This window comes from Talpa occidentalis, unplaced genomic scaffold (assembly GCF_014898055.3).
Source record: "Talpa occidentalis isolate TD23 unplaced genomic scaffold, MPIMG_talOcc4v2.1 talOcc4.14, whole genome shotgun sequence".
NCBI lineage: Eukaryota > Metazoa > Chordata > Mammalia > Eulipotyphla > Talpidae > Talpa > Talpa occidentalis.
The window spans coordinates 40,276,708-40,386,447 of NW_023601433.1; the positions used below are offsets into that span (position 1 = coordinate 40,276,708).

The 109,740-nt window shown below is 40.2% G+C and overlaps 2 protein-coding genes across 2 annotated transcripts; one reads left to right on the forward strand and one right to left on the reverse strand.

Moving 5' to 3' along the window:
* Positions 1 to 1,429: 1,429 nt before the first annotated feature.
* LIN9 (lin-9 DREAM MuvB core complex component) lies at positions 1,430 to 71,871 on the forward strand. The gene is made up of 15 exons (XM_037510346.2): positions 1,430 to 1,850; positions 11,315 to 11,347; positions 12,761 to 12,855; positions 14,329 to 14,433; positions 31,826 to 31,959; positions 33,487 to 33,612; positions 40,079 to 40,236; positions 51,320 to 51,453; positions 53,184 to 53,303; positions 53,592 to 53,693; positions 57,118 to 57,198; positions 63,918 to 64,043; positions 69,561 to 69,740; positions 69,894 to 69,991; positions 70,415 to 71,871. Exons 1-15 carry the CDS (start codon positions 1,772 to 1,774, stop codon positions 70,518 to 70,520), a joined length of 1,677 nt encoding a protein of 558 aa, XP_037366243.1. The 5' UTR covers positions 1,430 to 1,771; the 3' UTR covers positions 70,521 to 71,871.
* A 3,630-nt stretch (positions 71,872 to 75,501) lies between these two features.
* MIXL1 (Mix paired-like homeobox) lies at positions 75,502 to 78,012 on the reverse strand. The gene is given in 3 exon segments (XM_037511470.2): positions 75,502 to 75,876; positions 77,606 to 77,851; positions 77,854 to 78,012. Coding segments are annotated over 3 exon segments (711 nt in total). The 3' UTR covers positions 75,502 to 75,570.
* Positions 78,013 to 109,740: the final 31,728 nt, after the last annotated feature.

The window sequence follows — 109,740 nt, forward strand, 5'->3', positions numbered from 1 at the left end:
ATTAGGAAGACTTACTTTGTAAAAATTGAACTTTTCACCCTCCCTTCTCACCCTTCCTACCTCAGCAAAGTGGCAGAACCCAGTTACCCAAGGCATAACGTTGGCATTACTAGATACTCTCTAATCCAAAGTGGCAGCAGCTAGTTGCTAAAATTTGAGGCAACATTGATAGAAACTATTATAAGGTCTTTACATCTAGCATTTAATCCTCAAACCAACCCTATTATTATCTGCCTTTTTATACAGGAGAAACTGAGGCACAGAGAATTAACGTAGGACACAAACTTGCCTAAGACTGGATGACTTGCAGCCAGAATCCCAACCAGGCCTTGGGGTCCCATTCCCTGAATCTCTAGAGAGGCCAGTGCAAACATCTCTCTCCTTTGCCTGCCTGGTTTCCAGCATTCTCATTTTGTCACACTGCAATCCATTTCCCAATTTTTTGCTCTAAAACACAAAAGGAAACATGCCTCCCTATCATTTAAAACCCGACGCGCAATGCTCCAGAGCTCACCTCCTTCACCAGGGCCAGCCTCTGTGTACTGCTCTGTCCTCATCCATGATCTGGGTCTACCATTTTTTAACTTTCTAATTGCTGCAATTCACCCAGGTTGTATTCTTGCTGCTTAACTATCCCATCTCCTTACCTCCATTAGTTGCTGGAAAGGACTGATGCTCAATAACATTTGTTTTTGTTTTTGTTTTTTTCCAACATTTGTTAAATGAATTGTTGAAAAGCAACCGTGGTTTATTACTGGACAGCGTAGACAGGAATTGTGAAATCTTCCCCTGGGCGTCTTTCAAAACTGAATGAATTCTCATGCAGTGTTCTCCTAACATTTCGTCAGGTTACTCCATCATCTTGTAGTGCCACTGTCGGTTTTTGTCTGTAGCCTCACGAAGCCTAGGGACTGGCTTGGTCATTCTCTCCCCACTCACTGCATGGTCTAATGTCTGCAAAGGATGAAAGAGCTGAGCTGAGCAGGACAGTTTTCAGCTGCCCACCCAAACGACTAACTTCGTAACCTCGCAAGGTCTCTCTCGCAGGCTCCACGCAGCCCCGGTTCCGGCATCTGGTATTCGAGAAGTGGGGTGTCCCCCCTCGCGAAGGGCCGCCCGGACCCCGAGTCCTGGGCAGGCACGCTGTGGAGCCGCTGCGGCCTGAGCCCTCCTCTCCACTCCCTCCCCCAGTTTTCCGGTGGAAGGAGGAGATGGAGACGCCAGAGAAAACGTAGGGCTTGGAACAGGGGAAAATGTACTCCGAGTTGAGGCCCTCGGGTAACGCGACCCAGAGCCAAGGGCTTCAGGCCCCCGCGCCCGGCCCACAGGTGCCTCCTCTCCGTCCCCCGCCCAGGCCGCCGGGGTCCCCCTGCACCCTCCCTCCCTCCCTCCCGCTCCCCACTCGGAACAAACAGCCTGCAGTTCCCGCAGCTGCAGCGCGAGACGCGAAACGCGCGCTGGGAGCGAGCCCCGGAGGGGGCGGGCGGCGCGGCCCGGCGGGACTCGGGAGCTCGCGCGCTCCCCCCGCGCTCCGGCTCCAGGCCCGGGCAGGGGCGGCGCGAGACGGGCCTCTCGGCTCGGCCTCCCGCCCGCCCGCCCGCCCCGACGGGGGCGGGGGACGAGGCGCGGCCCCCGCCGCCGCACCCCCTCCCCGGCCGGGCGCGGGCGGAGCTGGGCCCGCCTTCAGCCGGCCGCGGCGGGAGGAGCGCCGCACCGCGGGCAGCGAGCTCCGCATTCGAACCTCCCTCGCAAAGACAGTCTCCGCCCCACAATGCACCGCGGCGGGCAGCCTTTGAAAAAGCGGCGCGGCTCGTTCAAGATGGCGGAGCTCGACCAGTTGCCTGACGAGAGTGAGTAGCACCTCAGAGCACCCCCCTCTTCCCGCCGGCCGCCTGACCGCCGGCTGCACCGACCGGGACCGGCGGCCGTGCCCTCCGTCCGGCAGATGGGCCGACTGCCAGCCCCACCGTGGTCCCCTAGTCCTCTCACCCCGGTGTTGCCGCCGCGTCGCCGCCTTTGTTATGGTGTCTGTGTGTTGGTTTCTGGGGTTGTGTGAGCGCCAGGGCCGGAAGCCGAAAGCCCGGGGGCCCAGCTGGTGCCGGGCGGAGGCGGTGGCTGCTCCCCTGGCCCGACTTGCGCCCCCGGCCGAGGAGGGGGAAGAGCGGCCCCCGGCCGCTGGGGCTGCCCTCACCGCCGGCACCGCTCGCCGGGCGCTGAGGGACGCCTGGCGGGGTTATGTAACTCGCAGGGCCGGGGGCCGGGGAGGGCCGGGCCGGGGGAGGGAGTGGTCACAGCCCCTTCGTCTGGCCCCAGCCTCTGATCTTGTCCTGGCACAGTTCCCGTCTCCACAAACACTTGTGATCTTCGCCGTCCTCCTTCCCTCTCCGCTGTGTCCACCCCTGAAGTGTTTCCGTGTCACAGGGCTGGCCCCTTCCCCTGGGACCACAGGTGGCTGTGGACCGCTCCAGGGATAATCCCACTGGGTACACAAGTGTTCGAGCAGCCCCTACCCCCACCCCACCCCCGACTTTCTTGTGTGCGTTTGTATCTGAGAGTGGTGGGGTGCCTTTATACGTGGATGTGACCATCATAGCCTGCACTGGCTGCACTCTTCAGACACCCACCCGCGTGCATCGCCCCCCAGCCGTGTTCCCTCCCCCTGCCTCTCAGACAGGTATGCTCATTTGTGTTTAGTAAGGAAATTACTATTTCTGTGCTTTAAGCACAGTGAAACTTAATTTTATGATTTGAAGTACTGTGTAAAGCATATAAAAATGCGAAATGTTTTCCTTACAAACAGGGTCCTGGCCCACACTCACTGTTCAGTTCGTGTGTATGTATAATTCTGAGCATTTTACTATAACAAAAACAAAAGGCTAAAATCACTTAAATCTCTGTGCAAGAGGCCAGTAACATATGGCTTTTAAGATAAGAGCTGAACACAACCAATTCTATCTACTTTGTAGAATCATATAATGTCAACCTGTTATTAAGTTAAAATAGAAGTTCCAGTTGCCAAACAGGTGAAAAATTGTATTGAGAGTTAGCAATAGACGTTCTCTATATTTGTGTTCGATTTGGCAGTATTCAGTAGGGTAGCCACTGGCTCATGCCACAGTGGGATGCTTCAGCTGTGGTTTAGAGTGACTGAATAATTAAATTTTAAATTTTATATAATTTTCACTAATTTTAAATAGTGATCTGAGGCTTGTGGCTGCTGTGTTGGCAGAACTGTAGCACAACAGTAGACCATCCCCAAATTTTATTGTCTCTTCTTTGGAGAATACAGTTGATTGTGATTTAGGATGCCCCCAAATAAGGGTGGCCTGCTAAGCTCCTTGTGCTTGTCATCTGAAAATCCTTGCTATCTTCATCTTCAACATGTTTTACTGCCTCTTGGAAGTCATAAGTACTAGAGTTCATATTTTGGTTACTGTAGTCATTCTGTTAAAATGAGACGTTTTAAGCACTTTCTTTTAATAACTTTGGAATATTTGCACATCATAATTAAACATTTGTTGAGGACTTCCTTGTAGAGACGGCACTCACACTAGGGTTCAAATTCCAACTACACTTTCAAACTATAGAACATAATTTTATTACTTGGTGACATCTCTGGTACATTGTGTCATATGTGGGCGTGCAGGTGTGTTTGTGTGGAGTATGTCTTGCTTAGCTAGACAACAGCTTGTTTAAAGCAGGGATCGTCTTACCTGGTTTGTCACTCAGTGCCACAAATAGATATACAAAACTTGATTTATATGGAATTGAATGTAGGGTAAGCTTCATTACTAATGAAACTGGAGCAGAGTCTTGAAAAGAGAAAGTCATTTCAGTTTGATATTGGAAATATTTTTTTGCCAATTTTGGTCAAGGGGGCTAGTTGATTAGCCAATACATAGTATTACGTTATCAATAATTAAAAGCTACCATTTAAAAGTACTTACTACCAACCAGGTGCTGTGCCCAGTATATTATATACATTTACCCATTTAATCCTCACTACTATTGAGGTTATTACTCTTATTTGATTTTTTAATGTGAGGAAACTTAGGGTATCTTCAGCCAAAATTTTTCCTCTGAACTCCTGTACTTGGTATCTCTTGCCTAGATCACATGACCTCTTAGATGCCTCAGAGACACATCAAACTTCATGGGGTCAAGATCTACCTCATAATCCCAACCCAGAACAGAGATACTTCCAGTGGTTCCTGATTTAATGAATGACTCCACTGTGCACTCATCTGAAATTTACAGGTTATCTTTGACACTTTCTTCTTTTTCACTTCCTTTATTCAAACCTTTCTTAGTTTTATCACTTTTATCTTCTAATAGTTTCTCTGGCCAACCTACTTCTCATGGTCACCCTAGTGCAAGTTGTCACCAACTCTTCTCTGCACTAAGCACTTGAGCTTCCCATTAATCCACTGTCTTATTCCTACCCCCTTAACCTATGTGGAGTATAGCCAAAGTGATCCTTTCAAAATGTATATGTCCAATTAATGATGAGGATATGTTTTGAGAAATGCTTTGTTAGGCCATTTTGTCATTGTGGGGACATCAAGTGTAATTACACAAATCTAGATGGTATAACCTGTCACATACCTAGGCTCTGTGGTAAAGCCTATTGGGATCACTGTTGTATATGCAGTCTGTCATGATAAAAATCATTAAGTAGCACATGACTGTGCTTAGTTGTGCTTAAAACACTGTGATCTGGCTCGTTCCCACCTCTCCAGCTTCATTTTTTTTTTTTTAAAGATTTATTTATTTATGCATACAAGAGCTGGGGTACAGGCCAGAGATGCGAGGGGTGAGAGGACTCACCAGAGACAGAGTGGGGAGTAGAACAGGCAGACTGACTGAAATACACTGCTGAGGGGAGCAGCGGGCAAGACAGGAGAGGTCTGCCGCGCCATATGGGTTTCTCCCTGGCTGGCCAGGGATCTGAACTCAAACTCGTGCTACAGAGGCTGTGGATTGCCTCATAGTGCGGTGCTTAACCCCTTGCACCACCAGGGAGGCCCTCCAGCTTCATTTTGTACCCTCTTTCTCTTATTCTATCCCTTGGAGCTAATTTGTACCTTTCTCATTCGTTATACTGCTAGGCTTTTTTTCCTGCATTACCTTTGCACATGCTGCTCACTCTACCTGCAATGCTCTTCCTTCACCTCACTTCTAATTAACTTTTACTTATCCTTTAGATTTCATTTTTAACCTCTTCAGAAGTTACTTTCTGTCTGCCCTGACAAAGACTACATCTTATTAAATCTTTTCATACCACTATGTAACTTTTTAGTTGCAGCTGCCACAGTTGAGGCTTTACATTGTTAATATGATTGCTTGGGTAGTTTTGATTAGAAGCCCTACCAGAGAAAGTGCCATTTCTGTTTTTCTTCAAGCTTCATTCTAGTTCCATGCATAGCACTTAGCTTCTCTGACCTTTTTCATGCCCCCCCTTCCCTTGCTAGTTACTCCCCAAGCACAGTGACCGTTTTTCCCATTCCTTGAATATAATAAACGTTCTCTGTCACAACTTTTTATCTACTATTTCTTCTGTCCAGACACATTGCTTTGACCTCATACTTTCTTGTGCCAAATCCTTTTCAGACTTGACCTCCTTAGAGAAGCTTTCTCTGACTATCCCATGTAACTTCCCTACATTGAGATCACCTTGTTTATTTTCTTTATAGCAATTAAATAGTGTACTTAGTATTTTATGTATTCAATTATCATGTATCTTCTCCCACTAGAGTGTTACTTCTCTAGAGATATTTTTTCTATCTTTTTCCCTTGAATAGTGCCACATGTGTTATCATTCAGCGAACACTTGTTGAATGACTGAATGAACATCCCAGTTAAAGCAATATTCGCAATCACATTCACTTGTCTGTACAATCCGTGTTCTCAACTTAATAGTCTTCTTGACTGACCAAAGTAAACTAACAGTTAGCATGATATGAAAATTAGCCATATGCTATATGCATTGCTTTCTAAACACCTTTACATATATTACTACCTCATTTAATACCCATTTTACAAATGAAGAATTAGCAACACAGAGAGTAACGCCATAAGAAAATGGCAGGGCCAAGATTCAGACATAGCTAGTCTAGAGATGTGCTCTTTTTTTTTTTTTTAATTTAAATATTTTATTTTATATAATTCTTACATCTTTTTTCATCTTTGCACAATGTATGCATTTTCATTTTGGTTATATTCACCATACAATTGCACCCACCCCCCCCATTTTGACTCTAGTCCTTCCTTTCCCCTCACCCCTCACCACCCTCCAGCCCCCCGCCACCACCCCGGTAGTGTGTCTCTGGTTTATAGTTGCTTGTTGATTTTGATTTTTACTTTGTACTGATTAGTCTTTTTCCTGGTCCCTTATTTAGGTTTTCTAAATTCCTGCTATGAGTGAGATCATCCAGTATTTTTCTTTTTCTTTCTGACTTATTTCGCTGAGCATGATCCCTTCTAGCTCCATCCATGTTGCTGCAAACTGCATGTGTTTATCTGTTTTGATTGCTGAGTAATATTCCATTGTTTATATATACCACATCTTCTTGATCCAGTCATCTATTTTTGGGCATTTGGGTTGCTTCCATAACTTAGCTATGTAAATAGTGCTGCTATAAACATAGGGGTCCAGGTGCCCTTTGGAATTACTGTTTCTGTGTCATTTGGGTAAATACATAGGAGTGGAATTGCTGGATCATATGGAAGCTCTATGTTTAGTAGTTCAAGAAATTGGAGATGTGCTCTTAACTATTATGTTATAATGCTTCTCAAATCAGGAAAAAGATTAAAAGTAGTAGGTCAGAATCCCCTGCATGGAAAAGGAATGGATGTTTCTTTGAGGCTCACACCTCTCCTTCAGTCTCCACTCACATATTGCCTCTCAGAGAAGCTAATCAAAAACAACTTTATGTAAAACTACTCTTTTCTTCTCCCACTCCACATTCCCTAATCTTATCATTTTGCTTTATTATCCTTCCCCGCCCCCATGCTTATCATCACTTGATTTGTATATTTATTTGTTACTCTTCCCTATACTCAATTCCTTGAGAGAAGGTACTTTGGCTGTCTTGCATGCTGTTATATCTAGTTCCTAGAGCACTCTATACACACTCAGTGAATCAGTGAGTGGTTACTACTTTTTCTCAAATAAACTGTATTTTTATTGGTAACACCATGGTATGTGCCCTATCTACTATTGTTGCTGTGCAGCTGTGTTGTATTGGTTGAGGCTTTTTAGCAAGACATTATGGCATCTCTCCCCCTTTTCCCCAACAACTTTACTGTCTTTGGTTATGATTGCCCATAGAAGCTATTAGGATGTCCCATTAACAACCATTCCCATATCCAGGCAAGAGAGTAGAATGAAAGCAAGAGAGGCTTTGATATGACTATCATAGTAACTTAGATGAGAAAAAGATGGTTCTAAAGTAAAACAAATTTTGGGCCTCCCTGGCGGCGCAAGGGGTTAAACACCTCACTATGAAGTAATCCGCAGCCTCTGCAATACGAGTTCAATCCCCAGCCAGCCAGAGAGCATTCCACATGGCGCAGCAGACCTCTCCTGTCTCTCCCGCTGCTCCCCTCAGCAGTGTATTTCAGTCAGTCTGCCTGTTCTGCTCCCCACTCTGTCTCTGGTGAGTCCTCTCACCCCCCACAGCATTTCTGGCCTGTACCCCAGTTCTTGTATGAATAAATAAATAAATCTTTTAAAAAAATAAATAAAGTAAAACAAATTTTTAAATGAGGAGTGATAAATAATAATTTTGTTACAGGGCAGGGTGAAGGAGTACCCCGGGGCCCCCCAAACCTGCCCATTCTACACAGGTTCTGCCATCCACTGCATTAGGACAAAAAATGCTCTAGTGTATCAGACCTTCAATAGAAAATAACTTTAATACAATTAGTGTGCAATAAAAAGAAGGTAAAGAATAGATAAAATAATTTTCACATGACACACAAAAATTATCTATCCCCTTGTGGATAAATTCCCAGCCAAACAGGGTTGGCCCCAAGCAGAACTGTTGAGGCTTGAAAATTTGCCCCAACTCTAAGGTACTTTCTACCCATAGGAAAGGGGCAGGAGGGACCAGACTGGTTGTAAGGAAAAGAGCAAAACCAAAACCCAAGTCAAGATAAAGGCTGCCAAGACTAAGGTACAAGTCTAAGGTAGAGAAGCAAGTGCAGCTTCTTTTCATGTCTCTCTGCTCCATGTGCCTCCTCCAGGCTCTCTTCTTGATCTCCTTCCTTCCTTCTCTCTGTCTTCTCTGGTTTCTCTGCCTTGCTCAGCTCCACTCCTCCTTGGGTGGGGCAAGGACTCTGGAGCCTCCTGTTTCCCTGGGGATTACTTTGTTATAATTTGACTATAATCAAAAGGGTGTTTTAAACAATTTTTAAGTTGGAAGAGGGAGATTTTGCTCATCTAGAGTTTTATGAACAGTGTTTATTTTTGGAGTGTAGAAAGTGTTTTTTCCTAACTTCTGTTGTGTAATGAAGATATAACTGACATATAACATTGTGTTTGCTTTATATGTTTATATGTGTTTGTATATATTGTGAAATGATTACCATGACAAGTTTAAAAAAAAAAAGTTTTTCACTAAGTCAAAAGAACAGCTGAACCCCTATGCTTATGGCAGCACTATTTATAATAGGTGAGACCTGGAAACAACCCAAATGCCCCAAAACAGATGACTGGATCAAGAAGATGTGGTATATACACAATGGAATACTATTCAGCAATCAAAAAAGATAAACTAATGCCATTCGCAACAAAAGGAGAAAGAAAAACATCAGATGGTTTCACTTACAGGAGGAATACAGGGAATCAGATAAGGCACTAGGGGAAAAATAATAACAAGAAAAAGCATAACAAAACAAAAATAAACAGACAACTATAAATCAGAGCCATTCTGCAGGGGAGTGGGATGGAGAGGGATAAAACAAGGAAGGGAAGAGCTCAAGGGACTACAGTGATAGTGCACAAGTGAACTGGTGGTGGAATTCTATGGGGACTACACCTGAGAAAAGAAAGCAAACATTGTGAAAACTGTACACTACACATAGTTGTATAGTGTATTTTGTATAGTGTATTTAAGAACACATTCACTATACATAGTTGTATTTTTTTTCTTGTGATGAGAACTTTTAAGATCTGCTCTTTGTAATATTATAGTATTGTTAACTTTTAAGATCTGCTTTTTTTAATATTATAGTATTGTTAACCGTAGCCACCATGCTGTACATTACATCCCCGTGAGTTATCTTGTAACTGAAAGTTTGTGCCTTCACCTGTTTCACCCACCTCCTACCTGCCTGCCTCTGGCAATCACCAGTTGCGTCACTGTATCTGTGAGTTTGATTGTATTTTTTTTTTTAGATTCCATTTATAAGTGAGAGAGATCATCCTTTATTATACAGTGTACGTGTCTGATTATTAGGTTTTCAATATGTGCTCTCCCTCTCATAAAAACTTGTTTTTTAAGTTAATTAATTAATATTTTAAATCTTTTTTCAGTTTTCACAATGTTTGCTTTCTTTTCTCAGGTGTAGTCCCCATAAAATTCTACCACCAGTTTACTTGTGCACTATCACCTTAGTCCCTTGAGCTCTTCCCTTCCTTGTTTTATCCCTCTCCCTCCCACTCCCCTGCAGAATGGCTCTGATTTATAGTTGTCTGTTTATTTTTGTCTTGTTATGTTTTTTCTTGTTATTATTTTTTTCCCTAATGCCTTATCTGATTCCCCTGTATTCCTCCTGTAAGTGAAACCATCTGATGTTTTTCTTTCTCCTTTTGTTGCGAATGGCATTAGTTTATCTTTTTTGATTGCTGAATAGTATTCCATTGTGTATATACCACATCTTCTTGATCCAGTCATCTGTTTTGGGGCATTTGGGTTGTTTCCAGGTCTCACCTATTATAAATAGTGCTGCCATAAGCATAGGGGTTCAGCTGTTCTTTTGACTTAGTGAAAAACTTTTTTTAAAAAAAGATTTTGTTTATTTTTGCACAGAAGAACTGGGGTATAGGCAGGTGTGGGGGGAGGAAGGGTGGTCGGCAGAGTGGGGTAAGAGGATTCACCAGAGACAGAGCAGGGAGCAGAACAGACAAATTTACTGCTAAGGGGAACGGCAGGTCAGACAAGAGAGGTCTGTTGTACCAACTGTGGGTTAGCGCCCACAGGAATTGAACTCAGGCCATTGCAGTAATAGCACTGAGATTTAACCCCTATGCCACCAGGGAGGCCCTCATAAAACTTCTTTACCTATCCTACTTCCCCTCACCCATAGATCTTACACTTTGATAGTCACTCAGAATCTGTAGCCCCATGTTTCACAAAGTGGCTTGAGGGTTATCTACAATAGAATCCCCTTAGGCACTTTATTAATAGTACAGATTTTGTGTGTATGAAGTGCTTCCTGGTCATTCTAATGTACACTAGAGCTTTTTATAGCTGGTGAACCCCTCCAGCTCTATGATAGCCCCTCTTGACTGTTTTGAACTCCCTTTTCCAGCTTGGTTCTTTAAGAGTCACACATAACTACATTTAACTACATTCTAGATTTCCAGGGGACTTACTGCCTACTATGACAGTACCTGGATTCTTCCATTTTCTGTTTTATTCACTCTGTTACCACTTCTTATCTTTCCCTCAATACATGTAAGTACCCTTTCTCTTTTCCCTCACCAACACCAGCACACTTCAGGATGAGGATCTAAAATTGCTTCTGTGCCTACTCTTCCTCTTTTTTTTTTTTTTAAAGATTTATTTATTTATACAAGCACTGGGTACAGTTAGAAGCGTGGGAGGATGAGAGAATTCACCAGAGCCAGAGCAGGGAGCAGAACAGGCAGACTAACAAAGTACACTGCTGAGGGGAGCAGGGGGCGTGGCAGGAGAGGTCTGCGGGCCCTGTGGGACCCTCGCTGGCAGCCAGGGATCGAACCGGTGCAGCAGAGGCTGCGGGCAGCTTTGCAACCCAGCGCTCAACCGCTGTGCTACTGGGGAGGCCCCCTACTCTTCCTCTTTCCTTCCTTCATTTATCTCCCTTGGAAAGGCCTCCAGTTCGCACAATTTCAATTAAAGCCTCCAAAATGTCTCTTTCCAGTGCTTCCTTGCCTTAGCTGAGTTCTGGTCTATAGCTTGAATATAATTACTAGTTATTTAAGAACACAGTCCACTATCATTTCAAACTCAATATTGCTAAAACTAAATGGATCACTTTTATCCCCAAACCAAATTCTTTTTCTCTCACTTTATTCTGAAATAATATTGATTTGTTTAAATTGCAGGCTCTTCAGCAAAAGCCCTTGTCAGTTTAAAAGGTAAGAATCAGCATGATTCTTTAGCTATGGCATAAGCTAGAAATTTAATTCAATAAGTTAATTTATATAGTGTTTCTCTTTTCTAAGTCATGATTCATTATAGCTTTAGAGTAATTGATTTTGACTAATGATAACTTTAAATCCATATGCTATAATAGGACAATTGATTGTTGGTTGTAAGAAATTATTAAGAAATTTTTTCCTAGAAATACTGGTTGAAGAATTTTCTAACTAAACACATCAGACAATGTAACTAGATTTAAAGCATTTATTAAAGAACTCTACTAAACTGTATTTTTGCATTCTGGTTTATTTTTTTAAGTATCTTGATTCTAAGTAGTAATATGAAGTCTCTTGAAATAAAACAATGATAATACTTTCGTTTTTCTGAGAAAAAAGATAGACATATTCCTTGGTCTTACTGTTTTTTTTAATGTAAGTACACTAGACTAACCATCTTAATAGCTTATTTTGAAATTTTATCTCTTGAAAAATTCTACTGGGTTAATAAATTTGGAACCAAGCTAGATGTTTTGAAAGGTTTGTTAGTACTTTTATTTTTTAAAGCTATTATGTTGTACTTTCGATAGGTGAGTTACCAAATTAAGTCCTGGCTTGAAAACACTAATTTTCCAGAACTACCCTAAGTAATGTATTTGCCTAATAGGATCAACTCTGTCTCACCCTTTTCTTTGTACTCCTTAAAATATTTGTCTGGAAAAGTGTATCTTTATTCTTTTTCTCCCAATATTAAAATTCTTTCTTATAAAAAATACTAATATACCTGTGATATAAATTTGATATAGAAAATGCTGATGAGTTACTAGAGGGAAACAAAAATAAATTTTGTGTATATTCATCTCAGTTTTTTATTTCTACATATAAACATATCCTTTATTTTCATAATATGTCTAAGTTACTTGATTGGGTTTTTTCTGATTGCAGACAATGCTGAAGACATTTCTTTGAATTAAGGAAAGCAGAAACACCACATACATTTCAGTTTTGGATTTCAAGGGTTTTACATATTGAAGCAGAGAACATTTAAAAATGTGCTCCAAATTCAAGGATAGAAGTTTTTCCATTGCCCTGCTTTCAGTCAGATTGTATCTTAAGACACTGGCAAATTAGAATGAAGGAATTATTAAAAAAGAAAGAAATAAAGAACCCATACATATTTTAATATGAAAATTTAATACTTTCAATATGCATTGCCTTGTCAAATTAGAGAGTTTCATAGAAAAAGACAGGTGAGCTTTGATTATCTTTGATAATTTAATAAACTAAAATTATCTGTATTTTTCTATATTGGTAAATATTTCAATATATTGCTATTATTAAAAAGGCAATGTTCATAATATGAAATCCATTGAGCTAAACTTAAATCTTATTAGTAATAATTATTTATTACAGAGGGAAGCTTATCTAACACATGGAATGAAAAGTACAATTCTTTACAAAAAACACCTGTTTGGAAAGGCAGGAATACAGGCTCTGCTGTGGAAATGGTAAGGAATTAGTTTTTCTTACACATTAGAATATGATAGCTGAATTGTCTGTATTATTGTCATATGCAGATTTTTACAACACAGTAAAAATTTTCCAAGGTTTTCCCCCACTCCAAACTTTTGAGTCTTTAAGTGTCATTGAGCAGTATTTGATCATATTTAGGTAAATAATCTGTAGCCTATGTTAATCTGATTATCATTATGTATTTGTTAAGTAATTATAGTTTTTTAAATAGGCAAAACCAAAAAACTCCCAAGAATCCTAAATCATACTTGTATTGGAATGTTAAAAAAAAAAAAAAGACTCTGGTCCGAAAAAAATACATAAGCAGGTAATAAGATATTATAATCTTCTGTAGGTCAAGGTACATGCATTTAGAAGTGGCAAATAGAGATGGACATATAGTTAACATGACCAATGATTTTGGGGGCCTTCACTCACCCTTGCTATCTAGGCAACTAGGATTTTAAGGAGTCAGTCATGAAACAAGTGTGGCACTGGAATAGACAGCAGTGGAGTAGCGTGGGCAGCTTGCCCAGGCTTCTCTAGTCAGGTGCGGGACTTCCTCTAGTCTGTCTGTGCTAACACCATCATCTTTTCTTCCTCTCTGCCCATGGTCAGGGGAGAGGAACAAGGTAGAAGGGACTCCCTTTTAAACCTATGGAATGATGAGACTTTCAGTGGGCTTAATTTCAAGGGTCTGAACCTCCAGCTGAAACCCAGTTGGTTGCACCCATAAGCTGCCCTCTGCACCTGCCTCCACTCCAAGTAGGCATGAAACTCCAGCTTAAATGGTGGGAGAAGCATTTGGAAAAGGATATGGGTGGCATTCTGATGTAATTTCTATTCTCTATTAATGAAGTCTCTGAATCTCGGGTGAATTGTAAAAATTTTTTTGTATTACAAACCCGTAAGTGTTTCATGTATTTTGGATACTTAAATTTTTTTTTTGTAGTTTTACTGTCACTTATCAAGTATCTATTATAAAATATCTTGTAGGGAAATTCAATTAAATTTTTGACAGCAGGTCTAGCACAGTGTTGTATACATTTAGTCTCTAGAGTGATTTAGTAACTTTGTCACAGCCCAGCCCTATACAGCAGACATAATCATGTGGTATATCCAACTGGTATTAATCCAAGCACCAGCATAATGAGAACTGGAATTTCCAGAACTTGTTTTCCTATCTTCACCATTCAAGAATTCCAGTGTACTAAGGAAATGTAGGTTCTAGTTTTAATCATCAGCTAGGTGTTTCATTTGCAAACAAATTACATAAACATGTGTCTTGCTATTTACTAAATCTAAAATTTTTTGTATTTGACTTTGTGTGTTTTGTATTATCTATATTTCATCCTTCTACACTGCCAATAATCCAGTGTTAGCTGTATTTTCAAATTATAGAATTATGTTTTGGAACAAAAAAGGAAATTTTCAGTCTTTTCATTAAATAAAAAAAATTTCTGTCATAGCCTTTCAGAAATTCAAAACGAAGTCGACTCTTTTCTGATGAAGATGACAGACAGATAAATACAAGGTCACCTAAAAGAAATCAGAGGGTTGCAATGGTTCCCCAGGTATGTGTGTGCTAAAATTTTGTTTCCTGTGAAAGTAAGTAAACAATTGCTCTGCATAATCAAGTTTGTATTTCTTATTCTGTTACATTCTAATAACAAGTTCTTTTCTTTAAATCAGTACTCCAATTCAACTTCTGTTTCAGTTACCTAGAAAAGGCCATTATTTTATTGAAAACCCAACTAAAAAGCCAGTCCTTGGTTTTATAAGTGCACCCGTTTCTTTTAAGCATGGAGATTGTGGACATTAAGCAAGTAGATTTATATGGGATCCATTTAGAGTTTTGCATAGAAACAAGAGTTGGGGAGAAATGTTTTACTTTATCACCAAGATAAGTATGCTGAATATTTGCTTCTATACAAAAGAGGAAATATATAGCATGAAATCATACCTCCTTTATCATTTTTGTCATCTTTTGTTACTAGGATAATTAATCATAGCATGGGCCTCTCTGTGGCTCAAGGGGTTAAGCACCGCACTGTGAAATAATCTGCAGCCTCTGCAGCGCGTGTTCTATCCCCGGCTGGCCAGGGAGCTACCCACATGGTGCAGCAGACCTCTCCTGTCTTGCCCACCTGGTGCTTCCCTCAGCAGTGTATTTCAGTAGATCTGCATGTTCTGTTCCCCACTCTGTCTTGGTGAATCCTCTCACCCCCACACTTCTGGCCTGTACCCCAGATTTTAAATAAATCTTTAAAAAGAAATTTAAAAAATCATAGCAGACATGTAAGAATCAGAGGAGTGAATGAAAATTGGATAAGGAAGGGCCTCCCCAGTGGCGCAGTGGTTGAGCACTGGGTTGCAAAGCTGCCCGCAGCCTCTGCAGCACCAGTTCAATCCCCGGCTGCTCCCCGGCCACCCGAGGAGGGTCCCACATGGCGTGCAGACTTCTCCTGCCGCCTGCTGCTCCCCTCAGCAGTGCACTTCGGTCCTTCTGCCTGCGCTGCTCCCCGCTCTGGCTCTCGTGAATTCTCTCACCCTCCCATGCTTCTGACTATACCCAGTGCCTGTATAAATAAATAAATAAATCTTAAAAAATATATATATATATAATTTATTAAAAAAAATTGGATAAGGAAATACCAACTTCAAAAATAATGAATTTTTTATGTATTGAATGTCTAATTTTTGATTTAGTTATTCCCTACTTTGCTTTAACTTTTTTCCAGAAATTTAAGATTTTCTCAGTTTGTTGGGTAATAGTAGAGGTGATTTGGCACCAAAACAGCAATATGCCCTACAACAACAACAAAAAAAATAAAAAAATTCACATTCCTTTATGATAATTTCAAATAGTAAAGTGTGTTCCTGTTCTGTAAAATCAACAAAAATGTATTTTGAATTTTTTTTTAACATCAAGGATAAGTATGTATACATAGGCTTCTAAGTTCGACCCAGTCTAAACTCATACACAGTGTACATTTTTTGACTTGGTATTTGTATAAAGTTAAATGGCTGCTATTGTATTGACTTTAGAAGTGCTTTATTATTAGGATAATTAGATGACTTGACTCTAATTTTTCAGTTTGCAAATTGTAGATTTTAAATCTTTTTTTTTTCCCTCTACTTTTTTATTTAGAAATGTGCCTGGTTATTTCGGTCTTCATTTATCTAATTTGTGCCATATTTCTTTACCCTCCTTGAGGACATTGTCTAATTTTACTCTTGCATTCTGTGTTTCCTTAAAGAATTGTCCAGAACTGAAAAATGATAAATAGGATCTTTTATTGAGAATTTAGTATGTGACAGATAGTCTAAATACTTCATATGTATTCCTTTGATCTAATCTTGAAGAGCCCAAATGAGATAGGCTACTGTTATATATTATTTCCCATTTTTCAGGTAAGAAAACAGGTAAAGGGAAATATCTTGTTCAAGATCTCAAAGTTAGAAAGTGCAGGCTGATTCTAAAATGACAAGCAGCTAGTCCTAGAGCCCTTCTTTTTTGTTCTTGTTTTAACACTTTTATTGAGATATAATTCACATATCATATAATTTACCTGTTTAAAACATAGAATTCAGTGGTTTTAATAAATGCACAGAGTCGTGCTGCTATTACCTAACCAATTTTGAACTTTTTCATCACCACAAATGAAACCCTGTAGCAGTCATTCTCCATCTTCAATTTGTTGAATAAATCCTCCGAAGTGTAATTGCTACAAGGGTATTTACATTTAAACTTAGCAAAATACTGCCAAATAATCCACTCCTAAAAGTTGTAATAGTTTATATTTCCACTAACATTTTGAACAAATTTCCCCCACACTCAACCAAATGATCTTTACTACAGTTTTATATCCAGTGAGCTACCAATACTCTTTATAAAAACTTGGGTCAATAATTCAGTAGGAGGGCCTCCTTGGTGGCGCAAGGGTTAAGACACAACCTATGAAGCAATCTGCAGCCACTGCAGCATGAGTTCGATTCCCGGCCAACCAGGGAGCAACCCACATGGCGCAGCAGACCTCTCCTGACTTGCCCGCTGCTTCCCTCAGCAGTGTATTTCAGTCAATCTGCCTGTTCTGTTCCCCACTCTGTCTTTGGTGAATCCTCTCACCCCGCCACACCTCTGGCCTGTACCCCAGCTCTTGTATGCATAAATAAATAAATCTTTAAAAAAACAATTCAGTAGGAAAAAAATAGCATGTTTTCTTTTTTCTTTAAATATTCAAGGTAAGGTTTATTATAAAAAGGGAGAGAAGAATAAAGGACACTTGCATGGACATAAACTGGCAGAAAGAGCTGCCCCTGAAAGGTACAGATTTGTTGAAAGAGAGGCTTGTGTAGTCACAGGCAGGCAGGAGAGCTGCTGCCAAAATAGCACTTTTTGTGGTGATAATGTTTTAATCGTAATTTGGTTATTATTTATGCTAAATAACTCCCACCATTAAAAAAAAAACCCTTTTACATTAAAAATTTTTATTTTCTAATTACCATGTAACAACCTGAATTGGTTCTGGGACAGAACCAATATTAGTAGAAAAACTGGAGAAATTCGAATAAAGACTGTAGATAATAGTATTGTACTAATAATGTTAATTTCTTAGTTTTGACAAGCAATGTAAAATATTTTAAAAGGGGGGGAACTGTAGACAGTGGGCATATGGGAGCTCTGCAAATTTTCTGTAATTTTTCCAGAATAGGGCCTCCCCGGTGGCACAGCAGTTGAGCGCTGGGTTGCGAACCTGCCCGAGGCCTCCGCGGCGCTGGTTCGATCCCCGGCTGCTCCCCAGCCACCGGAGGAGGGTCCCACATGGCGCGCAGACCTCTCCTGCCGCCCGCTGCTCCCCTCAGCAGTGTACTTCGGTCCTTCTGCCTGCTCTGCTCCCTGCTCTGGCTCTGGTGAATTCTCTCACCCTCCCGCGCTTCTGACTGTACCCAGTGCTTGTATAAACAAACAAAAAAACAAGCAAACAAATAAATAAATAAACATGCCTCTATAAAATTAAAAAAAAAAATTTTTTTTCCAGAATAAAAAGTTTATAATGAAAAATAAAAAGTAAATTTTTTCCTTTACTTATTCCAGATCTAAATCCCTCATGCATTGCTAACCACTGTAATTAATTTGTAGTTATCCTTTTAGACCATTTTAGCACATCTAAAATTACAGATATGCATTTGTAGAAAATATATTATTTAATGTACATAGTTTTAAAATTATATTTACAGTATTGATGATATTGTAACATGCATCATTCTTTTTTTTTTTAAGATTTATTTATGTATGCATACAAGAACTGGGGAATAGACCAGGGGTGTGGGGGGTGAGAGGATTCACCAGAGACAGAGCAGGGAACAGAACAGGCAGACTGACTGAAATACACTGCTGAGGGGAGCAGTGGGCGAGTCAGGAGAGGTCTGCTGCGCCATGTGGGTAGCTCCCTGGCCGGGGATCAAACTTGTGCTGCAGTGGCTGCGGATAGCTTCATGGTTGCGTCTTAACCCCTTGAGCCACCCGGAGGCCCTGTAACATGCATCATTCTATAGTTTATTTTCTTCACTCAAAAGTCTGTTCACCATCCTCATTGCAATAAAAGGAAGGATGGAAAGAGGGAGGGAGGAAGGGAGGGAAAGAAAGAGGAAAGGAAGGAAGGCTGGCTGGCTTCACAATTTATGTATAATTTATATGTATGGGCATTTGAATGGTTTCTAAGTTTTTACTATTATAAACAATGCTGTGATGAATATCCCAAGCATGTTTGTATAAATTTTCAAATGTTTTTCTAGGACAGATGCCTAAAATGTTGGACTTGTCAGATCATGGGATATGCACATTTAAAAATTTTATAGTGCCATATCATTCTCCAAAAAAATTGTACTGGTTTATACTTTCTCCTGACAACATGTTGTAGAGCCGACTTTCTCAAATGCTTCCTAATTCAGTATATAGCCAAACATCTAGATTTTTGCTAATCTGATAATGCCATCTCACTTGTTTTTAGTTGGCATTTCATCTACAAATGACAAGATATTTTTTGTTTAACAACTGTTAACTTCCTTTCCTGTAAACTTTGTTTTTTTCCCCATTTTCTGTTAGACTGTTGGTAGTTTTTTATTAGTTGGTAAAAATTATGTTTATACTAAGAATTTTAGCCCTTTGCTCATGTTGGCTATCAATTTTTTTGTAGTTTATAGTTTGTCATTTGAGTCTGTTTCTGTAGTTTTCACCAGGCAGAATTGAAAAAAATTTTAAGGAGCAAATAAAGCTTACCTTTACATATCTCCTTGAGTTTATGCACAGAAGGACCTTCTCTAATCTAAAATTTATAGTTTTAGAATTCTCTCATATTTCTTTTTTTTTTTTTAAATGTTTAAATTGTCAGTCCATCTGGAATTTATTTTAGAATAAGGAGTGCAGTAAGACTGTAACCTAATTTTTTTCCAGAGGACTACTTAGTTGTCCTGGTAACATTTACTGAGTAATCTATCTTTACATGAGTTAAAATGCCTCCTGCATCACAAGCTAAAATCTTATATATATTTGGTATAATTTCTACACTTTGTGTCTCTTTGTGTCTAGTATATCTCTGTATATACTAGTATCAGATTGTTTTTCCTTGCATATAAATGCATGTAATTGTCTTGTAAAACTGTTATTTTTTTACATTTTCTTAAGTATTCTTGCATATTTATTTTTCCATATCAACTTTATTTTTTTTAAAGATTTATTTATTTATTTATTTATTTATGCATATAGGAGCTGGGGTGCAGGCCAGAGAAGCAGGGGGTGAGAGGATTCACCAGAGACAGTGTGGGGAGCATAACAGGCAGTTCTAATGAAATACCCTGCTGAGGGGGCCAGTGGGCGAGAGAGGAGAGGTCTCTTACACCATATGGGTCACCTCCCTGGCCTGGGATTGAACTCATGCTGCAGTGGCTGCGGATGGCTTCATAGTGCTACATCTTAACCCCTTGCACCACCAGGGAGACCCCCCCCATATGAACTTTATAATCAGCTTGACTAGGAAAAAAGTCCTGTTGGGATTTTTATTGGTACTGTACTAATATAGGGTAATTTATGGGACATGACTTATGTCATATTGAGTCTGCTTATCCAAAGTGGTCCCAGTAATTTAAGCCTTAATGTCCCTCAGTAGACTTAAAATTTTTTTCCATGTCAATTTTGCACATTTTTTTAATTCTAGTTTTTCAGTTCTATTGTTTTTTATTAATCAAAACCAAAAACCCATTAGAGCCCCTTCTCTCTTGCTCCTACCTCCAAACCCTTTCCCCTTTGGCACCCTCAGTTGTGTTGTCACTAATTTTATTTTTTTGTTTTTTTACATTCATTTGCTCTACTTCTTTATATTTTACCTCTGTGTAAGATCACCCAATACTTGTCTTTCTCCTTTTGACTCATTTCACTTAGCATATCCTCTTGAATTCCTTTTATTTTGGTGCAAATGGCAAAATTTCATTTGTTTTTTGACTGAATAGTAATTCATGTGTGTGCATGTGCGCTCACACGCATCAGCCATGTAATCCTGTTATCTATCCATGGACGCTTAGATTGTTTCCATATCTTGGAAATTATAAAATAGTGCTGTAATAAGCAGAGGGTCAAGGATTTCATAGTCTTTGGATAGCTACCCAAAAGTGGTATTGTTGGATTACTCTATTTTTAGTTTTTTGAGAAATCTCCGTACTGTTTTTAAAGTGGTTGTGCCAATTTGCCTTTCCATTAACAGTGTATGTGGGTGCCTTTTTCTCCATACCTTTGCCAATACTACTTGGTACTAGCCTTTTTGATGTGAGCCATTCTGACAGGTATAACATGATATCCCATTGTGGTTTGATTTGAGTTTCCCTAGTAATCAGTGATGACGCATTTTCATCTTGCCTGTTGGCCTGTTTAGAACTTCTGCCTATTTTTTGATTGGGTTGTTTGTTTTTTCTATTATTGAATTGTATGAGTTCTATATATACCTTGGATTTTAACATATTGTATGTATGATATGCAAGTATCTTCTCCTACTTAGGCACTCTGTTCTGCTGATATTCATTTGTAGAAACTTTTTAAAAAATATATTTATTTTATTTATTTATACATACAAGACCCGGGGTGTATGCCAGAGGTGTGGGAGGTGAGAAAATTCACCAGAGACAGAGTGGGGAGCAGAACAGGCAGATCTATAGAAACACACTGCTGAGGGGAGCAGCGGTGAGACAGGAGTTAGCTGTTAGCACCACTGGGTTAGCTTCCTGGCCAGGGATAGAACTCTTGCCAAAGTGTCTGGGGATAGCTTGATAGAGCTGACAGTTTAACCCCTGCACCACCAGGGATCCCCTCACTGGAATTTTGATATGCATTATATTGTATCTGTATATTACTTTGTGTAGGACAGTCATTTTAGCAATGTTCATTCTCTCCACTTATGAGCATGGAATATCTTTCCTGCATTTTGTGTTCTATTTCTCTATACAATGTCTTGTAGTTTCTATTCTACAGGTCTTTTACCTCCTTTGTTAAATTTATTCCTAGGTATTAATTCTTGATTGTAAATGGAGTTTTTTTCTTTTAGCCATTGTTTCTATAAAGGATTGCAAGACTTTGTGTATTGATTTTGTTGCCTTCCACATTACTGTACTAATTTATTGTTTCTAATAATTTTTTAGTGGTGTCTTTTAGGTTTTCTATCAATGTATATATTATGTCATCTGCAAAGAGTGATAGTTTCACTACTTCTTTTTCAACCTGGATTCCTTTTATTGGAATAATTGTTCTGGCTAAGTTCTTCAATACTAAATTAAATAGAAGTTGTGAGAGTGGGTAACCTTGTCTTGTTCCCAATCTTAAACGGAAAAGCTTTCACTTTTTCACCATTTAGTATATTAACTGTGGGTTTGTAATATATGGCCTTTCTTATGTTAAGGTAAGTTTTTTCTGCCCTCCTTCTATTGAAAGTTTTTTTAATCATAAATAGGTGCTAAGTCTTGTCCAGTGTTTTGTCTGAATCTATTGATATGATCATATAATTTTTGTTCTTTTATTGATGTGATGTCTTACATTAATTGATTTCTGTATGTTGAACCCTCCTTGCATGCCTGGCATAAACCCCACGTGATTAATGTATTGTTGAATTCAGTTTGCAAATTTTTTTTTTTTGAGAATTTTTGTATCCATATTCTATGTGTCAGTGTTCTATGTTGATCTGAAGTTTTCTTTTTTTGTGATGGCCTTGTCTGATTTTGATATCAAGGTAATTTGTTCTCACAAAATGATATTGGAAGTATACCCTCTTCAATTTTTTTTGCAAGCATTTGAAAGAATAGGTGTTCTTTAGAGGTTTGGCAGAATTCATTTATAAAACCATCTGGCTCTGGGCTTTTGTTTTTTGGAGATTTTTGACCATTTTTCAGTTTTCATACTTGGTTTTTGTTTTTGTTTGTTTTTTTAAAAAGATTTATTTATTTATGCACAGAAGAGCTGGGGTACAGGCCAGAGGTGTATGTGGGTGGGGGGTGAGAGGATTCACCAGAGACAGAGTGGGGAGCAGAACATGCTGACTGACTGAAATACACTGCTGAGGGGAGCAGTGGGTGAGTCAGGAGAAGTCTGCTGCACCATGTGGGTTGCTCCCTGGCAGCCGGGGATCGAACTCATGCTGCAGTGGCTGTGGATTGCTTCATAGGGCAGTGCTTAACCCCTTGTGCCACCAGGGAGGCCCCAGTTTTCATACTTGTGATCCATTTCTTCCTGATTCTTTTTTGGTAAGCTATATAGTTCTAAATATATCCATTTCTTCTAGATTATGAATTTGTTGGTGTATAGTTGTTCTTAGTAGTCTCTTATGATCCTGTGTATTTCTGTTATCTCTTGGAACTTCCTCTTTCATTTCTTTTATTTTTTAATTTTTCTTTTTTTTTTAAAGATTTATTATTTTTATTTATTTATACAAGCACTGGGTACAGTCAGAAGTGCAGGAGGGTGAGAAAATTCACCAGAGCCAGAGTGGGGAGGAGATCAGGCAGAAGGACCGAAGTACACTGCTGAGAGGAGCAGCGGGCAACAGGAGAGGTCTGCACGCCATGTGGGACCCTCCTCTGGTGGCCGGGGAGCAACCGGGGATCGAACCGGCGCTGCAGAGGCTGTGGGCAGCTTCGCAACCCAGCGCTCAACCGCTGCGCCACCGGGGAGGCCCCCTCTTTCATTTCTTATTCTATTACAGCTTTCTCTTTTTTGTGAGCCTACTTAATTTATCGATTTTATTTGTCTTCTCAACCAGCTCTTAATTGCATTGATCTTTTGTGTTATCTTTCTGGTTTCTGTGTTACTTATTTTCAATCTGATTTTTTAATTTCCTTCCTTCTGCCTACTTTTAGTTTCATTTGTTCTTTTTCAAGTTCCTTTTAGGTGTACAGTTAAATTGCTTGAGATTTTTCTTGTTTCATGATACCAATCTTGATATCAGTCTTCCCTTTTGGGAAAACTTTTGCTGTGTTCCATAGGTCCTGATAATGTGTCTTAATTTTCATCTGCTTCCAAGTATTACTTTATTTCTGTTTTAATTTCCCCATTAACCAATGGTTATTTGGAAGCATGTTGTTTAGTCTCCACATGTTTGTGATTTTTCCAGTTTTTCTTTTGTGGTTGTTTACTAGTTTAACAGCATTGTAATTATAAAAGATATTTGATGTGATTTCGGTATTTATAAACCTATTGACAGTTTCATAACTTGCATATTTCTTTTTTTTTAATACAATTCTTTCCTAAATACTTGAAAGAAATCTTTTTTTTTAAAGATTTATTTATTTATTTATACAAGCACTGGGTACAGTCAGAAGCATGGGAGGATGAGAGAATTCACCAGAGTGGGGAACAGAACAGGCAGACTGACGAAGTACACTGCTGAGGGGAGCAGTGGGCAGCAGGAGAGGTCTGCACACCATGTGGGACCCTCGCCCTGTGGCCGGGGATCGAACCAGCACTGCAGAGGCTGCGGGCAGCTTCGCAGCCCAGTGCTCAACCGCTGCGCCACCGGGGAGGCCCGAAATCTTTTTTTTTTTTTTTTTTTTTTAAGATTTATTTATTTATTTATATAAGCACTGGGTACTGTCAGAAGTGCAGGAGGGTGAGAGAATTCACCAGAGCCAGAGCGGGGAGCAGAGCAGGCAGAAGGACAGAAGTACACTGCTGATGGGAGCAGTGGGTGGCAGGAGGGGTCTGCGCGCCATGTGGGACCCTCCTCTGGTGGCCGGGGAGCAGTTGGGGGTCGAACCGACGCTGCAGAGGCTGCGGGCAGCTTCACAACCCAGTGCTCAACCGCTGCGCCACCAGGGAGGCCCAACTTGCATATTTCTTAAATACATTCCTAGTGTTTAGAATTTTGTTCTTGCCATCTTAACCAGAATATTTTTTCTGTTTTATTGTATAAGCGGTTCTCATTTATATACAGAAAGATGTTTAATTTTTTAAAATACGGATTTTTGTGGATGTATTTTATGTACTCCCAATTAAGTTCTGTTACTGTTTTTAATGGTTCTAGTTCATTTTCTAGTTCATTTTCTAGTTTTCTGAGTTATTCATATCATCTATATATAATAGTAATTATGTCTTCTCTTTTACACTTTTTACCATCTTATCTAATTGGTTAATTTTATTGAAACAGTATTAAAAGATAGTGGTGACAGTCAATATCTTTGCTTTATTCTTCACTTTAAGGAGAAATTTTAAGTATTTTAGCATTGAATATGATACTGACTTTTTTATTAGCATGAGGAGAGATGTGTTTTATAGGTAAAGAAAGTATCCATCAACTATAAACCAGAGACACATGGGGAGGGGGAGGGCGGAAGAATAGAAGAGGGATTAAGGTCAAAATAAGGAGGGTGGGAATTGTATGGGGAATATAACCAAAGTGAAAAGTATACATTATGCAAAAATAAAAAATGATGTAAGAATTATATAAAATAAAATATAAAAATATTAAAAAAGAAAGTATCCATCAACTTTCATTTCCTTGATCTAATTGTTTCTCAGTTTTGTTAATCTTTCCAAAGACCCTTTTTAAAAAATATAATTTATTTATTTTCATATATTTTAAATCATTGTTTATTTTTGTGCTATGTTTGCTTTCTCCTCTCGGATATAGTCCCCATAGAATTCCCACCACTAGTTCACCCTTGCACCATCACCATAGTCTTCTGTGCTCTTCCCTCCCCTGTTCTGATCCCTCTCCCTCCTCCTCCCCTGCAGAATGTCTCTTATTTATAGTTTGCCTGCTAATTTTTTTTGCTTATTATTTTCCCCCCAATTCCTTAAGTGGCTCCCCAGTAGCAATACTTTTCTTTTTCTTTCTTTCTTTTTTTTAATAATGGCTTCTTCTTTATTTTTTTTTAAAGGTTTATTTATTTATGCATACAAGACCTGGGATACAGGCCAGAGGTGTTGGGGGGTGAGAGGATTCACCAGAGACAGAGTGGGAACAGAACAGGCAGATAAACCGAAGTACCCTGCTGAGGGGAGCAGGGGGTGAGTCAGGAGAGGTCTGCTGCGCCATGTGGGTAGTTCCCTGGCTGGCTGGGGATCAAACTCGTGCTGCAGAGTCTTCGGACAGCTTCATAGCTTGTTTCTTAACCCCTTGCGCCACCAGGGAGTCCCCTTTTCTTTTTCCTTCTGACTTATGTAACTGAGCATAATCCCTTCCTGTATCAATGTTGCTGTGAATGGCATGAGTTTATCTTTTTTGATTGCTGAATAGTATTCCATTGTGTATATATACCATGTCTTCTTGATCCAGTCATCTATTTTTGGGCATTTGGGTTGTTTCCATAGCTTACCTATTATAAATAGTGCTGCAATGAACATACGGGTGCAGGTTTCCTTTTGAGTTAATGTTTTTGTGTCCTTTGGGTAGATTCCTAGCAGTGGAATTTTTCATTCCTAGGAAATGCTGGGTCATATAGTAGCTTCATTTTTAGTAGTTTGAAGAACCTCCACATGGCTTTCCATAGTGGTTGGACCAGTTTGCATTCCTACCAGCAGTGTAGGAAATTTCCTTTCTTTCCACATTCTCACCAACATTTGTTTTTCCTGGTATTTTTTTTTTTTAAAGATTTATTTATTTATACAAGCACTGGGTACAGTCAGAAGCGTGGGAGGGTAAGAGAATTCACCAGAGCCAAAGTGGGGAATAGAACAGGCAGACTGACGAAATACACTGCTGAGGGCAGCAGTGGGCGTGGCAGGAGAGGTCTGTGCACCATGTGGGATCCTCGCCGGTGGCCAGGGATCGAACCAGCGCTGCAGAGGCTGCGGGTCAGCTTCGCAGCCCAGCCAGCGCTTAACCGCTGCACCACCAGGGGAGGCCCTTGCTGGTATTTTTTTTAGTATGCACCATTCTCACTGGTATAAGTTGGTATCTCATTGTGGTTTTGATTTGCATTTTCCTGATTATAAGGGATGTTGAACATTTTTTCAGATATCTATTGGTCATTTGCATTTCCTCTTTGGAGAAGTGTCTTTTTGGCTCTTCTGCCCATTTTTTGACTGGCTTGTCTATTTTTGTTCAGTCATGTGAGTTCTTTCTAAAGAACTTTTGGTTCAATTGATTTTCTCTACTTTTCAATTTCCTTTACTTCTGTTCTTATATTTATTTTCTTTCTGCTTGCTTTTTGTTTTCTTTGCTCTCCTTGTTTCTTAAGGTGGAAGGGTACGTTATTTGCAATCTTTTGTTTCTAATTTAGGCATTTTATCTATAAATTTAAGTTCCTGCAAGCACTATTTCTGTATCAGTTTAACTCCTGGTATATTGGGATTTTTTTAGTCATTTTGTCTACTTTTTTCAAAGTAGGTTTATTTCAAAGTAATAAAGATTTACATATTATCTTTATTACATATAATTAGCAGTTTTTAGCTTAGAATAAAAGTGTTCACATTTAAAATTTTCCTGAAAAAGATATTTAAAAATAGACATCTTAAAGGAGCCAAAAAAATTGAATATATCTTGTAGCAGATATTTTTCTTTAAATATTCACATCTTAAATGCTCTTAGGAAAAGGTTAACCAACTGGCTAGAAATCATTTACAGTTGTCAATGATTAAATTTTCCTTATATTTGAAGAACCTATTAATGACACATAATGAATTTAATGTTGCAAGCATTTAACAATTTAATGAAACATGTCATTTTACCCATCTATACAATGATCCAGGGATCTGCATTTCCTGGTGGGAATGAGGGACTGGCGGAGGACTGGGGCCATGGAGAAACTGCAGCAAGGCCTGACCATGCATGTCCTGGATGCCTCTCCCTTCTTTTCAACACCAGATTGAAGTGACTTGTTATATGCTTCCTATGTGGCATTTTCTTCTCTATCCTTGGAACTGAATTGCTATGGTTTCCTGGGAGCATATAGCTATACCTTGCTGCATTAGCTTGTACAGCTGAAGAAAATGTTTGACATAAGATCACTTGCAATGATTATTATGCTTTTGTATTTGGTGTTTATTTTACCCTGTGTGCTGCTTTTTGGTGGCATGAGGGTCTGGCCTTATTCTGAATATTGCATTTCTTATAAATGACCTGGTGTAGTCTGTCATACATTCCACATGCAAGGGATGCAGTAATTAAATGTGTTCTTCTCTCCTATATTGAAAATCAGAAATTCTTCAAAAGAATACTTCAAAAGTTGATATTCTGTTTTTGGTAAAGCCTGCTTTTCTTGATACAGTAATTGCTCCAGAAACAACTACAGTGATTGTACAGGATCGTTTCATCTATTTCTATTCTATTAAGAGTTTTTTTCCCCATGAATATTGAATTTTATCAAATGTTGTTAGCACCAGTGGAAATAATCACATGGTTTTTATTATTGTGTGTGATAATTAATAATGGCAAATTATATTAATAGCTTCTTAATACTGAACCACTGTTGCATTCATGACATGAATTCCATTTGGTTGTGATATATTCTTTTTTTTTTTTAAGATTTATTTATTTATACATACAAGAATTAGGGTGTAGACCAGAAGTGCAGGAGGTGAGAGGATTCACCAGAGATAGAGTGGGGATCAGAACAGGTATATCTACTGAAATACATTGCTGAGGGGAGCAGCTGGCGAGGCAGGAGAGGTCTGCCGTGCCATGTGGGTTCCTCCCTGGCCAGCCGGGGATCCAACTCATAGCAGTGGCTGACCATAGCTTGATAGCGCTGTCTTTAACCCCGTTGCCACCAGGGAGGCACGGTTGTGTTACCTTCTTTTGATATTCTGATGGCGTTTATCTGGTAACTTTCTTTGTTTTAGTCTTTTTTTTAAATTGAGATATAGTTAACATTATATTAGTTTCATGTGTACAACATAATGACTCAGTGTTTGTGTTTATTATAAAATGATCACTACAGTAAGTCTAGTTAGCATCTATTACCATAGTTATAATATATGTGTGTGTGTGATAAGAACTTGCCCTCAGTGGCTTTCAAATATGCAATACATTATTATGAACTATTTTCACCATGTTATACTTTACATTCCCACAACTTAATTATTTTATAACCAGAAGTTTGTATCTTTTGACCATTTTGCCCATTTTGCCCACCTCTAATACCCTCCAGCCCCACCTCTGGCAACTACCAATCTATTTTCTATCTTTATATGAATTTGGGAATTTTGAGGGTTTTTTCCTTAAATTACAATATAAGTTAATCAAAAGTTGTGTGTTATCTCTATTTCACTTAGCATAATACTCTCAGAGTCCATCCATGTTATTCAAATGGCAGGACTTCTTTCTTTTTTGTGACCAAATAATATTCCATTGTATATATACATACCACATTTTCTTTATCCATTCATGTATCAGTGGACATTTAGGTTACTTATATGTCTTGGCTATTATAAATACTGCCATAATGAATAGGGGTACAGATATGTTTGCTGTTATTATTTTAACTTTCTTCAGATAAATACCCAAAAGTGGAATTATTGTATCACATGGTAGTTCTATTTTTAATTTTTTAACAAACTCTATACAGTTTTCATAGTTACTGCACTAATTGATATTCCCACATAGTTTACCAAGAGTTTCCTTTTTTCTACATCTTCACCAACACTTGTTATTTCTTATCTTTTTAATAATAGCAGGAGTGAAGTAATGATCCCATTGTGGTTTTGATTTGCATTTCCTCTTTGGAGAAGTGTGTTTTTAGCTTTCCTGTCCATATTTTGACTGGATTGTTTACTTAGTTTTTGTTGAGTTGCATCATTTTTTTTTTTTTTTTTTTTTTTTTTTTTATAGAGGCATGCTTTATTTATTTGTTTGCTGGTTTGTTTGTTTGTTTTTTTGTTTATACATGTACTGGGTACAGTCAGAAGCGCGGGAGGGTGAGAGGATTCACCAGAGCCAGAGCGGGGAGCAGAGCAGGCAGAAGGACCGAAGGACACTGCTGAGGGGAGCAGCGGGCGGCAGGAGAGGTCTGCGCGCCATGTGGGACCCTCCTCTGGTGGCCGGGGAGCAGCCGGGGATCGAACCGGCGCCGCAGAGGCCGCGGGCAGCTTCGCAACCCAGCGCTCAACCGCTGCGCCACAGGGGAGGCCCTGCATCATTTTTTTGTACATCTTTGTACTCAATCACTTATCAGTAGTATTGTGTGCAAAAATTTTCTCCCAATCAGTAGGGCATCTCTTTATTTTGGTTAATGTCTCTTTTGCTGTATAGAAGCTTTTTAGTTTGATGAAGTCCCAACTGTTCATCTTTTCCTTCACTTTCTTTGCTTTGGGGGATATATCTTTAAAGATGTTACTGAGATGTATGTCATGTAGTGACATACATGGTTTCAGGGCTTTTTTTTTTTTTTTAAGTTTATTTATTTATGCATGTAAGAACGGGGGCACAGGCCATAGGTGTTGGGGGGCGTGAGAGGATTCACCAGAAACAGAGTGGGGAACAGAACAGGCAGGTTAACTGAAAGATACTGCTGAGGGGAAGACAGGAGAGGTCTGCTGTACCATGTGGTCACCTCCCTGGCTGGGGATCAAACTCATGCTGCAGTGCCTGCAGATAGCTGCATAGGTTGCATCTTAACTCCTTGCACCACCAGGGAGGCTGGTTTCAGGTCTTATGTCCAGTTCTTTTATCTATTTTGAGTTGGTCTTTGTGCATGGTGTGAGGTAGTAGTCTAGCTTCATTCTTTTGCATGTAGCAGTCCAGTTTTCCCAGTACCATATATTGAACAAACTGTCCTTGTTCATTGCATAGTCTTTGCTCCTTTGTCAAAGATTAGTTGTCTGTAAGTATGTGGGTTTATTTCTGCATTTTCTATTTGATTCCATTGGTCTGGTTGTCTGTTTTGGTTCCAGTACTAGGCAGTTTTAATTATTATGTCTTTGTAGTATAATTTGAAGTCTAGGAGTATGATACCTCCATTCTCCTTCTTTTTACTCAGGAACTCTTTGGCTATTCAAGGTTTTTTGTGGTTCCATATGAATTTCATCAATATTTGTTCTATTTCTTTGAAGAATGTCATTGAAATTTTTATTGAAATAGCATGACTTTGTAAATTGCTTTTGGTAGATGGCAAATTTTGATTATGTAAATTCTTCCAGTCCATTAGCAGGGGATGTTTTTCCATTTCTTTGTGTCTTCTATTTCTTTAACAATGTTTTATAATTTTCTTTGTATAGGTCCGTCACCTCTTGTTAGGTTTATTCCCAAGACTTGATTTTTTTTAAAGATTTATTTATTCATGCATACAAGAGCTGGGGTACAGGCCAGAGATGCGGGGAGTGACAAGATTCACCAAGACAGAGTAGGGAACAGATCAGGCAGAGTGACTGAAATATACTGCTGAGGGGAGCAGTGGGTGAGTCAAGAGAGGTCTGCTGCACCATGTGGTTTGCTCCCTTGCTGGCTGGATTGCTTCACAGTGCGGTGCTTAACCCTTTGTGCCACCAGGGACGCCCCTCGAGTATTTGATGTTTTTTGTTTCAATTATAAAAGAGATGGTTTTCTTGATTTCTTCTTCAGATTGATTGATTGCATATAGGAAGGCTACTGATTTTTGTGTGTTGATTTTGTATCCTGCTACTTTACTAAACTGGTTGATTATTTTGATTAGTTTTTCTATGGAGTTTTTAGGGTTCTCTATGTATATTATCATATCATCTGCAAATAGTGATAGTTTTACTACTTCTTTCCCTGTTTTGGTTCCTTGTATGTCTTTCTCTTGTCTTATTGCTCTGGCTAGGACTTCAGTATTATATTGAAAAGCTGTGGTGACAGTGGGCATCCTTATCTTGTTCTAAATCTTAAGGGAAAGTCTTTCAGCTTTTCACCATTGAGAATTATATTGATTATGGGTTTGTCATATATGGCCTTTATTTTGTTAAGGTATGTTCCTTCTGTCTTGAGAATTTCAAGTAACCCAAGAACTCCTAAGATAATTTCTGATAAGTATCTTTTTCCAGTATACCTATTTTGAAATTGAATTGTACTGCAGTGCAAACCTGGTGGGTACATATTTCATCTTCCTTGTCAAAAGAACAAGAAAGACAATATTGTTATGAGGGAGAGCTTCCAGGTTGGAGAACCAGAGCACTTTTTCCTGCTGCCTTGTTGGAGGACCCCAGGCTTCATGAGGACAAAAGCTCCTTTGTTTAAGGTCCTTACCTTATAATTCTCTTGATCTGGCTGTTGATTTGCATCCTTCGATATCCTTTGTAATACATTGGTGATCTGGTGAGGGAAAAAAAAAGAATATATTATAAAACTGAAAGCTTTAACTTTGTAAGAAATAATCAAAATGTTTACTTGTTAAACAATAACCAAAACTTCTATATTAGATATTATTGAATATTTTTGCATACCTAACTATAATCTACCTTTTTACAAATGTATTCAGTGTTATAGATGTTTATTTTTACTTACTGAACTGTAATTGTCTCTTTTTATTGTATAGAAATTTACAGCAACAATGTCAACACCAGATAAGAAAGCCTCACAGAAGATTGGTTTTCGGTTACGTAACCTACTCAAGCTTCCCAAAGCACATAAATGGTGTATATATGAGTGGTTCTACTCAAATATAGATAAGTACGTATCATGGTTAATATCATGAATATCACTTGAGCCAGAAATTTAAATTTTTTTGTGTATAAGCTACAACATTTTCTATTTTGACTCTGTTTTTTTTTTTTTTTCCTGCACTCCTTTTCCTCATCTTTATTTTAGTTTGATCCATTTCCCTTTCTCATAGTTTCTTCCCTTTGAGGAAGAAATTATACATTTATGGTAAAAATTATGAAAATATAGTTTCTGCATAATTTACAGACTATAGGGTAGAAGTACCCTTAAACAAGGCCACCATTATTATTTGTTTTGTAAATCTTTAGATTTTGAATGCTAGTATAATAGTATAGAAGCAGTTACTAATAGTAAAAATGATTCAGTAAGATTTAGGAGTATACATGCAATTTGCAGCAACATGGATGGAGCTGGAAGGGATCATGCTCAGCGAAATAGGCCAGAAACAAAAAGAATACCGGATGGTCTCACTCATAGCAGGAATTTAGAAAACCTAAATAAGGGACCAGGAAAAAGACTAATTATAAAGAATAAATCAAAATCAACGAGCAACTATAAATCAGGACACACTATGGGGGGGGAGGGATTAGGGTTAAAATAAGGGGGTGGGAATTGTGTGGGAAATATAACCAAAATGAAAATGCATACATTGTGCAAAAATGAAAAATGATGTAAGATTTATATAAAATAAAATTTTTTAAAAATTTTAAAAAAGATATAGGAGTATAGTCTATTTGAGGGTAGTTCTTAATGCACTTACAAGTGTTTAAGTAGAACATAACAAGTGATTTGGGTGAATCCATTATTCAACAGTAGAATTTACCGAGGAAATATTCTGATTTGTAATCCATCCTAATCTAATCTAATCCATGCCCATAATTATTACTTGCTTTGCTGGGTACTTAACTTCCTCTGCTTTCCAAACCAGTTGTCTACTCTGAAGTTTGCAAAGCTCGTGAACATTCATATTTAAGCCCAAGACATTCATGTGTTATAGCTGTGACTGGCTTCTGCTTTCTTAAATTTTGAATAACATTATTTCATTATTGTCGACAGAGTTTTCCATAGGCTGAATAGAGCTCTCAGGGTGTCCCAATATGATCTGAATTTTTCTGGAGTTTCTAAGAACTAATCTAATCCTCTGGAGACCTCCGTTTTCTAATTGATTTCATCTCAAAAGAGGACTCCTTGGTGATGATATTACCTTTGGGACAAAGATACTTTGTGGCTAGCATTGTTTATCTCTACCAGATACAGTGACAGTGCTAAGATAGCCTCCAAGGATATGCTTCTGTGCTCCTAGAATCTCAAGCACAGACAATATTTCCAGAGTAGTATTTGTTTCACAAATCCTAATGATTTATCTATAATTTAGTGATTTTGGGAAGATTGTGAATTTGTGCCTGTTTCAGGGTAGAAGTGAGTTTGACATTTTGTGATTAGAATGATGTTAAAAGTCAATACGTATTTTGAATTTTATGTCCCTTAAGTAACACAATATATATTAACCATTAAAATATCATTTCTGTTTTACAGGCCTCTTTTTGAAGGTGATAATGACTTTTGTGTATGTCTAAAGGAATCTTTTCCTAATTTGAAAACAAGAAAGCTAACAAGGGTAGAATGGGGAAAAATCAGACGGCTTATGGGAAAACCACGGAGGTAAAAATAATGTTTTAATTGAAATTAAAATTTAATTATTAGTTGGTAGTATTGTAACTACATTTTTTTCATCTTCAAAAAATAACTTTTCACAGCAATTAATTATGTGTTAAATATACCCTGTTAACAGACTTTAATGTAGGTCCATTTTATAGTTATGCATCAGATCACAAACTTTTCAACATAATTTTATTATGTATATCCCACTATGGTGCAAAAAATATTTAAGTATGAACTAAGGGGCCTCCCTGCTGGTATAAGGGTTAAGTCTCAGCATTATTATACTATCACCAATAAGACCTGAGTTCAATCCCTGGCTAGGGAGCTAACCCACATATGGCACAACAGACGTCTCCTATCTCACCCACTGCTTCCCTTAGCAGTGTATTTCAGTAGATCTGCCTGTTCTGTGCCCTACTCTGACTCTGGTGTATCCGCTTACCCCTTGCACCTCTGGCCTACACCCCAGTTCTTCTATGCATAAACAAATCTTTCATTTTTAAATGAAAAGAATGCACTAAGTATTTAATAAGACTATAAAGCAATACATACTTTGTTATTACCTGTTATAAAACTCTTTTTCATCTCAGGAGCCTCCCACAAGCATATATTTTGCTTTACCACGGAGGTAAAAATAATGTTTTAATTGAAATTAAAATTTAATTATTATCAGTATTGTTACTACATTGATTTCTATAAAAGCAGAAATCAAATAATATATCTAATATTTTACTTTCTGAGAATTCCTTTTCATGTGAAATGACTTTCCTTTACCAGTATTATCCTGCTTTCTAACACACTGGAAAACCTTATGAATGAAATTTTGAAATATGTTACGTCAGTATTCTTATATTTTGTCTACTTCCCAAAGACATGTTGTAAAACCTTCATCTTAAATGGTGGGAAAATTCAGAGAAGACCTAGAAAGTAAAGTGACTCAGCCAAGTAAAAATGGAAGTTAGGGGGCCTCCCCGGTGGCACAGTGGTTGAGCGCTGGGTTGCAGAGCTGCCCGCGGCCTCTGCGGTGCCGGTTCAATCCCCGGCTGCTCCCCGGCCACTGGAGGAGGGTCCCACATGGCGCGCAGACCTCTCCTGCCGCCCGCTGCTCCCCTCAGCAGTGTACTTCGGTCCTTCTGCCTGCTCTGCTCCCCGCCCTGGCTCTGGTGAATTCTCTCGCCCTCCCGCGCTTCTGACTGTACCCAGTGCATGTATAAACAAAACAAACAAACAAACAAACAAATAAATAAAACATGCCTCTATTAAAAAAAAAAATGGAAGTTAGTTTTAATTCTATAGATAGTACTAAAATTTGAGAACTTTTAATTGAACTGTTAATGTTTTATCTTTTGTAATGAAAGATGACCTTGTTGATATTTTTAATATTTCCCTAGCTTGTAACAGCAAAATTAATAATTGTCTATAAAACTGGAATATTTGTTACTATTTTATTGTGTTGGTACAAGTGTGCAGTTTTTTTAAGAGTGCCATTATAATATTTTTCTTGTTAATTTATCCTCTGTTGCTTACCATAGCATTGCTTAAAAAGACTTGTGCTTCATCAAAGTCAATTAACAATTGAAGTGTCTGTTTTCAAGAAATGTTTGCAGATTTCTTTTCCCTGGGAAAATCCAGATACAATACAAATTACTGATAAAACACACTTTTTTTTTTAAAGATTTATTTATTTATGCATACAAGAACTGGGGTATAGGCCAGAGGTGTGGGGGTGAGAGATTTCACCAGAGACAGAGTGGGGAACAGAACAGGCAGACTGACTGAAATACACTGCTGAGGGGAGCAGCGGGCTAGTCAGGAGGGGTCTGCTGTGCCATGTGGGTAGCTCCCAGGCTAGGGATCACACTCATGCTGCAGCAGTTGTGGACAGCTTCATAGGTTGCGTCTTAACTCCTTGTGCCACCAGGGAGGCCCAAAACACACTTTTTATATGACTTTATAAAAGGAAAAGATGTACTACCAGGAAGGAACTTAAAAGGAAATATGCAATATACAGGTGGGGAAATGGGAAGACATACATGATCTGAATAAGAAGGCTCCACACCCTAAATCTGTAAAGTAAAATCAATCCAAATATCAGTAGACCTTTTTTCCCTTAACTAGATGAATTCTAAAATTCATATTTAAGAGGGAAAATCAAGCAGAAAGATCTAGGAAATCTCTGAAGAAGTAAAATTATGAAAGGAGACCATAATTATTAAAGATAATTAAATATCAGATATTAAAATAGAACGTGATTGTAATTAAAACAGTATGGTGTTGGTGTTTGGATTGAAAGATGAATTTAAAAAGTGAAACAGTCCAAAGAGAATCACAGATGTCTATGGGAGTTTAGTACTTGATGACAGTGGTTGCCTCTTGAGTATAGGTGGGAGATGATATTTATATAATATTTATTGAGATCATTATATAGCAAACTAGAGAAAAACACAACTTGATTTCATACCTCATACCTTTAGCAAGAAAATTTTGAAAAGGATCAAAGATTTAAATATTTTTAAAAGGAAACTCCTTGGGGAGCCTATTGGAAAGTTTTGCTTAATCTTGAGTTGAGAAAGATCATTCTAACAGGTTCCAAATCTAGGAACCAGAAAAGAAAAGATAAATACATTTGACTTCATAAAAAATAAGACCGTTTTCCATTGACACTGCCCCAAAATAAAATCCATAAGCAAACTCTAAGGACAATGACAAAAACATTTATAGCTATTATTACAGGAAAAGGCTTACTCCCTATTATGTAAAGAACTCCACTGAATCAATAAAGAAGTCAAATAACCCATAATAAAAATAATTATAAACACAGAACACAGGAAAGTAAAAAGATATAGTTCTTCTAAACATCTGAAAAGTTCCATCTTACTCATAATAATATACGTATTTATGCTGGGATACTGTATTTTTGCTATCAGATTGACAAAGTTCATAAAAATTTAATACTAAATTAATAATGATGTGGTACAATAGTCACTCTTGCTGATAAGAGATTATGTAGTCTCAAATGGAGGGCAATTTAGTAATATCTATGAAATTTACGAATTTATAAACCCTCAACTCAGTACTTCTGTGAATTTATATCATAGAAATACTTGTACGTGCGTGAAATTACATGTGCAAATTCTGTATTGCAGTATTATATGTAGTAGCTAAAGATTGGCAGCAACCTAAATGTCCATAAATAGGGGAATGATTAAAGTGTGCTATAGGATGAATCAGTGTAGGAAATTCTATGGGGACTATACCTGGGGCAGGGGTGAGGGTAGTGGGGGAGGGGAAGCAAACATTTTTAAAAATGAGCAATGATGTAAAATATATATAAATTAATTAAAAAATATAAAGTATGGTAGAGTTAGAAAACTCTGAAACCATTTAATGTGAAAAGGAAGTTTCTTGGGCCTCCCTTGCAGCGCAAGGGGTTAAGACACAACCTATGAAGCTATCCGCAGCCACTGAAGCACGAGTTCAATCCCTGGCCAGGGAACTACCCACATGGCGCAGCAGACCTCTCCTGACTCACCCGCTGCTCCCCTCAGTGGTGTATTTCTGTCGATCTGCCTGTTCTGTTCCGCCCTCTGTCTCTGGTGAATCCTCTTACCTCCCACACCTCTGGCCTGTACCCCAGTTCTTATATGCATAAATAAATCTTTAAAAAAAAAAAGGAAGTTTCTTATGTACTGATGCAGAAGTGATTGCTAAGCTACAGTAAGAAAAGAAAGCAAACTGCGTAACAGCATATTGTGGTTATATGAAGAAAAATAGGAGAGCATAGGCATCTTTGCTTGTGTATGTAAAAATATCACTGAAGGTCGTAAGAGAAACTTAATTCTCTGAGAGACAAACTGTGAAACTGAGGGGCATAGGTATTAATTTTTTTTAAAGATTTATTTATTTATGCATATGAGAGCTGGGGTACAGGCCAGAGATGGGGGGGGGTGAGAGGATCCAACAGTGGGGAACAGAACAGGTAGACTGACTGAAATATACTGCTGAGGGGAGCAGAGGGCGAGACAGGAGAGGTCTGCCTTGCCATATGGGTTTTTCCGTGGATGGCCAGGGATTGAACTCGTGCTGCAAAGGCTGTGGATTGCTTCATAGTGCAGTGCTTAATCCCTGTGCCACCAGGGAGGCCCTAGACATTAAATTTTTTAATACCTTTGAACATTTTTAATACCTTTGAAACTTTAAGGTTAATCAATAGTAACCTTAAAACTATTTAAATAAAATATGATTTCTGAAAGTATATTATATACAGAATGGGTAAAGAACTGAGAATTAAATAGTAAGACTCAAACATCCCAGTGAACAAATTGATAAAAAGTTTGAATAGATGCTTTACAAAAGGTATTAGAATTGTAGACTTATTCTTCTTAGCCATAAATAGTTCAGTCTGTAAATATCATGGTTTGTTTATCCATCCATTCACCTACTGAAGGACACAGTGGTGTCTGTGTCCTAGACTATGGCCATTGTGATAGGTGGTAGTGGTGTCTCATTTAATTTGCATTTTTGTGATGACATAACATAATGTGGAGCATCTTTTTATATACTTACTTGCCACCTGCATACCTTCTTTGGTGATATTTGACTTCTTTGAGTTCTTAAAAGGTTAAAGATACATTGATCATATGATCTAGCCATCTACTCTTAGGTGGAATTCAAGAGAAATGAAAGCATACACTTTTACAAAAGCCTATACAAAAATGTTAATATCAACTTTGTTGATATAGCCAAAAACTGGAAACAACCCAAACATCCATCAAAGGTGAACAGGTAAAAAAAAAAAACAGTGATACAGCCATAGAATAGGATATTATTCTCCTGTGTAAAGGAATGAACCATTCATACATACAACAACATATGACTCTTAGAATAATTATCATGAGTGAAAATTGCCATGACAAAAGAGTATATACTAGATGTTTCTATTTTTATATAGTTTTTAGTAGAAACTAATGACAGGAAGCAGCTCAGTGATTGCAGTGAGTTAGAGGTATAGAAGTGAGAAGGAGGATAATAAGGGAAACTTTGGGGAGGTGATTACTGTCTTCATATGTCATATTATGTTGACTGTGGTGATTGTCTTATGGATATGTGTTTCATAATCGTTAAAGCTGTGTTTGATTTTTGCTCATCCTAGATTCCAAAAATAGAAGTAAAATGAAATGGCCCTAAAGTTATAAGTAAATTCAATATTCATACTTCAAAGCAGGAAGTGCAGTTCTCATCTATAATTTCTGTAGTGATGTGTGATCATTTGGTCACAGAGATTATGTGGTCTTCTGAATAAAATATTGAAAGTGAACTATTTTTAAGTGGAGACATAGGTTCCAGATACAGTTTTGTCAAAGGATGATAAACAAATCCTTCTGCTTTATAGGAAGGAATAATCTAGATTTGCTTATATACCTTTGAGTCTTACCAGGTTCTATTAAAAAAAACATAAAGGTAATTTACTTGGAAGATAAGCTATTCTTTTTTTTTTTTAAGATTTATTTTTATTTTTATTTATTTATACATACAAGAACTGTGGTGTAGGCCAGAGGTGGGTGTGTGTGTGTGTGAGAGAGGTTTCACCAGACACAGAGTGGTGAGTGGAACAGGCAGTCTACTGAAATACACTGCTTAATGGGAGCAGCTGGTGAGACAGGAGAGGCCTGCTGCGCCATGTGGGTAGCTCCCTGCCCAGGGATCAAACTCGTGCTGCAGAGGCTGTGGATAGCTTGATAGCACTGAGACTTTAACCTCTGCACCACCAGTGAGGCCCAATAAGCTATTATTTCTAAGAAGCCACTTTACAGTTCTCAAAAGAGTAAGAGGGAAAAATAGGGAACAGTGAGATGGATAATTTTTTTTTTTAAGATTTATTTATTTATTTATACAAGCACTGGGTACAATCAGAAGCGCGGGAGGGTGAGAGAATTCACCAGAGTCAGAGAGGAGAGCAGAGCAGGCAGACTGACGAAGTACACTGCTGAGGGGAGCAGCAGGGGGCAGGAGAGGTTTGCGTGCCATGTGGGACCCTCACCCGGTGGCCAGGGATCCAACCGGCGCTGCAGAGGCTCCGGGCAGCTTCACAACCCAGTGCTCAACCGCTGTGCCACCAGGGAGGCCAGATAATCTTTTTTTTTTTTAAGATTTTTTTTTTATTTATGCACAGAAGAATTGGGGTCTAGGCCTGAGATGCAGGGGTGAGAGGATTCACCAGAGGCACAGTGGGGAGCAGAACAGGTAGGTCTACTAAAATACACTGCAGGGGCCAAGAGAGGAGAGGTCTGCTGCGCCATGTGTGGGTTAGCTCCCTGGCTGGGGATATAACTCAGGCCTTCGTGGTGATAGCGTGATAGTGCTGAGACTTAATCCCTAGGCACCAAGGAGACCAAGATGGATAATCTTATTTGAAGTCTTCTATGGGATAGTTATTGGTTTATATGATTTTTATAATTTATTCTAGATGTTCTTCTGCATTTTTTGAGGAAGAGAGATCAGCATTAAAACAGAAGCGACAGAAAATAAGGCTCTTACAACAAAGGAAAGTCGCGGATGTATCACAATTTAAAGATCTGCCAGATGAAATTCCTTTGCCCCTGGTTATTGGAACCAAAGTTACAGGTAAATGATGGCAAGCAAACTACCGTTTTTATTTGTAGTTGAAAAACTACAAATCAAGTTAATTCCTATTAGAGAAATGACTTTTAAATTTAGAAAGCTTAAATGGTACCTCTGCAGCAATATAATGAAAAGGTTACTATTCATATGTGAAATCTGTTTTCTAAAGTGAAAAAGCATTGCTTATTTGTTTAAAGCAGTGTCTACTACAACACAAACTAAAGCAAACTGCCACAAAAATTAAATTTTAAATTCACTGGAATAAGTGTAGCTATGTATTGTTTAAAATTTTTAACTTTTAAATTATTCTATCCTTTGCTTCTATATCATTGTTTTCCGTTCCTAAGCACTTATCTGGTTAATTCACAAATACCATTGTTCTTGTGATTATTGATCTTGTGACCTAGTGCATTTCTTTTTTTTTTTTTTTTTTAAAGATTTATTTATGTATACAAGAACTGGGGTACAGGCCAGAGGATTCACCCGAGACAAAGTGGGGAGCAGAACAGGGGGATCCACTGAATACACTGCTAAGGAGCAGTGGGTAAAACAGGAGAGGGTCTGCTGGCCAGGGATCAAACTTATGCCACAGTGGCTGCTGATAGCTTGACAGCACTGTGTCTTTAACCCCTGTGCCACCAGGGAGGCCCAGTGATCTAGAGCATTTCTTTTTCTTTCTTTCTTTTTTTTTTTTTAAAGATTTATTTATTTAGTTAGTTAGTTATACAAGCACTGGGTACAGTCAGAAGCGCGGGAGGGTGAGAGAATTCACCAGAGCCAGAGCGGGGAGCAGAGCAGATCAGAGCAGGCAGACGGGCGAAGTACACTGCTGAGGGGAGCAGCAGGCGGCAGGAGAGGTCTGCGCGCCATGTGGGACCTTCCTCCGGTGGCCAGGGAGCAGCCGGGGATTGAACAGGCGCTGCAGAGGCTGCGGGCAGCTTCGCAACCCAGCGCTCAACCGCTGCGCCCCTGGGGAGGCCCTCTTTCTTCCTTTTTTTTTTTTTTTTTTTTTTGTGGGACCCTTGCTGGTGGCTGGAAATCGAACTGGTGCTGCAGAGGCTGTGGGCAGCCTCGCAACCCAGCGCTCAACCGCTGCACCACCAGGGGAGGCCCCTGATCTAGTGCATTTCTAATGACTCCATAAAATGAAATTATTCAGTAGGTAGTAAGCTCAAAATTTTCTGAGAGTGTAAATTCTCTCATTTTGCATATATGATTCTTTGTGTCCATATTTCAGTTGTAACATGGAGGGAAAGTACTGCCAAAATCTCAAATTTAAGTTAATCCTTAAATGGTGAACTATTATAATTTGTTTTATGTGTTTGTTTTTAGTATAATGACTAACCTCCCTACTCACTTAACATAGGTGGGTTAGTAGTATACTAAAAGGGTTTGGAAAATGGCTGGTATAATCAGGAAATATTTTCTGGAAGAAAGGCAACTTTGATTTACATATTTATATCATTTTACCTGGTTATAAAAGTGGTACCTGTTTCCATTATATTGTGAAAATGGATAGTGAAGAAGAAAAGTAGCTGATAGGGAAGAGTCTTTATCATACATATGAATTGGAGATGGAAAAGAAGAGTGGATTTAGTTATAACTTACCATGTACAGAAGTTATAGATAATATGGTCTCTTACAAAATTATTCTGGGAGTGGGGGTGGAGATGGAGTAAGGGAGAGAGAGCAAGTTTTGAAAAAATATATTCTAAAAACCCAGTATATATAGGTACAGATATAAAGTCTATAGTAACTACTAGTCATAAAAATATGGCATGAATAGAATGATATGCAGATCCAATTTAGGCTAGAGAGGGGTCAGCAAACTGTGGCCCAAACTTAGCAAACTGAAAAATCCAGTTTATAAATAGGTACATTTATAAATGATCTGTAAGATAAAGAATGGTTTTTACATTTTTAAATCACTGAAGAAAGCAAAACAATATTTTGTGACATGTGAAAATTATATGAAGTTCAAAACTCCTCGTTGAGGAATAAAGATGGTCTAAAATAAATCCATAACTGAAGACAACCCTTACAAGATACAAGAGCAAGTATGATAGTACCAAAAAGACCTGCCAGTAATTTTAGGTCTACCATTAAAAAAAAAAAAATCCAAGATGTTGTCCAACACACAATAAAATACTGCTAGGGCCTCCCTGGTGGCACAAGGCGTTAAGCACAGCACTGTGTATCTATCCACAGTCTCTGCCATACAAGCTCGATACCCAGCCAGCCAGGGAAGCTACCCATATGGCACAGCATACATATCCTGTCTCACCGATGCTACCTCAGCAGTGTATTTCAATAAGTCTGCCTGTTCTGTTCCCCACTCTGTCTCTGGTGAATCCTCTCACCGCCCCCACACCTCTGGCCTATATATATATACCAGTTCTTGTATGCATAAATTAATAAATCTTTAAAAAAACAACAAAACAATGAAATTCTACCAGACCTGTGAAGAAACATGAGAACAGATATTCTAGTCAAAAGAAAAAGCCATTAATAGTTAAATAGATGCTGAAATTACTTCAAAATAAGTTATAAAACATGTTCAAAAGCTTAAATGTAAATATAGCCTTAATGAAAGGGAGAACTCGGTTAGTAAGTGGAAATTATATAGATAAAACAGATGTTATATAGCTAATACATAGAAATTATATATTTCTATAAAAATTTTTATAGAAATTATATAGATAAATCAGATTTTTTAATCAGAATTAAACAGTATATGAAAAGAAAAATTTTGAAGGAGATTAGAAAGTGGTAGGAAATAGCAAAAGTGAGGGTCAGTGAACCTGAGAATAGATCAGTAGAGATTATCAACTATAACAACAGGGGAAAAAACAGTAATAGAGCCTCGGAGACCTGTGGGACTGTATTAAAGAATATAACACATGTGTAATTGGAAACCTAAAATGAAAAGAGAACATGGCAAAGAATAAACATTAGACAAAGGAATGAAATATCCCCAAATTTGATTTAAAAATATATATGTATATACATATACATAGATCCAACATACTCTGAACTTCAAACCAGATAGACCATATATATACAAAACCCGTAATTAGACAGTGCAGAAAAACTTAGGAAAAAATCTTGAAAGCAGTCATAGAAAATATGTGTTATAGAAGAGGAACAGTGGTATGAGTGGTAACTGATTTCTCATCAGAAAAAAAAAATGCTATAATAATACCAAACAAAATTCTTAAGATTGAAGGGAATGATAGCATGTGGAACTTGAATATAAAGAATGAAACAAATAGCATCAGAAATGGGGTGTGTGTGTGTGTGTGTGTGTGTGTGTAATGGAATTATTGTTTCAATGCTCTTAATTTGTTGTGAGAGCATGTGATCTTACTGTGAGTAGAGTGTAAAGAGTAAAGAATGAATATTATAATCCCTAGAATACTGAAGTTCAAAAATGTTAGTATGCATCAAAATCACCTGGAAAACTTGATAAGCATAGAATTATGCTTAGAAAGTCAGAAGTGGAGCCTGAGAATTTGCATTTTTAAAATGTTTCCAAGTAATATTAATTGATGCTGCTGATGCGAAACTACTTTGAAGTCCTAAAGGAACTCCTTTTTTAAAATCCTAAGTGCTAAGTGGTATGGCTTAAAAAAAAAAAAAAATAGGGAGATTAATTTTGAAGCCCTAACAAATATTTAACTAAGTGAAAAGACATTAAATAAAGGTCAAGGGAACAACAACAACAACAAAAAGCCAGATGGGACAAGTAGAAAATATATAGTAAATGGTAGATTTAAGTCTTGCCATATTTTAATTATATCAAATGACTAGACACTACAGTTAAAAAGCAGAGATTATAAGAGTAGATTTAAGGAAAAAAGTAAGAGCCACTCTATTTGCTGTCTTCAAGAGTTCTTAAAATCTACTAAAGATAAAAATAGATTGACGATTGTAGTTGTAGGTTTTAAACCTTTCTACTAGTAATTGAAATTAGGGATAAAAATCAGTACAAATATAGAGGACACTACCCATCACAATGATTAATATATTTAGAATACCCAAAAACTGCAGGACAAATTGTTTACACATGCTTTTTTAAATCAAAGATAGACTATATGCTGACTCATTAACAAATAAAAATTTAAAAGATTGAAATCATATGCAGAATTTCCCCAAACACAACAGAATTTGAAACAAGATCTCTGAAAACACCCAAATATTTGGAAATTAAACATCTTAGTTCCAAGCAACTGATAACTAAAGGAATCTTGAGGGAAAATAGAAAATATTTCTAATTGAAAGATAATAAAAACAACATAAAAATCTGTGGGGTACAGCTAAAGTAGAGGGAAATTTACTATTTTAAGTGCTTATATCAGGAAAAAAAAGCTTATAAAAATGAGTTTCTTCCTTAAAGAGCTAGAAAACAAACCCACAGTTAACATCACACTCAACAGAGAAAGGTTGAAAACTTTTCCTCTAAGACCAGAAACAAGATATTGGTAACTACTCTTACCTACATAGTACTGAAACTCCTAACTAGAGCAGTCAGGCAAGAAAAAGAAATAAAAGGCTTCTAAATCAGAAGGGAAGAAGTAAAATTGTCTGTTTGTAGATGACGTGATCTTAAATGTTGAAAACACTAAAGATTCCACCAAGTTACTTGTTAGAACAAATAAACGAATTCAGTAAAGTTGCAGGATACAAAATCAGCATGCAAAATCGGTTGTGTTTCTATACACTAGCAAAATAATCTGAATAAGAAAACTTTCATGATAGCATCAAAAACAATAAAATACAGAGGATAAATTTAATCAAGGAGGTGAAAGATCTGTACACTGAAAACTAAGACATTGATGAAAGACACTAAGAAGACAGGTAAATGGAAAGATATTTTGTGTTGTGGATTGGAATGTTCAGTATTGTTAAAGTTGCTATAAAATGCCAATGGATTTTTTTTATACAACAGAAAAACAATCTTAAAATTCACATGGAACAAAATTACCTGAATAGTAATCTTGAGAAGGAGGACCAAAGCTGGAGTACTTACACTTCTGGATTTCAAGGTGTATTACTAATCTGTAGTAACTAGAACAGTATGACACTGGCATAAAAATAGATCATGGACCAATGGAACAAAATTGAGGACTCAGAAATAAATGCTTGCATAGATGATCAGCTGATATTTGACAGGGCAATGATTATTCAAAGGAGAAAGGACAGTCTCAAAATGGTGCTGGGAAAACTAGATATCCACATGAAAAAGAATAAATTGGGCTCCTGTCCTAAATCATTCACAAAAATTAACTCAAACTGGATTAAAAACAAAAACCAGAAACTAAATAACTCTGTAGAAGATAACTCAAGGAGAAAGCACCTTAATTGGGCTGGCAATGATTTTTTTGGCTATAATTTCAGAGACAAAATAAGTGGTACTGCAGCAAACTAAAAAATTTCTGCACAACAAAGGAAACTATCATTAAAATAGAGAGGAAACCTACACAATGGGATAAAATATTTGCAAATCATGCATTTGTGTTTTTTTTTTTTTAAAGATTTATTTATTTATTTATTTATTTATGCATACAAGAGCTGTGGTGCAGGGGTGAGAGGATTCACCAGAGATAGAGTGGAGAACAGGACAGGCAGATGTACTTAAATACACTGCTGAGGGGAGCAGCAGGTAAGACAGGAGAGGTCTGCTGTGCCACATGGGTCACCTCCCTGACCAGGGATCGAACTCTTGGTGCAGTGGCTGCGGATAGCTTCATAGTGCTGCATCTTGACCCTTTGCGCCACCAGGGAGGCCCCGCAACTCATATCTGAAAAGGAGTTAATGCCCAAAACATTCAGGAACTGATATAACTCAACAGCAAAAAAATCCAAATAACCCAATTGAAAGAATGGGACAAAGAACCTGAGTAGACATTTTCCAAAGAAAACATAAATGTGGGCCTCCCTGGTGGAGCAGGGGTTAAAGACAGCACTATCAAGCTATTGCCAGCCACTGCAGCACAAGTTCTATCCCCAGCCCAGCTGGCCAGGGGGAGCAACCCACATGGCACAGCAGACCTCCTGCCTTGCCTGGTGCTCCCCTCAGCAGTGTATTTCAGTAGATTCTCCTGTTCTCTTCCCCACTCTCTCTGGTGAATCTTCTCACCCCCTCCCCCTCTGGTTTTCACCCCAGTTCTTATATGCATAAATAAGTCTTTTAAAAAAAAAAAGAAAACATGAAGGAATTCAACATTACTGAGCATCTGGAAAATGCAAACCCAAACCATAATGAGAGATCATCTCATACAAGTTAGGATGGTTATTGTAAAAAAAGACAAAAAATAACAAGGGTTGGCAAGGATGTGAGAAAGGGAACCCTTGGTGCACTATTAATGGGAATGTATTCAATAACTTGATGCAGCCCCTATAGAAAACAACATAGTGGTTCCTTAAAACATTGATAATTGAATACTCTGTGATCCAGTAGTTCCACTTCTGGGTATGTAGCCAAAGGAAATGAAATCACTATTTCAAATAATTTCTGTGCCTCCATGTTCATTGCAGCATTATTACAAAAACCACAATATAGAAACAAGTGTTCACTAACAGATGAATGGTTAAAAAAATGTATATATTTGCAATGGACTATTATTCTGCCATATAAAAGAAAGGAATCCTCTCATTTGTGACAACATGCTAAATAAAATAAACCAATCACAAATAGGCAAATATTACATGCTTCCATTTACATGAACTGCTTAGAATAGTTATAATCATAGAAACAGAAAGTAGAATGGTGGTTTGCAGGGACTTGGCGTGGAGGGACGGGTAGTTATTAATGGGTATAGAATTTTAGTTTTATAAGATAAAAAGAATTCTGGATATTAGTGATGGTTGTACACTAGGAATATTTAATACTTTTGAACTATACACATAAGCATAATTAATTTGATAATTTTATGTGTATTTTGCCATAATAAAATATTTTAATGCAGATGAGAAGATAGATAACAGATTGGGAGCAATAATTGCAAATGTTATATCTGATTTAAAAAATCCTATTTTCCAAGGTTTACAAAGAACTTTTAAAATTCACCAGTAGGAAAACTAAGAACTGATTAAAAAATGGGGGAAAGATCTGAACAGATACTTTACCAAAGAAGTTGTACAGATGACAAATAGGTACATGAAACATATTCAGCAACATATATTAATAGGGAGTTACAATGAAATGACAGTATTAGTGCAAGAACACTAACAACACCAAACACTGGCAAATGCTCCACATTACAAACTCCTATTCATTACTGGTGGGAATGTAAAAATGGTACAGCCACTTTGAAGAAAGTTTGGTGGTTTTTTTTAATAAAACTAGATATATTCTTACCATACCTAGTGATTACACTTCTTGGTATTTACCCAAATGAGTTGAAAACTTATTTCACATAAAAACCTGCACATAGATTTTTATAGTAACTTTATAATTGCCAAAACTCGGAAGCAATCACTATGTTTTCAGAAGTTGAGCAGATAATCAAACTCTGGTGCATCCAAATAATGGAATATTATTTAGCACTAAAAAGGAATGAGCTATCAAGCCATGAAAAGACATGGAATAACTTTCAATGCATATTACCAAGTGGGGAAAAAAAAAAAAGCAATCTGAAAAGCCTCCATACCAAATGATTCCAACTATATGACATTCTGGGAAAGACAAAGTCAGTTGTTGCCAGGCTTTAGGGAAAAGAGTGATTATGACTAGATGGAGTACAGAGTTTTTTAGGGCAATAAAATTATTCTGTATACTATAGTGATAGTTACATGCCATTTTTACATTTTTCAAAACTCATACAATACACCAAGAGACAACTCTAAAGTATATACTTTGGGTGATAATTATATGTCATTGTAGTTTCATCAGCCTTAACAAGAATTTACAGTAGGAACAAAGAAAGTAGGTAAAAAGTGACTAGACTGCACCTCTGTGGTGGGGCAAGGGTTCAAGTCTCAGTGCTATCAAGTTATCATCATCCACTGCAGCATGAGTTCCACCCCAGTCAGGGAGCTACCTACATGGCGCAGCAGACCTCTCCTGTCTTGCCCGCTGCTCCCCTCAGCAGTGTATTTCAGTCAGTCTACCTGTTTTGCTCCCAACTCTGTCTCTGGTGAATCCTCTCACCCCCTGCACCTCTGGCCTATACCCCAGTTCTAGCATACATAAATTTAAAAAAAAAAAAAAACTTAAAAAAAAAGTTTAAACCAAAAGAAAGTTTTAAGTCTTTGAGCCAGCTAAGTAAAACTGAATAGAATTTAGACATCAATTGGACAGACTGATATTCCTGCAATAATAGGGGAACCTAAAAAAAAAAAAAAAAATAGGGGAACCTGACTTGTGTTTCAAATATAGATCTGTGAAAGAGGGACAAAAATACAACCCACAGATAATCTCTTAAAAATTTGGGAATATTTGTTTTCTTGATTTATTAAAAAAAATCCCATAGACATTTAGAAAATACTTCCTAAAGGTTAATATTTCTGCATGTAAAGTTTGATATATTTCAACATAACATATATGCTCTACAAATTTCCGCTCAGAAAAAAGGGAGTTAGTTGCTTATATTTGAATTGTTGTTTTTTCATGTTATAAGTAATTTCTCAATTAGTTTATTTTGTATCAGTAAATATATTTAGTGAAGACTCACTTATATTTATTTTTGTTGTGGTTGGGGGATATACTTTGAATGATTTCAGTTAATTTAAAGTTATTGAGACTTGTTTTGTGACCTAACTTTGTCTTAAGTACTGTTCCATATGTGTTTCAAAAGACTGTATTTGACTTTGGAAATTAGATATTTTAGAAAATACACTGAAGTAACTGTATTCTGATTTTTTTTTGAGTTGTTATGTTTGAGTAACTTGCCTAAGTAACCACTTATATCTCTTAATATTATATCTTAATATTTATTTTCAAGCTTGGCTTCCTAGGGTTTACTTGTTAGTGGTCAGCCAGTGACGTTACCAGAGGTTGTTCTCAAACATCTTAATCCAGAAAGACCTATGTGTGGGGGCTGGGAATCACATACAAGTTGTCAGTTTTCAAGTCTTTGTTTTCACTTTTTACCAAATTCTTTTAGATCTTTCCTATGGTTTTCCAATTAACAAAGTATTTATGGAAAGTGTATTTCAGCCCTCTGTGGCTCACTAGTTTCCAGTATTTCCCTTTTAAATTTCTGGTTATTCTGCCTACCTCAGCCAGTGCTACACCACAACATGTTGGGCTTACAAAGCTGTGGGTTTTTATTCTTTCCTGATTGAGTTCACCACTTGTACTGACATTCATAGATGTTTAACCATTGGTCCACATCTGCCCCCTGCTGGTTTTCATGACTAGCTATATATTAGTGAAACCATTCTCACCTACCTAGCTAATGGTGATGGTGGGAGTATAAATAGCCTCATTCCCTTGTCTTTACCTGAAACTCTCACTTTTTCAACAGTAAACAGTTCTTGTTTTTTGACATGGTCCCTGTTTTTTTTTTTCTTTGACAATCTTGTCTTTAATAGATAATTGTCAACTTATTCACACTGCCATAACTAGAAGTCTTTTTCTATATTTACACTTATTTATTCAATGTTAATTTTTTTAGGATTTATTTATTCATAAAAGAACTGGGATACAGGCCAGAGGTGCGGGGATGAGAGGATTCACCAGAGACAGAGCAGGGAACAGAACAGGCTGATTGACTGAAGTACACTGCTGAGGGGAGCAGCAGATGAGACAGGAGAGTTCTGCTGTGCCATGTGGGTAGTTCCCTGGCCAGAGATTGAACTCGTGCTACAGTGGCTGCCATAGCTTCATATTGCTGAGACTTAACCCCTTGTGACACCAGGGAGGGCCCTATTCAATGCTATTACTTCTATCTTCTGTAATCTTGTTTACTTCTTCCTTAATTGATCTTTCAAAGACTGAGAATGACATTTTAGTCCCATACAATTTTAATCAACTAGTCCTTTTAAACAGTTTTATATTGAATGTGTATTCTATTAATATAATATTGTATACTATACTTTTTTCCCCATATGAAATGTGTCACTTTTCCTAGTTTAATGCTTTTTAAAATGCTATTATTCTTGTATTTTTTGCTCATGTTGGATGTTTGCTAGGATTTTCCTGATGTTCAAACTGGATTTAAATGATAGTGACACAAGAATTAATCTGTGAGAGGGTCTCCAAGACTACCTTCAGGTTGGTGATTAATTAGAAAGACTCAAGAGTATCAGCACATAATTGTGTGCACATGGCCATCACATAATACAGAGAAGTCCATAAGGCAAAATAAGCATTGAGAAAAGTTACATAAATCTCAAGTCCAGAGACAACTTTGTACAAACTTCCAAGTCTCCTCCCTGTTATGTCAAAAACAAGACTTGCTTCATTCTTCCCGCAACAAGTTGTAATCATATTACCAAGGAAGCTTACTCAGTGTCCAAGATTTTTATTGGGGTCTGATCACATAGACACCTTCTACCTAGATTCCAGACTCCCAGGAGAGCAGGTGTCCAACATAAAGCACATTGTTTTCACAAACAGTATAGGCGTAGTAAACCACAGCAGTATGGGATTCTCATATTAACGATTATGGGGGGGACTCTTAAAATTTAAGTTCCCAGTTGCCAACCATGCAGGCATACTCTCTGAGGGTAGCACTCTTTTCTGCACAGCATCCTTATCTATTGATTAACCCTCCTTGGGAGGTTGTTGAACTGTTCTTAGTGTTCCACTCATGAATATAACTACCAGAGTTCTTTTGTTTACCTATTTTTTGCAATTTGGGGTTTAAAGCAATGATTTAAAAGTAGATTTCTCTTAGTTTGGTAGATATATGACCTCATTCATATATCAAAATAGGGATCATTTATAATTTTGCTTTCTGCTTCAAGATTTTTCATTGTTTTTTTCTGTAAAAACAATAAAGTGTGTGCTTTTTTGGAAATTATATTAAATGCTAATACTGTACTTTCTAAGTTTCAAATTATATGCTTGGAGCAGTTTTATATTTGAGAGTTCTTTGTGTCTCCCAGACATCACAGTCCTTTTTGTTTCTTTTCGTAGCGCGATTACGAGGTGTTCATGATGGTCTGTTCACTGGACAAATAGATGCTGTGGATACTCTTAATGCTACCTATAGAGTAACTTTTGATAGGACAGGACTTGGAACCCATACCATCCCTGACTATGAAGTTCTTGTAAGTAGTATTTCTTAATACACATGTGTTTTATGCCTATTAAATACATTATGTATAGTTTTCTTAGAGATTGTATTTTATGATAGAATCAAGATTTGAGGTCACAGAGGAGGAGATCCTTATGGGTTCCAAGCCCTGCCTACTACTCCTAGAGCAGACTATACTTAATCTTATGCATTTTCCAGTAACTAGAATCCATTTTACCTTGCTCACACAGCACTTTAATGTGACAGAACTGATTGTTTCTAACTAAATAATCTTGGCGAATAAGCTTGTTATAGTCTTCTTGCAAAATGATTTTCAAGTATGAAGTAACATCTTGCACTTTAAAATTTGTTCTATTTTATTTAATAATTGCGCAGGGTAGGTGTTAATTATCCCTACTTTTTGCATGAGAAAACTGAGCCTTTGGTATATTAAGTAACTTTTCAAGGCTTTAGAGCTGGTTTCCTACTCGACTGAGACTGCAATTCAGATCTTTTAATTTTTGATACAGTCCATTAAACTACTGGACCATTATTTCATGATCATGTTTCATTTAGCAATTTCATGGAAAATATATGCCTTTCTAATAAGTTAAAATAATTTTAAGAATAAATATTCTTTTTTTAAAAGATTTATCTATTTATGAATACAAGAGCTGGAGTATAGGCCAGAGGTGTGAGGGGTGAGAAGATTTAACAGAAACAGAGTGGGGAGCAGAACAGGCAGATCTACTGAAATACACTGTTGACACTGTTGAGGGGAGCAGCAGGCATGACAGGGGAGGTCTGCTGCACCATGTGGGTTAGCTCCCTAGCTGGGGATTAAACTTACGCTGCAATGGCTGCCAGTAGGTTGAGAATGCTGAGATATATCCCATTGCACCACCAGGGAGGCCCATGAATAAATATTCTTACTATTTAATCTAATAAAGTTTTACAAAAGTGAATAATGAACTTACAGAAATGGAAATTAAATTGCTCGCCTTTAACCATCTTTTTTAAATTTTTTGTTATAAACATGATTTTTTAAAGGATTATGAGTTTAGAACTAAAAGTTAAAGTTTTTTATCTCAGGAAAAAGAAAAATCTTCATTTTCTATAGATCTTCCTTTTCTATATAATAATAAGCTTATTTATAATACGTTACCTCATGTGTACATAGGAGAGACCTAACATGACTGAGTAACTCCTGATACATACTTTTTAAAAACAATCACTCTCTTATTGTGAGTTTCCTTATCAAATTTAATGTTTTAGAGAGTAGGAATATGGGAGAAAGAAAATTTGAACTAAATATAGAGCAAAGTATACCAATATTAAGATTTTTCACTAAAGAATGGTATCTTTAAACCTCCTCTTTCAAAAAAGGAAAATTTCTTTTTGCTTTTTAAATGTAATCTCTTTTATGAAATTATCCAAATATTTCTCCCTGGTGAGATAAAGAGCTGTCTTTGACTATAAGATAGTATTCAGATAGTCTTTACCATATAGATAACCAAAGGTACCATAGAACATTTTAATATTAATCTTTGACCCTCTTAACTATTCTTGATCCTTTGAGTATTTTTCTGTTTTGTGGTTCCATCCTTTTAGTAACATAGTCATATTTTCATAGTGTGACTTAAGTTCTAGTCCTTTGATCTATGATAAATCAAAACATGAGATAGTGCATATCTCAAACTGAAATATTATGTTTATAAAAGGCAAAGTTGTTCAAGTCTTGTGGGTTACTTTCTTTTTCCTAAGAGTAATGAACCTCATGAGACAATGCCAATTGCTGCCTTTGGACAAAAACAGCGGCCTTCTCGATTTTTCGTGACTCCACCACGGTTACATTATACTCCTCCTCTCCAGTCACCAATTACAGTAAGTAACATTTTGTAAATTTCATCAATAACTGGAATGATTATTCTAAATGTCAATTGTGTTCTTATAAAACATAGATCTACTATAGCAACTTCAATAAGATACCCACATTATTTTCAGTTATTAGATGTTAAATAAGTAAAAAGTTGCTTTAATTCTGTAAATATTTTCCTTTTTGAAGTATTTTAAATGTATTAATTGTAATAGAATTTGCTCTTTATTTAGAAATAAGATACTTTTTTTTTTTTGAAGAACCAGTGCTTAAATGATTCCTTTTTATTCCCATAGGATAATGATCCGTTATTAGGACAGTCACCTTGGAGAAGTAAAATTTCTGGCTCTGATACTGAAACATTAGGTGGTTTTCCAGTAGAATTCCTTATCCAAGTGGTAAGAATTGCTCTGAACATCTTGATTGTTTAAAAACTCAATCTCTTCTTTGTTACTAAATTTGGAAGTTTTTCTAGAACTGATTATTTTTTCACTTTTAAAAAATCATTGTGGGGGGGCCTCCCCTGGCAGTGCAGGCGGTTGAGCGCCCCCTGCTGTGAAACTGTCCGAAGCCTCTGCAGCCCCAGTTTGATCCCGGCTGGCCTGCGAGAATCCCACATGGCGAGCAGAACTCTCCTGTCTCTCCTGCAGCTCCCCTCAGCAGTGTACTTGGTCAGTCTGCCTGTTCTGTTCCCCACTCTGTCTCTGGTGAATCCTCTCACCCTCCCGCGCATCTGGCCTGTACCCCGGTTCTTGTATAAAAATAAAAATATAAAAAAATTGTGGGGCCTCCCTGGTGGCGCAGAGGGTTGAGCGCTGTGCTGTGAAGTTGTCCGCAGCCTCTGCAGCATGGGCCCTATTCCGGGCTGGCCAGGGAGAAACCCACATGGCGTGGCAGACCTCTCCTGTCTCTCCTGCTGCTCCCCTCAGCAGTGTCTTCGGTCCATCTGCCTGTTCTGCTCCCCACTCTCTCTGGTGAATTCTCCCACCCTCCTGCGCCTCTGAACTGTACCCCAGTTCTTATATAAATAAATAAACCTTGAAAAAAAAAACATTGATACATAAGTGAATATTTAAAAAAAAATCATCGTGTTGGTTTTAAGAACTCTTCCAACAAATCTTGAAAAAATAAGTTATAACAATCAAAAACACACAGGAATTTTTTGTTGAACTTTTCTTGGGTTTGGTTCCTCTTAGCTATTTTAAGAACTCGAACATATGCTCTGTAAAACTCTAAATAAACACCTCAATGCATTCTGCCATCATCAGTTAACAAATAGGATGTGTAGACCAGCTCTAGGATTAGGGGAAACTTAATTTCTTTTCTGAAGAGTAGAAATAGCTATTCACTTGCTAAAGTACTTATTGATTAGATATTAAGAAATCTAAGCCTAGATTGAAACAAGTATAGAATTATAATATAGACAATTTTCCTGAATAGCCTGACTCTTAAGAATATATATAAGCTATTTGTTTTGAAAATCAGTAAATATTTTCAATAGCCTAATAATGTCTGGTTTATTTTTTTCCTTTTTGGAAAATTTACTTTGGCTTGACTAGTCTATATAAGTAAAAATGTTTATGACATAATCCATTAAAATATTCATAACTTCTACCTTTGCAATTGATGTTATTTTGAGGAAAGTTCTTATAATTTATGTGCATGTTGTATAACAATTTGTATTCCTCAATCAGTGTTGTTAATTATCCTTGTAATACTGAATTTTGTATGTGTTTTAACTTCCAAATATAGATATTTTTATATGAAATATTGAAATTATGAAAAGAGCCAGGACTTATCCTTGTCACAAATAAGACACTTTTTTTTAATCCATCCTTTTAAATAGTGAAAGTAAACGCAGCTAGTAAGTCATGTATGGGAAAAAAGTGCTTGTATGTATGTATGTATGTATGTATGTATGTATGTATGTATGAGAGAGAGAGAGCACTATGTTTAAAGCTTAGTTAAGATACTCTCATCAAAATTTTAAGCTATTTAAGAGATAAAATAACAGTTTTTGTGATATGTAAAGTCTTATGACCTTGTTTTGCTCATAATATTGTTTTAAGTAGATGGCTATGTTTTACTTCTGTTCTTAATTTTTTATGACCAAATAAACATCATTAACTTTTTTTGCAAGTTGCATAATTTATAATGAGATTTTTTTTTGAGGGAACTTTTTTTTCCATTAGTGTAAGAATTTTAAGGACTCTTAAAAACACTGATATGCTTTCTTAGAGAGGGTCCAGTTTTGAAAAGTGTTAGAAGGAAACAGCAGAAATTTCTATCAAAAACAATGAAGTAAACACAAAAGCTAAAATAGAAACCCAAGCGGGAGGAAACTATTGTTCATCTTTTACTGCTTCTGACTCTAAAGAAACATGAATTTGTTTTGAAAATCAATCAAATCTCAATTTAGGGAAGAAGGAAGATCAGCCCAAAACTCAGAACCTACTGAGCAATAAGTAAAGGCTTGAGTGAGCAAGCTATGTATCTCACTACACCTTTGGCCTATATTGACTTAAGCCAGTATTTTATTATGGAAATGTTAACAAAGCATATAAAAACAGACAAAACTGTATAATGTACCTCTGTGTATCCATCATCCAGCACTAACAGTTAACAACTGACAGTCCTTTACCCCAATGAGAAGAATATCTGCAGGGCCTCCCTGGTGGCACAAGGGGTTAGTTAGCACAACACTGTGAAGCTATCCACAGCACTGCAGCACGAGTTCATCCCCAGCCTGTCAGGGAGCAACCCACATGGTGCAGCAGACCTCTCCTGACTCGCCTGCTGCTCCCCTCAGCAGTGTACTTCAGTCAGTCTGCCTGTTCTGTTCACCACTCTGTCTCTGGTGAATCCTCTCTCCCCCACCCCACATACCTCTGGCCTGGTCCCCAGCTCTTCTATGCATAAATAAATAAATCTTAAAAAAAAAAAAAAACCCTGACAGTCCTATTTCTAACCCCCTTTTATATTATTTGCGTTTTAATTTGTTGCAGATATTTTTTTTTAACATTTATTTATGCATACAAGAACTGGGGTATAGGCCAGAGGTGTGGGGGGTGGGGGAAGAGAGGATTTACCAGAGACAGAGTGGGGGAACAGAACAGGCAGACTGACTGAAATACATTGCTGAGGGGAGCAGCGGGCGAGACAGGAGAGGTTGGCTGCACCATGGTAGGTAGCTCCCTGACTGGCCGGGAATCGAACACGTGCTGCAGAGGCTGTGGGTAGCTTCACAGTGTTGTGCTAACCCCTTGTGCCACCAGGGAGGCCCTGCAGATATTTTTCTCATTGGGTTATGAACAGTACCATTTGCGGCCAATGAAAACTTCTTCAGGTTGGGCCTCTTTGGTAGCCTAGGGGTTAAGTCTCAGCCCTATCACCTCTAGGGCCTGAGTTCAAGCCCCAGCCAGGGAGCTACCCACATGGCACAGCAGACCTCTCCTGTCTCACCAACACTGCTCCCCTCAGCAGTGTATTTCAGTGGATCCACCTGTTCTGCTCTGTACTCTGTCTCTGGTGAATCTTCTCATCCCCTGCACCTTTGGTCTACACCCCAGTTCTTCTACAAGGGGGAAAAAACACCTTGTTCAGATTGACTTCTCAGTCCTATTTACATGTCCTATTTGAAATGGGTTTTTAAATAATGTTTTCTTATCAGCCAGTCATATTTAGACAATGCCTATACTGCATTTATATTGAAACACTGAAATCTATTGCTAAAATATCAGTGAAAGTTTTGAAGTTTGATGACTAACTGATATACTTGAATGCCTCTGTTTATTACAAAACATCTTTCTTCTTTGTCTCTAGACCAGGTTATCAAAAATTCTCATGATTAAAAAGGAACATATCAAGAAATTAAGGGAAATGAACACTGAAGCAGAAAAATTGGTAAGGATTTATTTCTCATTTTCCTTTGTATAATTCTGAAATAGAGAGGATATATATATCCTTGTATATATATATATATATATATATATACAAGGAATTATATACTTTGTGGGAGAAAATGTTGACATAAATACTATTTTTAAATCCTCATTTACTGTCTATTTACCAAACACATGCTAAGTAAATTAACAATGTAATGCTTTAGCCTGGTTATTCTTACCTACTTTATTTTTAATTTATTTTTATTAATAAAAATGATTTAATGAGATACGGCTGGTTCATAACACTGTATATATTTTTTTATTGTATCTATTTTTACTGAGGTAACATAGGTTTACTACATGAATATGATTTAGAACATAGGGCCACACACACCTCTTCAGATATATGTTACCAGGCAACATCCACAACCAAGCACCCATAATCCTCTACTCATAGTCCATTAATTCTCTCCCTGCTTTGCTTCTCATACCCCAGCTCTCCCCTTCTGGAAGTCTCAGCTCTGCAGTAAGCTTTCAAAGGTTTGTTTTAGTTTAGTATTGTTACATTCCACACATGACTGAAATCATCTAGTATTTGCCTTTCTCCTGCTGATTTATTTCACTTAGGATTATTGTATCCCTCCAGTTTTACCATGTTGTCACAAAGGCAAAATGTCATCTTTTTTATAGCTTACTGATATTCCATTGTGTATATGCACTACATTTTCTTAGTTCATTCATCTGTTTTTGGTTACTTAGGTTGTTTCCATAACCTGCTATTGTAAATAGAACTGCAGTGAACATAGGAGTGCATATATCTTTTCAATTTAGTGTTTTTGTATTCTTCAGATAGGTGGTCTTACCTACTTGTAAACAAAGGCCTGTTTCGATGTTGACTTGGCATGTCAAATTGTAGAAGTCTAGTTGGCATGATATGGTTTATCATCTGTTATGTTTTGTTTATGATTAAAAATAATTACCACTATAAAAATCAAAATATTGTAAAACTTTAATGAGGAAAATAGTCATCTTTATGTCTTTCCCTAGATAAGTATTATTCAGTTTAGAATATGCTGTATTTGTTTAGTATAGGGATTTTTCTGTTCCTATACTGTCATATTGTTTTAAAGCTTTTTTTCTAACAAAAACAGATGCATATCATTACATATTGAATTATTACAGTTTGTACATTTGTTTGTGTCTTATCTGTAGGATACATTCTTAGAATGGCTGGGTCAAAGTAAATGAATACTTTAAAGATTTACTGAAACTTTTAGTTGAAGATGATAGGATAAACACATATTTTCTCACTATCCTTTATAATTCCACACAAAATGAGAAGTAAAAGAAACAGAATAAATGAAAGCTGACTGCTCTAACAATATATTAAAGATTTCAAAATATTTTCCTGACATGTTAAATGAAACAAAAATCATGCTAAAAGAGACTGTATATTAGAATGCTAAAGGTGCGGGCCTCCCTGGTAGCGCAAGGGATTAAGACGCAACCTATGAGTGGTCCTGCAGCCACTGCAGCATGAGTTCGATCCCCGCCCAGGGAGCTACCCACATGGCGCAGCAGAACCTCCCCTGACTCATCCGCTGCTCCCCTCAGCAGTGTACTTCAGTCAATCCGCCTGTTCTGTTCCCCACTCTGTCTCTGATGAATTCTCTCACTTCCCACACCTCTGGCCTGTACCCCAGTTTTTGTATGAATAGATAAACAAATCTTTTTAAAAAAAAGAATGCTAAAGGTGTTCCTGGCCCAGAATTAGCATATATGATGGAGGAATGTAGAAGCAAGATCCCGTGGCATTCTGTTTTTTTTTTTTTTTTTAAAGATTTATTTATTTATTTATATAAGTATTGGGTACAGTCAGAAGCGCAGGAGGGTGAGAGAATTCACCAGAGCCAGAGCTGGGAGCAGAACAGGCAGGACCGAAGTACACTGCTGAGGGGAGCAGTGGGTGTGGCAGGGGAGGTCTGCGCGCCATATGAGACTCTCTCCAGTGGCCGGGGATCGAGCCGGCTCTGCAGAGGCTGCTGGCAGCTTCGCAGCCCAGCCCTCAACTACTGTGCCACTGGGGAGGCCCCGCCCCCATGGCATTCTTGAAAGTTGTATAGGACAAAAATACTTTTAGCACATATCATTGACAAAATGGTTGTACTCAAAATATATAAAGAACTATAAATCAGGAAAAAATATGCAACCCAATAGAAAAGAGAACAGAATGGATATTTTTTAAAAAGGATATGCAAATGTATAAAAAGTTTTCCTTGAAACAAAACATTATTGGTGAGGGGGCTTTCCCGGTGGAGCAGCGGGTTGAGCGCAGTGCTGTGAAGCTGTCCGCAGCCTCTGCAGCGTGGGTTCGATCCCCAGCTGGCCAGGGAGATACCCACATGGCACAGCAGACCTCTCCTGTCTTGCCCGCTGCTCCTCTCAGCAGTGTTTTCCGTCAGTCTGCCTGTTCTGCTCCCTGCTCTATCTCTGGTGAATATTCTCACCCTCCCACACCTCCGGCCTATACCCCAGTTCTTGTATAAATAAATAAAATCTTGAAAAAAACAAAAAGCAAAAACATTGGTGAGGATGTGGAAGTAGGCATTCTTACCTATAAATTAGTGCATCTTTTATGAAGGGTATTTTGGCAGTATATCAAAATTAAACTGCACAACACAAGTCCTGTGATTCAGCAGTCTCACTTGCATGAATTTCTACTGCAGTGATACTCCTGTCCAAAATGACTACTTAGTTACTCATAGTACTGTTTGCTGCCTAAAGACTGGAAACAACCTGAACATCCATCAATAATGAACAGGTTAGGGCCTCCCTGGTGGTGCAGGGATTAAAGACAGTGCTATGAAGCTATCGCCAGCCACTGCAGCACAAGTTCAAGCCCAGCCAGCCAGGGAGTTACCCACATGGCGCAGCAGACCTCTCCTGACTGGCCTGCTGCTCCCCTCAGCAATATATTTTAGTAGATCTGCCTGTCCTGCTCCCCACTTTCTCTGGTGAATCCTCTCACCCCCCACACCTCTGGCTTACACCCCAGTTCTTGTATGCATAAATAAATAAATCTTTTAAAAAAAAAGAAACAGGCTTTCGGCTTTCGGCTCAGAGGAGGCCAGGGTGCAACTTTCTTTGGTCGTCCTGAATCCAGGTTCATCTGACACCAGCCGCCTCCACCATGCCACCTAAGTTCGATCCCAACGAAGTCAAAGTCGTATACCTACGGTGCACCGGTAGGGAAGTCGGTGGCACGTCTGCCCTGACCCCCAAGATTGGACCCCTGGGTCTGTCTCCAAAAAATGTTGGTGATGACATTACCAAGGCAACTGGTGATTGGAAGGGGCTGAGTAACAGTGAAACTCACCATTCAAAACAGACAGGCCCAGATTGAGGTGGTACCTTCAGCCTCTGCCCTCATCATCAAAGCTCTCAAGGAACCACCGGGGGACAGGAAGAAGCAGAAGAACATTAAGCACAGTGGGAATATCACGTTCGACGAGATTGTCAGTATAGCCCGGCATTTGCGGCACCGATCTTTAGCTAGAGAACTCTCTGGCATCATTAAAGAGATCCTCGGTACCGCCCAGTCCGTGGGCTGCAACGTTGATGGCCGCCACCCTCATGACATCATTGATGACATCAACAGCGGCACAGTGGAGTGCCCTGCCAGTTAAGGAAAATCACAATAAAGGATCATTTGACAGTGAAAAAAAAAAAAAAAAGAAACGGGTTCAATTTGTAATGCATTCTGCAAACTCTAAACAAACAAGTTTCATCTTTGTAAAATATTTAATATAGAACAGTCCTCAAGATGTATTTCTAGTGAGAAAAACAAAGTGCTGAGCATGTATATAATGTGTCCCCATTTTTTTTTGGAAAGAATAGTGGAGTCAGGAGAAAAATAGATATATACATCTTCCTCTGAGTATTTATATAGACTATCTCTGGAGAGAAACAGATAACAGCAGACCTCTCCTGTCTCATCCACCCACTGCTCCCCTCAGCAGTGTATTTCAGTAGATCTGCCTGTTCTGCTCCCTACTATGTCTCTGGGGAATCCTCTCACCACACCCCCCCCTTACCTCTGGCCTACACCCTAGTTCTTCTTTGTATACATAAATCTTTAAAAAAATCAAAAGCTTTGGTAAATGCATGTAGAAGTAGGCCCACTGACACTAAAGGTGGATATATGTTATTGAAGTATTTCTGGAATGCAGGTTAGCCATATTGATGAGCCAGCAGTTCTGCTTTTAGGGCATCATTCTGAAGAATCAGTAATGTATATGCAAAAAGATGTGTACACAAGAATGTTCATTGCAGGGCCTCCCTGGTGGCTCAGGGGGGTAAATCTCAGCACTATCAAGCTATTGGCAGCCACTGCAGCATGAGTTCGATCCCTAGCCAGGGAGCTACACACATGGCACAGCAGACCTCTCTTGTCATGCCTGCTGCTTCCCTCAATTAGAGTATTTCAGTAGATCTGCCTGTTCTGTTCCCTATTCTGTCTCTGGTGAATCCTCTCACTACCCCACACCTCTGGCCTATACCCCAGTTCTTGTATGCATAAATAAATCTAAAAAAAAAAAAAAAAAGAATGTTCCTTGCAGTATTACCTATAATAGTAAGAAATTGGAAACCATCTAAATGTCCATCTAAAGAGGACTGGTCAAATAAATCATGGAACAGTCCTTCTGTTGGAGCACTAGTTAGTTCTTAAAAAATGAACCTGTCTACATCAACATGGAAACATTTGTATCTTTGTATGATAATTCAATAAATTGGACAAATTTTAGAACAAAATTTGCAGTGGGATCCCATTTTTATAGAAAGCTGTACAATACATGCATGAAATGCCTTGAAAGAGGGACTGGAAAGCTACGTACTGGACTTGACAATGGTTACCTATGTAGGGCACTGTGGATAGGCATAAAGTAGCTCGGGACTTTATTATGCTCTGTGTTGTTTTATTTTACTCTGTCACAATAAGAATATATGAACTACTTGTGTAATAAATACTTTTCAATTTATTTTAAAAGATGTTTTTCCTTTCACCCATATTTTATGATTTTGAATCCCCTTAAAATTTGGCTGCTTCTCTGGATATTATTCTGACTTGTCTTAAAATGGGGAATCCCTGTTATTAGCCAATATCTGGGTACTGTATGTCTGCCGTGTAGTGTAGGTTGACATTAACTTTATCGAAACATTGGTTTATATAAGTTTATGACCGGCTAAAAGCCCTCTACCCTTACACATGAACAGTTAAGCCTGGTATTTTTCATCTTATTCCCCAAAAGCACACAATAAAATCATTTATTCTTTGTTATCATACAAAGCTACAACTTCTGCCCAAAAGTTGTATAAGGTATTATTTCATTTATAAGCCAGAGACACACTGTGGGTGGTGGGGGGTGGGGGGCGGGGAGAGGAAGAATTAAAGTCAAAATAAGGGGGGGTGCAATTGTATGGTGAATATAACCAAAATGAAAATGCATACATTGTGCAAAAATGAAAAATGATGTAAGAATTATATAAAATAAAATATTTAAAAAGGTATTATTTTGTGTAATTCAAGATTCTGTGTCTCACCTTTTTCATGCAGAACTAACTTAACATCACTTTTTTTCTTTTTAAAATTTAATTATATGTATAAAACCTGAACGTCTTGCAAAAAATTACTGTTCTTAATTTAATATGATATATAATTTTCCTTCTATTCATTTTTGTACATATAAGTACTTATAAAATATATACTATTGGGTTATTTGGGGTGGGGTGGGAAGTATATTTACTAAGTAGCATTCTCCTTTTCATTTCACAATATCAGCAAGTTTAAGGATGAGGAAGCAGGGCCCTCCCTGGTAGTACAAGGGGTTAGTAAGATGCAACCTATGAAGCTATCTGCAGCCACTGCAGCACAAGTTTGATCCCCGGCCAGGGAGCTACCCACATGGCACAGCAGACCTCTCCTGACTTGCCCACTGCTTCCCTCATCAGTGTATTTCACTCAGTCTGCCTGTTCTGTTCCCCACTCTGTCTCTGGTGAATCCTCTCCCCACACTCTGGCCTGTACCCCAGTTCTTGTATGCATAAATAAATAAATCTTTAAAAAAAAAACAAAAGAATGAGGGAAGCAGTATGCAAGCATGTATTATTTCATTTAATCTTTGCGGCAATCCCATTAGGTAGTTCTTCTTATCTCCATTTTGCATATGAGGAAACTGAGGCACAGAGATTGCTTCATAGTGGGTATGGATTGCTTAAGGTCACACAGCTAGTAGGTGATAAAGGTGGCATTTGAATATATATAATCTCATTCAAGCACCTATGCTCTTAATCATTGTTATATTGACTTGATTCTAGATGGAGAATCAATTCAGTTTAAATAACTTGAACACCTGAAATAAGTAGATACAATTTTTTATCAACCTTTTATTTTGAAAAATGACAAATTTATAAAGACTAGTTAAGGAAAATGTATGTAGATTCAACAGTTTTGTTTCATTTCATTTATTCACGTTAAGAGGCTCTTTTTTGAAAAAAGCAAATGGCAGAAATCATGACACTCCTTATAGAACAGCCTTCTGAATCCATTTTCACACAAGAAGTACAATTTTAATAATCTTCAGTTTGTTTTAGAAAAGTGAAATTTCCTATTAGATAACTGAAATATTACTGCTAAAAAAAAAAAACCCTTATCAAAATCTGTTTGTTTTTCCTTTTCAGAAGTCATATTCCATGCCTATTAGCATTGAATTCCAGCGGAGATATGCAACCATTGTCCTAGAACTTGAACAGCTGAACAAGGACTTAAACAAAGTTTTACATAAAGTTCAACAGTACTGCTATGAGGTAATTTGCGTGAATTTCCCTCTGGGGACTTTGCCTCCACTCTTTTGATTTGAAGCTTAATATTGTGACCTTCACATTTTAGAAAATATGACCTAGCAAATATCTTTATAAGGTTCTTTAGTAGAACCTCATTTTATATATTCTTACAGCATCAGTGTCAAAGAGAGATTTATACAGTGAGATATCAAGTGTTGAATTTTTCGTTTGAATTACAAATGATGTAGCATTCCAGAAAAAAAAATTACTCTTAACTCTTTTTCCCCAGAGACTATATTGTGGTTTCTTCTTATTCTTTTTTAAATGTATATGCTTTTTCTCACAAAATTATGATTATGCTGTATATAACCAGTTTTGTTTCCTCCTTCTTAAAGCTTTACAGGAGAATTATGCAAGCTTGAACTTCAAACACATAGATCATAGGGTGCTTTGTGTACCTATAGATTGTTATCATTATTGTGATATACATTAGTTATAAATGTAAATGTGATTCAACAGTTTCAACTAAAATTTGAGTTTCTTTCTAGAAGGTAAGGGTTTAAGTGAGATTAAGTTAGAATGTTTCCAGGGGCCTCGCTGGTGGTGCAGGGGTTAAAGACAGCGCTATCAAGCTATCACCAGCCACTGTAGCAGTTCTATCCCCACCAGGCAGGGAGCAACGCATATGGCACAGCAGACTTCTCCTACCTTGCCTGCTGCTCCCCACAGCAGTGTATTAAAGTAGCTCTGCCTATTCTGCTCCCCACTCTGTCTTTGGTGAATCCTTTCACACACACACACACACACACACACACACATACCCACCTCTGGCTTACAGCCCAGTTCTTGTATGCATGAATAATCTTTTTTTAAAAAAAGAATATTTCCACATAGGCATTCTTCAAAGGCTTTATGATTCCTATAAAGCCACCTCTATTTGTGACAGTTAGCTTTTTATGAGACTAGTCCCATAGATAAGTGCCAAAGATCTTCCATAAATGATGTTTTCTTTTTTTTTTTTAAAGATTTATTTTATTTATACAAGAACCGGGATACAGGCCAGATGCGCGGGAGGGTGAGAGGATTCACCAGAGACAGAGCAAGGAACAGAACAGGCAGACTGACAAAATACACTGCTGAGGGGAGCAGCGGGCGAGACAGGAGAGGTCTGCTCGCCATGTGGGTTGCTCCGAGGCCAGCAGGGATCAAACCGGCACTGCAGAGGCTGCGGACAGCTTCACAGCGCTGCGCTCAATTGCCTGTGCCACCTGGGAGGCCCCCATAAATGATGTTTTCAATTCACTTGAATTGAAACTGAGAGGAACAAACTTGGTTACCTATAACTAAACTCTGAATGTAGTTTGATCATTCCTCTAGTTATCCATTATCATTTATTTTTGTATTCCTGGTAGTTGTCACTTACTTACATAGCGGTGTATGTTATCCTAGCAAATAGATTTCTCTATGTAGACTAGCAACTGTCCATGAGAGGTACAAACCAAGCAGTCCAAGATGATGCATAACTAAGCTATGGATACATGCAGAAGTGGGCTGCTCATCAATCATTTTGTTTTTAAGATTTATTTATTTATTTATACAAGCACTGGGTACAGTCAGAGGCACGGGAGGGTGAGAGAATTCACCAGAGCCAGAGCGGAGAGTAGAACAAGCAGAGAGACGAAGTACACTGCTGAGGGGAGCAGTGGGCAGCAGGAGAGGTCTGCGCGCCATGTGGGACCCTCGCCCAGAGGCCAGAGATCGAACCGGTGCTACAGAGGCTGCGGGCAGCTTCACTACCCAGTGCTCAACCGCTGCGCCACCAGGGAGGCCCTCATCAATCTTATTGATATAATTTCACATTTACGTACATATAGGCCACTATGATAGGCTCATTTCCTAATGAAGTTAAGTAGTTTAGCTGTTAACAAAACTTTTGTGGAAATGAATAATTGATTTCAAACCATGAACATATCAGAGAATCTATGACTAAGGTATTCTACTCCTAGGTATATACCAAATAGATATGTGAATGTATATTTGCCAAAAGACACATAATAAAATGTTCATAAGATCACTGTTGATTACAGCCCCAAATTAGCAATTAACCAAATACCCATTAATACCAGAATGCATCAATAATCACTCATATAATTGTATGGTGGAATACTACTCAGCAATGGGAATGAATTCGATTATATGCAATACCATGGATGATCTCACACATACAGTGTTGAACAGATATAGTCAGGCACAAAAGAATATATAATGCATCATCCCATTTATATAAAACTCAAAAGCCAGCAAAAGCTAATCTATGATACTTGCAGTCAGGATGGTGGTTACCCACAGAGTATTACATTGGAAGGAGGATCCCTTGAAAGACTGGTAATGTTGTTTCTTAATCTAGACACTGATTTCTCTGGCATGTTTGATTTGTGAAAATATTTTGATACATATACTTTACGATTTTTATGCTTTTCTGTATTTATTAAATTCAACTAATTTTTTTAAGTTTTGTAATATTATTATAATTGTAAAATATTAGAAAAAATTTAAATGCTCATACACAGAATTAGCTAAATAACTTATCATGTAACTACACAGTAGAGTACATGCTGCTGTAAGGATGAACAAGGAAGCTCTTTAAATTACTGATAATGAAGTGATTAATAAGATATATATTAAGTGAAAAAAGTAAATTGCACAAAAATATATATAGTATGTTTCCTTTGGGGCAAACAAAAGTAAGCAGAAATAAAATACACATGTATCTGCTCAATTTTTCAATAATAAAGACAGGAAGGCTAAACTAGATACTTATTTGGGAACTGTGTAGGGACTAGGGAGGAGAGAAGAGTGATATTTCTCAGTGTTTGTTTCCCCAAATACAGGTAAACTCTAAAATGGACTACAAACAGAAAAAACCTGACTGTGTATCACAGGAATAAGCAAACTTGGGGGGAGGGTGCAAAAACTCATCCAAATAACGTGGACTGTATACGCATAGTCTAAAGGTAGAGCAAACGTTAAACTAATATTGAACTCTAGTTATTAGTGGTATGGATTAACAATTCTCAAACTGTTTTCTAAGACTGAGCAAATGAGTAATGAACTATATTGAAGATAATGGGAACCAGGTGTCTCACTGTTGGAAAAGGGAGTTAGGAAGAAGGAAATCATATGAGTTCATGCTTCATTTTCTTTTTTTATAATATGTGTGTATGGTACAAGTGTGTGTGTCTACTGAGAAAACCTAGAAGCAATGACAACCTGATAGTAATGAACCTAGCACCCAGATATAAACACTTTTCACCAATAAAAGGAAGCAGGGCTCCTTGGAAAATAGACTAGGAGTACAGCAAAGAAAGTCAAAGATGAGAGCCTGGACCATTTTATTGTGCTAGGGAATAAAATGTGCCCCCAAAATTATGGAGACATGTCGGGCCTCCCAGGTGGTGCAAAGGGTTAAGCACCGCACTATGAAGCAATCCGCACTATGAAGCAATCCACGAAACTCTGCAACATGAGTTCGATCCCCTGGCCGGCCAGGGAGGTACCCATATGGCACAGCAGACCTCTCCTGACTCGCCTGCTGCTTCCATTCAGCAGTGTCCTTCAGTCGATCTGCCTGTTCTGTTCCCCACTCTGTCTCTGGTGAATTTTCTCACCACTACCCCCCTGCCCCTCATCTCTGGCCTGTACCCCAGCTCTTGTATGCATAAATAAATAAATCTTTTTTAAAAAATTATGGAGGGCCTCCCCGGTGGCGCAGTGGTTGAGCGCTGGGCTGCGAAGCTGCCCGCAGCCTCTGCAGTGCCAGTTCGATCCCCAGCCACCGGAAGAGGGTCCCACATGGCGCACAGACCTCTCCTGCTGCCCGCTGCTCCCCTCAGCGGTGTACTTCGTCCGACTGCCTGCTCTGCTCTGCTCCCCACTCTGGCTCTGGTGAATTCTCTCACCCTCCCACGCTTCTGACTGTACCCAGTGCTTGTATAAATAAATAAATCTTTAAAAAATAAATTAATTAATTAAAAAAAATTATGGAGATGTGTCAAAAAGGAACCAACTTGATAGGATTCCCACTGGCCAAATCTGGGATAATTAAAGCTTCAGAATAAGTGATATAGTAAGAAGTTCTAACCCATGGAACAAAATATTCATGAGTCAACAGACTGATAACTGAGTAATTTTTTTAACTAAGTAATTTTTAAGGAGAAATGTCTTATAGTAAAATGCCAACTTATAAATGTAGAAGGGATGATTACAAGTTAAAAAAAATACTGTTGGGCCTCCCCGGTGGCGCAGCGGTTGAGCGCTGGGTTGCGATGCTGCCCGCAGCCTCTGCAGTGCCGGTTCGATCCCCGGCTGCTCCCCGGCCACCAGAGGAGGGTCCCGCATGGCGCGCTAGACCTCTCCTGCCGCCCGCTGCTCCCCTCGGCAGTGTACTTCTGTCCTTCTGCCTGTTCTGCATCCTGCTCTGGCTCTGGTGAATTCTCTCACCCTCCCGCGCTTCTGACTATACCCAGTGCTTGTATAAATAAATAAATAAATGAATCTTAAAAAAAAAAAAAAATACTGTTGTATTTCAGTCAGTCTGCCTGTTCTGTTCCTCACTCTGTCTCTGGTGAATGCTCTCACCCCCCTGCACCTCTGGTCTGTACCACAATTCTTGCATGCATAAATAAATAAATCTTAAAAAAAAAAAATACTGTTGAACAGCCATCATAGTAACAGTTGGTAAAGGCAAGAATCATTAATAGATGCTAAGACTTCTGGGTAAAAATTTGATAGGAAATAGAATCTTTACATAGCCTCAAGCTATCTCCTCACAAATACTTATTAAAGGTGGAAATCATTTACAGTGGGGAAATCTGGCATACACTAAACTGCCTTAACCAAGTAATGAAAGATAGCATCACCAGTAATGGGATAGATCAACATCATGTGTCTCCTAATCACGATGCACTGAGATCTCAGGATCATTTTTGTGATATTCCTGCCAAAAAAACAAAACCTCAGTCTAGTCATGAAGAAACAGAAATTCATATTGAGCAATATTACACAAAACAACTGACTGGTATTTTTCAAAAATATCAAGATCATGAATGATGGAGTTGTTCCAGGAAAAAAGAATCTAAAGAGACATCACAACCAATTTTATTTGGGGGGGGTGGGGTGGCAGAGGGGAGGTGGTATCTATATGTAGGGCATTATTGGGAAACAGTTGACAAATTTGAATATATATTGCTAGAAAATGGTATTATGTCAGTGTTCAGTTTCCTAATTGTGGTAATTACACTATGGTTATGAAAGAGAACATCCTTGCACTTAGGAAATAACAAATGGAGTGTTTAGGAGTAAATGTAAAAGAAATTAAAAAAACTGATAGAGAAAAAGCTTCTATGGTAAAAGTGAGCATCTTTTTTTTTTTTAATATATGCTAGTTTTGTAAAAATCCAAATATGAAAAAAGGGTCCAAATATAGAGAGATTATCAAGGCCACATGAGTGTATGTCTTATGCTTCAATCATTTGTATTCAGCTTGCTCCGGACCAGGGGCTCCAGCCTGCAGATCAGCCAACAGATATGAGAAGAAGGTGTGAGGAAGAAGCACAGGAAATTGTTCGGCATGCAAATTCCTCAACAGGGCAGCCCTGTGTTGAAAATGAAAATCTGACAGACTTAATCTCCAGGCTTACCGCTATTTTATTACAAATTAAGGTAAATTTCAGAGAAAATATTTTCTTAATTTTGATACTTAAACAAATTATGCTGATTTATTGATAAAAAATTATAATCCATAGATTATATCAGGTATTTTGATCTGTATTTGAACTAGAATTCAATTAAATTTTGAAATATTTTTCCCTTTAGTGTCTTGCAGAAGGAGGAGACCTGAATTCCTTTGAATTCAAATCACTTACGGATTCATTAAATGATATCAAGAGTACAATAGATGCATCTAATATCAGGTAATTCATTAAAAGTACTCTAAAAATTTTTATATTAAATTCATAATGATTTCCAGTACAGGTTTTTAGAATTAAACATATTTGTGAAGTACTCACATAGTTTTTATCTTTTAAATAAATTGTGAGAGAGCTTTTTCAGTTATATCCAGTCTGTTGGCAGAATAGAAATTTCATGTGGACTTTTTATTCAAAAGAATGAGAACACATTTAATATTTAGGTTTAGGTTCAGTGTGGAGATTCAACTTAGAAGTAGTGCTTCCCCAGTTAATTACTACTGAAGGAAGTTATGGCTAATGTAATGGAGATTATGCCTTCTCTGACATCATTACTTAGCTATTACCGAACTAAAATTCAGATCTCCTTTTTAAAAAGCTTGTTTAATTTTGTGAAATAAAGGGTTAACCATGTTCTTCTTTCTTCAGTTGCTTTCAGAATAATGTAGAAATCCATGTTGCACATATTCAGAGTGGCCTGAGCCAGATGGGAAACTTACATGCCTTTGCAGCAAATAACACCAACAGAGACTGAGTAGAAGATTTAATTATTCCAACTGCATAGGACATTGTTTTTGAGAAGTTCTTTTCCTTTATATAGGCTTCCAACACCAAATAACCTAACTGCTGGAAAACAAGAGACATTTAAATCTCCAGATAAGTCATTAATATACTATACTGCTTCTTAAGCCAGCATTGCTAATCAACATTATATTTATTTTTCTTTTTATAATTGAGCTGCAGTAGCATTGCTTATGTCATGTGTTTATTAGCAAGTATTTTAAAACTGAAAATGTCTGAACATAATTTCATGGAAGACGATGCTGACCATTATTCAATGTGCATGAGTTTAGTGCAACACATGCAGACAACCACCACAATGGAGAATATGAAGAAACATGAATATGTGTGGCAATGTGGAAATATCATCTAGAAAATTACAGCTCTGGTTGATTTAGTTGATCATCATCTCAGTCTTCAAAACATAACAACCTGAGATATGGGAAGTCATAGTGTTAAGGAAGCCATTGGAATATAGATGGGAAATATGGACTTTACAAGTATATATTACATATATACTTATAATGTGATATGGTTCTATAGATCATTTTATAATAATATTTTAATTTATCATAATTTATAAAAGAAACCTTTGTTGTTTGTCTGTTGAAGAAAATGAAGGAGCAGGAAAAAACCATTACTGCAAAAACACTGTTTCAGCCAGTGAATTTGGCATGTCTTTTCCCATCAATTCAGGACAAAAGTGCTACTGTAATGAGATTTATTTTTAAAAGACTGATAACACACTATTTTCATATTTTTTGTTTATTTGCACAACTTTTGAACCAGGTTACTGGTTAAAATTCAACAGAACACAATTTATAAAGTAAAAAGATTTTATAATGAAAACAAATATAATAACCAGTGCTGTGAAATGCAGAAAGAAGGCTTTTATTTGGTTATGGGTTTGTTTATGGTTTGCTTGTTTTTTCTTTAAGAAAACCCTGCCTAAAATGTTAATCTTGTAAAAAGTGTATATTTGGAATTTTCTGTTTTATTATAGAATATTATAAAGTCAAAATATAATAAATTGTTTTCAGATTTGGAGTTAAAGTATAGCGGTAGAAGTGGCTTTGATTCTTTCAGATGTCTCATAAAATGAGACTTTTTATATGTTAATGTATCATAAAACTGAAACAAGATTATTTTCCATTTGAAATTTTTGTATAGTTTAAAAATGCTTCCATATTCTTTGTCGGTATTGTGCGACTGCAAGACTTTAGTGCAGAGTTTATATTTAGCTAAACTGTTATGTTAATTAAGAAATGCATAAATCTTTTATTCTTAATATTTGTAATTCTAAATAAATTGATCTATGAAAATTAGTGTTGTCTACATTTTCAATTAATACAACTTAATAAGTATTCCTTCTACTGAAAAATTTTAAAGGGCTTCCCTGGTGGCGCAGGGGTTAAGTCTCAGCACTATCAAGTTATCGCTAGCCACTGTGGCATGAATTTGATCCCAGCCAGGGAGGTAACCCACATGGCACAGCAGACCTCTCCTGCCTTGCCTGCTGCTCCCTCAGCAGTATATTTCAGTAGATCTGCCTATTCTGTTCCCTACTCTGTCTCTGGTGAATCCTCTCACCCCCCACACTCTGGCCTACACCCCAGTTCTTGTGTACATAAATAAATCTTTTTTTAAAAAAAGAAAGAAAAATTTTAAAGAATTGTAATTTCCATGAAGTCATTTTTTAGGGAATCAGTACAGATCAATTACCATGTCATTTTAAATTACAATACCAGCATTATTTTAGAGAGGGTTTTTTTCTAACTCTTGAATACTCATTGTGGAAAACACTAAATGACTAAGTTACGTAGCTTACTTACTATACACATTTTTTTACATTTTTTTTTGTTGTTAAATATCTTACCATGTGTCACAATTAAATTAGACCTCATTTTTGCAGATATTTAAGTACTATCCATGTCTTTCAGTGCCATCTTGTGTTGACAGCAGGAATTGTACCTTAGGATATATTTGAATTTTCTGTTTAGGGGAAAAGAAATCTCTGTCACATTCAAATTAATCATTGTGGGTCAGCTGCACATAAAGTGATACTGCCACTGCTTAACATAATTTGAATTCTAAGAAAGCTATCAAAGCCATAGTGAGTAAGCATGCAAGCACATCATGTGTTGTATAGATTTATTTCTGAATTACTTTGTTAGTTCCAAAATTCAGATTCACTTACTATTGAGAATCTACCAAAAGATTTGCCTATTAAATTTTTTCTTTTGAATTCATGCATCTTTCTCCATCTTCATTATCACCACTACTGTCAGGCCAGCTGAAATGCTGCATTCATCTCCTGACCTATTTTAAGATGGTACATACGAGGGTGGACTGAGTAAATTAGTCCTACCTTTGAGTCCTGGCCATTATTTCATAGCTGTGTGACTGTAAGCCACTAATTTTCTTGATCTTTAAAACAATGTGGCAGTAATGAGGGTTAAACATATAATATCTGTAACCCACTTAGCAGTTAGGGTTTACGAATTTGAGAGAGGTGCACAGTGCACAATTTAAAGAAATTAAAAATGTAACCAGATTGAGTATTTGTAGATTTTCTAATTGTTCACTGGGACAAAGATACAAGTACAAAAATACAACTAATAAATTAATTGCAAGATTTAAATCTAATCCTTAGTGGAATGTAAGTTTAAAGTCTATGTCTTTTAGTCTTGTGGATCACTCATTTGGTGGAGTCACAAGTCTAGATGCCCAGGAAGCTCTCTGTAATTGTTAGACCTGGTTATCCCACAATAGGCCCAGAACACAATCTTTGGCACATACTAAGCACTTAATAATGTTTATCATCTTGATTTTTGGTTTCAGACAAGTTTCAAGGATTCAGAAGTCAAGTCTTCTAAAGCCTGAACTATGTCCTGGTTGCTTTTACTAGTGGATTTGGGGCCTCTCTGGTGGCACAGGGGTTAAAGACAGTGCTATCAAGCTACCACCAACCACTGTAACACAAGTTCAATCCCCAGCCAGGGAGCTACCCACATGGCACAGCAGACCTCTCCTGTCGTGCCCGCTGCTCCCCTCAGCAGTGTATTTCACTCAATCCACCTGTTCTGCTCCCCACTCTGTCTCTGGTGAATCCTCTCATCCCCCGCACCTCTGGCCTACACCCCAGTTCTTGTATGCATAAATAAATCTTTTTAAAAAATAGTGGATTTGCTAAGTGAAGAAAGCAAGCCACTTGAATAACACCTCTGAAAATTAGGGCTACTTCCATGTATAATCTCTAAGGCATTCAACAAAGCTCAGACTCCTCTGGTAACCAATAAAACATGAGTCCCAGCCCTACCCACAGTTTATCACAAGTTTCCTCCAAGGTAGTTTACAAAGAAACCTCACCCATGGTTTCCTTTGGCCAACAAGGGCTTGAAAACTCTCAAAACAGCACTTTAATTTCTCTCAAATAGTAATTTACATGATTAAAAATAGTAATTTACATGATTCTTTGTATATAAATGGCAAAAGAGAAATCTGAAACCAGAAGACTCATATTACTGAACTTTGAACAAGCCAAAAATAGGCTTTTGTGTTAAATTTCCCAGCACAGTGGCATGTTGATATGATGGCTAGCTACATTTACAGAAACTTTTCTTTTAGAAATGTTTTTCATGACCATACAATATGTCCTGAGCAATCGTAAAGCACTGTGGTAAGTGCTGTCTAAAGGATAAAATTCATTTTAGTAGAAGTACAATGAAACATTTGTGGAAAACATTTAATGATCCACTAAGGTTGTACAGAAGTACAATAACAAGTGCTAAGGGTAACTGAGTGATTGATTGAAATAACAGGTACAAAATCAGGACTAAAAGTTTTAGGCTTCAGAAAGAGGGATCTCAAGTGTTTTTTTTTTTTTTTTTTTTTTTAAACAGCTTGGCACAGTGTGTATACCCTATTTTTTTTTTTTAGAGGCATGTTTATTTATTTATTTGTTTGTTTGTTTGTTTGTTTTGTTTACACATGCACTGGGTACAGCCAGAAGCACGGGAGGGTGAGAGAATTCACCAGAGCCAGAGCGGGAAGCAGAGCAGGCAGAAGGACTGGAGTACACTGCTGAGGGGAGCAGCGGGCGGCAGGAGAGGTCTGCATGCCATGTGGGACCCTCCTCTGGTGCCCCGGGAGCAGCCGGGGATCGAACCAGCGCCACAGAGGCCGCAGGCAGGTTCGCAACCCAGCGCTCAACCGCTGCGCCACCGGGGAGGCCCCTCAAGTGTTTTTGAAAGAGGCCGGTTCCAGCACTGAAAAGAGTGACTTTGAGGCAGGTGTATTTTGTGGATGGGTGACCTTACAAGGTCTGCCCTGTACTCTATGGGTGTCAGTATCTGAAAGGGTAGCTGAAAGGCCTTTAGAATTTGGTAGCAATTTGAAGCTACTACTGATCTCTAAAAGTAGTTTTGTTTTTTAAATTGAAAGGCTAGAGGCAGGTAGCTCTTGATATTCTGGACACAGAATCTTTAGAACTACGAATGACTGTAAAGATGACAGGCCAAATTTTAAAAGTAGTAAATCTTGGTGATAGGATGAGGATTGAAGGAGACAGGCCAGAGTGTTTAAGCTTTCCGGTAAGGTATAAAACTTGAAGAAACCATGAGAAGATGACAACTATCAAACCAAGGGGGAATCTGAGTCAAACTGAGGCGTTCTTGTGAAGAAGATAATGAGGTCTGAAAAACCACTCCAAAAAACATGCACAAAACTGGCAAAAGGAGCATGGATTCGGGCCAAATTGGATGTGTAAACTTGGAGGTACACCGGTAAAAATGAATGCCAGCACACCTGAGGGGGAGGGCCGGATGCCATAGAACAGACTGTGTGGGTAAATGTTCATAGGTGAAGGGAGGAAGCGTCGCAGGTGAGAGATGACTAAAATCATCATCAAGGTTAATATGAATGTGTTCTTAACATGGAAGTCAAAAAGGGCAGGTTTTTAGTGTGTGTCTCCCTGGCTGTCAGTCATGGCTTCTCTGCGCTTATCCTGAATTCTCCCAGAATCCTCAAGAGTTACCAAAGGCAGAAAAAATGTGTTCCTCCCATGAGTCCGGCTTTGAACCAATGTCTTCTGAGAGAAGAGAATAGTTTTCAAAATTCTGACCTTGAGAGCTAGGGTCAGAGATGGCCCCTCCAGCCCTGGTGGGATCAGGCAGGCAATTCACATCTACCTCAAGAGGCAGCTGGGGCTTCAAACATTTTGCTTCAGTTCCATGAGTACAGTGCTGGAGGAACAGCGCTGGCCTGGATGAAGATTGAAAAGATTTCCCACTCTGACGCCGTGATTTGGCACGTCTGTTTTGGAACCACACCTGGAACAAAGGAGAGAAAAACTGCTTTTGGTTATAGTCCTTATGCTATTATCTCTTTCATAGTTCATAATAAGTTCCACTTGAACATGTCCTGTCTCCCTGCTCCAGAACCTTAAGGTGTCCAGAAAGTACTTGGGCTGATAGTTATCAGTGCCCCTGGCTTTCTTACCATTCTCAGATGCAAAATTGGAATAATGTCTCATTCTATCTAGGTATTACATAGGGATAGGCAATGAAAAATAGAGTCACAGAAATAGATGTTCTTAGAATTTTAGGGGAAGCGCCTACTTGGTGGTGCAAGGGGTTAAGCACCGCACTATGAAGCAATCTGCAGCCTCTGGAGCACGAGTTCAATCCCTGGCCAGCCAGGAAGCAACCCACATGGCACAGCAGACCTCTCCTGTCTCGCCCGCTGCTCCCCTCAGCAGTGTATTTCAATCAGTCTGCCTGTTCTGTTCCCCACTCTGTCTCTGATAAATCCTCTCACCCCCACCCCACACACACCTCTGGCCTACACCCCAGCTCTTGTATGCATAAATAAAAAAATCCTTAAAAAAAAATTTTTAGGGGGAAATGCTACTCTGTAAAGATGACACACATTACAATAACCTAGAGAACTGATTTTTGAATGTGTGCTCCCTTGTCAAATTAATCAAGGAGGTATTTTGCTCAATGGATTTTACTTTTGTGATAAATTGCTCTGCTCACTATTTCCTCACAAATCCTGAGGATGTCCTGCTGAGGAAGCCTCTAGTGCCAACTGTTGAAACTGGCAAATGTATCCCACCAGGGGTACAGAAAAACAGGTCCACTCCCACTGTTAAAATGAGGATTCCCACTTAAAATTGAACTTGGAAATGGGCCCAGGTGCCACAGACTAACAGGCAAAAAGAAAGATTCCTCGTTACCACCAAGTTTCAAGATTCTCATCAAAATTTCTTTAGACAGGGCCTCCCTGGTGGCGCAGGGGTTAAAGATACAGCTAACACCAACCACTGCTGCACGAGTTCGAGTTTGGGAGTTCATGCCTGGCCAGGGAGGCGACCCACATGGTGCACCGGACCTCTCCTGTCTCCCTCAGCAGTTCTTTTCAGTTGATCCGCCTATTGTACTCCCCACTCTGTCTCTGGTGAATCCTCTCGACCCCCCCCCCACACCTCTGGCCTACACCCCAGCTTTTGCATGCATAAATAAATAAATCTTTTTTAAAAGAAAAAAGAAATTGCTTTAGACAATTAATGCACTTTATGATAGATTTTTCAAACTGTGACAAGAAGCACGATATACTTCAGGCTTTACCCCCAAAGGCTACATCCTTTCAAACCAAAATTGCACACCCAATACCTGCCAAGAAAATGGCCTAAGACCCCATGGATCAACTTGCTAAGGCAGCCCTGCCCTCTCTCAGCTACCCTTCTCAGACCAGAGGGAAACTCAACTGCTTCGTCCATCCATGTCTTCCTGGCTAAGGAATAAATGTGAAAATACTTCCCATCACCTTCCTGCTCAGGGTTTAACTTCTGACCATTTCAAAGCACCAGCCACCCTCCTGAGGGGGCCTTATACTCACAAGGAGACAAGTCTTTTAAGCCTCACCATCGCCCCGTGCAGCAGGACTGACAGTCTCCCTATTATGCAGGGAGGCTCCGGGGAAGCAACGTGCTCAACGTCAGCCAAGCCAGCGGGCCCCGGCGCACAGGGGAAGGGCCGGGCTGCGCGGGCCGCTCACCTGGATCCTGGACTCGGGGAGCAGGGTGAGCGCTGCCAGGCGCTCGCGCAGGTGGATGTCTGGGTACATGGTTCGGCGGAAGACGAGCTCCAGCAGCTGCAGCTGCTCCGGGCTGAACGACGTGCGCTTGCGGCGCTGCGACGCCGACGGGGCGGCCGAGCCTTTAGGGGGCGCTGGCGGGCCCAGGCCGGCGTGGGGCGGCGCGGCGGCCCCCGGACCCCTCTCGAGAAAGCCCGCGAAGGCAGCCTGGGCGCCGCAGTCGGGCCCGGGCCCGGGGGAGGCGCGGGGAGCAGGGCGGCGGCGGGGCTCGGGGACGGCAGGAGCGCCCCGCCGGCGTGGGGGAGTCGGTACGCGGGGAACCCCGCGCTCTCCCCGAACTGGAGCGGGCTGGACCCCGCCGCGGCCATCTCTGCCGACCCCGTGCGCCGCCCGGAGCGCCGCGGACTAGTTATACCGCCCGGGGCTGAGGGGGGGGCGCGCGGGGCGGCGCGATCAAAGGTGGGGACTCGGGGAGGCCCGTGTCTCTTCGGGGTGCGAGCCCGCCCCCGGCCCCGTCAGACGCCGGTGGGGAATAAATCGCTTCCGCTGACCGTGGGGTGGAGGGAGGGAGGCGTGAACTTGGGCCCCGGGGACCCCCTCCGGGCCCCCCCCCACCCGGTCCATCCGCCCCGCCGGCCTCGCCACCTCAATCAACATCCCCAAGGGGAGGTTTGCTCGGGGAGGGACACCCGAGGGGCCGAGAGCGTGGGCGGGGTGCAAGCAGATCCCCGGCCTCGGGAGTCGGTCGCCCATCCGGGAGGCCTGTCTGTCTCCCACTTGGCCAGGGCCTTGACTTGCCCGCGTCCTCCTGCGGGCCTCCCAGGTGTTTATTCACCCCCCTGCTATGTGCTAGACCCTGTACCAGGTTGGTCAAACAACCCGGCCGCTGGCCTCTGCGTGCCTCCCTAGCACATTCTGAGTCAGAAGGAGGGTGCAGATAAAGGGACCTCAAAGGGAGGCAGTAAACTCATCCTCAGCAGCAGGGGAAAGTGGGGGAGCGCTAGACCCGTTTGCCTGGAATGCCCCTGTGACCCAGAGGCTAGTGTACACGCAGGGTGCAAAACGGGCCACGTTAATAGACACGCCATTTGGCCTTTCTGGCGGTGCCTGCAGCGTTTGAGACTCACCTACTGAAAGGGAGGAGATGAAAGGGGCTGGCTGAGGTTTCTACTCCTCTTTCCTCTGCCCTTGCAGACGACGTCATTAAGGTTCCCATTTTATCCTGATTTGCACTACGGTTATGGTTATGTACCTACTTATCTCCCTAGATTATGAAGTCTTAACAGAAACCCATTTCTCTCAGTGCTTACTTTATACAACTACTGAGTGAGTCTACCCAGGGTCTGCTTTGTACATCCCTTATGCGGCGCACTCCATGCTAACATCTGTTGGACCCACTTTCTAGGAAGAGGAACTGTGATCCAGTTGGGGAACTGCTCTGCCAAGGGGCAAGTCCTCAGGAGAGGAGACCCTGATTCACCAGGACCATTCCCTGGCACACAAAGGGCTTCCGTGGGGAGGGTCTGTCAGAGCACAGCCCCCCCTGCGTCTCTCCATTTAGGTTCTAAAAGACAATCTTAGCTTAGATGTTTTCACTCTGGATGGACTTTCCAGGAGTCAAAGCAGAAAGTGTTCTTGTGCTGCTACTAGGAGGGCTTCTGTGCCTGATTCTGTCCTGGTTGGCGTACAGATGGGGTGTCAGGGCCTTGTGCCAGACTCTGTGCAGCCTGGGAGGCTCGGATAGGCACCCTGATAATACTGCCTACTCCTTCTACCTCTTCCTTATGATTCCTCTCCCTGCCTTCCTTATCACTATGGCCCTGCCATTGGAATTTTCAGGCAGAGGACATGTGGGCATGAAAGGTCTGTCCCTCCATTTTTCCATGCTTATTTATTCTTTCATTCACTCGAAAAGCATCATATGAAGTGTCACTGCCCTGGACAATGCTTTAGTGTATTCCTACGAAGGAAAAACACCCCAAGTCAGCAGATCAGGAAACACCATCTAGACGGAGGCCCAGAAGACTCCAGCATCTCTGTGCAGCTGGCCTCCAGATGTGACTCACATCGTTTCCCTTGCCACTTCAGGAGAGTGAAGCCCTACCCCTCCCCAATCTTGAGGTTATTGTCTCTCAGTCACACTGGGCTCAATAGGTTGCCAGTTGCAGGAAGTGGTGATGCACCAGATCTCTACAGACAGGTTCCATTGCCGTAGCTCCCAGGATCAGTAGGCCAACCCTGGGAGAAAACCAGAGGTTAGTGGCTGCTGGCTGCTGACCACCAGCTGTGATTTATTTTTTTTTTAAAGATTTATTTATTTATGCATAGCAGAACTGGGGTACAGGCCAAAAGTGTGGGGGTGAGAGGATTCACCAGAGACAGAGTGGGGAACAGAACAGGCAGGTTGAAATACACTGCTGAGGGGAGCAGCGGGTAAGTCAGGAGAGGTCTGCTGCGCCATGTTGGTAGCTTCCTGGCCAGGGATCGAACTAGTGCTACAGTGGCTACGGACAGCTTCATAGGTTGTGTCTTAATCCCTTGCGCCAATAGGAAGGCCCCAGCTGCAATTTAACAGCCTGAGATGGCCTGGTAATCCAGAAACTCCGCCCAGGAATCAGAATCAAAGGAAGTCTCCATTCTGTTTGGATATTTCCTAGAGTCCTGTCTAAAACTCACTCTTCAGTGACTCTCTGCTCACTCGAGAGCCTCGCCCCCAGCAGCTGCCTGTTTTAACAGCAGGCCTGGAATAGGGGCCTGTGGACACGAGTGGTCATGAATGGAAACTGGTGGGGGTGTGGTGAAGCAATCGAAACATGTTAAAAAACAGCCCTCTGTCTTTTATTTTTTTATTTTTATTTTTTTTTAATAGAGGCATGTTTTATTTGTTTGTTTGTTTGTTTGTTTGTTTATACATGCACTGGGTACAGTCAGAAGCGCGGGAGGGTGAGAGAATTCACCAGAGCCAGAGCGGGGACCAGAGCAGGCAGAAGGACCCAAGTACACTGCTGAGGGTGTTATAGAGCAGCCCTGATTTTGAACGGGTTTCTGGCTCTGGGTCCTCACCCGCGCTTAAAAGGGACTTATTAATACTCCACTACAGACACACACAAAAGATTAACGAAAGGTTTATTTACAAGGGAAAAGGAAAATGTACAACTCAGGGAGAAAATATGGAAATAAAGTCTTTAATGCGTCCTACCCGATCCGCTGACCTGGAAACCCAAAGTCACTCTCAGAGCTGGCCAGACACTGCAAGCTGGCGGAGAGCCAAAATGGGAGACCCCCCCCTCCCCCTCAAAGCCCAAGTGTCTGCCTTTATATCAACCTGGCTACTTAACCCCACCCTCAGGTCCCAGCCACCTTCCCTTTGGTGGTGATGGGATTTGGAGTTCCCAGTGTCTTTGGCTTTGGCCTGGGGTGGGGGTGGAGTCCACAAAGCCCAGTGGGCAGCAGGAGAGGTCTGCGCACCATGTGGGACCCATGTGGGATCCATGTGGGACCCTCCTCTGGTGGCCGGGGAGCAGCCGGGGATCGAACCAGCGCCATAGAGGCCGCGAGCAGCTTCGCAACCCAGCGCTCAACCGCTGCGCCACCGGGGAGGCCCAGCCCTCTGTCTTTTAAACTGGTGTGAGACGCTCCAACATTATTCCTATGAATGCCTTCAACAGAGCAAATTTTTTTTCTCTATGTAATTCCTTGCCTTAATAAATATGTAATATAAATTTAAGCAAACTTCAATTTTGTATATTTATAAACTACAAGGTTAAAAAAAAATAACAAAAATCCAGCATTCATTTCAGTTTGATAATCCTCCAAATAGACTGAACAAGAAATTATCTTATTTTCCTTGCGAGTTTGTGTGGCATTATCATTTTCTGTATCGAAGTAAGATTCCAGTCTTTACCCCTCTCTTTTCCTTTGGCTCTAAAATGAGGTTTTAATTGTGTGTACTTGTTTGTCCCAAAAACTAACCTCAATGAGGATGCAGGTTTGGAATTGGGAGTGCAGGGTTGTCAAAGGAGACTTGATTTTATATCCTTTGGTGCTGCTTCATTATCTTTTTAAGCATGTGCACATATTGTTACAAGTACATTTTGAAGGTGATTCATTTTTTGGTGATTAAGGCAATATGGTATTCTGAGTTGAATCCTGGAAAATGGGAAAAAGATCACAAGGGGGAAAATTTGTGCTATCTGAATTAAAAAAGAAACTTTCATTGAAACAGGATGTAATTTAATATGTCTGGAAATGGATTGGGACTAGATTTCCCACTTACCCTGGGATTTTCCTTGGCTAAGGAAAATAGAAGATTAGGAAGATAGAAGCATCTACAAGATCTCTGCAGAAGCTCTGCCACATACATTCACTCAAAGTTGAAGTTTTCTTCTGTTTCTTTTTTGTTTGATAGGCACCTGTAAAATCATGAGTGGTTTTCATTACATTTAAATTCTAGATTCCTTACTCAATTATCCTGCCGAACACATACAATGAATATTTAATTCTTTCTTACCAATATCCCTAGTTGGAAACTGGAAAGAGTCTGATGAGACCAACTTTATACCTGAAGCATACATCCTTTTCTCTTGTAAATAAACCTTTTATTAACCTTTTGTGTGTGTGTGTAGTAGAGTATTCATAAGTCCCTTTAAAGCGCGCGGGTGAGGACCCACAGCCAGGAACCCGTTTTAATATCGGGGTTGCTCTATAACACAATCACAAACACAAAATGGTTATTTTTTCCCCCCATAAGATAGATTTTGAACCCACTGTGCTGCATATTTTAAAATGAGGATCCCTTTGCTTCTTTCAGTTATTCCTACCAAAGTTTCTGAGCAGGAAGGTCTTCCCTGTGAGAGTGTCAGGGCCCCTGTTTACATTGCTCTCCAATAAAGTTAAAAGCGCATTTTAATCTCAAAGAAAGAAACCATAAACTTTCCATGCTTCTGCCTGTTTACCTGAAATGAAGAACTAAAACAACTGGCAGATATTTTGCCCTCAGAGCTGACATTTGTCTGACATTTCTGTCTGCAAATATATGTATTTTAAATGGCCTAGTGTGACTGAGGAAGCAATTTTTTTTTCATTTTAATTGATTTAAATTTAAATGGCCACATGGTTAGCAGCTACCATATTTTATTTTTTTTAATTTATTTATGCATACAAAAACTGGGGTACAGGCCAGAGATACAGGGGACAGGGTTGGGGGGGGGCGGTGAGAGCATTCGCCAGAGACGGAGTGGGGAACAAAACAGGCAGACTGACTGAAGTACACTGCTGAGGGGAGCAGCAGGTGAGACAGGAGTGGTCTGCTGCGCCATGTGGGTTGCTCCCTGGCCGGCTGGGGATTGAACTCATGCTGCAGAGGCTGCAGATTGCTTCATAGTGTGGTGCTTAACCCCTGTGCCACCAGGGAGGCCCTAAAATAAATTTTTTTAATGTCCCTTTGAAAAATGGCTCATTTAGGGTAGAAGAGATAAAAAGAAACTTCTCCAAAGAGGAGATACAAATGGTCAACAGGCATATCTTGTTATCAGGGAAATGCAAATCAAAACTATAATGAGATACCATCTTACACCAGTGAGAATGGTACATATTAAAAAGATTAGCAACAAGTGTTGGTGAGGATGCGGTGAAAAAGGAACTCTCCTGCACTGCTGGTGGGAGTGCAAACTGGTCCAATCACTGTGGAAAGCTGTGTGGAGATTCCTCAGCCTACTAAAAGGTGGAGCTTCCATATGATCCAGCAATTCCACTCCTAGGTATTTACCCAAAGGACACAGAAACATTGATTCAAAAGGGCACCTGCACCCCTATGTTTATAGCAGCACTATTTACGATAGCTAAGCTATGGAAACAAACCAAATGCCCAAAAATAGATGACTGAGTCAAGAAGATGTGGTACATATACACCATGGAATATTACTCAGCAATCAAAAAAGATGAACTCATGCAATTTGCAGCAACATGGATGGAGCTGGAAGGGCTCATGCTCAGTGAAATAAGCCAGAAAGAAAAAGAATAATACCAGCTGGTCTCACTCATAGCAGGAATTTAGAAAACCTAAATAAGGGACCAGGAAAAAGACAAATTATAATAAAGTAAAAATCAAAATCAACAAGTTACTATAAGCCAGAGACACACTATGAGGGGAGGGGAGAAGGGAGTAGGATCAAAACAAGGGGACAAGTGGTGTGGGAATTGTATGGGCACTATAAAAAGATGAAAATGCATACATTGTGTAAAAATGAAAAATGATGTAAAAAATATATAAAATTGAAAAATGCTCCAAAAAAAAAAATGACCAAAAAAATAAGAAAATAAAAGTAGAAGAAGAAAAAAATGGCTAGTAGAAGAAAAAAAAATGGCTCACTTAGGCCTGGAATAGCAAATGTATGAGCCTGGGATATACAGTCATAGCTGAAAATGACAAAATAACACTACCGAGGTTGCAGTTTCAAGAAATATTTTGAAGAGGCTCCTCTGGCCAAACAGTGCAATTTGAGCATCCCTCAGAATAATAAAAGCAATAGATTGAAAAACAGCAAATATGTTAAAATCCATAGAAGTCAAAAATTGGTCACCTTTGAAGGACTCTAGAAAACAAATGCTTTCTTCCACAAACTGGTAAACCTAATGAAAGAAGCAAGCATTTATGTTGCTTTTCTGTATGACTGTAGCTAAAGGTAAAGAAAATTTCTCCTTATAGAATACTGTACACATAAATGAAGAAGAAATTATAAGAATTAGAATATCCCCATTTTACAACCTCTAATGAAATGATGGAGCTAAGCAGTGACCATCAGGGCTATTAAATCTATTTTCTTGTAGAAATACACATCACTGCCTATGACTCATTCTTGCCTAAATATAGAACTGGGAACTCTTCCAGCCGTTAAAGCTCACCACCAGTTCAAAAGAAGTACAGTGAACAGGATCACACGCCCTCAGGGAAATAACCAACAAAACCCGGACTGGGATATTCTACAGGACAAAGAGCCAGTTGCTTCATTCACTAAACTGCAGAGAGAGATAGAAAGAAAGAGCAAATCTATAGACCAATCGAGACCAGAGACATATCAGCCCGATGCAATGTTTGGGTCCTCATGTGAACACACCATTTGTAAAAATTCATTTCTAAGGCAAATTAGGACACTTCAACATTATATGTGAAATATCATTAGGGAATTGTGGTTAATATTTTCTTGTTACACAGACATCTATAGAACACTAAACCCCAAAAAAACGGAGTACACATTTTTCTCAAGCGCACACGGATCATTCTCCAGGATCGATCACATACTGGGGCACAAGACAAACATCAACAGATACACCAAGATTGAAATCATATCAACCATCTTTTCTGACCATGAAGGCATCAAACTAGAAATAAACCATAAAAAGAAGGCAAGGAACTTTCCTACCTCATGGAGATTAAAAACCACACTACTGGAAGACCACTGGACTAATGAGGAGATGAAAGAAGAAATTAAAAATTTTTTTGAATTGAACAACAAGGAGGACACCAATATCCTAAATGTATGGGATGCAGCAAAAGCAGTAATAAGAGGAAAATATATAGCAATAGAAGCTCACATCAAGAACAAGAAAGAACTCAAAGAAACAACCTAATCTCGAAGCTCAAAGATCTAGAAAAAGAACAACAAAAAAATCCCAAAACCAGTAGAAGAAAAGAAATAATAAAAACCAAAGCAGAAATAAATGAAATTGAAACTAAAAAAACAATCCAAAAGATCAATGAAACCAAGAGCTGGTTCTTTGAAAAAATCAATAAAATAGACAAACCCCTAGCCAGGCTCACAAAGGAAAAAAGGGAGAAAGCACAAATAAACAGAATCATCAATGAAAGAGGAGAAATCACAACGGACACAGCAGAAATAAAAAGAATAATCAGTAACTACTATGAACAGTTATATGGAAACAAGTTCAACAATCTAGAGGAGATGGACAAATTCCTACAACTCTACAATCACCCAAAGCTAGATAAAGAAGAAATAGAACACCTAAACAGACCAATTACAATTAGCGAAATTGAAATGGTAATCAAAAACCTCCCCAAAAACAAAAGCCCAGGACCTGATGGATTTACAAATGAATTCTACCAAACATTCAGAGACGAATTAGTGCCTATCCTTCACAAACTCTTCCAAAAAATTGAGAAGGAAGGGACAATACCAAACACGTTCTATGAAGCCAACATTACACTAATACCAAAACCGAACAAGGACAACACAAAAAAGGAAAACTACAGGCCAATCTCCCTAATGAACACTGATGCAAAAATCCTCAATAAAATTTTAGCCATCAGAATCCAACAATGTATCCATAAGATAATTCACCACGACCAAGTAGGATTCATTCCAGGGACACAAGGATGGTTTAACATCCGAAAATCAATCAACGTTATCCAACACATCAACAAAAAGAAATATAAAAACCATATGATAATATCAATAGATGCTGAGAAAGCTTTCGACAAAGTGCAACACCCATTCATGATAAAAGCCCTTGAAAATTCTTGGGATACAAGGAACATACCTCAACATCATAAAGGCCATCTATGACAAGCCAACAGCCAGTATCATTCTCAATGGTGAAAAGCTGAAAGCAATTCCATTAAGATCTGGAACAAGACAAGGATGTCCACTCTCACCACTGCTTTTCAATATAATACTGGAAGTCCTAGCCAGAGCAATAAGACAAGAGAAAGACATCCAAGGAATCCAAATAGGAAAAGAAGAAGTCAAACTATCACTATTTGCAGACGATATGATATTATACATAGAGAACCCCAAAAACTCCACAGAAAAGCTAATTCAACTCATCAATCAGTTCAGTAAAGTGGCAGGATACAAAATCAACACGCAAAAGTCAGTAGCCTTCCTATACACAAACAATAAATCTGAAGAAGAAGAAATCAAAAAAACCATCCCTTTCGTTATTGAAACAAAAAAAATCAAATATTTGGGAATAAATCTAACAAAAGAGGTAAAGGACCTATACAAAGAAAACTATAAAACACTGTTAAAAGAAATAGAAGAAGACACAAAGAAATGGAGAGATATCCCCTGCTCATGGATTGGAAGAATAAACATTATTAAAATGGCCATCCTACCAAAAGCAATATACAGATTCAATGCTATTCCAATCAAAATTTCAATGTCATTCTTCAAAGAAATAGAACAATTATTGATGAAATTCATATGGAATCACAAAAAACCCCGAATAGCCAAAGCTCTACTGAAAAAAAAAAGGGAATGGAGGCATCACACTCCCAGACTTCAAACTATACTACAAAGCCATAATCATCAAAACTGCATGGTATTGGAACAAGAACAGACATACAGACCAATGGAATCGAATAGAAAATCCAGAAATAAACCCACAGATTTATGGTCAACTAATCTTTGACAAAGGAGCAAAGACTATGCATTGGAGCAAAGAAAGTTTGTTCAATAAATGGTGCTGGGAAAACTGGGTCGCTACATGCAAAAGAATGAAGCTTGACCACTACCTCACACCATACACAAAAATCAACTCAAAATGGATTAAAGAATTAGACATAAGACCTGAAACCATAAAATATATAGAAGGAAATATAGGCGAAACACTACGTGATTTGCACATCAAAGACATCTTTACAGACACATCACCCAAAGCAGTGATAGTGAAGGCGAAGATAAACAGCTGGGACTACATCAAATTAAAGAGCTTCTGCACAGCAAAAGAGACAATAACAAAAACAAAGAGAAACCCCACCAACTGGGAGAACATTTTTGCACCCAACACTAATGATAAAGGACTGATCACAAAAATCTGCAAAGAGCTGATGAGACTCAACAACAACAAAGAAAATAATCCAGTCAAAAAATGGGCAGAAGAGCTAAAAAGAAACTTCTCTGAAGAGGAAATGCAAATGGCCAACAGGCATATGAAAAAATGTTCAACATCACTTGTCATCAGGGAAATGCAAATCAAAACTACCATGAGATACCATCTTACACCAGTGAGAATGGCACATATTAAAAAAACTAGCAACAACAAATGTTGGCGAGGGTGTGGAGAAAAAGGAACTCTTCTGCACTGTTGGTGGGAGTGCAAACTGGTCCAACCACTGTGGAAAGCTGTGTGGAGATTTCTGGACCTACTAAACATAGAGCTTCCATATGATCCAGCAATTCCACTCCTAGGTATTTACCCAAAGGACACAAAAACGTCAATTCCAAAGAGCACCTGCACCCCTATGTTTATAGCAGCACTGTTTACAATAGCTAAGCTTTGGAAACAACCCAAATGCCCAAAAATAGATGACTGGATCAAGAAGATGTGGTACATATATACCATGTAATATTACTCAGCATTCAAAAAAGATAAACACATGCAATTTGCAGCAACATGGATGGCGCTGGAAGGGATCATGCTCAGCGAAATAAGCCAGAAAGAAAAAGAAAAATACCGGATGGTCTCACTCATAGCAGGAATCTAGAAAACTTAAATAAGGGACCAGGAAAATGAATAACTATAAGAAAGTGAAAATCAAAATCAACAAAAAACTATGAACCAGAGACACTTTTAGGGGGGCAGGGGCGGGAGGGGAGGGATTGGGGTCAGAATGGGGGCGCTGCAATTGTATGGGGAATATAACAATAAAATTTATTATCTAATAAAAAAAAATAAAAAAAAATATTTTCTTGTTACAATAGTGATTTAATATTTTTTGTTGTGATAGTGATTTTTTTGTTATATTTTGTAAGAGACTCATTGTCTTTTAGAGATACTTGGAAATATTGGCAGATGAAATAAGATCTTTGGGATTTGCTGCAAAATAAGCTAGTTGGAGGGCAGAGGCCAAAATATAGAAGAAACAGGTCTGAATATGAATTGACAACAGTTGAAGTTGGTCATGAGTATTCCATATATGATTGTCTCAACTTTTGTGCACTGAGATTATTTTTTGTGCATCTGAGGTATTTCCAGAATAAAACATTAGGGAAAATAAAAAGGTAATAGATAGTATTTCTGAAAAAAGTGAAAGATACTGGGCACAAGAACAAAAACGTTACTTTGAGAAGGTAGGGTCCGGCCCTGGCTTTGCCAAGCAAGGAGTGGGGAGGAAGGAGGAAGGATGAGGAGGACCTGGAAAGCAATGTGCTGGCTAGGTAGCTGGGTGTTCCTGCTGGGGAATCCTCGGGCTACATGAGTCACAACCACCAAGTCAGGTCTCAGGGAGGACAGAAGGGAGGAAGAGGCAAGTGGGGGTGAAGAAAGGGTGCTCAGTGCCCAGGGCCAGGCCAGCACTGCTTTCTGGATGAAGGGTAGCTGGATTGAGGCTTGCAGGGAGGGAGGGTTTAGGCAAGCCGTGAGAGGACACAGGGAGAGGATATGAACAAGGGAGCAAATGCAGAAGATCCACAGTCTGTCAGAGTTGAGGCACTGAATTTTACCCCAGGCACGAGACTCCAGCAAAACATCTAGAAAGAAAACCAAGGTTTTCACCTAAGAAAGAAAACCAAGGTTTTTTTTGTTTTTTTTTTAAGATTTATTTATTTATGCATACAAGAACTGGGGTGCAGGCCAGAGGTGTGGGGGGCGGTGAGAGGATTCACCAGAGACAGAGTGGGGAACAGAAGAGGAAAATCAACTGAAATACACTGCTGAGGGGAGCAGCGGGCAAGTCAGGAGAGGTCTGCTGTGCCATGTGGGTAGCTCCCTGGCTGGGGATCGAACTTGTGCTGCAGTGGCTGCACATAGCTTCATAGGTTGTGTCTTAACCCCTTGCGCCACCAGGGAGGCCCATTTAAAAACCAAGGTTCTTATTCCACTGCTCTGGGGAGTTTTTTCCCCCTTCCACAAACACTCCTTCACCCAAGAGATGCTTTTCTTCACCTTATTCTCCTTTGCCAATTTAGGGGGGGGGGGTCTGTGTTGAGTTCTAGGGTGTCTTGCCAAATCTCTCCCTGATAAGGAGGTGTTAGTTGTCAGCCCTGGGGATAAAGAGCCCTTAGAGGGCCCACTTAGTACTGTTACTTTGTAAATTTGGGGAAGAGACAACCACAGCTCTAAAACTGACCCCTAGTGAAGCTTGAGAAATGTGCTCACAACCAGGTAGACCCCACTCCTGCCTTGAACACAGGGGTGTGTACTCTCCAGCAACCAAGATGGGATGTCATGACCCCGGCAGGCACAGTCTGTTGGCGGAGCCCACCCTCACCCTGGGTGCTTGATTCTGGCCCCTGGGCCCAAGAGAGGTGGGGGAAAGAGAGGACCTTCCAGCGGTGCTGAGCTGGGGAGACCCCTCCCGCAGAGTCGGGATGATCTTTGGTTCACAGCAGCTGTGTGACAGTGTGCTCTCCAGGGAAAGGGGGAGGCTCCAGGTTCTCTGCCCCACCCAAGGAAGGGTGGAGCTGAGGAGAAGCTATCAATAGAATGACAGGAAGAAGACTAGAAAAAAGAGAGGGAAGAGGAGACCTGGAGGAGGCACATGGAACAGAAAGACATGTGAAGAAGCTGCGCTTGCCTCAGCCCTGGACTTGTACCAGGGACTTGGGGGACATGGAAATAGACACTTGAAAGAGACAGAGATGTCTGTGAGAGATCTGTGAGGAGGCTGACAATGGCAGCCTTTTCTCTTGACTTGTATTTTGATTTTGCTCGTTTTCTTTCAGCCTTTCCTGTCTCCTTCGTATGGATCCTCACCAGAAGGCGCCTTAGACTTATGGCAAAATCTCAGACCTCATTGGCCCTGTTTTGAGCCAACCCTATTTGGCTGGGCATTTACCCACAAGGGGATGGGTAACTTTGGGAGTTTCTTTGTTAAACTATTTTAATTATTTTTTCCTTTCTCTTCTCTCCACTGCACACTAATTCTCTTAGAGTTCTTTTGCTATCGAAGGTCTTATGCACTAGTCTATTTTGTCTTTATGTATCCGTTGGCAGAACCCATTTACAGCAGGCAGGTTTTGGATTCTTAGGAGGCCCCTCAGTTTTCCCCCTAACAGTTGGAGGACCTGTGGCACATTCTCCTTGTTGGCTCCTATAATAGGCCTAATGGAGGATTTACCAGATGCTGCTTCCCTGCCCCAGTGCACCTCCCAGGTCCCTACATGGCCCTCAAAGTCACCCAGGGCCACATGCCTGTGCCTGCTTCATTTAACAGGATGAGAGCTGGCTGAAGAAGGAAACTGGCCCAGAAGGCCCTAGGTCTTTAGAATTTAAGTCAAGCTGACCTTTTAGGTCCACTCCCCTCTCCTCTCAAACCCCTCTATCCACTCCCTGCTCCTTCTCTAGGATAATGTAGTTCCCTTGAATATTTATTCAAATTTCACCCACCCTTGGCCTCCCCTGGTGGCGCAGTGGTTGAGCGTTGGGCTGCGAGGCTGCCCGCAGCCTCTCCAGTGCCGGTTCTATCCCCGGCTGCCTGCCAGGGTCCCACATGGCGGGCAGACCTCTCCTGCCGCGCCCGCTGCTCCCCTCAGCAGTGTATTTCGGTCCATCTGCCTGTTCTGTTCCCGCTCTGGCTCTGGTGAATTCTCTCACCCTCCCGCGCTTCTGATTGTACCCAGAGCTTATGTAAATGAATAAATAAATCTTAAAAAAAAACAAACAAATTTCACCCACCCTGAAAGACTGAATTCAAGGCTTCCTCCCTATCCTACCCTCACCCCCAAAACCAAAACCCACAGGTTTCTCTCTTAGGGCCTGCCCTCAGCCGCCTGATTTACTGGTCTTTGGTTGACTCTGTGCTGTTCTCCTGTTATTTCATGTGCATCTGAGATTCTGCAGAATTCAGATATAAACCACAGAAAAAAGGAACGACCCATAAATAAACCCATTTGTTTATTTATAAATAAATAGTAGGGCAACCACTATCAACCCTTTAATGTAAAACCTTTTCTGTGTGTCTACACGTGGGTCCCCAAATACATGTTGAATGAATTAAACAAGGGGCTAGTTACTGAGGTGGCTCTAGTGCCCTGGCAGTCCATGTAAGCCAGCCCAGTCTGAGCGTGTAAATGCTTCAATGTTAGGAATTCAAAATGCTAAGGACAGCTGATCATGAACAGCCAACTAGGCTTTATATATTATAGCCACATGACTTCCTTTGTTGGCTTCTATGCCTTCTCTCTCTCTCTCTTTTTTTTAAAAGATTTATTTATTTATGCATAAAAGAGCTGGGGTGCAGGCCAGAGATATAGGGGGGTGAGAGGATACACCAGAGACAGAGTAGGAAGCAGAACAGGCAGATCTACTGAAATACACTGCTGAGGGGAGCACCAGGCGAGGCAGGAGAGGTCTGCTGCGCCATGTGGGTCACGAACTCTTGCCACAGTGGCTGCAGATAGCTTCACACTGCTGCATCTTAACCTCTAGCGCCACTAGGGAGGTCCCTCTATGCCTTCTCTTTTTATGTCCTCTGAAGGACTGTTCCTAGTCACTTCCAGTTTGATGCTACGAAGTTCAAATGAACTTTGGCTCAAAAAACAAAACAAAACAAAACCCAAAAAACCTCCTGGGCCTCTCTGGTGGAGCAAGGGGTTAAGCACAACACTATGAAGCTATCTACAGTCTTTGCAGCACAAGTTCGATTCCCAGCCAGGCACCTACCCACACGGCACAGCAGACCTCTCCTGTCTCGCCAACTGCTCCCCTCAGCAGTATAGTTCAGTCAATCTGCCTGTTCTGTTCCCCACTCTGTCTCTGGTGAACCCTTTCAACCCCCCATCTCTGGCCTATGCCCCAGTTCTTGTATACATAAATAAATAAATCTTTAAAAAAAAACCACTTAAAATGTTTACTATGCCTCAGTTCATCTTGAACAACATACACATGCACACATGTGTGGGTGTGTGTATACATATATGCACATACATAGAAATGTCATCTGTGGGGGCCTCCCTAATGGTGCAGGCGTTAAAGTCTCAGCACTATCAAGCTATTGCCAGCCATTGGGGCCTGAGTTCGATCCCAGACCAGGGAGCTAACCCATATGGTGCAGCAGACCTCTCCTGTCTCATTCGCTGCTCCCCTCAGCAGTGTATTTCAGTAGCTCTTCCCCCACTCTGTCTCTGGTGAGTCCTTTCACACACACACCCCACCCCCGCACCTCCGGCCTACACCCTAGTTCTTGTATTCATAAATAAATAAAATAAATCTTCAAAAAAAAAAAAGTCATGCGTGGGTTTTGTAGCCCAATTTTGTTTCCCTAATCAAATATAATTTCTTTGTAAGCATGAGTATTTAATATTTATATGTGTCCCCCATGTGCCTAGCACATTATGAAATTATATATTGAAGTAATAGACTTTCAATATGTAACTTGATTCATGGGAAGAAATCTCAGAATTCTCAGACCAAAATCCTGTGCATCCCCTGTGGGGTAAAGGGGTTGACTGGAGTAGAGGGACCTTAACACTTGACCTTACATGCTCAAACAGCCATCATTCTTAAACTCTTGTTCTATGCTTGGAAGGATTTAGGAGGTACCCAGATGCCCCAGGGGAAATTCCTGGACGTTCCATTCCTGGGGTGACCCTGACTACATGGGCCAGCTCTGCTTTGGATGCTGACTCTGGGGTGGGAGAAAAACGTCGTTACGTGATCTAAGAAGGGCCTGAGTGAAATTTGGCCTGAACTGGGACCTTAGTCTAGACCAGAGATGTGTTGAAAGCCTTCAGGTCAGGACAGGATCGGCAGCTTGAGCACACCTCCATCTTCCTCGTGATCCAGAAAGGGATGAGGTTCAATGGAGAGAGGTTTAGATTCGCATCTTCTGCTTGGGGGTCCATAAGGCACCTCAAGGAAGGGCTGCAAGGGTGGAGTGAATCAGGACCTACATGAGAAGAGACTGGCCAGCCAAGGGAACTCGGGGAATAGTCATGTCAGACTCTAAAAGGCCCCTTCCTGTTTTAGCCTCAGCATTTCCTCGAAGCCAGAGTCTGTTCAGGCATGACGTGAACTCACTTCATAGCCGAAAGCCAGACGCAACTCTCGCCACACTCACTGCCCCACCCGAGTGGCTCCCTCTTCCTCTCACCCAGTTACCAAGTTTCTGACCTGAGGTAGAAGAACATAAAGGTGTGAGTGTCACCTCAAGACCAGACCAGGGTTTTCTGCTGCATGCCCCCTCCTTTTTCACACCCATCCCCCTTGACTGGGATCCCTGTGTAATGGGCCGCCTGCCCTGGGAGACTGGTAGAGGCTGGGTCTCACCTGTTCCTGGTTCCCACCAATGCCAGCCTGTCTGGTGCATACTAAAGCTCAGTCAGTGAACATTTTCATTAGGAGTAAACAAGTTGGGGGGCAAGTGCCCGTGCTGCTGGCATCCTGCATGAGCTGGGGCAGTGGCTGCCCTCTTTGTGTCAAGACTCCAACACCAGGAAGGGTGCAGATTCCAGAATTTCCCTTCACTTTCACTTTAGTCCCTTATTAAGTGTCAGACCCCAGGCAAGGCTCTTAGCATCTCTGAGCTTTGGTTTTCTCATTAGCGAATGAACGTGCCTGAGAGGAGAGGTGCCTACATACAAGGGCAGCCAGCCCAGACCAAGCTTCTTAAGCCAGCCAGCCCAGACCCAGCTGCAGCTGACTGCCTGTCTGTCACGTCTCACCCACTGCTTTGCAAAGTCAGTGTTTTTTTTAGGTGTGCTCATCTTGCTCCCATCTGGCCTGTGAACTTCTGGTGGCCAGAGCCTCAGGTGTATGCCAAACTCTGGGGCCAGCTCAAGTGGTTGGCTGCATAGGCAGAAATTGTATGAGAAGCTGGGGTTGTGAGAGCCTTGGGTGAAGGGCCAGGGAGCACGGCACCCAGGCGAGGTGCTGAGTCACAAGAGGACAAGAGAGGGTGTCCATACAAGAGCAACTGTCTGGTCCACAATCTCTTTCTGGAAGAATCACTGGCGTTTCTTTCAGCCCGGCAGGCTTCTGTCAACTGATTTATCTCCAGAGGAACTGGAGGGCTCAGCAGAGGCAACTGACAGAGACTTCCCGGGGGCCTCAGTTTTGCTAGCGGTAAAATGGAGAAAGTGGTACCTGCCTCCTACCTACTTCCTGGGGGTTCTTTGATAGGTGAAACTTTTCACGGCACTTTAAAAGGCTCCGATGAAAGACACTGGTGGGATCAAAGGGTCTTGGGGCCATGCTAAGTTTCTCTGCAGTTTTTGAAGCCTGGAGGAGCTACTGGAGGAAGTGGTCAGCTGACAGGTACTTGTGAAGCCACCCAGAGGGTATTGCAGGGGACCATTAGCATGCCAATCAGCCACACCTAGGGCGTGAGGGCTGTGGGGGAGCTGGGAACACTTATCAGGGATAAAAATCTGTCATTTCCCCAAGGAGAGGTCTTGGGGTTACATGTTGAGGAAACTGGACCCAAGGGATGAAGGCCAGAAAAGCAGGGGCCTCAGTTTTTTGAGGTGTACTAGGAGGCAACAGCAGAGTTCCCAAACTTGGCTGCACATCACAACCTCCCCTGGAAAGTTTTTAAATCCTGACTCCAGGCTGCACCTTGGGTGGGGGTTGTAAGTCAGCATCAGAAATTTTCAAGCTCCTGCACTTCCACTGGGCAGCCTAGTGAGGGTTTCTAGAATTCTATGATTTGCTAATCATAACTAACATTCCCACCACCTGAGGGGTCTGTGGAGGGCTTAGGTAGGAAATTTGGAAATTTAACCCTTATTGCTGAGTCTCATGGAGTGCACTGTGTGTAGGACTCTGTTCTTAATTTACTTCCAACCATTTCTCCATTGTACATTAGAAGGAAGAATATGTGGCCTAGGGTTTAAGTCTCAGTGCTATGACTGCTATGACCTGAAGTCCATCCCGGGCCAGGAATATAACCCACATGGCACAGCAGACCTCTCCTGTCTCTCCTGATACTCCCCTCAGCAGTGTATTTCAGTCAGTCTGCCTGCTCTGCTCCCCACTCTGTCTCTGGTGAATCCTCTCACCCCACCTCACCTCCCCCCTGCCCTCTGCACCTCTGGCCTACACCCCAGTTCTTTTATTTCAAAGATTTATTTTTATTATTTATGCATAGAAGAACTGGGGTGTAGACCAGAGGTGTGGGCCTCTTTAATAGAAACTACTAAACTACTAGTAGAAACAAGAAACTACTTTAGTAGAAACGTCAAAGAACAGTAAGACATGATCTAAAATCTAGGAGAGAGGAGCAAGACTGAGCCACAAACTCTCAAATCATTGGCAGTGGAAGTAGCAGGGCCGATATCCTCTCCCTCTCTGCCTCAGAAACTCTAAGCCAACACATTCATCCCTGTCCAGTTTGGACTTGGATCAAGCAAGCCCAACATGGGGCTCTGGACCTGCTGCAGGAGCCTGGGGACAGAGAGGAAAACTGCAGTGCCCAAGGGTGCAAGGATTCTTTCCTTGACCAAACTTCATTCAGGCTCCTGAAGCCTCTTTCAGGCCAGCTTGTGTACTTCTTTGTAAAATCCAGTTGTTTTTTTTTTAAAGATTTATTTATTTATGCATACAAGGGTTGGGGATAGGTCAGAGGTGCGGGGCATGGAGATGAGAGGATTCACCAGAGACAGAGTAGGGAGCAGAACAGGTGGATCAACTGAAATACACTGCTGAGGGGAGCAGTGGGTGAGACAAGAGAGGTCTGCTGTGCCATGTGGGTAGCTCCCTGGCCGGTCAGTCGTGGATAAGATACCTTCACAGTGCTGACGGCTAACCCCTTACGCTACCTGGGAGGCCCCAATTGTTGTTTTCTTTTTAAAGATTTTATTTATTTTTGCATAAAAGAACTGGAATGTAGGCCAGAGGTGCGTGTGTGCGTGTGTGTGTGTGTGTGTGTGTGTGTGTGTGTGTGTGTGAAAGAGAGAGAGAGAGAGGGCCTCCCCGGTGGCGCAGCGGTTGAGCGCTGGGTTACAAAGCTGCCTGCAGCCTCTGAAGCGCGGGTTCAATCCCTGGCTGCTCCCCGGCCACCAGAGGAGGGTCCCACATGGCGCGCAGACCTCTCCTGCCGCGCGCTGCTCCCCTCAGCAGTGTACCTCAGTCCTTCTGCCTGCTCTGCTCCCCGCTCTGGCTCTGGTGAATTCTCTCACCCTCCCGCACTTCTGACTGTACCTAGTGTGCTTGTATAAATAAATAAATCTTTTTAAAAAAAGAAAAAGAGAGAGAGAGAGAGAAGATTGACCAGAGACAGAGTAGGGAGCAGATCTACTGAAATACACTGCTGAGGAGAGCCAGTGGGGAGATAGGAGAGGTCTGTTGTGCCAGGTGAGTCAGCTCCCTGTCTGGGATCAAACTCAGGCCTTTGTAGTGGTAGCCTTGAGACTTTAACCCCTGCACCATCAGGGAGGCTCCTTAATATCCAGTTGTTGTTGTTGTTGTTTTTAAAGATTTATTTATTTATGCACACAAGTACTGGGATGTAGACCAGAGTTGGGGAGTGAGAGTATTCACCAGAGACAGAGTAGGGAGCAGAACAGGCAGACTGACTGAAATACACTGCTGAGGGGAGCAGCAGGAGAGACAGGAGAGGTCTGCTGCACCATGTGGGTTAGTTCCCTGGCCTGGGATGGAACTCAGAACTCAGGCCATCACAGTGACAGCGCTGAGACTTAATGCTTAGACCACCAGGGAGGCCCATAAATAATTTTTTCTTTAACAAGGAGATCATTTCAGGGTGGAGATGAGCTCAGGATCTTTCCACACACAGTTTCTGGGACTCCTGACTTAAAGTAGCACTTGGGGTATAGAAGGGAACTGGAAGAGGAGCAAGTGCTATTTGGAGACTGACAGAGGTGGCCAAACACCGAAAGGGTTTTTCACTTGTACCATGTTCTTAGGCTCCTGGCCCCTTATACTGCTAGGATCACAGCTTGACCCCATTTGTGTTTTGAAATCTACCATCCCCCACACCCCCACATCCCACACCCCACCCTTCACACCCCCTCTACCCCCTCACACCCCTTGTCCAAGCCACCTCCCCCCACCTTCATCCTACCCCCACCCTAGTGCAGGCCCGGTAGCAAGACTTGAGTTATGCCCTGGCCACGTCTTGCAACAAAACCTGGCAGATAGAAAGTAACTCTGGACTCCTAGGAAGCAACGCTCATTCCTGACTCTCTGTTGGGACCTGCAGCCACATTTTCATCTGCCTGCTAATAACAACCCTTCTGATGCAATCCTTTGGGCTTTCATGACAAAATCTTTTCATGGACTCTGATCAATAGAGTACTTCATGGAGACCCAAGTCACAAGCCAGGTGCTTTCCTAGATACTCTTCACATATGCCTTGAAACTTCCCTGTAACTCACTCTTCATGTATCTATTCTTTCATTTTACAGGTAGGGAAACTGACTCTCAGTTTCCCCACAGCTTGTATGTGGTAAGGATAGATCTACTTGCACTTCCAAACCCCACAAAATTCCTGCCACTGCCCTTCAGGCTCCTGGAGGTGATGGTAAAGCCAGATCTACCTTCCTCAACACTTCCCCTGTTCCCTTTCAGCCACCAATTGCATCCAGGCATCAGCTGTTCCCACCCCATGAACACTGAATGCATCGACGCTGGAGACAACCCTGTCTTCAGACAACCACTCTGGACACAAAACAGATTTTCCAGCTCTACTGGGGTCTGCCAGCTGGTCAGTGTGCCCTCCCTTCTGACCTTTCTCAGTTTAGGATTTCTGAGCACCCGCGATCCTTCCGTGAGCCTTAAATTTAGACTTTCTGGCCCTAGCCCTCTCCATGACACAAATTTGGGGGAAGACGTCCTGGTCTTCAGAACTGACTGTTTCAAAGGTATTCAGGGAGCACCAGTGAGGCGCCCAGCACTCTCCTCTGTACTGGGAACATGATGGTGAACCAAACAGCAAACTTCCTGGTCGCTGTGGGGCTCATCTGACTGAGAGGAGACAGATAGTAAGCACCCTGGATGAGTGATCGATTGGTATAATTACAGTTTGATGTTTGGGCAGCCTTTCTGTGAAGTGATATTGGAACAAATACTTGAAGGTGATGGCTGTGGTAGCTGGGGAGGGAAAAGCTATTGCAAATGTCCTAGGGTGGGAGTATGCCCGGAGGGCAACAGGAATAGCAAATCCAGTGTGGTGGCTGGCAGAGCAGCAGGAAAGCAGGCCAGGGAGTCGGGACCCAGGTATGGGAGGTCCAGGAGACAGGGTAATGACTGGATTTTCCTCTGAGCTGAGCCCTGGAAGACTTTGCTGAGAGGAGGGACTTTGTAACATTGGCTGACACTGATTGAGCCCTTCCTCTGTGCTGAGGTCGCTCTTCCATACTCCATATATTATCTCTTACCCCTTGCAGCAGCCTTAGGTGATAAGTACAATTATTACCTGCCTTTTTTTTTCTTATCTGTGGAGTTGCAATTCATGTCACATAAAATTAACCATTTTCAAAGTGGAAAGGGGCATTTAGTTCATTCACAATGTTGTGCAACCACAGCCCATCCAGTGCCACAGAGTGTCATCACCCCTCATGCTCAGTGGAGTAAATCAGAGAGTGACAGTTTCCGAACATTGTCACTCTTTAGGGGAACATAAACACACAAAGAAAATAAACTAGCAAAACAAGAATAATTTTTAGCCTCTGTGAAAAAAATATACTGACTCTCAGAGGGCATGGGGTGAATTAAGCAATCACAGAGTAAGTTAAGCAATTTACACTTTTTCTCCCTCCAAACTTCTCCCCCGCAGTCTACTTTCTGTCTCTGTAGATTTGCCCTCTGGCTGTTTCATAAAAATGGATCATACAATATGTGATCTCTTGTGCCTGACTTCTGTCCTTAGGGTAATATTTTAGAGATTCACCTTATGTTATGTATCATATGGTATGTATATTTTATTCTTTTCAGATTACCAGATAAAATTACACTGCACAATAGCACCATTTATTTTACGGATGGAGATGGGAGCAGATTACTCAAGACCAGCTTACCCAAGCTGCTTAGCGGCCAAGCCTGGACTTGAGCTCAGGCCTGCCTGACACCTCAGTTGAACCTCCTCACCATGGCAATGCTTGTTGCGTCCTTCTCTCAAGCCCCAGGATGTTTTTAATCTTCCCGTAGGGCTATATGTCCCCTGTCATTCTTGGTCTGTGTTTGCAGATGGCTGGCTTCCTGGGGCCTGGAGGGTAACCCACACTACTGCCCTGTTTGTATGTACTAGACACAGAGGAGGGGAACAGGCAATATTTGCTGGTTATACTCACTTAATAAACCAGTACCAAGAGAGAGTTGGTTGTGTGAATATGGTACATTCGTACCATATTGCTGAGGGGAAAAAGAAAGCCACATGACAAAAATATGGAAAACATACCATTTTTAAAAATAAGCACAGAGAAAAGTTTCTGGAGGGGTATAATTCAAAAATTTCATTCTATTTTTAGATAATGAGATTATAGGTTCTATTGCCTTATTAAATGTAGGGGGAAATACACTAATAAACATTTTTAAAAATCCATCACTCAGATGAATTTATTCTCCAAAGAAGTGGCTCAAAGGTCACTTGCTGCCTTGAACACCCTTCTCAGTGAGGCACAAGAGGAGGCCCCCTCAGCAGTTCTGAAAGCCCTGCCAGACCAGGAGAATCTGTTTCTCTCATGGGAGGCGGGGCTGGCATAGCATCCAGGTGGGGTGTGAGAGGCAGGTGGGCTGACACTGTTGGTGGGGGCCCTGGTGGGTCAGCTGAGCTGGGAGGACTTTGGATCAAGTGTGAGTCCTTCTACGAGCTGGCAGAGACCTAGGCCAATTCTTAAGCACACAGGATTCTCATCTACATGATGTGGGCACTATGATATAATCACTAATATAATTATAGAAGTCATAATTAATATTAGTTCCTGACAAAGGATTGTTCCTTATTACCTTATTTCTGATAGATTTACTTTAAATTATTCACAGGATCATACATTTGCATAAATTTATGCAAGTGTATGAAATGGACTCCTGGTCCTTTTCAACTCCATAACTCAAATGCTCATCTTGTTAGCACTGGGAGAAGGAATTAGCACACAGCACAATCATCTGGAACACTGGAACTCTGCCCCTTCCCAGACATGCCCAAGAGACTCTTACCTGGATGAGGGCAACATCAGGCCTGATGTAACCTCCACCCCCAAGGCTCCAAAAAGTGCCCACCCTAGGTTAAATAAACTAAGGTACATTTGTTCAAAGAAATTCAAGACCTTTCAGAAAGAATTTATACCTCTAAATGTATTATTGCGGAAAGAAGTTCCCCCAAGATATTTTCTTTTAAAGATTTATTTTTTATTTATACAATAGCTGGGGTACAGGCCAGAGGCAAAGGAGGGTGAGAGGATTCACCAGAGACAGAGTGGGGGTGCAGAACAGGCAGATGGACTGAAAGCACTGCTGAGGGGAGCAGCGGGCGCAACAGGAAAGGTCTGCCGCGCCATGTGGGAATCTCCCTGGCCTGCCGGGAATTGAACCCATGCTGCAGGGGCTGTGGACAGTTTCACAGTGCTGGCTCAACCTGCGGCACCACCCACCGGGGAGGACCAGTTCCCCCAAGATATTATGTAATGAAGAAAGCAAATTGCCAAATGGGATGTACATTGGTATGTCTTTTAAAATTCTCTGTACTGGGCCTCCCTGGTGTCACAAGGGGTTAAGTCTCAGCATTATGAAACTATCAGCAGCCACTGCAGCACAACTTCAATTCCCAGTCAGGGAGCTGACCCACATGGCAAAGCAGACCTCTACTGTCTTGCCCGCTGCTCCCCTCAGCAGTGTATTTCAGTCAATCTGCCTGTTCTGCTCCCCACTCTGTCTCTGGTGAATCCTCTCACCACCCCCCACCTCTGGCTTACAACCCAGCTCTTGTATGCGTAAATAAATATAATAAATCTTTTTAAAAAATAAATAAATAAAATAAAATATGTATAAACATGTGTCTATTTGCATTTGCCTAGAAAAAAAGTCTGGGAATGACTCTAGGAGGTAGGTCTGGAGCATTAGGGGGGAGGGAATTTTACTTTTCATCTCATACCCTTCAGCACTGTGCATTCACATTAGTACAAATGTGTATGATTCTGTGAATAATATTAAAATAAATCTATTAGAAATAAGGTAATGGGCCTGTCTGGTGGCCTAGGGATTAAGTCTCAGCGCTATCACCAATAAGGCCTGAGTTCCAGCCCCAGCCAGGGAGCTAACCTACATATGGTGCAGCAGACCTCTCTTGTCTCGCCTGCTGCTGCCCTCAGCAGTGTATTTCAGGAGATCTGCCTGTTCTGCTCCCCACTCTGTCTCTGCTGAATCCTCTTACTCCCTCTGGCCTACACCCTAGTTCTTCTACGCAAAAAGAAATAAATAAAATCTTTAAAAATAAAAGAAAGACGGTAGTAAGAAACAATCCTTTATTAGGGACTTATATAATTATATTTTATAGTTGTATATTTATATTTTTATATCTTAAAATGTATTATATGTTGACATGTATCAATTACTATTAATATTGGTAAAGAATAATAGATAAAATTAATAAAGAATCAAAATAGAAAAAGGAAGATGTTGCCTGGTCCATGGCCTGACTTTGGACCGTCCCTCTGCGGCACTTGCTCTAGTTCACACTCTGACTCCCCTTTCCCTACTTCCCAGGCAGCTTAAAAAATGTGCTTTAAAATATAAAATTAGATATAGCCCGATCCACTGCCCTGTGCCATCAGGAGGGCATAGCTGGCGCACTCTTGCTCCTTATTTTAAGGTCCTTTAAAAGGGGACTTTATTTGATTATCACCTTTATAGTGTCTGCCTCAGCCAGAATCCTGCTGTCTGACACCTGGAAAGCCACCCCTCAGCCCAGCCCTGCTCTGGGGCTGCTGTGCCACATTTTTCCTGGGTGTCAGGACTTCCTGCTGGCGGAAGATATGCAGTGTGACTGGTTCTGACTCAGAACTCTGCCTGTGGAGTGTCATGTGGCTGTCCCTGAACCTAGTGCTCCCAAAGGGCCCAGTGTCCCCAAAGGGCCCTGTGTCCCCGGAGGCATTTCTGCTTTTCTCAGTCCTGGGGACAACTGAGCCTGGTGATCTGTGAGCAAGCTGGGCACACTGTGTGTCCTGCAGTGCAAGGTCACCAGTTCACCCAACCTCCCTTGGCCTACTGGACAGTCATGGAGACAAAAAGCTAGTCTGGGTTGCTCTCAGCATACTAGCTGTGTTTTATAAATAAAGCATGGATTTTCCCACATTTCTACATATACTGAAATTTCCAGGCAAGTATCTATATATAAATTAACTTTTTCAGGGGTTGTTCACAATTTCAAAGATCATATGATCAACAGCAACACCGTTGTCCATCTGCTTTTGCAGTAGATACTTTCAGGAAGTCTCTGTGTGTCACTGCAGATGGCTTCTGTGTTGTCCTCAGAGTCATGTTCAAACTTCCATAGTTGTGTTTTTAATCATTTTTCCTGCATTTCTCACTTATATTACACTTGGAATATTTAAAAAAACATGGTATAAAGATGGTATTTTATCTATGAATTTCTTCCAGGTGGAAGATGCTAGAAATGATCATTTTACCAGTGGTTTTGGGTCTGACAGTTTTGGGATCTGCAGTAGTACGGGGGTTACAGGCCCACAGGAGCAGACACCACATCTGTTTTGCATGCTCTGTTGGCCCCAGCATATATATGGTAGGTGCTCATCATTTCTTTTTTTTTTTTTTAAGATTTATTTATTTATACACACAAGAACTGGAGTACAGGCCAGAGATGTGGGGCCAAGGGCAATGAGAGGACTCACCAGAGACAGAGCAGAGAGGAGAACAGGCAAACTGACTGAAAAAAACTGCTGAGGGGAGCAGCTGGTGAGACAGGAGAGGTCTGCTGTGCCATGTGGGTCACCTCCCTGGCCAGGGATCAAACTTGTGCTGCAGTGGCTGTGATAGCTTCATAGGTTGCATCTTAACCCCTTGAGCCACCAGGGAGGCCCCTCATTCATTTCTTGAATGAATAACTTAGTTATGAAAATACTTTGGGGAGGTTAACACCAGTCCCTTGTTCTGTCTGGTGTATTTAGTAAGTGATCAATAAATATTCTTGAATGAATGTGTGAAATGGTCGAATGATGGTGTAAAAGAGGAAGATTGCAAAGGTTACTTTTTTTGAGACTTTCCTTATTCTTATATTTTTATTTTATTTTTACTTTTTTTTTTTGCTTATGTTGTCTCCCCTCCTGTTTTGAAACCCCCTCCCTCCTCTTCCCCTGCTGTGTGTCTTAGATCTACAGTTTGCTTGCAAGTTTTGTCTTCTTTTTTTTTTTTTAACTGCTAAGGTTACATTTACAATGACCTTGTCATTTAACCTGCTCTTCAGAGACTGTGGGAGGGTTGAAGGATCTAAATTTTGGTGGTGCAGTGACTTTATTTATTTTTAAGATGTTATTTTTGTGTAGGAGAACTGCGGGGGGTTGAGAGGATTCACCAGGGAGTAGAACAGGTCTGCTGCGCCATGTGGGTCAGCTCCCTGGCCAGCCAAGGATTGAACTCGTGCTGCAGTAGCTGCAGATAGCTTGATAGCATTGTGTCTTTAAGGCCCACACTACCAGGGCTTTTATTTATTTTATTTAGTTCATTTGTTTTTATCTCTGTATAGCACATATGAGTGAAATCATACAATGTTTGCTTTTCTCCATCTGACTTATTCTTCATCTGTGTTAGCATAATACCCTCTAGGTCAATCCATGTTGCAAATGGCAGAATTTCATCTTTTATTTATAGCTGAATAGGATTCCATTGTACATGTATGTGTATATACATACATATCACATCTTCTTTATTCATTTGTCTGTTGATGGACAGAGACTGCTCTCAAAAAAGCACAGGTCTGTGAGCACAATGGAGAATAAGGCCCAGTCCTGAGAGCAGCACCCCTCCTCCATGAGTCATTAAGATATGTACGGAGAATCATCACAGATTCCTTAATGTACCTTTTCCCCAGCCTCAACCTCCATCTCCCCTATCCATTCAGCTGCAGTTCTTGCTTATTTTCATTAAGACTTGAATATATCCTTCTTCCAGGAAGTCTTCCCAAACTGCATTAAACAACCACATCACTCCTTTCAGGTATTACTGTTAATATTTGCTGGTGCTGCTTCCACTCTTGGTTTGCACTTGCCAAGTTTCTAGTGTGTTCCTGCTTTTCTGGAGAGCAACCCAAGGCTCCTAGCACTGTCTGAGGAAATGGAAGGCAGCAGCCCCAACCCATAGGAGTACCCTTAGGGAAATCTTGGTCAGTCTTCTGCTTGGCCTCTAGGAAGCTCAAGTACTTGTTGCAAAGTATGAGTGAAAGTGCAGGCTGGAGTTGGAAGCCCAGGCTGGCTCACCCTACAGGACCAGTGAGTGAGTGAGTTATTCTAGAAGGCAGGTTTCCTGCTAAAGGTGTGTGCTTTTTTGAGAGCAGTCTCTAAGGATACCCAAGCAAGGGAACATGCAGAATTATGGGACCTATAACTTATTCAGTTAAATAAATTAAAAGGAGAAGGCGATCCTTTAAGAAGACTAGAAAAATCTGTTTCAAAAAGAATACAGAATGGGGGCCTCCCCGGTGGCGCAGCGGCTGAGCGCTGGGTTGCGAAGCTGCCAGCAGCTTATGCAGCGCAGGTTTGATCCCCAGCTGCTCCCCGGCCACCAGAGGAGGGTCCCACATGGCGCACAGACCTCTCCTGCCGCCCGCTGCTGCCCTCAGCAGTGTACTTCGGTCCTTCTGCCTGCTCTGCTCCCCGCTCTGGCTCTGGTGAATTCTCTCACCCTCCCCTGCTTCTGATTGTACCCAGTGCTTGAATAAATAAATAAAATCTGAAAAAAAAATACAGAATGGTACAAAAATGAATGTTTAATTGAGAATGAAAAATATATGACAAAGAGTCACAAGGGTGAAAAATCTTACTAGTATCACAAGATTCAAATAACTTGGTAATAACAACTATTATTATTATGACTTAACTTCCTAATACATTTCTATATTTATGTTGTTTCCTAAATTTTCCTGCATACTCTTTGGTCTCCATAAGATAACAATTTCATAATTTGGTTTTTTATCAACAGAATGGAAAGATCATTCAGTCTTTCTTCTAGCATGGCTGCTGAGCTTTGGTTTTTATGTACATCGTTTAGAAAACTTTCGTCACCCACCCAGAACCCCAACCTTTGTCCTAGTTCTGCAGCTCCCAGGTCACAGCGGCTACCCCCTCCTGCCCACCCTCCTCCCCACCCGGGAGGTGGCCACAGGCCCGGGTTGCAGAGGCTGACCTAGCGGCCCCAGGAAACCGGGCTGGGAGAGTGAACCCGTTTGGGGTAACGCTACCACCTTCAACCAGCAGGTGGGGCTGAGCAACTCTAACATTAAGCGTCAGTGATGGAGCTTTTGATCAGATCCTCGGAATCAGAGGACTCTTCTCCTGAACCTTCACACTTACTGTAGGTGGAGAGCATTACTTAATAATAACTACCAGTAGTGTTAATGAGTATTGTTATTTGCACGACAAATGAAAGAATGTGCCCCACATTGCTATGTTGGTTAGATTTCAGTAATGGGATTATGAAAGACACATTTCTGTAAGTCTTTAATGTCTTAGAATTCCTTTTTACTTTTGAGTCTGAAAAATATTTACATAATTTCATAATTTTGCCAATTTCCTGGTGACTCTTGAGTGTTTTGATGTGAAGGTCAGCGAGACATGGTTATAGCAGTTATATGAATCATATCCGTTTACAGTATTTTATCATTTCAAAAACACACAAAGATAAGTTAATCAGCATCTTGTGATGGATCGAGGGCAGAAACTATTTCTGCTTTTACAGATAGCAAGACAGAGGTGCAGAAAGAGTGGTCGGGTCAGATCACAGCAGCTAAACCAAGGCAGATTCAGCACCTCCCCTAACCTGATCACTGGACATCTCTTTGGGATCTGTCTCTTCCTCCTCACTTCTCACAGTTTCCTGAGTCAGCTTGAGGTCAGGTTTTGCCACCAAATGAGTCCATGTGATGACTTCACTTTTTTTTTTAAAGATTTATTTTATTTATTTATGAATACAAGACCTGGGGTGGGGTCTCCCTGATGGCACAAGGGGTTAAGTCGCAGCATTATGAAGGTATCTGCAGTCACTGCAGCACGAGTTCTTGTATGCATAAATAAATAAATCTTAAAAAAAAAACCTCTCCCCCCAATTAAAAAAATAAAGAGCTGAGAAACAGCCCAAATGCCCAAAAATAGAAGACTGGATCAAGAAGATGTGGTACATATATACCATGGAATATTACTCAGCATTCAAAAAAGATAAACACATGCAATTTGCAGCAACATGGATGGAGCTGGAAGGGATCATGCTCAGCGAAATAAGCCAGAAAGAAAAAGAAAAATACCGGATGGTCTCACTCATAGCAGGAATCTAGAAAACTTAAATAAGGGACCAGGAAAATGAATAACTATAAGAAAGTGAAAATCAAAATCAACAAAAATCTATGAACCAGAGACACTTTTGGGGGGGTGGGTGGAGGGAGGGGAGGGATTGGGGTCAAAATGGGGGGGTTGAAATTGTATGGGGAATATAAAAATAAAATTTATTATTTAAAAAATAAATAAAGAGCTGGGGTGTAGGCCAGAGGTGGGGGTGTAGGGAAGGGTGAGAGGGTTCATCAGAGACAGAGTGGGGAGCAGAACAGGCAGATCTTCTGAAATACACTGCTGAGGGGAGCAGCAGGCAAGAAAGGAGAGGTCTGCTGCACCATGTGGGTTAGCTCCCTGCCATGTGGGTTAGCTCCCTGGCTGGGATTGAACTCAGGCCATAGAGGTGATAGCACTGAGACTTAACCCCTATGCCACTAGGGAGGCCCACAAGAGACACTTCTTAAATGCACTTTGAGCTGAGTTGATATTGCAGGTACTAGACGTAAGTGTACCTTCATTCATCTACTCAATACGTCATCCTGAGTTCCTACCACATTTCCCGTCCTGTGACAAGACTGTGAAGTTGGGAAATGGGGTTTGCCCTCAGGTGCTTGTAATCAAAGAGTGAAAATAATTATCATTACTAAACTGAACTGAATTACTACATAAAACAGCAACATTTTACCAAGTACTGATTATTAGTTCACCAGATAATGAAACAATTAAATGCAATCTCTGGTGATGTAGCAATATTTCACAGAGTAGATGAAAATATGTGGAGGGCCTCCCAGGTGAAGCAGAGAGTTGAGTGCAGTGCTGTGAGGCTGTCTGCAGCCGCTGCAGCACGGTTTTATTCCCGGCTGGCCAGGGAGATTCCCGCATGACGTTGCAGACCTCTCTTGTCGCACCTGCTGCTCCCCTCAGCAGTGCTTTCGGTTGTCTGCCTGTTCTGCCCTCTGCTCTGTCTCTGGTGAATCCTCTCACCCTCCCGCGCCTCTGGCCTGTATCCCAGCTCTTGTATAAAAATAAATAAATCTGGGCCTCCCTGGTGGCGCAGCAGTTGAGCGCTGGGTTGCGAAGCTGCCCGCAGCCTCTGCAGCATCGGTTCAATCCCTGGCTACCGGGCGAGGGTCCCACTTGGTGCGCAGACCTCTCCTGCTGCCCGCTGCTCCCCTCAGCAGTGTACTTCTTGTCTGCCTGTTCTGCTCTCCCCTCTGGCTCTGGTGAATTCTCTCACCCTCCCGCGCTTCTGACTGTGCCCAGTGTTTGTATAAATAAATCAATCAATCTCTTGAATAGATAAATAAATCTTAAAAAAAATTTTGAAAAAAAGAAAATATGTGGGTCTTCCCCTGGTGGCATAGGTGGTTGAGCGCCGCACTGTGAGGCTGTCCGCAGCCTCTGTAGCGCCAAGTTCAATCCAGGAAGGGTCCCACATGGTGAGGCAGACCTCTCCTGTCTCGCCTCCTGCCCCCCTCACCAGTGATTTCATCAGTCTGCTTGTTCTGGTCCCCGCTCTGTGTCTGGTGAATCCTCTCACCCTCTCCGCATCTGGCCTGTACCCCGGTTCTTGTATAAATAAATAAAATCTTTTTAAAAAAATGTGGAGAACACATACTAAGAAGAAACTTCAGAAACATTTTAGAAATCGTAAAATTGTGTCTAGTAAATGATTGAATGGAATAGAGATTAATTGAAATTCAGCGAAGATGGTTGCTTAAAAAATAGGATATTCTATATAGGGATAGGCTTGGAGAAAATATTTGAACCATTTAGAAAACACCTTTTTGGTAACTCAATGCACCACCTCATATGTAAAAGATAAGGGTATGGAAAAACAGGTAGTTTCTCTGAACTGTTCATAGGAGCCAGATTCTATATGACAAGCCCATTGTAAAAAATGTCTACAAAAAAGTCATGGGGAGGGAGAAATTACAGAAGGCGTGAGGTATATACTTATTATCTTCATTGTGCTAATGTTTTCACAGGCACATGTGTATGCCAAAACTCATTTAGTTGTAAATTTTGCATATTTGCAGTTATTGAATATCAATGATACTTTAATAAAAGTGTGAAAATTTTTTTCCTAGACTCTGGTTATTCAAAATGTGGTCTATACTGTAGATCTGAGGGATCCAGGAGCAGTTTCTGAGGCTCTTCTCTTTCCTGGGAGGTCTGGGCAAGCCCCTGGCAGTGGGGTCCCCATGGATAACCAGCACAGTTTGCACACCATGATGACCCTTGTGCAGGAGGGAGGCCGGGAAGCCCTGCCACAGCTGCAGCAGTCGCTGCTTCACACCTGGGGCTCTGAACAGGCTCCATGGAAGGAAAGTGTTTAATGACCTCAGATTTTAGGAGTGGGGCAATCACTACAATCTGAAAAAGACATTTTTGAGCTTCTGACTTTACCTGCAAAATCTAACAGGACAGATTAATAATTTTTAAACAAATAAACCAAAGCACAGAGAAAGTACTAAGGCATGTCTGAATAAGCATCGACTATTCTAGTTTCATAAATGAGTTTGATTCTGCTATTTGGAGCTTATTGAAATACCTTCTGAACCTTTGAGTCACATGTACAATTGTAAATAAGGGGTTAAAGTAGGTGCATTTTGGACAGAAGGGGTATTTTCTTCTCAGAAAACTATTAGATGTTGGGCTTCCCTGGTGGTACAGGGGTTAAAGACA

Coding starts and splice junctions, on each gene's coding strand:
- LIN9 (XM_037510346.2), top strand. CDS start 1,772: ATGCACCGCGGCGGGCAGCCTTTGAAAAAGCGGCGCGGCTCGTTCAAG. Junction 12,856..14,328: donor CAGGCTCTGCTGTGGAAATG/GTAAGGAATTAG, acceptor TTTCTGTCATAG/CCTTTCAGAAATTCAAAACG. Junction 40,237..51,319: donor TATTGGAACCAAAGTTACAG/GTAAATGATGGC, acceptor TTCTTTTCGTAG/CGCGATTACGAGGTGTTCAT.